Below are 105,588 nucleotides of genomic sequence, written 5' to 3' on the forward strand. Positions count from 1 at the left end.
ATGGCCCAGTAAAAATGAATTGCATCCTCAGAAGAGAGGTCAAAGAAAAAACATTATAGCTGTCATCAGGGTAGGTAACTCCTCCTTCAGATTGCTGCTGTAATGGCCTCGTGGCAGAAACATGATTAATCATAACCTGTACTTAGCCTGAATTTCACAAACACCACCCTCTCCCTCAATTCTTTTCTTTCAAGATTCAACAGTTACAAGTACTTTATTTCATACCTGTGCAGAAGTGACATTTCTAATTCTTCATTCAGAACTTTAAAAATATTTAGTACAGGACAAGCTTTCATCTACAATAATGTTTAAATCAACATGGGGTCCCATTTGAAGGATGTATTTTTATATGTCACAATGAGGCCACAGAACTGAAACTTGTCCTGGCTCCCTGTCTTGTTCTCAGCCCAGCAAGATGGAGTAAGGCACAGGAGTTTTTGGCATGTGGCAAAGAAATGACTCAAGGAAAAGGAACAGTATTCACTAGTCAGGGCTGAACTGATTATAGCAAAGAGAACATGATCGACTGAAGAGGTTGATAATAATGGAGGAGATAGACCAAGAGTGGTTGAAAAAAAGGACAGAGGAATTTGTTTCTGCTGGCTGATGTTCCTCCACCTTTCCAACTAAGATTTTAACCAATAAAGAACAAACCATGTTTGTGGTGTTGCCACAGCAGTTTCCAGTTAAAGACAAATCAAATCAGGATAAACTTCCAGTGTCCATATAATTTCCCTCATTTTGGTTGGTTGCTTGCTCAATGTGTGAGAATGCAAAATATGGTTGGTTTACAAAGCCATTCGCAGTTATTTTGCAGACCAATTCTTACAGAGTTATTATATCTCAGCATTGACCCACATTCCATGGTTTGAAAAATATGGCATTAGGGCATGATTCTTTCAACAGCCTGAAAAATGGCCCCACAAATTCCTTAGTACCACTGGCTCTATTCCGGTGATCCAGCTGGTTACAGTTTTTTACCTTCCTTTAGCAATCATCTGCAGCACAGCCTGGCCAGTTGCTCTTGGCCTGGCTGGAAGGAGCTGTGCTGTACTCAGGGGATCCAGCCTGTGACCCCGTGTAGCTGCTAAGATGCCCCTTAATGGCGTGTCTGCAGTGGGTAGGAAGAGCAGGGAGAACAAAGTTTGCTTTGCTTCTTCGAATAATGATAGAATCTGAGAATCATTAAAGTTGGTAAAGACCCCTGAGATCATTGAGTCCAACCTTTGACTGTACACCACCATGACAACTAAACCAAAGCACTGAGTGCCACATCCACTCTTCCTTGAAGAGTTCCAGGGATGGTGACTCCACAACCTCCCTGGGCAGCCCATTCCAGTGCTTGACAACCCTTTCACTGCCTAAATTCTTCCTGATGTCAGTCTGAACATCCCCTGGCACAGCTTGAGGCCATTTCCTCTTGTTATGTCCACCCCCTACTTGGCTGCACCCTCCTGTCAGGGAGTTGTAGAGAGTGAGAAGGTCCCCCCTGAGCCTCCTTTCCTTCAGGCTGAGTCCCCCCAGCTCCCTCAGCTGCTCCTCATCAGACTTGTGCTCCTTCCCCAGCTCTGTTCCCTTCTCTGGACACCCTCCATGCAACTGCCTCCACAGCAGGTAAAAAAAAATAGGTTCAGTATTAGTATGCAAGCTTCTTTTTCCCCTTGCTTGAAAATCTGCATTTTGATTCAATCTTTATTTACAAAAGAACTGCTCTGTGTTTTTATATTTTCTCTTTTTTTTTTTTTAATAAGAGTCCTGCCTCCTTCTGTGGAGTAACCAGATTCACTCTTCACTGGGTATGCAGTAAAGGGAAAAGTACTGTGTGTGTTGAATGAATATTTTCCCACAGTTTGCACGTTTTTAAATGAAATATATCTGCTGCTGTTTCAAACCAGCAGAGGGAGTTTGTTCATCCAAATAATTTCTAAACTTCTCAACCCAATCGTATATTTCAGTAGTGTTGTTACCCAGCAGGAACTGCTGCTGAAAAGGCGAAATTTTACAATCCAGACTGTTTAACTCCTCAGTGCTAGAGGCTGTTTGCTTCCAGTCAATTTTTGGATATCATTGTGCAAGAAGTTGCTGGAATGATAAATGCATTAGAGAATTAAAAGCATGAAAAATCAACTCAGCTGGAATGTTTGGGAGCAAACCATTTGGTTAAAGGGGAATGTACAATTATTACAGTGCATGTGCCACTCAAATGTGCATGAAACCACTGTGTGGTAACGGCTGACACACATTTGTTTTTTTGGGCAAAAAAAATCAGTTCCTTTATTTTTTGCACTCTAGAGAGAAGCTTTAAAAGTTCCTGGTTTAGGTTTCTTTATTTGGAAATAATGGAGTAATTTTAAGATGACCACAGTGGCAAAAGAGGTCAAATGAAATATTCACTGTAGCAGTACTAGGGAAAGAGTCTCACTATTACTAGTTTTTTTTGTGAGAGAAAACAAATCAGCTCCAGTGGTGACAAATTGTATCATTCTTACCTTGTGTTATAAACCTGCATAGCAGGAACTATATAATGATCTCTCTTGTAAAATAAAATTATAGCAGCTACTGACGTTAACAGTAGATACTATCTTGATCTGCAAGTATGTCACAATTCTTCCTCTCTCAAAAGCAAGCTAGAAATTCAGAAATTCCATTAAGCTCAATCATAAAACACTTAAAATGCTAATATTTCATTTTTAAAAGTTTTGTTGAACAAATTTGTGAGAAGATTGTGTTATTTTGTGGAACCTAGTTGGATTTGAAAATACTTTGAAACAAATACGCACTTTTATAATTCCATAGAGTCAGAATATCAATTCTCTACACCTTGAACTGAAAGGAAGGTCTGAATAAAAAGCAAGAGCCAGTGTTCCCTGTATATCTATATATGAGTAAAACTATTTTCAAAGGATTGCATAAATACCAATTATTGCCTAATATCCGAGGGAAAATGGCTCATTAAATTTTTCAGCTTTTACTGAAGTAGAAAATGAGGAAGGAACTCATTGTAGGTGATTTAAAAGGCAATTTTCGGTAAGTATGCATTTAGGACATGCCACCAGACAGAGCATAGAGAAAAGAAATGAAGTAGTCACGTGATTTAACAGCTGAGTGAAAGTAGTCAATAGTCTGTCACAGATGTATTTTCTTTACATGTATTATAATTGTCAACTCATATGAGAATGCTAAATACGGGTTCCTGTGCTGCTCTGAGTCACACATGAGCAGACTCTTGCACTTTTGCAAACCTCAGTGCCGTGAAGTCTTGTCAAACTCAACGAAGCATGAGGCAGACACAACTGCCAGTGCCACACACCTCACAGCCCACAGCCCAGCTTTAGACAGAAAACAGCACAGGCTGCAGGTGATGGATTCAGCAGCACCGCAGGCAGTCACACAGAGAGAGAGACGCTTGGGCTCAGCAGCCACAGGGGCTCCCATTTCTGCCTCACTGCTACTGGAAAGAGGATGGAAGCTGAAGCACAGGACCAGTGGATGCTGGTGCCTTGTCATCAGAGCAGATGGACTTGGAATAAAACTCAGGTTTTGTACTCAGGCAGCTAAGAAGCTTTGAGCCAGCCCTGGCCAGAGTTACCAAGGCATGTTGAAATAAAACAGAATTTCACAAAGCTGGTATCTTACCTGTCCACAACGTAAGAACCAAGAACCAGGGCTTTGCTCTCCAGCCTGTTTTAGGCTGAAGGGAAGGGCAAAGGTAGCTTTATGTCAGCATGAATGAATATGAACTGGAATGAGATTTGGCCCTAGTTCAGACCAGCTTCCAGAAAGAAGGCTACATGGAGCTCCTTCAATGCCTCTGTAAACATGTACACTATGGACATTTTATTTCTCATCTCTTCTTCATGTACACTTAGCTTTGTGGCAGAGTTTAAAAAAGTAAAAACTGCTACATCAGAGCAAATTTGTAATTCCTCTCATCCTGTATCTTTCTTTTTTTAGCATGTAGCTGTACAAAGGAAGTGGAAAAAACTGATACAGCAGACAGATGAGGATAATTCATCCTCATGGAAGTTATTTTCTGAATTTTTATTGGGAAGGACTTCCGACTCTAAGGCTGATGTTTTCTTTCTGTCCCAAACCTCCTCTTCTTATTAAGTACTGCAAACCTGGGGGTGTGGGGAGGTTGTAGTTTTATAAAACACAGATTCTCCTTTTAAGGGGAGCATCATGGGGCCATTTATGAGCAAAACACTGCACCTGCTTCAAGGAAATTCTGACTATGACTTGTACATTCCCAGTTCTGCAGTTGAAAAAAATGGAAGCATCTGCCTCAAAGTATGGTGAAGCAGATAAAATACCATAATAGAATGTGATATATGCTTGTTTATACACTCGGACTGCACATTTTGTCTTTAGTGCTCATTATCTGACTCATTTTCTGTTTGTGTGCCATGAGAAAGATGCTAAGCAAAAGCTGACTCCTGGAAATACTTGACATTCTTTTCAGGCTAATTTTGTCCTGAGCTTGGCTGAAACGGCTCATTTGGAACCACTCATAAAAGAATGTCTGCAGCAAGGAAGAGGAAATATTTTCATTTCAGAGAGCCCTGCTGTGTTATATTCCCTGATTTTCATCAAAACCAGACCATGTTTACTTGTCCTTTTGGCCTCAGGGTCACGGTTTTTTCTTTAAATCGCTTCAGTTCTAAGTAGTCGTTTCACTCATTCCTGAGTTTCCCACAAAAACCTAAACAGTGGCAGCCTGATATAGCTTGGAGCACTTTCCTACATGCATCTGAAGTAAAAAAACCCTCGCCCAACAAAAAATACCCCTACAGTATAAACTCTTCAGAATCAGTGCACAAGCCCACAAACACGTGCGTGATGTAAATGACATTGGCCAAGGGGATGGTTAGGTTGGAAAAGACTTCCCAGATCATCCAGTCCAACCTGCGACCAGACAGCACCATGTCAGGGAGAGCCTGGCACTAAGTGCCACGTCCAGCCTTTGCTGGACATCGCTACAGGGATGGTCACTGCTGTCTCTGAGCTGCCCATTTCAGTGTGTAATCACCTTTTCTGTGAAAAGCTCCAAGCTGAGCCCCCTCCTCTGCCTCAGCATTTCCTCATAAGACTTGTGCTCCAGACCTAGGGGAAGAGGAGGGCTTTGTGCTGGGAAGCAGGGCAGGTATGTGGGGTGGCACCAGCAGTGAAGGGAGTGGTGAGGGGGACGGTGCTGTTTATAAGCTCTTGAGGCCAAGAAGGTGAAAGGAATCGTGTGTGCATTAGGAAGAGCATTGCCAGCAGGCCAGGGAGGTGATCCTGCACCTCTGCTCAGTCCTGCTGAAGCACATCGGGAGTGCTGTGTTCTGTTCTGGGCTCTGTGAGAGATACGGAGTTCCTGAAGTGAGTCTAGTGGAGACTATGGAGATAATGGAGTGGAACACGTCTCTTACAAGGAAAGGCTGAGGGGGGCTGGGGCTGTTGAGCCTCAAGAAGAGACAACTGAGAGGGGGACCTCACCCGCATCTGCCAGCATCTGCAGGGAGGGCTCAGAGCAGGGACCAGGCTCTGCTTTGTGGGGCCCAGAAATGGCACAAGAAGGGGCAGGAACTGATGTCCAGCAAGTTCCACCTGAACATGAGGAAGAACTTCTTTACTGTGCAGTGACCAAGCACTGGAACAGAAAGTGTGTGGAGTCTCCCTCACTGGAGATATTCCAGAACTGTCTGGACACAATCCTGTGCCATGTGCTCTGGGTAGTTCTGCTTGAGCAGAGAGGTGGAACCACTATGGTCCCTTCCAACCTGACCCATTCTGTGATTGTGTGAAGGGGGCTGAGAGGGATGTGAGAGGGGTGCTGAGGGGAGTGATGAGGAGGCTGATGAAGGGGCTGTGAGGGGATTGGTGATGGAATTGTGAGGGGAAGTGAGGGGAGTGATGAAGGGGCTCTGAGGGGGTTATGAGAGGGCTGTGAGGGGCTATGACAAGGCTGAACGGGAGGTGATGACAGAGCTGGGAGGGGGTTATGAGGAGGGGGTTATAATGACGGCAGTGATGAGAGGACAGCTGAGGGCCTGATGAGAGGGCCGAAGGGGTCTGCCGAGGTGGGTGAGGAGGGGGTGAGGAGGGCGCGACACCAGAGCGGTGCCGGGGGCGGACCGCGTCCTGAGGGGCGGACCGTGTCCTGAGGGGCGGACCGCGTCCTGCGGGGCGGACCGCGTCCTGAGGGGCGGACCGCGTCCTGAGGGGCGGACCGCGTCCTGCGGGGCGGACCGCGTCCTGCGGGGCGGACCGTGTCCTGAGGGGCGGACCGTGTCCTGAGGGGCGGTCCCGGGGCGGGGCCAGTTCCCCGTGGGGGCGGGGCCCGGACGGTGACGTCACCCCCGCCTGGCAACGGCGTGGGGGCGGTGGCGGCGCGTGGCTCTCGCGGGACTTGGCGCCCCCCGCGGTGGGCGGGGCGGAGCCGCCGGTGCCCGAGCTCGGCTGAGGCGGCGGTGGCGGGAGCGGCGGCACCGGACCGGACGGGACCGGACGGGCGAGTGGCCCCTCTGATCCGGGCCACCCGCGGCTCGGAGCCGCCCCTTCCACGCCCGTATCGCCACGGATGGAGCCGCAGTGCCCGGCTTGAGCGCGTCGGCGGGACCCGGAGCCGCTCCGCCGAGCCCGGGCGGGCGGGCGGGCGGGCGCAGCATGGGTGAGCGCGGCGGGGAGGGCGGCGGAACCGGCCCCTCTTCCCGCTTCTCCGGGGGCGCCTTCGCCGCCTTTGTCTGAGGGCAGGGCGCGGACGCGCGGGTCCCGGGGCAGCTCCCGAGGTGCCCGGGGCGGGAGCAGTGCCGGTACCCGGGGGCCGGTGGAGGAGCTGCCGGGCCCGGCGAGTGCGGCAGGTGCTCGGTGAGCGCTCCCTCCTGGGAGAGGCCGGGGCCGCTCCGTCCCGCCCGGCCGGTCCCAGGGGGCTGCGGAGAGGCCCGGGCCGGGAGGAGGCGCGGGGGGTTCCGCGGGTTTCGGTGGGGAGAGCTAGGTGTACAGCAGTGCTCCGTGCTGCTTGGAGGGGAGTGGCTTGGTGGAGCATAAAAGTTTTTATGGTTAAATCCAGCTCTTTCGCATTTTTTTTTTTCCCTCAACTCAGCGTGAGTTTGAGCTGTGCCTTCGCCCATTTCTCCACCAAGGCGAGAGGCAGTCACTGTGTTTTAAAGAGAGGGAGTGTAAACCGACTCGGAGTGTTCCTGTGTTCAGGATGCGCCAGTTCAGGTTCACACTGGAAACAGTCAGTTGTGATGGGTTTGGTTTTTAATGTAGCGTCGGCATAGGGAAGTATGAACGAGTGACTTAGTCGCCACTCTTGAGAGCCCTCTTTGCTTACAGTGACTCCCCCTTCATAGAGACTTTGGACCCCACTGGCCTCCAAAACGGTGCGTGGATTATTTTGTCTGTCTCTGATATTTCCACCCGTGCAGTACCCCCTGCTCTGCTGTGCTGTGTAACACCGGGGTACTCGGGGAGGGTGTGTGTGCACGGGCGCAGGTGGCAGTGGCTTCAGTGTCGTGTGTGCTTATGCTGCTGTGTGCAAACATGCTGCGTCAGAACGGGAGTAAAGCTTTTTAAGTGGAAGGATACCTGGGTTTTGGATAGCTTTTCTGCCTCCCCGTTGTGTCGAAAAATGAAGAAATTCACAGTGTGCAGATCAAACGTGCCGTTAGTGAAGCGAGGAACGCTCCTCCTGGCTGGTGTTCTGCTGATTATCAGGATCTGCTTTCAGTGTGTTCGTCTCAGTGGAAGTTGTCTTACGTGGTCAAAGCACACTTAAAATTAAATATGAAAATATAAAATGAAATTAGTGTTTTAAATTCTGGTAGAAACCAAACATCTCACTTTTTGATGCTTTTTGTAATCATTCAGAATAGGTAAGACTTGTTTTTTATTTATTTTTGGGCTGCATTGTCTTATTTGCAAGTGAGAAATGTCTGCCCAGGTCATTGTAGTGGCCTGTGATGATAGTTCCTAAAGCATAAAGGCTTAGTGTGTTAATTAAACATATTGAACTAAGGCTGCAATGCGGAAATGAGAAGTACCTCAGGATTGACATATGGTAGGTTTGGGTTATTAAAATACTTAGTATACTCTATTAATGTAGTTAGGAATACTGTAAAAGGACTGAGTCCAGTTCATAATTGTATATGATTATTGTATGATGTGGTTTTATGTATTTTTGTCCTTAAGTTTCCTTTTCTAAAGGAAATACTCTTCTGTTGACAGTAATGAGCATGTTACTACTGCTCCAGAGATGACTGAACTGAGTGGGTGCACACACTGTGTCAAGTATTGCTGTTGCATGGGTTATTTATTACCATAACAATTTGTGTGTATGTGCAGTTATAGAACAGTTCCTGCTAGGACAGTGGCCAAGCTCTAGAAAGGATCGCAGAATAATCCCAGGGCCTTTTAAACAGATTTTCTCTGAAGGTGGTGTCCTTTATTCCGGTTTCCAAGTATTTCTTTCTTGTGGTCAAAAGAGGTGAAGAATGTACAATAAAACATCACTGAAAATAAGAGAAAAACAAGAAGTAACTGTAGCTTGCTTTGCACTCAATGTATTTAGGGGGTGCCTCACAATTTACCTTGAGAAGTCATTAGCTGATTATTTTATTACTGGCGTCATGGTAGAGCTGGCTCTTGATAAGAGATTGTTTGTCTTTTATGTCAGCTGGTGGAAGGGATTTTATGTGTAAGAGGTGGCTTAGAGGGGAGCGTTGAGGTATCTTTGATGAACTCAAGGGTTTTGGAAATTTATGGAGAAGTAAGAACAGGCCAGTATGACTCTGGAGAAACCAAAAGAAGGGCAGAAGTACAGAATGCCTTGGAAACAAGTTCTTTCATGTTCTTTCGGTAGCTGGAAATTAATGTTCCAAGAGCACATGTTGTTCAGGTGTCTGAAGGATGGGGAGGGGGATGTGATCAGAGGTGACACACAGAAGACCATATAAAGTTACTGGTAATGCCCAGCGACACCCTTGAGCCCTGTCACTATAATTCTTTGCCTTCTGCACTAGATTAATCGTGTGTATGACTCTAGAAACAGCTTGATAAACAGATTACAGGGAAAAAATGCATTCAGATGTTCTAGGGGGAAAAGACTTTACTTGATTGAATTGTCTTTTGCTGTTTTGGGTTGATAGTCACTTGAAAAGAGGTAGAGCTGTGTGTATCAGTGCATTGTAACATCTGTCCAGTTTACTTCTATGGCTCAATAACGGATAATTTTCCTAGTTATAATCGATAAATGGTATGACTGCAGCTTGCACTTAACAGGAAAGCTTAGCTAAATTTGCAGTGTCCAGCTAATTGTCATATGGCTTTATAACTAGGAAGGAAATGTTCCAGCAGCAGCTGATGAATTGCCATGGTGGAACACTGCAATCCACCGAACGTCTGTCAGTATCTTCTTAGCTATATGCATCCTCCCCATCTTCTTTATTTCCAAAAATTTCTGGAGACTTTCATTTGTGGTTCCCATGTGTTAGTACATTTGAATTTGCTACATTTGATCTTCAGAAAAATTTATGATTTTGGAATACTTTAAAAAGCCAGATATACTGCTTCATTGCCAACAGAATAAGTAAAAATATATTTGGTCTACGGAGTAAGTTCATCAGACATTAAACTTGTGTGAAACCTTTTGCTTACTTCAGCTCCATGTTGGCAACAAAAAACAATCGATAAGGTTTTTGTAGGCAGACTGCATACTTGTAGCATATTGTCATGGAGACAGCGGCAGTTTCAGTATTCACCAGTAACATTCCAACAACCTGTTAGAACATGACTTCAGGATTTGTTCTTCAATTCAAAAACAAACAAAAAACCTTCACAGAACAAGCCCCCTCTAAAAACCCAAAAATCTACTCCATACACCCCCAAGCAAATGGGATAGAATAGATGAAGAGTCCTTCTGCCAGTGTTTTTACCAAGAAATATGTAAGATGGGACATGCAGTTGAACTTTACTCAGATCTTATTGTAGAGTAAAGTGACTTAATCAAAAGTTCAGGTTGTGAAACCCTTCTGTACTCAGGTGCTTGATGAGCCTGATATTGACCAACTGTACTAGTAGTAGTTAGCAAAGTGGTTTCTTACTACCATTTTCTTTATTGTAGACAAAACTGCAAGAGAGGGTGATGTAAAATTGACCTCTGGAAGATATGTGCCTAAGCTACGGGGAAACCGAATTACAGTAACTGGGAAGAGTTGATGGATCCTGACTTTGGGTCTAGACAGAGCAGAAATCCCATCAAAAGGTGCTAGCAATTCTGTCAGCTCAGCTCTTGCCATTTTGTTTTCCCCAAGAATGTAAGAGCTGCTGTGCTGAGAGTCCTGACTGTGGGACAGTTAGGGAGGAAAAGGATGATACGGAAAGCAGGTTTGTAGTGGAACGATTTTTTTTCTTTCTTTTCTTTTAATAAAGACCCCTAGTCTGGCAGTTAGTAATTTATTAACTTTCTCAGAGGTGTTTGTGGTTTCACCAGAGCTTTTTTATAGATAGTTCAAGTCCCTGGTTGTCCATCTCTAATGGGCACAAAGGAACCTGGTGGCTTTTGCCAAGCACCTCTGTTTGTGACAGTGGGAGTCTCTGTTTAACATGTATGGGAATGTGTGGGGGAAATATGTCCTTTCAGTGTGAGGTTTTTTTTGCCCTAAAATTGCTCTTTGTTCTGCCAGACTCCATTGTATTTTTGAAAAATGGTGGGTGATTGTCTGGTGTGGCTTCATACTGAGAAGTCTCTGTACATCTACTTTAGTCATGTGCCAGTCATTCCAGGTGCTGGTCACCTTTACTGGAGGGTTATTTTAGTCTTGATTGTGTTTTCATCTTGTTTAGGAGAGTTTTTCATGTTATTCAAGAGTTAACTTAGTGTAGGGGTGCAGTTTTATTTTTGCTGTCTTGGTTTCTTTTGTTTTTCTAACAGTTCTTAAGAGATTTATTTTCAGCTGGGTAGGACTTTGCCCTTGAATTCTCCTCACCTTCACTGGCTTTCTCCATTGTCTGCCTCTTCTTGGGTTTTTTTTCTTAGTGGGTTTTTGTTGCATAAACACAGGAAACGTGTGGTTGGGCACACTGTGCTGTCTGGGGCTAAGTGAGGTGGCTGCCTGGTCTGCCCTGCTCTGGCTGTCACAGCTCTGCTCTTCCCATTCATTTTGCTTCCTTGGAGATGCTGTCACATATGAATGCTGGTTTCGTAGTTCCCTAACCTAGCTTGATAAAAATGATTTTTTAGGAGAGAGCAGCAATGACAATGCTTAAAGTGACTAAAATCATCTTGACAGAAGTGGGTAAGTCAATCAGGTGAAATTTGTTGTGAGTAGGTCTGGGCTGTAGCGATTTCTCGCAGCTGCGGTTGCCACCTGGGCACTTAAAATGTGTCTCTGGTCCACCACAGGGGTTTAGCCTTTTTCTTCTGCTCCTTTTAAAGTGGGCGTCTTTTTTTGTATTGTATTTTGTAATGTCACTAAATTACATTCAGCTTTTTCTTTCTTGACACTTTTCCATAATGTTGCTTTTTGTTTCTACTCTGAATTTTGATGATCTAAAATGTGCCCAGCTCTTGGTGGAGGTGATGCCTTAGCCTTTGCTGTCCCTTACCTTGGGCGTGGGGTGATGAGAAACAGATTTCCCCAGTGCTGTGGTGGAGGAAGCACAACCCTGCTTGAGCATCGCCCGTGGCCGTCCTGGTGCACTGGTGACAGCAGGACTGAAGCACTAAAACTGCCTTTCCATTTGCCTCTTTTCTGGTGTGAACTCTTGCTATGTTAGTAAGTGTCTTTTTACCCTAAATTATTTCCCCGTTTCCCAGCATAATCTTCAGATTTCATTTAGATAATGTGACACCAGCACTGCTATTTACTTTCTCTGACTAATAGCAACAAGTGTTTTGGGTGGGATTTTGTTTTATTGCACTACCTGCATGCAGAATTGACTTTCTTCATATACAATCAGTAGGAAATACTTCTTTTTCAGAAATATTGAACAAAGAAAATGATGCACTGTAGATATTTTTGAACAAAAATTTAAGTCCTGCCACTGCCAGAGTCCTAAATCAGACTGAAGGAAAAATCACAGTATGTGTCTGTCTGCCAAATGAGTTAAATATTTCTGCTTTTGGGGTGATGTACACTGTAGAGTGTATAATACGAGGTAATTTAGAATATTAAATTCACTTTTCTTAAAGGAATATTTATTGCCTATAACATGCGTGTGACCCTGCTCAGCTGGTCAGTGCCTGGTGCTAAAAACACCAAGGTTATGAGTTCAATCCCTGTACGGGCCATTTATTTAAGAGTTGGACTTGATGATCCTTGTGGGTCCCTTCCGACTCAGAACATTCTGCGAAATCTGTATTCGGCCAGGGTTGCTTTCAGCAGAAAAAATGATAACATAATATTTTGAATAATTAAAGAAATGAAGCATTTTCCTTTAATTTCAGCAGTTTGCACAGTGCTGACCTGTGCTGTTACAGGTGAGCGCTGCAGTTGCTCTCCACGTAGTGCTGAAGAGCTTTGTGATTGCAAATTGAGTTTAAATTTGACATTATTGTTAAAGAAACTCAAAATGAAAGTTACTGCTTTCATTGTTTCAACTAGATGAAGTGTTGCTTTAAATTATTTAAATGGCTTAAGATTGCACTGTTTCTTAACAGGAAATAAATCACTATAAACATGATACTTTTTGTTATTAGAGGCAAATGGTTTTGGAATTAAGGAGTGCTAGGCAATCTCATTATTTTTGCTTCTGCAACAGCTGTGAATAGATTTTTGTGGATGGGAGTTATTAATGATTTTTACTTTAATTTTAAATAAGGCAGTTTTGCTAGAGTTCCTGGAAACTTGCCTGACTTGCTATTTAAAGAAGACTCTTAAGTCATCAGTTTCTGCCTCTTTGATAAAATTACTAAGTGGTTGGCCTTACTCAGATGCTTTTGACTGTGGATATAGTTTGATCTTTTGAAGCTGGCACTGAAGTAAAGTTGTGGCCTTCATTAGCTCTGACTAGTGAGTATTCTCCTCTTCCCTTGCTTGTATGAACCAAATAATCTGAAACTTCCTTGTATTTCTGAATCAGCTTTCAACCAGGCTGGCTGTCCAGAAACTGAGACTCATGGTTGCAGGAGGAGGGTGAGGATGCTACTGACACTGATACCAGCTGCAGCACTTTTACAGCAGTTGTCAACTTAGCCCTGATAGAAATTTTTGCCTTCCAGTTTTGGCTCTTCAGTTCAATTGTGGCTTTACTGGTAACATACCAGTATACCTTTATTCCTCTTAGTGTGTTTTTATTTCCCAAAGTTGCACTGCTTCTTCATTTTCCAGGAAAAATATGAAAGCAAACTTGTCAGAATGTTTCAAGTTGTTTCTTCTCAATGCATCTTTCGCACGCAGGGAAAAGAGTCTCCATCTTTGCTGCTTGAAGAATTAAAACTACTAGTTTCATGAAGTGAAGGAGAATCTCATCACTTAACTCTGAACTTGTACCTTGAGCTATGAGCAGATTTGTTTTAAGGCTGCTTTGCATATAATCTCCCTTCTCCTGAAGTCATGCTGTGGGTGCAGTTTCAGGCTGTGCTTCAGAGATAGCTTCAGGCTGCTGCCAGAGAGGGCTCGAGCTGTGCAGTGCCTATGTCTGGCTTGCCCTGGCTGCAGTGGCTGTGAGCCCTGCTGTGAGGGCATGAGCTGGCTGGTGGGGGAGAAACTCCTGTGCCAGATTTGCCATCCTGTCAGCAAGCTGGATGGCCTCACTCTGGCTGCACTTCTTACCTCCCAGGCAAGAGAGTGGATGGGACTGAATTTCAGGGAATGTAGAGTGTTTTTCCTTTTCCATTTTAACCTTGGGTTACTTTGCACTAGATTCACTCTGAAATTTCTTAAGTTTCTTCTGAGTGTCTATATTAATTGCTCTCCGTAAGTGTTCACAATTCACCAAACTGGATTTTTCACATCTTTCTTTTTCTGTATCTTTAAAGGGCTTTTTTTAATCCTCCCCAATGCATTTTAAGCCAGGCAAATGTTCCTGTTAAACTGTGCCTCTAATTTGCAATTTTTTATTGATTTAATAATACCTTTATAGAGAAAATAGTTTCTAAACAGCTAGAACTTGTTACTGAGGTGCCTTTTGTATTTCTGTGGATATTGGTTTTGGTTATCCTCAATAATATATATGTTTTGAGAAGAAGACTGAGTAATATGTAAAAATGTGCCTCTGTCTTTCTGTATCCTGATTTTCTACAGTTGGGCTGGACTTGTAACGTTCCCATCATTTAAATGCTTTTATGGAGTTTGGCTTATTTAGTACTATCAAAAACCAGTAAATACAAGATTAAGAACAATAAGCCTGCCTAAAACCTGAGGTAAATCACATTGCTCTTTGCACTCATTTTAACATCTAAGTGTTTCTGTCAGGGAAGTTACTAACTGCTAGAACAAACTGCCAGGAGAATGCTATATCCATCATTTCTTGATATGGGCAATCCCGTAGAGGATGCAGATATCACTGTGGTCTTTAATCTCCCCTTTTGGCAGGTTTAGTGATCATGTGTCCATGCAATGATGTAGTTTAAGACACTGGCCAGGGTTGAATCTGTCTGGAAGAGAACCAGCTGGCTGATCTGGCAGCAGACTAGACCGACACGCCCTGTAGCAGCACAGCTGTGAGACCCACACAGGGGAAGAAGTAGTGAAATGGGAATGAGTAGGGAGAGACCACGCAGGGTCACTTCTTTAGCCTCAGATTTTTGGAGTCACTGTAGAACTCTCACCTCTATAAGTGTCTAAAGCAGTCGTTCCTGAAAAGCAGAGATTGTCTGTTTCACATCCAAAGAGGTTAAGTGAATAATAATTCTTTTGTGAAGAGATGCTGGTACAAGACTTGACAAAATTAGCAGGATTTGCAAGCTGCATGAGAGTGTCTGCAGTGTGGGCCATGGGCTGTTTGTTTGAAATCTCAGTGTCCCAAACAACGTTTTGTGCTGTGTTCAGCTGAGTTAGTGCTGTTCTAGAGCCAGGTGAAATGAGATGCTGTTTTGCACGTGGGGCAGTGGAAGTGCTGAGGTGAGCAAGGCTTTTGTAGTCATGAGGATAAAAGCAAATATGTTAATCCCACGCTCTCATGGGTATGGTAGATAAGGAGACAGCAGATTTTCTTGAAAGGTGCAAACAGCAGAATGTAGCCTTTTTATTAAGGATAAATTACCATGAACTGTGCTGCTTTGCTCTTGAAAATGAAATACGGGGCTTCCTTTGCCTGGCCTGCGTGTTACTGAAAGTAGACCTCATCCTTCAGCAGAAGGAGAGTTTCTGTGAAGGGGAAGATGATACTAAAAACCATTATAATGATACATTCACATTATAAGAAGCCTAAGTATAACAGGGTCTGCTTTCACAGCCTACCAGTATCTGAGGAAGGATGTGGTGCAAGGAGGTAGGGGAATTGGAAACTATCTCAGCTGACACCCTTTGCAGCTTGAGGAGAGCTTGAAGGCATTTCTTGAATCATTGTGTGCTATAGGGCTGTGTGTGTAAATTAACTGTATAGGGTTGTCAAGTAAAAGCACAATTAAGAGTGTATAAAATTGCTTCCTCTTATTTCCATGTGCTCTTCATCTTACTAGATGCTTATTTTGTGGGAAGAGAGTTTGCTCTTTCAGTCTTAGTGCTTCATCCTTCCTGAGAGAGAACTGTAAGGCACATGTATGGATTGTAATGTAAATAGCTTCTAATATGTAGGTTGTAGAAGAAAACTTGCCCTGATAGATAACCAATAACAGAAAGCCTCAGGTTGGATGAATAGCAGATGAAATAAAGCTGTTTATGAAACAGGAGATGTGCTGAGAGTAGAATAAGATACAGCCTGCCATCTCCATGCAGCAAGGAGACCATGCTGATTTTCCATCAAGATAGAGTTGCTGGATCGTGCTGTTCACTGCTGTATCCTGGTTTTTCAGTTCTGAAGAGCGACTGAAGTAAATCCTGACCTCAGTGTTTGAAAAAGTTGAGGTTATATTGCTGACTCTTCCTTTCTCTTGATTTCACTTTGTTTGTTTTGTGTGTGTAGTTGGGTCCCCAGGATTATGCCTGTAGTTGTGAATATGTAGGAACAATCAAGAGTATTTCCTTTGTGTTTCTGAAATCCAAACTACTCCTTCAGATGACTGTGTTGAGAATGGCAGGGATGAGTGTTGGCTTTCTATGAACTTGCCCCAGTTGCTTTGTCTCCCGACAGCAGCAACTGGTATCCCTTGCCCCAGACAGCTTTTCATAAACTCCTGTAAGGCCTCTGATCCCTCCTCAAATTCTTCAAATACCAATCGTTGTGTTACTATCAATTAGCTCTGCAAGACACAGCACATGCTGTAGCTGCTTCCAAGCTGCATTATTTGGTCATGAGCCAGCCATCAGGTTAGAAGAGCAAGAGTGTTGGGGCAGTCCTGAAGTCTTTTCCTTGGAAAGGACTGAGATTTGAGTGCTTCAGTGCTGACTCTGCAAAAAACCCTAAAAAATAAAAAATGTACAGCTCTTATTTTAGAAATTCTGCTCTTCTGACATGTTTCAGCCAAATGGGTCTACAGGGGAAGAATTGTTGGGAGTGAAGCAGGAAGACAGGCAGGTAGGGACGCTCACAAAACACTCATTTCTTCAAATGCTCAAGACTATGACCAGGTACATAAAAAACTCCACAGTGAATGGGGTGGGGGATGATTGATGTGCTGCAGTAGTAATGAACTACCTTACTGTCTACCAGGGATACGAGCAGGATAGTAGCCAGCAGGTCATGGAGAGTGGTTGTTCCCCACACCCTGGCACTCACAGCACTGTCTTTAAAATACTGTGTCCAGTTTTGCTCCTCCCTCCCCTCAAATGCAGCGGGAATGCCACAGAACTGGAGAGTTCAGAGTGGTTGGGAGGCTGGTGTATATGGTGTCCAAGAAGTAGGTGGAGCCTGGAGAGGAGAACAACCTATTCTCCTCGGAGTCACAGTGAAAAATTGTGAACCAATGCCTGGAAGTTAGTACTGTGGTAATTCCTATTGAATATAATGTGGAAAAATTATTATGGCAATTTGGTATCAGAAAAGGTGCAGGGGGTGGCTGTTTTATCTCTATCCTTTCAAGACTTCTAAAATTTAGCTGGACAAAACCTTGAGCAACCTGATTTGACTTTGAGATTAACCTTGCTCTGACCAGTTTGGAATAAGTAACCTCCAGAGGCCCTTTCAAACCCTGTTTTCCTGTTATTGGAAGCATTGCAAACCATGCAGATTGAAATTGTGATCTTAATAAGAAGTACTTAAATCCTTCTAAATACATATTGCAAATGGGTATTTGAAAGACTTGATCCCTGAACTTTTAGAACATAATTGACCTAATGAAACAATTTGCCTCCTTTAAAACTGTCTGATTGAGACTGTAGGGTCCCCTTGACCATTTGCTGTTTTGACTGGCTTTTGTAAAAATCCATTTCATAAGGATTTCTTTCTGTGCTTTTCCATCGGAGGTTCAATTTATTGTATTGATGAAAGTGTCCACACTAAAAAGTAAGTGAACTTTATGTCACAATTAGTATGACCTGACAGCATGGAGTCAGATACAAACACTTGTTCCTGTTTTAATGCTAAGCATATTTTGTGGTTTTTGCAAGATTCCAATCTGGGACCATTCAGACTCTTGCATCATGTCTGTTTTTACAGATGAAGGGAACACTTTGTGCATGCTCCGAATAATGCTTTTAAGTTCCTGTAAATTTATTTCAAAGCCAGATTCTTGCCATGTTAGTACTAACTGTCACTCAGAATTAGAGGTGTACCAAATTGTAGGTTGTCTATCAAAGCATTTCTGCATTTCTTTATAGTGTAAAAAGTTTTCATTTAAACCCAAAAGACTTTCAGAGACTTTCTTGTTTTCATAACTCTTGAATTCATAACCTGGGGCTATGATCGTGATGTCCTTTTTGGCTAGGAGAACCCTGAAAAAAAAACCTGCAGGAGGAGCTGAAGCTTTTATAGTAGTGTGGAGTCCTGATAGAAGAAAGGAAACTTCAAATACAATTTTTTATTTTTCAGGGGAGTGACTTTGTAAAAAGAGTTCTCAGATAAGCAACAGAATCTTCAGCTTCAAACTTGTTTTTTTGAGCTAATTATCTAATGAAGGCTTTAAGGTAACACCTATAAATATCATGTTGACCTTGTGGTACTTTTACTGCTTATTTGGTGCTTTGGATTTGAAAAAAATATAAATGAGGTATGATTCTTCTGTTCTTCAGTGCTTTTTGGCATGCCTTTGTTTTAGCAGAGTTTGTAATTCGGTGGTTTGTGACTCACCTTGAATGTTTTGCCAAATAGACGTTATAAAATTAAGGGAAGGAACAGAGGAAGAGGCATAAATCTATATATGGAACAGTGTCTGAGTCGTGACTTCAGAAAATGTGGCATGGTTTTGTTTTTTTTAAATACGTTCCCCTGTGCCCTCAAAGATCCCCGGTTTTCTCTGCAGTGTGAATTAGTAGCATTTTTTCACTTCTGCTCGTGGAGACATTTGCTGCCTTTCCTGCAGGTGTCACTTCTCATTTCCAGGCTGGTTTCTTGCTCTGAGCTCTGCTCAGACTGAGGGAAATAGCAAGTAGCACAAATCGTCACTTTCTGCTTCATTTCACTTCACAGGCAAAACGTTTTGACCCTCTCTGTCCTTATAAGGTATTAAATTACCTGGAGGTGGAAGAGATTTTATTGTAATACTTCCCGTTTCATGCCTTCTGCTGCAAAGGGAGGAGCCCAGCAATTCTGCTCATAGAAGTGAGGGGGTAAATTAAATCCTCAGTTGTAACATTTATTAAATTTACGACTGAGCTTAAGACAAGTATTTCTGATAATATTGGAGGAGACATGATTGGTTACTTATTTTAGAGTTGATAAATCTGCAGTGAGGTAACCCTAAAACATTTTTTTCCCATCTGGCTGGCAATGGTGACTTACCATCTACAGCATACAGTTTTAAAATTATGAGGGTGTGTGTGAAGACAATTTGCTTTAGGTAAGTGAAAACTGAAAAACACTCAGTTTTCAATTGTGTTTTATCATATACAGCGTTAAGCACTACAGTGCACTCCAGAAAATTACAGGATCTTGGCGTAGGAAAATGAGGCATATTTGCATGTTTTAGGGCAGGCTGCTGGGCAGGGTTTCTGCTATACTCTTTAGTTTCCTTCTCAAAGTCTCTTGCTAATTGTACCCAAGCCAGCACAACAAACTGATGTTTGAGATGGTTGCTGTTAGAATGCAATGAGTTTCTCATTAGTTGAAATAATTTGGGAGGAAAAAGCATACATACAGTTTTCAAATGTTCATTTTCCTAATTATTTCAGGCATTCTTACTGGGCCGTAAAATTCAACGCAAACTTTTTATTAAGAATGTGTGGTGAGTCATTTCTTGGAGAATGCACCATCGCCTTACCCAATCTAAAAATGCCAGGCAGATCCAGGGTGGATTCCAGATGGACAAGTTCTGTGCTGACAGAACCAAGTCTCCTGGCTTTAGACTCTCTCAAGGGTAGACTGCTATTCTTACTTTGTTTTCTTTTTTTTCTAGGCAGGCTATGGATGTAGAGGAGTTGTTGCTTTAAGTAGAGGATATTTGTGCTAGAACTGGTGATGCAGCACAGAGCAAGTTCCAAAAGAAGTAAGGAAAAATAGCAGATATTGCAGGGTGGACAGGAAAAAAAAGCCCAAACTTGAATAAAGTTGCCTTATCAGAGACTTTAGACAGCACCTGTCTAAATCCCTGGCTGGGGATTGTACTGTCTGAGAGTTCATGACTGGGATGTCAGTGGCATAGCAGTGAGAAGGTGTTTTTGGGAGAAGTGTTTAGTGGCTGAAATTGATTTCAGTTTGGCCAACTTCTGTAGAGTTTACTGACAGCTGTAAATGTAAAATCAAAAGTGCAAGTAAGAAACTTCAGTGAGGGATATGAGAGATCTTATGGATCACAAGAAATCTGTGTGTGTTACAGGATGTCTTTGAAAAAGAACGTGCTAATGACAGAGATTCGTTCATTTATTTGTATGGTCTATCTAACAAAAAATATCATTAAAAGGTATTTGTGCCTGAATCACAGAGTAGTTTGGATTGGAAGGGACCTTTAAAGATCATCCATGGGCAGGGACACCTTTCACTAGATCTGGTTGCTCAAAGCTCCACCCAGCCTGGCCTTGAACACTTCTGGGGATGAAATATCTGCAGCTTCTCTGAGCAGTCTGTGCCAGTGCCTCACCATCCTCATCAGCAGGAGTTCCTTTCTTAGGTCTAATCTAAATTGCTCCTCTGTCAGTTTAAAACCAGTGCCCCATGTCCTGTCACTACAGACCTTAGGAAAACATATATACTGAAAGGATGCAATAACCTATTTGTTATCATTAGAAAGTAGAAAATGTGGTGAGACCCCATACTTCAGGAAAATAACAGAACTGCTTTTGTGCCAGCTTGTTCCCTCCTCTTTTTTGTACTTTTTTTTGCCTTTAACCTTATAGTACTTAACCAAAATGGGAAGCTGACAGTAGCTGGGCTGTTGGTGCTTAGGTGTGGGGAAACAAAGGCTTAAATGAGATACTGGATATTGAGAGACTTAAACAGTATGTTTCAAAGTTGTTTTGTTGCCTTTTTTTGGTTTGGTTGTTGTTGCTGGTTTTCTCCATGATGTGTGCTAATTCCAGCTTCATTCTTTTTTTTCCCAAAAGCTATCTTTATAGCAGTTTAAAATACCCTCAGTGTAAGCACTGGAGAGTGCTCATTAAGTATTTAACAGGTCTTGTAAACCATCACATATCCAACAGCTTTTTGGTAGTGACTTGTGATAGTTAAGAGAAATTATTCCAGAAGAATGATATATTTTCTTAATAATAGTGCAATGATTTTTTGGTTGAGAAGACTCTGCTATTTAGATTCCTGAGGTTTTTTAACATCTGATAGAGGAATGGGAGCTGGAGCTGAAAGACTGAGCTGCCCCAGCACAGCACTTTGTCCTGGGGTGCATCAGGCACAGCAGCCGGACAAGGGAGGGGCCTGTCCCGCTCTGCTTTGCACTGGGGCAGCCTCACCTTGAATATTGTTCAGTTGTGGACACCACAGTGCAAAAATAGATATTAAACTATTGGAGAGTATCCAAAGGAGGACAACAAAGATGGTGAAGGCACTGGAGGGGAAAGCTGTATGAGGTCACTTGGTCTGTTCAGCCTGGAGAAAGAAGAGACTGATGGGAGACCTCATTGTGGTCTTCAGCTTCCTCATGAGGGGAAGAGGAGGGACAGACGTAGATCTCTGCTCCGTGGGGACTGGAATGGCCTGAAGTTGTGCCAGTGGAGGTTAAGGTTGGATATTAGGAAAAGTTTCTTCACCCAGAGGGTGGCTGGGCACTGGAACAGGCTCCCTAGGGAAGTGGTCACAGCTCCAGCCTGACAAGAGTTCAAGAAGTGTTTGGACATCGTTCTCGGGCACAGGGTGTGGCTCTTGGATGGTCCTGTGCAGGGCCAGGAGTTGGCCCTGCACAGTGATCCTTGTGGGTCCCTTCCAACTCAGCTTATTCTGTGATTAATTTGATGTTAGCTCAGATGGGGGATGGTGCTCTGACTGGTCAGCTCTTGTGCTGAGGAAGTGGAAAGGGGCTTGTTGGGAATTTGGCCTGACTGCAGCAGAGTGGCTGATTGCCCTCACTCATCTAATGCTGCTTTGAACCTGCTGAGTCTTCCTAGATGGGCTGTGTTGAAGAGAGCGTGAAGGCTCATACTCGCTTCAACATGAAGTTGCTTTAAACAGGGCAAATCCTGTTGGCATCCAAACTTGAGTCCCTGCTGGGTGACAGCAGGGTGTTTGTGGTGCTTTCAGAGACTGAGTGGACACAGCTGAGCTGATTTTATGTAGAATCAGCTTGGGTCCAACAGTGTGTATTTGTATGTACTGGAGGCATCTTTAGTGCTTTGAAAGGATTGTTTGTTTGCCCAGCAACCTGAACTAATAATTTGTACAGGTTTAGGTTCTCTGTCTTTGAAATAATCCATGACTGGAATAATCAGCTTACAGCAAATTGGGAATTAATTGTGTATGCTTAAAAGAAAATGTACATAGAACGGCATGAAAATCTTTCAATTTCATTGGAATTATGTTGTATTATTATAAACTAATGCAAGAATTCTCATGGCTCAGGGCATTCTGCTTAAAACAAGACCATTAGTCAATATTTGAATAAATGAGGTCAGCATTATCTTAAAATGCAGAGAACCTCCTCTGCCACATCCTTTCCTTGTGGCAGCAGAGTTTGCTTGGCTGGCACATGGGATCAAAGCTTCAGGAGCAGGAGGCAGTGTGACTGCTTTGGTACAGCGCTGTTTGGCAGGACTGGAGCTGGCACGACTGGTGTGGCTCCCTTGGGAAGTGGAAATGTCTCTGCCATGTGTCACTCCTGTTCCAGAGGCCATACAGGAGGGACCCGACCTTCTTTGGAGTTACTGTGCAGGTAAAACCTCTCATTGGTGATGTTCAACACTTCCAGTAGCCCTTGTGATGCAACTGTGTGCAAGTCCTCCATGTGGAATGTGAATGTGACGGCTCTGCATGGCTCAGCTCAGTGAAATGTCTGCTCTTCTGTATGGTGTGGCTCAGTACTAGTGACTGTACTGTTAAACAGGTGTAGACTGCATGGTCTCCATTAGCTAATTACCCTTGTTCAGTTTCTTAATAGCATAGAACTGCATCCTTACCATCAGAGTTGACAGGAGTCCAGTGGCCTTGTATCAATAATGTGTTATGTTGTTAGGATGTGGTTTCATGGCAGATTTTGGCTTTGAGCAAAGCAGCAAGTGGTGAGGGGCAAGATGAGTGGATCTGTAGACGGAAATTGCTTGTGTGAGGGACCATATTCATGTTCCAAATTTTGGACCTTTTTATATCATTGTAGTTTTAGTCTTGTCCCATGGGCATAATGCCCGTTAAATATTAAGTGTGTTCCTGGGTTTAATTTCAGTGAAAAAAGAATTCCAGGTTACTTGCTGTGAGACTGTTCCACACTGAACTGAACCACCACAAATGAGGGTGGTTTGGAGCTTCACTGAACAGTGTACTCCTGATCTGGGCTGTAACAGGGATGTAGATATTAATCTAAAGTGGGTTTGAAGTAGTCCTGTGTCTGACCCTGCAATGAGACATCTTAAGGAGATAAACTCGCAGAAAGTTGTCACTACAAGTTTTCTCTTGGGCTGTTTCTTTATCTTATTCACCAGTATTATAAATAACTACTAATTTAAGCATAGAGCAGGAGGAAGGGACCAGTGAATGCACACAGAAGAAAGCATGGGATCACAACATCCTCAGGGCAGGATGTCTTGGAAATACAACTTCATGGCTTTCCCAGTCTCTGTTGGTGATGTAGCTTTATTGGGCACTGTGAGAAGGAGGTAGGAAATACTGAATGTTTCCATCTGTTCGAGGTTCAGTCCCTCAGCTGCTTCTCAGTGAGATGGTTACTGGGGTATGAAAGGAAGGGAAGGACTTTTGCACAAGACCAGTGATCAGAGTGGTTTCTCTGATAGCGGGAAATGTCCCTTACTCCGACTGATGAAGAGCAAACGTACATTTGTACCCCAAAGGAATACTTGGATCTTTGGGGAACTGGTTATTATGGTCATTTGTAAACAGGAGAGTGAAGCAGATGCAGAGCCTGGAAGAAGGAGCCTGGCTGCAGAGCAGTGGGAGCTCTTGGCCAGGAGGGATTTGTCTTTGGTTCCCAAACCCTGGTGCTCACCTTGTGCATGCAACTTTACAGGAGAGCTTTGTAGACAAACTCACAGTTCTGAGAGCAGGAGCTAAAATTTTAAGGGCAGTGGGAAGTCTATCAGGTCTTTTTATTTAAGAATCTGGGTTGTCATCAGTGACTCAGGTCAGGGTGACAGGAAATTATACAGTATCGAAGTGGAAAGAAAACATTCTTATAACCACTACTTATGTTAATACTTACGGAGGTGTTTTTATTGTTCAGCATTTAAACACCTGAGTTCAGTGTTGAGATCTGTCTTAAGTGGCTAAGCATATCCTATATTAGTATTAAACCAGCTGGAATTCCCATAGCTCACAAATTGTAGGAACATTTCTGTGGGAAAGCAACTGGAAGGAGCATTCCCCTTAAGTTCAGCACCTGATTTTGAAGTAATTGTGAAGAAAATTATGATAGTTAAAAGGGTAAGATTGTGTTCTCTGTGATCTTTTGTCTGCATTGTAAACTTTGTCTGCTGTAAAATGAAATACCTTTGTAACTTTATTCATACATAATAACAGAATTGTTAGGTTTGGTTTTATAGGAGACTAAACTTTGGGCTATTATGTGATAAATGTGCAAGTGGAAATAACAGTACTAATGAAGTTTGTTTTAGGCATCCAGCAACTGTCTGTTATGATAAATTGGAAAAGCAAAAGCAGAGTTTCTAGCGTAACTGCAGTTCTGCTGGCATGGTACTTCTGGAGGCTATACAACTTTCCAGGGTTGTCATTCCAGTAAGTGACTTTGAATCTGAACTGGCCTAAAACCTGCCTGAAGAGACCTTTATGGAGCACAGCAGCAATTCTTGCTGCTTCACGTTGGACTCTGTCCCTCCAGGTCTGCAGAAAGTTTCAGCAAGGCTTCCCAATATATGCAAGGATTTCAGTTATCTGATGAATCCCACGCCCCTCTTTAAAAAAAAAAAAAAAGTATTCTATTAAAATGTGTCTTTCATGGGATTTATTTTAAATCTGGTTTGTCTTCTTGGCTACTATAGAAAGGTCACTGGATTCTGACCATATTGTAATACCCTAAACAAAGTAACAAGAATGTGAAATTGTGCTCTTTGCTGGATGAGTATCTATTTCCATTGAAGACATAAGCATTCTAGAATTTTGGTGTATTTTTAGCTCTTCTTGATTTATTTACTGGTTTCTGTTTTAGGGCTACCAGAGGACCTTAGATTACCTCTGGTAGGCAACTTCAGAAAGAGTCTGAGGAGTTGAAGACATCCTTTGTTTAAAATCAGAGAAGATGGGTGTAATATGGCCATGCTTGTTGGGGGACTTGGCTTCTGCCTTGGCACTGGCATGTGGTCAGCAGAAGAGCTGGTTGTGTAAGGTTTGGAGAAGTGGGGAGTCCACCTGTGCCAGCAGTGACTGAATACCTGGTGCAGGCAGTGTTGCTGTGTTGGCTGACAGTGGGAGCTGTTTATAAAGAGGTGTTAGATAGGACACTTTGTGCTGTGGGAAATAATGTAGTCTGTAGCTGTTAACAGGGCTGACTGGCTTTGATGTGTTTGGTCTGTTTTATCACAGAATCAAATATTTTTGAAAAGACCTGTGAGATCATCGAATCCAATCTATGACCAAACACCATCATGTCAACCAGACCATGGCACTAAGTGCCATGTCCAGTCTTCCCTTAAACTGCTCCCTGGGAAGCCCATTTGCAATATGTAATCACACTTTTCATCCTTTCATCATTTTCTTCCTAATGTCCAACCTAGTTGTTTCATTATTGTGTCATTAGTGAGGTTGTCATCTTACTAAAAAACAAGAGCTGAATAGATTGCTCCCACAGAGCCATCTTCCTCCAAAAATGTCCAGTCAGTAATTTTTTCCTTAGCTCTGTTGATTCTAATCAGTCTGTTGCCACTGAAAATGGGTTAGAACCTTCAAAAAACGCCATCTGGAAGGTTCCCTAAGTATGCTGAAAAGCTGTCATGGCTGGATGAGAGAGTGTGTTTATATATGTTTAAGTGGCATTTGTTTGGTTCCATTTTGTCCCACTGTCTCTTGAGTTTTTATGGGGCACAGCTAAAGGCTTTCCATACCCTGATCAATGAGATTTCCCTCAGCCTTTTCCCAGCACTTTCAGCCTTTCCTTGTATGCAGATACTGTGAAAACTCAGGAGAAAGTTGTCTCCCCCTCTCAGGTAAACTTTGGTGTTTCTGGATGTGCTAGAAAAGCACAGTAAACCTCACAGCATTCCTGCTCAAGCTTGAGAAGACTATTTTTCATCTGAGACTTGATCATTATGGACTTCAAGCTACAGATAATTGATTTGAGTGGGGTTTGAAATAGAGAAAGCAGTGTAAAAAGCAGAGAGGAGACAAGATAGGTGTATTTGGTAGTTTGTGTTGCTGAGGAGTTCTGCTGCACCTTATACCAGTTGAGAATTTTTAAAAAACATTTTTGACCAGCTTATGTTTCTGGAGTCCTGACTAAATGCAGTGTATCTGTTCGAGTAAAGCTTTTAAGTGAGAACTTCAAGCATTCAAAAGCATTCAGAACTAGTACAAGCATTACGAAGTATAATCAGTCAACTAATGTAATTTCTAGTTATTGTTCTTACAAGGAGTTGTGATTCCTTAAAAATGTTTTCTCTCATCCTTGGACTCTGTTTTTACTTGGGTAAATATTATACTTTAGGATGTTGCAGAGGCTTATTTAATCTGGACTGTTTTGGCAGTACAGTGGTTTCTTGCCCATCATGCTGAGGTGTGAATTACCTGGATGATTCAAATAGTGCTACTTGATAATATCAAAAAGCAAAACTTACAACTGTTCTTCTTAAGGACCATATAGTAGCAAGACATGAGATGTGTAGCTCCTTGCTGTTTCACTGCCATTATATGGAAAAAAATATATATCAGATGAGACTGTCTTACCATTCCCCATCATCCTTTCCACGTCACAGACAAGGCAACAGAATTCACATCTGGTTTGTCTACATATCCATGAGAGTGAGGGTGGCATTGAGCATCACTGACAAATACAAGAGGAAATTCAGCACCTAGATTTCAAGTTTGAGAAGCTGATATCCATTTACTGCTATTTATCTTTGGAACATAAAGACACGTGGATGATGACTTGGAGGTTCTTCAGGTTCTCCATTGGTTGTTGGCATGACTGAGTCCATGTTTTATAGTCTGGAAAGGTGACCAAAATGAATGTGCTGTATATTTCAAACGCAAATACAGAAATGTTCTCCAAGGGAATAAATAAGCTTTCAATAGGATTGGTTCATGTTGACACAGCGTGGGTGTGATTATCTACTGCTGCTGTGGAAAAAGGACCAGGTGTTTGGAAGTTCAAGTCACTGCTGTGAGCGCTTGCCATGACTGACACTCTGTTGTGCTCAGTTTTCCATGTTTAGCATTGTAAAGCTCTGCTATGGTGTGTATATTGAAATATGGTACCTGATAATGTGCTTCAAAACAGTGTATCATGAGAGAAATATGTGACATGGATATTTCTTACATTTTTATACACGTATATGCTTCCAGAACGGCTGTGTTGAGTTGGTTGAAAGGTGATGTTTTCATTTCCAGACTCTTAGGTGATGAATGGCTGTTGTCTTTATGATTTGTGGCTGCCAGAATTTCCTGTATGTTTGGCAGTATTTTATGTCAGCCACTCAAGAGGCAATTCTGTGCAGAAGCCAGGCAAAACTACTCTGCTTGCTGCAGGCAGTAATGGGGGAATATGCTTTGGAACAACCTTAAGAGAGTACATTTGGCAAAAATAAATGTCTCCAGTACAAAAAGTGTGTGCTGGGAGTTTCAGGTGTGTATCATAGGCAGGTAACTCCAGTGATGACTGCTGTTCAAAAGGAATAAAATAATTTTTTTTCTTAAAGGAAGAAAGCAAAACTAAGTTTTCGTGTTTATAGTCTATTGGTTTATTTGTTTATGGGTATATTCAGAAAATAGTTTGCCAGACATATCATTCAAGCATCTCTTGCATTCATGGCACCATCATGTAGTTCTCTTTTTTTACTAAGGGTTTTCTGGCTTCATCCATAGGCAGCAGAGGGTTAAAGGCTTAATTGCAATCACTGCAGCTGCACTTGTGATCAAAACTGCCCACAGATTAGAATTATACATTGATATAATGTAGCTGAAAGTTCAATATCAAGGAAATAATACTTCTTCCCATTTGATTCCTTCATTTTTAAATTAATTGTCGGATATTATTATGCACTGATAAAATAGATTTACCTGGAGAAAAACTTCAACAACCATTCAGGATTTCTGTCTTTTAACCTTGTTGTGCTCTTGTGCATTGTGATCTGCAGAGGACAGAAAGGTTTCAGCGAGAACAGTGTTTTTAACATTTGGCAGTTCCTTGTATTTGACTGAATTTGAGTGAGAGGGAAGATTATTTGATTGCTGCAGGTTTGTGGAAATTACTGGCATGAACAGAATTTCTTGATGAACAAATGGGTCTGTATTGCCAAAGAAGCCTTAAGCCGTCAGTGAGCAACTCATGGATCTTGTGCAACAGATGGACAAGTATGTGAATACACTGCTGTGCTCCTCTGAGTAAACTTCATTGTATCAAAAGTAAAGCTCACTTGCTTATTCTACTTCATACAAACCAAACGACTCTGAAGGAAGGTGCTTTTTACACATCTGTGCGATTTAAGTTGTGTGATATTATCAATCACACACCTTCTGGCTGTATTGCATTTCTTGGATCAAAACTGCAGAAATGCTGTGTGCGCAGACATTAATTTTTTGCAGACAAAGTAGCAGGTTCAAGTATGAGACCTAACAAAGCATTGCAAGTATGTACTATACATACAGTGTCTGATCCTTGGCCCCAAATGTGCACTGAGTAAGAAGCACTTGCCCTGTGGGCAGTGATTCATAACTGGCAAATCTTCAGCTGGAACTTGGTGGGGAAAAAAACCATTGCCAGCAATTCCTGCCACCACACATGAACAAAACCTACCCACCACCACCAAAATATGACCTGGTGTCATATTCCTAAATTTACTGTATTCTAATAGGTGAATATCCAATTGTTTCCCCCTCTGCAAAATACTTGGGAATGTTATAATTCACAGAAGAGCATTGCTGTGAGGGAGATGCTTGTTCTTAGCATTCATTGTTAGGTTTGCCTTTTGAACATGCATGGCTTTCAAGTTGCATTTCCCAGTCTGGGTTGTACTCATTGTGCATTTTTTTTTTTCCTTTTTAGTGGACTATATTGTGGAATATGACTATGATGCAGTGCATGATGATGAGTTAACAATCCGAGTTGGGGAAATCATCAGGAATGTGAAAAAACTGGAAGAAGAAGGATGGTTGGAAGGGGAGTTAAATGGCAGAAGGGGCATGTTCCCTGACAATTTTGTGAAGGTGAGTTTTCTGCATTGGCTTAGTTTTACTGTGATGGTGTGGCAGGGTCATTGTTACTGAAATGGCTGGAATACACGACAGTTGTATTTGTAACAGGATGATTTTTTTTTTTTAAATGGGAAGACGTTCTAGGTGATAGATTTAAAAAAATCTTCAAAAGCGTATTAAAAAAATGTTAAGTTCTGCTGTCTGTTCTTACTCACTTTAGCATTTCTTTTGGTCTGTACCCTCACACTATGTATTTTGTGTCACTCTGACTTCTGCAGTGCACCAAGTTGTAGCCAAGGTTTTCTGCTTTAGTGGGATGAACTGATTAAACAACCAAGACTATAAAAAACCCCTAAACTTACTCCTATCTAAGACATCCAGTCATAAGAAAGTTGGCAAAGTGGGGTCACAGCTCAGTCAGCTCACCTATAGTGAAAAGCTGCATCCTCAGGCTGTGCTGATGTGGGTTCTTCAGCCTGGATCAAACTGCTTTATTTGAAGGAGCAATTCTACCTTACCTGGGACTCTGTTGCTGGCACTGTCTTTTTTGTGATCCTGCAAATTCCTTCCTGCAAACTTCCATATAGTTCCACTGTAGATATTCCTGCCCCTTTTAAAGTGAAATGAGTTTTTTTCAAACCAGAACTATCCAGTGTATCTTACTGTGATACTGTCATGTTGTAAAACCTAAGGGGATAGTGGTCCAGTACTATAAACACTTCTTTACAGTTGCTTATTTTAAATTTGACAATTTTTCTGAAAAACTGAAAAAATAAAATTGCTCTTTTCTGATTTACTGTGGGGGATTTTAAGATTTTCCTTTTAAAATGGATGTGAACAATCCAGTTGTTCTCAGTAAGGGTCTCTTACTAAGGGAAAGTTTGTATGAATGCTTTGCACTTGTCTATCGTTTTCAAGTTGTTGGTAGTTTAGTTTGAAGTCATCTTTGGGTTTTGAGTCCTGTATAAACAGTAATTTGACCTCAAGTGGTGTTTTGATGGTTATTGTGCTGATGTTCTTAATTAGCTCTCAAGTGCTGTGTAGGAAGAAAGCATCAGACTCAGTTCTTTGCTGGTTTGTGTGTCATCAATTTGTCCTTCTGCTGAAGAGCAAAGATGGGTTGGATGTGGCATGTTTCTATGTTAATTACCAAACTTGCTGGGTGTTTTCTTGCCCTTCTGCTGCTGTGGCTTTTATAAACTTTGTTTAAAATTATTTCCATCCTGGCATCTCAGCTGCAGCTATTTTTAATTCTCAGCTGCAGGTATTTTTAATTCTCCAGCTGTTCATATGTGCATGGCATGGTCGGATGCCCTGAATTACAGGGGACAGTTTTCTAGAACACGCAGGGTTTTGGAGAAGTAGAAGGGAAGTTGTGCAGAAGAAAATTATCACTTTTGTTTCATGACAGCAGGGGTAAGTCGCCTTCTTGGTGCTGGAATTGAGTGCAGTTATGAGGCTGATCTTGGGAACTTTTCTTTAACATGGTGTGTTTAGGCTGGAAGGCTTTTGTGCAGTGGTGAGATCATGGGAAAGCATTAATTGTTATAGTAGTGAAAGTTGTGTGTTTTCTTCATGGTAAGTTCGATTACAGTTTTTTCTTAAATGTTAATATACAGGTAGTTACCGTTTGAGAGACTACTTCTGGGAAAGCTATTGCAGAAAGGCGGTGGATTTTTTGGTTTGTTGGTTTTTTTTTTTTTGGTGGTTGGTGGTGGTGTGCCTTCTCCCAAACCATTCTCATTTGCTGCTGTAGTAGGTTGTTGGATCATGCGGTAGGATCTATGGGATGCTACTGTGACCAGAGTGCTACAAGTACCAAACCTCAGCAACTAAACTCAAATGGTCCAGCTCGGCCTGGTGTGCTGTTAACACCTGCAAGGTGTGGGTGACCTGCTGGAGGGAGGTGGAAAGGAGCTCAAGCAGGGCTGGACTTTGGCCTAGTGAATGAGGAAAGTCCCTCGAGAACTGGACTTACTTGTTTGCTGCCGAGAGCAACCACCACCACTGGGAGTGGTAAGAACAGTGAGGATGCTGACAAGGGATGAGTATTGCTGACTTCTCATGACCCACGTGAAAGGGAAGGAGCATGAAGGTCTGAAAGAGGACAAAAACGTAACCAGAGAGGGCAAATTGCTGTGGACAGGGCTAAGGGTCGCACCAAGTTTTACACCTTTGGTTGCAAAATTCTGGAACTGTACTTGAATATTTATTCCTTCCTGAAAGGATCATCTTACTCTCCTGTTAGGAGTATAATTTCATGCATTAAATGGGGATCTGGCCTGAATGCATTATGTGGTTAAATTTGTGGTGGCTTTTTGGTGATACATATATACACACTGGTTTAAGAGTTGAACTGAGGCCAGGATGTAACCTCTCCATGCAGACTATGGATGGTAAATTATAATTGTGTTGGTCTGGAAAAGATTAAAATTTGAAGCTGAAAGTGCATGTGTTATCCACTAGATTTGCCTTCATGTGTAAAATTTAAGAACATAATAAATACGACAGATTAAACTGGGTGAAGATAAACATATTTCCTTTTTCAAATGTTAGATGTTATTAGAGAAGATAAATTATTTTTAAAAAAAGGAATAAAAGCCTTTGATTTTCATCAACGGAAAGAGAATTGGGGGATGGTTCTAATTCCAGCTAGTTTGTTTTTGCTAATTTTGGTAGTTTGTGTCTTCTTCATCCTGTGTGAGGGCAGGAAAAGAGCTTGTTGCCTTGGTGCCAGCTTCGAGCTGTCCTTGGCTGTTGGGCAGCACAAGGCTGCTTCTTGCCTGTTTGAAGGACAAGCAAAATGTGGACAGGAGGATTATTGCTGCATGCTGCCTGAATAGGTTGGATGCCCCAGATTCAGACTGTATCCTCACTGCTAAAGTAGATCAGTCTCCTTCTGTTCCCTCATTCTGGGCTCTGCCCGTACGTTGGATTTACGGACATTTTGTGCCACTTCTCATGATTTGAAAAATGCATCTTTTCTATTTGAAGTGACTAAGTGCTGTCAACTTCATTTTGGGTTGTTAAAGCAGGAAATAGCTTTTTGATTGTCATTCTTTTATTTCTCAAGCTTCTAAACATTGCAAAGTATTTTAAATTGTGATAGTAGGCTTGTTTCATGTTGTGGTAACAGTTGGGTCTTTGCTGTTAGAAGTGTAGCAAAGGAAGCTGAGACTGTTTTTAATTGGGTTAATTTATTGAACAGTGTGGGTGAGCTAAGCACTCTGTGACTTTGAAACACTCCTATGGAGAAGGGAATTTATGGAAGCTTCCTGTGGATACTGATGTAATGCTGGTGCTTGGTACCTTATAAGGCTGGGTTTTCTTGGTTTCTACCCAAGCCTTTTGCATATTGATGGAGAAATCCTGGAGAATGATCAGAGCTTGGTGGTTCCTGGTGCCAGCTGGGACCAGGATTTTTTCTGTGAGCCCAACACTTGATGGGTTAACCAGCAGTTTGAGATGGTCTGTCCCAAAAGATGCAGTTCTTGGTGCTGACTTCCACTTGCATAATTTTTCTTCAAAAGAAAGAGAACAGGTAGACTCAGCTAAGAGGAACCCCACAAAGCCTCTGAAACATCCTCAGATGCTACTGTGCGGCGTCACTGTGTGGGATGGGGAGCGGGAGGTGCTGTAAAGGTTGGGTGGGGAGTCAGTGAGTGGGATGTCCAGAGCAGTCCTAAAACCAGAAGATGGTGGTAAATGTACAGTTGAATGCAAGTAGGTTAAAAAAGAGTGCAAGCAATTACACTGCCTGCTTGTGAAGCTCATTTCCTTGAATTCACTTTTCAGTGCTCAGGCTTCTTAAAGATGTTCTGCCTGTTCTGCAGAGCTGGATTTTGGAGTGCGCATGTTTCCAATGTTATTAACAAAACCTGGTGTGAAATTCCTGTTTGAACTCTGTGCGTATCCTCTTTGAGTGGGGTTGAATTAGCGTTCTTGTTTCTGACATTGTTATTGCTGTTTTTCTGCTTCTTCCTGTATGGGCAATTTAAAATAAACAGCTTCATAAATTCCTTAAAGGAATTAGCAACGGAACCTAGCACATAACTATTGTTTTCTTTGGGAGCAGCTTTTCCTTTCTAAAATCCATCACAGTGAGAAATGTGCACACATTCGTGTGTCTCCAGTGTGATTTAGAGAAATGCAGTAATGCTGTTAGATGGAACGTGTGAGGTTTTTGGAGATATTAAGGTGTGTGGAATGTGGAAAACGTTTTGATTTTGGGTTGGGTTTTATTTCTGTTTGCTTCTAGACTTTATATAATATACAGGAACAGTTCTCTGAAATTAAAGATTAAGACTCCAGGCTTCTGCTCCTTCAGGAAATCCCCCAGACTTCCCTCTTTCTCTAGCCCAGTGAATCTTAACTCCTTTGCATTTACTTCAACAAGATGGACTAAGATTAATTTTTGTTGATTTATTTATTTGTTTTGAGTAGTTCTGTTCACTCTCAGACACCTATTGTGTTGATAACTGAAAGTGATGATTTGGTGTTTATCCTTCTGCTTATTTTTTAAGGTTTTTGCCCCTACACAGCAGAGATGTTTTTCTTTTAAGAACTGAAGTTCCTTGTTTTATTTCATTTATTGCTCTCTTTGTTTTGTAAATAGCTGTATTGTGAGTAATAGGCTTTACGTGGTAGTAAAACCAGTTTGATCATAAGCTCAAGGCAGTAACTTGGATGAGGGAGGAGCAGTGGATAGATTAATCAGTAGCTTTCATCAGTTAAGGCAGAGAAGTTTGCCAGCAGGCTTTGGGGACATTGTGGTGAGCAAGCTGGACACTTCTCCGAGTGTGTTTGGGACATGCAGCACCTCAGCCTTGGAGCTGGTGCGGGGACAGCTTCCTGCCTGCACAGGTGTGAGCAGCTGCTGCCGCGCTAGCGCTGAGCCTGGATCCTCTCCAGGTTAACACGTGAACTTTGCTCACTGTGACATTTTTCTTCCTCCCCCTGGATAAAAAACCCTGCAACACTGGGCGTGTTTGAGCAAATATGTCCTTGGAAGTGGTAAGCTTGTTTTATTTTCTGTATGTTCTTAGCATCAAAAGTTGTAAACAGACTTTGTGATTTGGGGTGGTGAATGGGAACAGCATGAATTCAAGTTATGCTTGCAATATGATTTTGAGAGTTTATTTAGTATATGGTGTAAATTCTTGGTCTTAGAATTGTTTGTATAATAAAATTACTTGAGTTTGGTTTAGCTTATGTCCCCTTCTGTAGTATAGGGAGACACTTAGAGATTGCAGACAACTACTGTGCTTGCAGAAAGAATTCTTTTTTAAAAGGATGATTTGTTTCTACGTAATTCTTACTGTTCAACTTCCTGGTCTGTGTGTTTGTGGAAACAAAACACAGCCCAGGCCTCTTTTCTTCCCTTTTCATCATCCCCAGATGAACACTTCAGAGTAGTAGCATAGCTGACCTACCTTCTTTAGTTTGTCTTTGCTGTCTCTGTCCTGTGCTCTCACTTGGAGGGATGCTGTTAAACACAAGTGTGCTGTGAGCCAGTGGGAGAAGTTTTGGCTGAAAGCTCCTTCAAGCATAGCATCTTCCTTAATTCCTTTTCAAAAATAGTAAATTGACCTCACCCAGCACTTTAAAAGGAATCATGGAGTTGGGAGGGATCGCAGACAAGACAGACTCTTCTAGGTTAATTCTAACCTGGGCATGATTAAAAAGTGTAGCAACATTAGTTCAAAAAGCAGATTGATAAATACACTTTTAAGCAATGTATTTAGGTTAAGCCATATGTATTTAGTTTGAAGTAAGTAGGATGTATTTAAGAAACAGAATAAAATACTTGTTTCCAATATGTTGTCATCTGCTCCTTAAAGTATTCTGTCCAAAAATCTCTGCATCCACATGAGGCTTGGAGAAAATAAGATATACAGCAATTTATCAGTCCTGTTGGTCAAATGACGTTTCAGTTTATACAGCCTTTTCCTTTGCTTTATTATTGTTTTGAAGGAACTGTCACCGCAGGGGGGTTGTGCAGGGAGGTGACACTGAGTGCTCCGAGCAGCACTGCTTCCCAGGCAGAGTAGGCAGCCCTGCTGGTAAGAAGGTGATGTTTGCTTCGAAGCTGGCAGTTCTTGTTTCTTAGAAACAAAGATTACATGCAAGATTGAAAGCCATATTAAGTAATTTCAGTTTCAGTGCTGAGTATATGAGAGAAGCACTGGGCTCTTTGTCTCCCAGCAAGGAGTGAAGCTGAGTGTTCAGGCTGGTGCTTTAACACCTGTTGCCAATACTATGGTGCCTCCCATTGTTCCTGCTGATTTTTCTTCGGGCTTTTTGAGAAAATAGGGCCACTAGAGGAGAGCGTCGTATCAGGGGGTATCTTTTGTAGCCTGAGCTGCACCTGCTAATCCCATCCATTGGCATGTGTCTGGGATTTGGGAGAATGGTGATAATGATTCCTGTGCTTGTGGGGTGAGAGACAAGTCTCTGCTGTCCAGCTGTTTTGGCCTGAATAAACAAGGAAACAGTTTTTTTCCGACTGAAATGGCAAGGTAGATGGCTTGGGTGAGCCTTGCTTATGATGGGGAAACGACTGTTTATAAAAACAATAGTAAAGAAAAATATATCAACTGCAGACAGTGACAGATATAATCAATACCATGATTTATTCTTATTCCTGTGACTTTTCCAGTTGAGTCTCTGGATTGACTGCTAGGGTTCGTACCCTGTGAGGTCCCTCTGTGATGTGACTGTATCTGGCTTGAAGAGGAAAGTCTGGAGGTGTATTTGAGTTTGCAGTATAGAGCTGCTGTTGCAGACACAGCTGTGCCCACACCGCTGTTTGTGGGCACCTGTGTGTCAGGTTGTCTTTTCACTGTCACCATGTCCACACAGCAATTTTGTTGCCTTGTTGTTGTTGGTTGGGAGTGCATGAATTATTTCATATTCTGAGGCAGTATAGGTATCTTGTTTGGAAAGAAAGAGCATGAAAGTGATTTGACTGTTTGAATTTTTTTTTTTTAATGGACTGTTAGATCTGAAATGTCACAGATGCTTTCCTCAAAAGTGAACTATTTAACTGCATGAAATTTGTTGAAACGATATGGCCCTTTCCCTGTTCAAGATGAGCACCTGTGCTTTTAAGATGTTGAAAAAGTCACCTGTGAAGATTTCACTTTGCATTTGCAATCTGTTGTTTCTGTGTAAGAGGAAAAATCTGTAGCATTGTGAAGTCTTCAATGGCTGAATGTGAACACAGAATGAGGAAAACACTGGTGCTTCTTGTAATACTTACTATCTTAACATATATATATTCCATATTTGAAAATACTGTATTGTCAAGAGCATGAGAGAAATGGAAAGAGCTTCTAAATTTTGACTCAGTGGCAGCACTGGTATGGAACTTCAGGGAATTTAAGGTGCTGTTCTGAAGGACAAGAAGATAAAGTGTGATTAATGACCTGTGTGAGTACTGCTTAATATGCTAATTATTCCCTCTGATTTGAGTTATTCAAGTTTGTTGATTGTACCTGTGCCTCTTGCTTTTCTAAATTCTGTATCAGCTTGTGATGTAGCTCTGTGGTAACTGCACACTCCTGGATGCTCCTCAAGCTGCTCTGATTGAGTGTAATGGTTTGTGTGAAAGAGGCAGCAGGTTTACACATGTCCTTATTCCTGTAATCACATGAAGCAGTCTGCTCCTTTGTCCTTCCTTATTTAGTTGTTACACTTGATTCGTGTGTGATTTTATACCTTCCTCTCCGAGCACAGGAGCAAGGCAACCATTCCCTTGTTCACACCTTGTTCAAAGCTGGAGGCTTTGAACAGGGTGTGCTCCATCAGAAGGTGTTTGCAACCATCACTGAGTAAACCGCAGAAAGCATTGCTGGCGTCTCGGGCAGCACAGACTGAGTGTACTTGAACCTGACTTTTAAGTTTAGACCTTTCCTGTGTACAGAAGTCTAAAATACAGCTATTATAAATATGCACTCTGGGATTAGCATATGTAATAAGACCAAAGAGTTCAGTTATTCAGGTACTGTTTGCTGTAATGTTTGTTACATCCCAGGAGGCTCTGGCTGCACATTCCAGCCCTGTAATTTTAGTCTTTTGCCATATGTCTCATAAATCAATGTGTGTGTACACCCAACATAGTTAATATTAAATCTGTTCTTTTGCTTTTTTATGAGGTGGAATGAAGTAATATAAATGTGAACATGAAGCTTAAACCTGCACAGCGGTGGCTCATCTCTGGCCTGTCAACTCTTAACATTTGCACCACTTGTGAATTTTTTTTTTTTTTTTTTGGGTGGCTCATCATTTTGGAGGGGGAAGTTAGCTCTTCTCTACTGTACTGTTTTTATCATTAAGTTTAGTTTCGAATTTATGTGTTCCTTGAACTCTGGCTTTATCCAATATTATGAGCTGATCTGAAAGGTTATTGTGTTAAATATTTTCTAGGTGTAACAAGCTTTTTGGATGCTTTTCACTTCGTAAAAGTGTATTTTGATGTATGTATGTGAATTCATTAGCTTTAGACTTGATGTAATAAGCTTTTGAATTCTTACAAACCGATGGTGATGAGTCTGTTACAAAGCTGCTTTCAAAACAGGAGCAGAAAGCAAGATGCATTTTCAGTTAAAAATGTTGGTTAATGTACGAATCTTTGGTAATACTTAATTTTTAAACCTTTTCTAATTTCTGAGACTCCAGATTTATATTTTTAGCTCTTATTTGACAATCTCTTAAATATTTAATTTTGTGTCTTAGGCAAGACTTGTGAAGGGATGTGCATGTGTCAGTGTTTTAACTTGTGGCCATGAGTGAAGCGCTGGAGGTTTTACGGGGAATGGAAAGAGATGGGTGCCTTGGGAAAAGGATGTAGGGAAGAAGAAAGCTGAGTACAACAGAGTGGATGTAGGAAGACAGGATGATGGTGAAGAGGAGCAAGGAATGTTCTGAGTTAAACATCAAAGCAAACCTGTAGTGGTTACTGGATCCCACATTTCTCTGGACCAGCAGTAGAGGCACTTAACTTGGAGAAGGGAAAGAAATGTCTTCCTGCCTTCCTGTGTGGGGGAAGCTGATAAAACACGTGTGCTGTGGGAGCTGGAGCTCTATCTTGCCCTCTGCCACGTGTGATTCCTGCTTTCATTGATCTTAAGCACTATTATGTTGCTGGTGGTTGACAGGACATTAACTGTTATTCTATAAAACAATTAGAAGAAATATAATTAAATTTTCATATATATGTGTTAGCAAATAGAATAGAGAAGAAATGCAATCAGCATTTTAAAATGGTTTTATCTGGCTGTGAATATGGCAACACCATAAAACATTCTTAAGGTATTATTTTCAGAAGTATTTTAAAATGAACTTTTTTCTTAATTAAATAGGTGGGAAACATTGATGTAAAGATCTGTGCTACCTCTAGTTACTCCTGTTAATTTAGGATTGCTTGCTCTGCTGTTGGTAGACCTGGTGAGCTGACTGCTGAGCTTTCCTGCATCTGGGTTTTCGTGTTTTGTTTAAGGTCTCTTGTATTTTGCCAGTATTGACAAGACTTCATGTCAGAATCTGTTTTGAGACTTGCTTGGCACAAAGTTTATATGTATCCAATCCTCCATGACAAAATTGAATTATTTATATATCTAAAAACTATATGCATGTATAATAGTATTTTTATAATCTGTATCAAAATCTGAAACTTCAAGCCTGCTTCTACATAACCTCTAGAGTGTTCCTTATGTTGGAAAGTTCAGCTCTTTGTCTGTTCTTGACCTTCAAGTATTACAGTTTTTCAGTGACTCAGGTTTTAGTCTGTAAATCTGCAGCAATTCAGTAAATTTTTTATGCTTCCTGGAGATCCCACTTACTCCACATGTTGCGTATTGTGAGAAAGAAGTGGTACCTTGCCTGCCTGATTGATGATTGTTTTCCTCCTACACAAGGAGACAGTATGAATAAAAGATCCATATTTAGCATAGACTATAACACATGTAAAAATGTTGGTAACTTGTTAAACTGTGTTATGTGATGTGGGTGTGGTTTAATAAAAGGCAACAAGTCAGATTATGAAGAGGCAAAGGCAGGGAGTGATGCTGCCTCGCTATTCATTCAGCCTGATTGTGGGTCAGCACTTAAACCCAGTGATTCACGGTTAAACATTCCCTACTTCAACCATAAATTAAGCCCCAAAAAAATCAACCCAGGAGGAAGATGTCCTGTAAAACAAAGGTTATCAAGCTTGTCCATTCTTTGGATGGTAACTGCTTTCATCTGTAAGGTGATTTGTTTCTATTTTCAAGAATAATGTTTAATCCTCTGGAGAGTCAGGGGCAGCCTCTGACCTCTCCCAGCCAAGCTCTTTTTTTGGGAGGTGGAACCTGCTCTGATCTCCTGAATGCTCCAAGAAAGGAGCTCAGGAGCTTCTCAGCTATTTTGGTTCACAGATTTTCTTCATGTTACCCTTTAGTTTATGTAAAACAGTGAGACAGATAGGAATAGCTGTTCAATAGGAACACCTACATTGAGGATGAGAAGTCATGTTTTCTAGTCAAGGAAGAGACACTGGCAAAATGAAAGGATATGGGATATCTAAGATTTAAGTGACTGGAGGTGTTAAGGCTGCCATGTGCCTGCCTGTCTGTTGCTGTAACTAAAACTGAAAATGTGGTGCTTAAATAAGTAGTTATGTGAAGATTTTTGTGCTCCAGGAACTGATGTTTCATTGCTCTTGAACAGGTTATGGATGACAGTCTCTTTTCTGTAGGCAGCTGTACAGATTTTTGTATGTGTATACAGTTACATTTCTATGTGGTTTTTTTCAGGAATGGGATTTTGCAGACTGTGAACTTGTATAAATAAAACTATTGCCTGGAGATTTATCACAAGCTTCCAATTCCTCCCTCTCCCCTAAAATAACAGGTTCAATTCTGAGTTACTTATTTTCTACCCAGTAAAATATGAGTAATGGACTTGATTTGCCAGTCCATGGATTCTTTTTTGCTGTTCTGATGGGGAAGAAAAGAGACAAGATAATTGTATGTGTAGGCTCAGACATTTATCTTTGTGTATTCTTTATCTCAGCCTCTTTAGAGATTGAGACCATTATCTGCTGCTTGAGTTCTTGCTTTAAAATGTACTCAGCCACTGAGTAGTAATGCACATCATTTTTGCACAAACTGATGTTACAGTGGAATTAATATAAGAAGTCTAAAGATTATTGTTCTCTGTATAATGGCATATATAGGAGGAGATGGCAGCTGAAGCCTTAATATTTATGCTTGAAGAATCTAGCTAAGGATTTAAATTTGCTGGATAATGAACTTCTCTGTGCCCTATAATTCAGGAAAAGACATTGTATTTTTAACTCCTGGCCTTTCAGATGCTCTGACCTGGTTTCTGTATCTCCACTGCCTGGCTGATTTGAGTGCTCTTGGCTTCTGGCGAGGGAAGTGGGGAGGATCCAGCTGTCCCCGCTGGAGCCATGGGTGGGCAAGTGGCTGATGGAGGGGAGGCTGTTGCCTGCTTGCCTCAGAAGTAGGTCAGGACCGCCCACTTACTTTGACAGCATCATGAGGCTGTGCATGCATTTACATGTGTTGCATTTTTGTCTGCCTATAAAGAATAGTTCTTGCATCACATATTGCTGCACCTAAACGATTTTGAGATTTTTATTTGTGAACATGCACATTTCCCTGAGGGATTGTTAAACTGTGGCAGGTGCAATTAAAGCAAAAACCATCTTTGTTTTTTTTTTTTTTTGCTAGCGAGTTAAATTTATATACTTGTATTTTGCCTATCAGGCTGTAGTGACTTTGTAAGTGTTGCGAAATACACATTTAGTGGAGATTATGAAAACTTCAAACCATTACGACTACTGCTGTAGTTCACAACAGAACAAGTGGGTGGTTGCTTCCCAGTGGAGTTTGTTTTACGCCAAGAGACAGTCTGTATTGACCTTGTACTGCCAAGTCATAAATGCATAAAATCTGTGCTGCTCATGGAAACACTGACAAGCCTTGAACTGCAATGGACAGGCAGAATAAAAATATTAAAATTTCCAGCTGCAGTTAATGTCAGATTCTCATTTTGGTTTTGCTGGCTGGCAGCTGGCAGTGGCCTCATCTCGGAACAAGATGAAGTGTCCAGAAGCTTTTTGTTGGTATTGTCGCAACACAGACTCTCTCTCATAATTTGGATATATGAGGCTGACCTAAAACCCACCAGAAACAAAGAAGGAAAACTGCCTTGTGAAGCCCATGGGCAGGAGTCTTGGGCATGTTCAGGCTGGGTGTATGGTACCTCAGAAGTGAGGCCTGTGGACAGTGTCATTTTCCAACCACTGAAGTGCAAGCAAGCTGTTCGGAAGAGATGTAAGAATTGCAAACTCTTATTAACGTTATTAATGGGGCATGAATTAATGTTTGTGTCAGTAAGTGTCAGTTTTGAGATATCCAAATTGTCTTTGTGTAGAAATTAAGTCCTTCGTGAAAGGAGTCATAACGACGATGCCCAGGAAGAAGGTGCTGGCAGGGGTGATGGGTATGTTTGTCAGAGGATCCTGATGTGTGCTTTTGAAAATGAATTTTTGAGCACTTCCTTGCTGTTAGAAGATTGATGTGAACTACAGGGTTGTGGTGTAGTGGACCCACATGCAGGTGTGGAGACCAGGATTCCTGAATTTGTTTCGGTCTGGTTTAATTTTAATGTGGTTTTTAATGCTCTAAGGAAGAATAATTAACGTTGCAGTTCTTCTTCAACAAGGAGAACAAAAAAATAGTGCTTGCTTTACAAGAATGTTACAAAGGGTTAAATACAGAATTCTTTGCAAGAATGTTAGAGAGTTAAATACGGAAAAAGCAGTTACTGGCCCATCCAGGCATTGCTTACTGACCCCTTCTGTAGTTTTTTGTCAAAAGTAGATTTATCCCTGGCTGCTGTGGCAGAACTCTCTCGTGTGGTTGCTTTTTCTCTCCTTGTTGCAAAGCAGCTCCATGTGATGCTCCAGTGCTGCTTTCTGACACACAGAGTAAAACATCACCGTCGACTCTGATTCAAACCTGGCTGGTACCAGTCCCTTACCCATGTCTGCTCGTTGTAAGTCTGACGGATTTGCAGTCTCTCTGCTCCTGTTCTTATCACAGTCACCTTGAACTTCTCTTTGCATCCTTTTTCCTTTTGTGTGTCTTGGATTAGGATGGTTTCTCTTAACTGTGTATCGAAGTGTACACAGCTTTGCTATCCTGGCTGTGGTAGGAAGGTACAGAGAGTACCTTCTTGGTGCTACCAGACTTTGTGTCTGATTGTTCTTTCTCGTATCTGCTGATGAAATTCTTCATCAGTAAATCTTCACCCTTTGAATCTGGCTGCAAGATTTTCTGCATGTAATGACTGCACACAGAATTATTTTAGAATCTGTTTTTTTAATGTAATTCCATTATAGTTTCTGCTAAAATTCGCTACTGTCTTGTGTTAGACCTCTGACTGTTTTCTACCTGTCACCACTTCAGGTAGAGAGACTCAAGCCTGGCAAGAAAGTTACTCAAGCATTCCTCCTTTTGGTTTTGGGTCTTTGGTCTTTTGTAGTAGGCACTGCTTTTGTCTGAAATTTTGTCTGAATTTTCTATTATTTATAACCCATCCATTATTTTGCTGCCTTTGATGCTACTGCTGGACTTAAAAGCATATTGTCTGTTTGAAATTACTGATTAAGGTGATGCTTATCTCACACCATTTTATAGCATTTGGAAGAGGTGTGTGTGTTGGTTTTTGCTCTTCTTTCTTCTAATAAATTAAAAAAAAAAGTCATGTTTTTGACCAAACTGCCTGTATGGGGCTTCCCCATTTCTTTTTTGCATCTCAGTGCTTTTTACAAAGCTATGGAAGCAGCCGCTTCTGAAGTCTTGTGCAAAGTGAAGATCTGGGGAAGGAGCCTGGAGCTGATTCCTCACTGGAAAGTGTTACAGTTGAAGAACCTGAGGAGGTACTAGTTCCTGGAGCAGCTTGGAGTCTTTTGGAGGCTGTATAAATTGCATGGGGGGGGGGGGGGGAAATCCAGGGGCAGGCAGAAGCACCCTTGGGAAGTTTTCAAGAACAAGTATGTTTTTAGAATGAGCAGAATGGCCTTGTCAGCAAGGCAGCTAGAAGGGTGTTTTGGAGGTGGCAAACTTGTCAGCTGTAGCCAAATTTAATTGCTTATGGTTTTATCAGACTTGTAAGTAACTGGCCAAAAACCAGCTATAGGCCTGACAATGTCAAAATCTTTGAAATGTGAAATGTCTACTCAAATGGGGAGGTAGACAGGATGCTGTGCTATTCAGGAGCGGTTTTGTTTGTTTTGGGGGTTTTTGGATTTGGAAGATGGGATGGATCTCAGCAGAGCTAAGATCTCCAGGGCAGAAGTCACTGTGGAGGAAGGAGAGTAACAGCAGGAACTACTCGGCTGTTTTCTAAAAAGCCTTTTTTATGTAATGTAGATGAGTGGGAGGAAGAATCCTGCTGTCTGTAGTCTTGCTCTGTTCTTTTCAGAAATAGGAGGATGCTTTGGTCTGTTTAACTTGAAGTACGTTTGAAAACACCAGTAGGTTTCCAGACCTGCTGAGTTTTCCAGCTGGACAGCTGCAGTAAGAAAGCTGGGCTTTAATGGTCCAAAAGACAGCAGACAGGTCCTGGGGAATATGTTTCTCATATTTTTGGCATTTTATCAAGGTATGGGCTTTGTTGTCTTGAAGCTCATGTTCAAGAGTTCACATGACATGAGAAAGTGTGTATATATGCCTTGCCAATTCTGTTTTAAAATATTAAATATTTTATTGCAGCTACAGCTGCAATAATTCATAGAGTTGTTAACCAGTGGCTACTGGCGGTGGATGCAAGAATTGTTCACAAGAAGTGGGTCACAAAAAGCTGCAAGTATTTATGGGTGTTTGCATTCCCAAGGATGCTGTGGAGGCAGACAGGACCATGGGTGCAGAAAAGGATTCAATAGCTCCAGCTGCAGGCATAGGAGAGAGAGAGGAGGTGATCCATCTCCCTGATGAAATCCTTACGGGTGCTCTGGGAACGTGGGAGGATCTGAGTTGCAGGAGCTCTAAAGAGCATCTGGGGTTTCAGCTGCTGGGAGCTGTGTTCTGCACTGGATGGGCCATTGATCCGACTTAATGGGTTTCTTCTTGTGCAAAGTGATGATTTCCTTCTTTCAGAATACCTTTTCTCCAGTGGGATCTCATTTAATGAGCTGATGCAGTAGAGTGACTGTTGCTACTTGGCCTTTTTCTCAAGAAAGGTTTTTTTGCTTTCTTGTTTATAGGCTTCTCAGTCTTGTTCAGCACATTCAATTCCAATGCTAACATTCTAATTTAGAAAGATTTGAAAGTGGGAGACATTAACCAGAAAAATTGTATCTCTGTTATTTTCCTCTTGGATCTTTCCCCTCACTTGCTCCTGCTTGGTTTCTTGGACCTTACTTTCTTTTCTACTCACATCTTTCAGCAGTGCAATTGCATCTCATCTGTGAACACCTTGGAGCTTTCTGGGGCAGAGATAATCGCCTAATACAGTTTTATATACTAAAATACTTTAGTACCCTACCCTGTGGTCTATCACTGAAGTAATATTTATATTTTTAAAAATATTTCAAGTATGAGCTGTTACATGAGAGTTGTAATATTAAACTTTTGGGCTCAAAGCTCCTTTTCTTAGAGTTGGAGTAGGTGGCTAAAATGCTGCTTCTGTTTCTGGTTTTTCTCAGCACACTACCAGTTTACTAGCACAATTGCATGGAAAGGTCAAGTTTATGACAGCTTTTGGTATGTTTAGTTGTAGGATGAAGGCCATGATTTTTGGGTATGTCTTTATACCCCAAATGGTAAGTACCTGAAATCTGTTAGTCTGTGGAGCATCTCTCTAAAACCACTGACCTCTTGGGTGATTTAAGTGGCCTCTGAGTCTTTTAAATCTCTTGTTTCAGGAAGTTAAGAAGGATGTAGAGCCCAAGGATGATGCTGTGCCACTCAGGAGGGAGAAATCTGGCAATGTAGCCAGCCTTGTGCAGCGTATGAGCAGCTATGGGCTTCCAGCAGGAGGATTTCAGCCTCATCCCCCATCCAAAGGCTTCAAGAAGAGTATGTGGTCTTTCCAATTCCTTCAATTGTGCATGCTGCTGACGTGCATTTTTAAAATAAACATGAATTACTTAATGCATGACTCAGTTTTAAGGTTACACAGAAAACTAGAAACATAGGAGGAAACACTGTGATTCAAAGACAAATTTTGCTCCTGTATGTATGGGCCGAAAACTTATATGTAGCTTTTAACAGTAATAGGGATGAATTTCCCTGTGGACAGGATTTAGACTCCTTCCAGATGTCAGAGAGCTCTGAAACTTCATGTGAGCTCTATTTGTATTACCAGGTACCTGAATGAGAGGCCTGTTCATGATAATCAAAAATTTTCCTGTGGTCATTTTAAAAGAAATGTTGAAATATGAAAACATCAAGTTTTGCCACAAATTCAAGGCTTTGTCAAGGAAACACGGTGTAGTTCAGATTCTTCCTGATAGGCTTGCTTCTAGTGTGAAATAAGATGGAGTTTGTGGTGTTAGGATAACGTAGTAGTTTTCCTTTTGTTGTAACGGCAGCCCTCAGGATGGCCAGGAGTGTAGCACCAGTGCTTCTGTATCTGTGATTTCTGTTTATAATGCCAGTTTTTATAACAAGGTGACTAAAACTTAGAGCAGAAAACTTGCCATTTGCTGCATCCAGTAAACGGGCTTGTGATTTTGAATTGGACATACCAATCTCTTGTAAGAGATTGCTTTAAATTACTGTGGCTTCCACTGTCTTACAAGGTTTTGAAGGCATTTATGATTTAAGCTTGCTTTTTAAAAAAAGAATTCAGAACTTACTGGTTCTGGCATGTTTATGCTTTGAGGTTTTGCCTATAAAAAAAGATCCACTAGTTGTCTTTTAAAACCCTGAAATGGGACCACCACCTTAGCAAATTTGTTGGGACTTTGTTCCAGGAAAAGTAAGTAAAAATCACTTTTTAGTGACTCTGATCTGTGTGTGCATGTTGGCAACAGCACATAGGTGCCTGTTAGATGTTTACACAGCAGGCTTTGGAAAAATCCAACCTGAAAGATTAATGCTGTTCCTAGATAAACTCAGCCAGGATCTGAAAGGGAATCAGTGTCATCCTTATGGGTCCTTCCAACTGGAGATATTGTAGGATTCTGTGAACATGATCTGATACCAGTTCAGCTGTCAGCTATTCATTCTGGTCACCCTAACCCTGGAATGTTCCTGTATTTTCCATGTCACATCCTCATGCTGGTGGTTGTGGCCAGGGTAGAAGGTACAGCTTGGTCTCAAATTCTGCAGGGCTCTGGCTGCTCTCATCCTCTTGGAGAAAATGGTGTTCAAGCACTTTCCTTTAGGCACACAGCTGTTTACCTGGTGCAGTGACAGTTTCTGCATTTCCATTTTACAAGCTGTTCTCTTTTTCCTGGAAGACTGTTTAAACAGCTCCTGCAGATCCTGTTTGCTCTGTGCCTGGGCAATCACTTGCTTTCCAGAGCTTAGTTGTCTTTGTGTTTCTGGCTTTTCACTTGCTAAGATGAGGTTTACAATGTTAAAAACAGAGTTAAGTTTTGTTAATAGCAAGTTTCCATGTGCAGTGGGGCAGGTTGTCTGTGCCTGCTCAGTCCCTTGTGTTGTTACCACATGCAGCTCTCCCTGAATTCAGGTGTTTTTGTGTCAGGTGGGTAGTAAGCTGCAGGCAGAATTCCTATCAGTTAGATGTCTGCCTTTGTTCAGCAGAAGGAAAATACAGAAGGTGTGCTAAGTGATGGCAACAAAGAGCTAAATTTGGTTTACCCTATACAAAACAAACAAAACCTGAAGCCAGACAAGTTGTTTTATAAAGGGACAGAACTACCTGCAGGCTGCCAGCCCAGCAGTCCTGCAGCAGCATGTGAAGCTGGGGTGCTGTTCTCTGAGAGGATTGGTTTCCTTCCCAGGTTATTCTAGGGGTTTTCAAAAGTGGAAGGCAGTACTTCCTAAACTGTGTGTCACTGGAAACAGACCTCAGAGGAGAGGGAGAGTTCTGGATGTGAAATGCATCTGTGGGTTTCCCCCCTCCTCCCATTTAGATATAATTATGCTATGAAAAAGAGCACTGAGATCAGTTTTATACCAAATGGCAGTGACTTTTTAAATTTGCCTTTTTTGGTATCAGTTAATCTTCTACAATGCAGAAGCATTGAAAGCACTGCAGGAGGCAGTAAAAGCCATTGAACCATTTATTGCAATTACTGTTAACTGAACAATCCCTCTGGGCTCATGCATGAGTTCCAGTGGATGTAAAAGCAAGGGTGCATTATGTGGGCAATTATGTGTTATTAGAAATAACCCATAAAGCTTCATATTTCTGGTTTATTTGTTTCTTGCATAGCTCATATACCAGCATGTAGAAAATTCTGGATTTGGTGAGCCCTCTCTCAGAAATTTTAGATGCTGAGTATTACTCAGATGCCTGGCCTGTTTTGTACTGAGGATGCTGGGTGTGGTCTTCTAAACGCCTGGCTTTGGACTTTGAACAGTGCTATAAAAAGACAAGGATCAAACTTGGAGGCCATATCTGTGTTTTGAAATGTTTTTACGCAGCTAATCATAATTGCTGAAGCTTGAATGTGGACGGAGTACAAAGTATAAGAGAGAGCATGGAAATTACACAGCTCCTATAAGCTTAGGCTTTACCACTTCAAGCTTTTGATTGATATTCTCATTTTCAGCTGTGGCAGATCGCTTTGGAGGAGGATAGGAGCATGCATGGGTCATAGCTCAAGATGATAATTGTCTGCAAAAACATGCTGGCTGCTCTGTTGTGGAAAAGGTCTGAAGGCATGGCCTCTTGTTTGAAGGAGAAGTACATAAACTGTCTGGGTTCAGCAGCAGCAGCACTCCAGGATATGTGCAGAGTAATTAGGCAGTGTGGGTTCACACTGCTGTGGCTGCAGGGCTTGGGTTGTCAGAAGCCACTTCAATGCTCTCCCCTCTCAGGATGTCATTTTGCCTTTTTAATACCTGCAAAGCTTTAATGATACGGGGCAAACAGCTAAAGACCGCACTTGATTTTAATCTTGCCTTTGTCAAAGACAGCTAATTGACACTTAGTTTGATTTAGTAGATGCCATACTGGCACTGAGAAGAGGGAGGGTTTTTTACTCACAGATAAAAATGAGTTTAGATTTTGAAATGAGCACTGCAAATGTTGGCATTACCTCAGAGCTGTGGTTAGCAAGGTCTTTGTTAGAGGCCAAAAGGTCTATCAGCTCTCAAATGTTGTGCACAACAAAAGGTGTTCCTGCTTTCAGGATTGTTTAAAGACTGGAGACTCAAACTTGCACATTTTCTTCCAAGCAGGTGCTAACTGACAGTGATTGTCATTCCTGCAGATTTTGGTCAGGAAATAGCTTGAGAAATCACTGTAGCAGGGATTTACCTGAATTGCTTGTGTCAACATGCTTTTTATAGCAGGTTGGTAATCAGTGGTGCAGTTTTGGTTTGTTTGGGATTGATAGTTGAAGCGATGGCTCACTACCCTAAGGTGACCCAATCAAACTGTAAAAGCAGCATCAAAAACTATATAGCTTTTTGGGATGGTTTCTGGCTCTTCAGGAGCTGAGTGTAGGAAAGACAAGCCCTTTATGAGTGTTCTTACTTCTGCCATTTCCTTTGAATCAGGGTCCAAGAAGCGGCAGTGCAAAGTGCTCTTCGAGTACATCCCGCAGAATGAGGATGAGCTGGAGCTCAAGCTGGGGGATGTGATTGACATCATTGACGAGGTAAGCTGTTCTACAGAGCTGGCCGTCCATGTGCTGAGAGTCAAACCACTTTTTTGGGGATTGCTTGTATTACAAGCATGTCAGGAAAATAGCATGGGAAGCAGTGTTTTTGCTGCTAAGGTTAATAATTTAGGAGTTCTTTCTCTCAGGATCTAATACTAATCAATGCTAGATGTTTAGAAGAAGTATTTGATCATCACAGCAATAAATTGTGGTCTGTTACACAGATTGATTTTTTCGAAAGAGTTTTACAGTTCTTTGGCCCTGTGTGTGTGATCCTTGGCTTTAGAATGCATATGCTAAAACTGTTGGGCCACTTCTTTTGGCTGACATACTCCAGATTGGTATAGGTCAAAAATGTTATTTGACTTGACTTGCCAGCTCATATAAACTCACTGAGTTGGAGTAGTGGTTTCTTGTCTTTTCTTACCCATGTGCTTCCTTGGTATCTGTTCCATTCAATAGCAGTGGTGGGAGGCTTGTATGTGTGGGAAGAGTGTCTCTTCCAAATGTGAAATCTGTCAGGGAAGCTGTGGAAAAGATCAGAGCAATTGTGGAAGGAACGTTTTCAGAACTGGTTGGAAAACTTCTGCACAGCAGGCTCTGACCTTCTCTGGTGCCATCTCTTCCTACTGTTTCCCTGAGGCTTTGAGAAAGGAGGATGAAGCTTTCTTTGTAGCCATGTGTTACTGGTGGTGCTTTTTAAGTAGCTTTATGAGACTCTGTTTTTCATGCACATGACCCCTTTTGGAAGAGAGTGCTAACTTCACAGTGCCAGGAAGGACTCTTCCATTCTAGCAAGGAAGAAACGATGCCTTTAGATGCATTTGCACTAATACTTCCAGAATTTAATATCTGTGTGTAAACAGAGTGAGTGACTTGCAAAACCTGCTCACTAAACTCACAGTTTCATAAGTATCTTTGTGTGTGGGTGTTTGTAAAGGAGTGTTCCTGGGTAACCTCAGCAGTTTAATTTGTGGATGGTGCCTGTACTGGCAGTTGTGACTGGATGGTCCAGGGTAAGCACTCATATGAGAGAGCACGTGCAGTGAACTAATGTGGAAGCTGCTGTTTTGGTTGCACGTGTCAGCATCTGGAATTATTTTCAGAGCGGTGTGCAGTGTCATTTATCAGAGATGACCAAGCAGCCAAACAGAATAAAAAGATCAGAGCATTTACTCATCTGGTTTCTTAAGGAAGTGTAGATTATATTTTATTATTTTAATTTTTTTGTTAGTTCCCATTCTTATTCCTTTCTTAATGATTTGAAAATATGTTTTTGTAGTATCCAGTTTTTGCTTCTTTGAAAAACTGCTAACAAATGTTTAGGGAAATTCTACCTGGTAGAAAAATATTCCAGCATCCTATGATCACAGAGCTGTTTGCACACTGTTTTCATGGTGATGTAGAATAGATCTGACAGGTGTAGACTATGTCTGTCTGCTTCATGAAACTGTACTGATGGGACCAGAAATGTAAAGAATGGTAGAAAATACTGTCTACTGGTTGTGCAGTATGCTGGGATAACTTGTCTTAGGTAACTTGTCTTCACTACTGTGAGATAATTCACTTCCATTTATGTATAAAAGGTGCTGTTGATATACATGCAGATCACTTGTAACTGTTAGTTCCAGGAAAGATCATTTGGTCACCTCTTTCTAGGGGGAAAATAAGGTAAAATTGGCTCCATGAGGGGATCAGTTCTATCAGTTACTTAAGAATAATTCAGTATTTAGCCCTTGAGTGATTTTCATAAATTGAGTAGTTGCAATGGAGACCACTGATCAGGAAATCAAAGGTGGAGGCAAATGGGTTCAGAAATTAAATAGCTGATAATGAAGAGAGCAGAAGTAACTTTTAGGGAAGAAAATTTTGCTGTGTGCTGGCTGAATCCACATGGCTTTTTGTTTATAGAACAATCACGTGGGTTTTACATATGAAGAACATGCACAGAGTGCACGTGATGACTGTGTCATGCTGTAAAACCTTTGTTTCTCCTTTATATCTTCCCCCCACTCCTGTCAGAAGCAGCACTAAATAGTAGATTTATTTTTGTAGTACTATATTTTTAGTATTTACATACTGTTTTTTCAAGCAAAGTAAAATTTCATAGAACATCATTAGGGAAGTTTTTAGTAAAAGAAAAAAAAAACCAGATTGGCAAAGCTGGTTATTTCAACCTTCTTCCCCATTTTTGTTTAGAAATCTGAGTTTTTTGTAGAAATAAGTTGACACTCACACTGCAAAAAAAAGTTCTGGTGTCTGTACCAGAGCTGTACCTCCCTCTTGTGGAGATTGGATCATATGATAATATTTTGGAATGGAAGAGAAGGGTTATGAAATTGTCATTTGTATTGCCGCTGCTAACAGATGCACAGATGTTCTCCACCAAAGCATGAAGAACTTCTTCAGTTTGTGTCTTAATGTTGATTAAATAAACTTTTTCTGGCAATACAGTTTGTGTATAGTCAGGGGTTTTATAAAGGCAGTATGGTGAGGAGGCTGAAGTGAATGTGCCCCAGAAATTTTGGGTTTGTTCCTGAGTGCCTCTGAGTTGGCATCGCTTTGCTTTGCTATAAAGTGCTTTGCTGACGACATTTCTTGGCAGCAGAGTAAATGGCTGCTCAAGTTGCTTTCTGTATCGTAAGCATTAAAAGTCCTTTTCTCGTGGCTCCTGAGTGAGTGGTGTGGGTGAGTCAAGGCATTTGTATTCTAGTTTTCTGTCATGTGTTTTGTAAAGCCTGAGGTGCCAGAGCCTGGGCAGCACTTGCCAGTAATCTGTGCTTAAAATTTGTTTCAGAGGACCAGCCTCTGAGTTTGAACCGTCCACAGCAAAGCTGTATTACCGCACCAGGATGCCTTTAAAAACAACAGTGCTCTTTTCATTGCCTGTGTCTGTAGCTGCCAGGTTCTACTTGGGCTCTGCTTGCCTGGAGGTGGGATGGCATTTAAAAACTGTGCCTATGTGTCAGGCATAGTGACCTACAAAGCCAGGCTAAAAAAAGATAACGCAAACAGCTGCTGCTTGGTTTGCTTTTTTCTTTTCCTCTTGCTTTCCTTTCTTACAGCTTTCCAGCCCCAAACCAGGGCAACCTAAATAAAATATTCTGAAAATTTATCTTAATTATAGCTTTTAAATAGTGCTTATTAGGTAAATAGACCGAATTTATGTAAGACATTTTGAAAACTGTTCATAAATTTGAAGAGCACAATTCGTAGTCTGTTGTTATCATCTTACCCCATCACCTCTTCCTGCCCAGCTTTTGCTTGTTCTGCTTTAGACCATGTGGGGTATTCCTGATAAACTTTTCAACATGTTTCTAGCCTAAGGACTGCTGTGTGCCACCAGAAAATCCTGGTGGACTCAGCAATGTTGGTCAGCTCTGATGGGTAGGTCCCTGGTCCTGTGGCACATGTAGGGCCAGGCTGTGCTGTTCAGCCTCCTGCTAGAAGGAATGGACAGCTTAGTTTTCTATTACTCTGATGTCCTTAAGGACTTTTCTCTGTTCTACCCAACATTATCTGTAGAAATGTTATCTTTAAACTTGTCTTTTGATCAAAATTGTGTGAAGCTACCCAGTGGGTATGAAGCATGTGTGAACGTGACTGGTGGAAACTGGACAAGACAGGAAAAGACAGACGGACAGCAAGAACACAAAAATTTCCATGGACACCCAGACTAAAAGTTTCATCTGTATTTCATGAACAGTTTAATACTTTCTTCTTCTGTTAGATGTGCAATGCCTCTTAACTCTGTCTTGAAGAAGGTGATGAACATTTTGGTGCTTTTCTGTATTAACTGGCATGGGGCTAATCTCATGTTTAAGGATCATTGCTGTAGTGATACAAGCAACATTAAATTGTTTTCTTGCTCTTCTTTTTGGCTAATCCTTCTACATCTTTGGTAGGTTTCTTTATAAAGAAATCATCGTCATCTGAACTTTGCCCAAAGTTGTTTGTAGAGTTTTATAGGTGAAGTACGGATGGAATTGCTAGGAATTTCCTTTTGCCTTATTGGTAATGTGCAAAATATTTCTCTCCAGGTAGAAGAAGGATGGTGGAATGGAATACTGAATGGCAAGGCAGGGTTGTTTCCTTCAAACTTTGTGAAAGAATTGGAATCAACAGATGATGGCGAAACACAGGATGCTCTGGATGAGACAGGTAGTCTTCTGTTTGTTGCAAACCCTTAGCAAAGTAATTTTTGGTTTCTGGTATAATTTGGAGTATTATGGTTATAATACAACAAAGCTGTAAAGAATTCAATCTTCCTAAGAATGGTGTTTAATTTCTTTCTAGATAGTGTTGATGCTGAGTATGAAGATACCTGTCCTGCTCCCACTTCACTCGTAATAAAATTGCAGTCAAGGTCTTAATCTTGCAAATATGTGTTCTATGTTTTATCACTAGAAATTTTATCATATTCAAAGTTGATATTTTTTAGAATTGGATATAAAATTATTCTTTTGTTTAGTAGCTTTTTTCAGTCTTATTCTCACAGACATGAGTTCTCTAAAACAGAAAATTTAAGTGTTGAACCAAGTCATTTGAGAATTAAAACTTGAATTTAATTAAAACAGTGTGGAGAGCCTCAACTTAAAATGAATCCAGGGAAGCAGACCCTGTTTCTTAGGCCTTAGATTATGTTTTAGTCTAACAATAAAATGTTTTTAAGGCAGAATTTCCATTTGGCTGTTCTTTCCTGGCTATGGCTGTATAGCTGGGGCAGAAGCAGACGGTCTGTGGCTGAGTGGTGCCAGGCAGGTCTGTGCTTTACAGGCAATTACTCTGTTCCCTTGAAAGTGCACTTTAGAAACATTTGAGTCTATGGAGATCAGTTTGAAGGGGGCTTGTGACATCGTATTGCTGGAACAGGAGTGTTTTTTGGGAACATCATTGCAGGAGTTAATTGATTCTTAAAGACAGCTGTGTAACATTCAAGAAAAACAGATTTTATTTTATTTTTTTTAAACCTTGTGGTGACGTGCACCCTCATTTACCTGATGTCCAGTAATGATTGCTTCAAACAAGGGCTTGCTCAGACATAGGGAAGAAGAGCCTGACTTGGAATTTTTTATGTAAATTGTGGAAATAATTGCAATAGCATAAAAAAGGAGTTGTTTGACATGAGCAGTCCAAATAGCTCAGTGGCTGTCTCCTTGGAGGTCAGGTTCCCTGAGTTTAATGGGGCCTGGTGCAGTGGATTTACAGATGGGTATGTGTTGGTCTTAATTCCTGAATACTGAAATCAGTGAGACTGAGCAGTAATTTGAAGTAATTGTATTTTCTGTCAGTACCTAGCAAGTTGGTGTTTTCAGCCCCTCATCCCCCAGGGGTTGTATTTAATGCTCAGTACCTTCACAGTCACAATCTGGAGTATCTTTTGGTTCCCTCCTCACTCCTGGGAAACAGTAACTTCCCCTTTCACTCAGCTGTGGTCTTTCAAGCGTGAGACCTGGACTTTGGCCACCAGTGGGATGTTTATATGTCCCATGAGATATCTGAGGGGGATATAACTAAATAAAGAGCAGCTGGGTAGACGAAAGGCGAGAAACTGAAGTCTAGAGCAATGCAGCTTCACAGTATCATCAAAATATCTTAAATTTATGATAGAAGGAAGAGGCCTTAATCTTTGAGGTTCACAAGCCTGTATAGGCTGAAAAGAACTGGACTCAAAGGCTAAAAGATGTGGAGGCCATTTTGACTTTGGTTCATAAAAGCTGTCTGTTTTCACATTACTGTCTCCTGGATTTCTGCATGCAAAAATTGCTTGCCTATGTATACTAATTTGTGGGCTTTAACAGATTTAACCATAATTTAAAAACTAAAAAAGAAGAGTTTCAAAGCTCTTAACACCAAAATTAAGTTATTTTCTGAAATACATTTCTGGGGGGTGGATAAATGCTGTCCCATAAAACGGAAAGATTAAAAGAATTGTAAATAGTTGAATTATCCAGCAGTGATTAATCTCCAGCAACTATATCTAGTTGGAATGCTTGGAGAGTTTTGAGCAATGGGAAAATGTCACTTCGGTGCCTTAAGAGGCATCACTCTGCCACTGCAACACACAGTGTTTTCCTGTGGCAATTGAAATATGTTTGGATTCATTATGGGCCTTCATTGATTTTCTTTCTGTGGCTGTAGCTGTTCAAATGAGAAGCTTTTAGATGTTGGACTAAAATGCCGTTTTCAGAGAGTGCGTAAGCAGCGTTTCATAAAACGAATGGAAAACATTGACATTAACAGGCTGTGGAGCCTGAGTGCTAATTGAAATAGCAAGAATATTAGTGATCTGTTGACTTAGTGTCCAGAGTAATCAGGGCAAAATGGTGTAATATAAGTTGGTCTTATATTAAATATGAGAACAAATCTGAGGTATTGCAGCTACAGTGATGTTCCTAGAAAACCCCTTTAGCAGAGCAGTGCACAAAGCTGTGCTGCTTCCACTTTTTTTCACAGAAAAGCAAATAAATAATTTCAGCTTTTAAAATAGCTTTCCCTTTCTTATTTTATTTTCAGAGCCTGTTTTCAATAGTCCTACCTCACCTGTGACCTCTCCAGGAAATGGGAGTGAACCTGCATTGGGACCAGCACAGCCAAAGAAAATCCGAGGTGTTGGGTTTGGAGATATCTTTAAGGAAGGCTCAGTGAAACTTAAAACAAGATTATCCAGTAATGAATCAGAAGATAAAAAGCAAGATAAGGTTTGTAGTGGTACATATTGTTCTTTTGAGGTTTCCTATAAAAATAATTTAGGAGATGTGGAATCTGACCATTATCCTCTCATAGGGCTCTTGCCTATAAAACAAAACAAATCCCCTCAAATTTGTTTCACAATAAATTGTATTTAACATTGATTCCAAAAAGTCTATTCAAATGTCCTTGGTATTTAAAACATTAGGGACTGAAAACCAAGCTGATACAAAAATTGTCATTTCAGAGCCATGTGGTGAAAGACAAAATGACATCTTGAACACATCTGCTGTGTGAGGTCTCTTGTAACAGACTTTATGTATAGTCTGGGAGAAGATTGTTTAAGTCTGCCTATGCAAGTTAAACTTACCTTTTAAAACAAGGACTATTTTGGCATTTCTTTGTGTTTTGGCTTATTTAGGGTTTTTTTCCCAAGTTTTGGCAGATGTTGAGATTGTTTTTAGGTGTCAACTGCCATTACCTTCAGTGAGTGCTGCCAAGTTTCTGGCTTCATAAATTACTGTTTGTGTAAGCCTGAAAAATGCAGTTCTAGGATTTTGCATCACTATTGATTTTCTTTCCCCCAAATTTTATGAGTGAGTGGGGAAAAAGAGCACTTTTATTCTTTGTTGTTTGAATTTTATTTTGATCTGAACTTGAGAGCAAACTTACCCCTTGGAAGCACAGCAGTGATGCTCAGTCCTTTATTTTGAACTTACTATTTCAAGAGCTTATATGTGGATTTTCAGCTTTAGATAAGTTAAAGGCAGCTGAGATAGTCCAGAGTTTCAGTTTTGACTCAGGTGATCAGTTCAAGAAAGCTTTAAAGTCTTTGTCCTTTTCAATTTTTTTTCATGGGTTATGGTCATTAATGCTCTTTTGCTGAGTGGTTTGTTTTCCTCTGCCATTGTAATAATTCTAGTGGTGTAGGGCAAAAGGTGAGGTGAGTCCCTGGGAGGAGGAAGGGGCTGAGGCTTCCTTGAATGTGTTTTCCATCAAAAGCAATGCTCAGAGCAATGGCATGGTGTGTGTAATGTTTGTTTCTGATCTGGTCAGAGCATCAGATGATTTGGAAAAGAAAAGTTTCAAGTGTGTTGCCTTCCTTTTAAAGCTCAGGAAATGTTGCCTCCTAAAGAAGGTGGTGTTTAGAAAAGAAGGTCCATGGCAGACCTTACTGCATCCTTTCAATGTAAAAATGGATATAGATGCATAGATGGAGAGAGACTCCTTACTGAGGTTTGTAGTGACAGGACAAGGGGCAATGGCTTAAACTGAAAGAGGGGAGACTTAGGGAGAAAAGATGGGAGATAAGGAAGATATTCTTTGTGGTGAGGGAGATGGGGTGCTGGAACAGGTTGCCCAGACAAGTTATGGTTGCCTCACCATTGGAATTGTTCAAGGCCAGACTGGATGAGGCTTTGAGCAGCCTGGTTCAGTGGGAGGTGTCCATGCTTATGGCAGGGAGTTGGGACTTGGATGGTCATTGAAGGTCCCTTCCAACTCAAACCTTTCCATGTGATGGCACATGGATTCTCCTCATTTCTCTCCTGGCTTTGTCCCCTGATGTGGCAGTCTGTGGGATCACTACATGTCAATGCTGTTAGAGTAGCTTTTCAGGACCTAGCTTTGAGTTTGCTTTCTTGTCATGAGATTGACAATTCAAAGTAGTGTTTCCCTACTTTGTACCTTGTTACTTGAGAGTATAAAGAGCCTGTCCAAGCTCTGTTCAATTAATATGAAGTCGGCTCAGACCTTTTGAATTGTTCTATTTGACTGTGTATAAGCAATAAAATATGCTGGTTTTGGTTGGCCTGTATGGAAAGGTCTTGTGGACCATTTCTCGGCAAGAGAGGAAATGAAGTGAGAAAACAGTTTTGCATAGCTTAATGTCAAAGAAATAAACAATTTAGTTTAGCACTTAATATTCCACGTTGGAGAGCCCAAGGGAGATAATTCTCGTGAAAGTCTTATGAAAATGGATGGCTTCTTTGGATTTGTGCTTGCTTTGGGGTTATCTGAAGAAATGCTGGGAGAGCACTGTCAGTCTCTTAAGACAGTAAGGAAAAAAAAAAAAGCAGCTGTGTAGAGGAGAGAGGGCTCTTTGCCCTTGGAGAATTCAGAGACTGTTCAGCACAGGAAGGCTGAGCACTGATGTATCTGAAGTGCTCCAGAGTGTATCTGCTGCTGCAGGGGATTGTTACAGCTCTCCCAGTGTCCCACCTTGGCTCAGGCTATTCATACCCTGTCTGCCTAAACTTCCTCTCTTACTCCTAATTGCATCTTATGTTGGAAGGGGGAAATGCAGAGAACTATTTCCATGTTGGAGGTGTTTAATCTCAGAGGTGGGTTATTTTAGTGCTTCCTTCATATACCATTCTGGAGAGAGTTAAATTGCATAGGTACTGCAGGAACATCCCAAGTGACCGTGGCTTCCTCTATGGTATGTCAGAGGTACCAGGCACCAGCCTACAGGCATTGTCTGGTTCTAAGGAGAGTAAATCCAGTTTCTCTGACAGTAGAAGATCTGCATGGTTGAACTGTAGATGAAAGTGAGCAGAGTAGCTAAAGGCAGTGGGATTTTTCACATCAGTAATGCTGTTAGGGCTGCTCAGGTAAGTACTGACTGTAAGATCATATTCTGTGTTTGTAGCTCTTTGGGTGTGAAGAAGTGGATGCAACTGAAGCTGTCGGAATCTGCCTGGCAGCTCAGCAAGTTTCTGAGGGGAAAAATAAAATGTTGTATCATTTATTTTGGTTAGATGTTAGCTCTGAAACTTGTGGCAATGCCTCTGTGTTTTTTCATTCAGGAGAAATTTCTGGTGACACTTAAGCTGTTCTGTACAAATTGCTGAGAATTTAAGGGAGCTGGGATAGGTTTTAATGTTCTCTTTCGTTTGTCTGAATAGTTAAAAACTGCTTGTCTGAGGTGGTGTATGGCTGCTGAATATTCCTGCCTTATTCCAGTGCAAAGTAAGCATGGTCAGCAAGTTACTCTGAGCAGAGCTGTTAAATAACTGCTTGTCTTGTGTTCTAGAAGAGGCAATATTCAGGCTAATGGGAGAGTAACACCTGGAACTGCTGAAATACAATTGCTAAAGTATGTTTGGCCATATCCTGAGATTAGTTTCCAGTTTGAAAGCTGTGCTCTGTCTTTAATCAGTAGACAAATTCTAATTGCAGTGTCTGTAATGAAGTAAATACAGTAAGCTAAGTGCTTAATGGGAAAAGCTCATTGAATCTCTTGGAGATGGTAATTTGCATCATCTGAGCTAATGAAAAATTGAGTGTGTCCTGTAGCCTAATCAAAAACAAAACTCTCAAGAATTTTTGTTAACAAAGTTCTTTTCCCTTCATACAGCCATTACCTAACCATCCCTCTGGAACAAAGTTAATTCATTTTCCCAGTACAACAAAAACTGAAAATACACCTGAAGTAATAAAATCAGAAGCTGAAGGTAAACCAAAAGGTAAGGCTGATGGACATTTACATCTGTTACATGGTAGTCCTTTCTTAAGAACAATTTGATTATCATTTTTTTTTAATGTTAAAATATAAAATGTCTGCGGTGTACTGGAGTTTTGTGTAAGATACTATGTTACATCTTTGAAGTACCTTTGAGGAGTTTATGCAAGTGCAAAAAAGTCTAAAGAAATTTTTGCTTACATTTCTGTATGTCATGGTTTAGCACAGCTAAAAAAGAATCAAAAACATTTGTAGGGTTGTCTCCCAGAACAAAATAAGGCTGGGGTATGAACTTTCATTGCAACAGTCCTTTGCATTAATTTTCTGTTGACGTGTTGAGAGGGATTTGCTTTCTGCCTGGTTTTATTCTGGTGGGATGCTGGAGACCTATTTCCATGGAACAGTCTCTCAGCACAAGTTCCTTTGTAGGCTCAGGATTTTCTGTGGAGGTGGCAGTGTGCATCAGAAAGTTGGTGTTTATGTTGTGTTGAGGTCTGTTCCCTCAATAATCCAGTTTCCCTGTGGTTTTATTTATACCATTTTTTAATTTTTCTTGTTTAGTATCTCTTAAGAATTTATGACTTCATTTAGCTGCCAAATTGCACCGTTTTATCTAGAGAGATATTTTTAAGCCAACCCAAAACATCTTGTGGGAGTGCCAACCCCATGTAAAAAATTAACTTTGATTATGTGATGTGTAGACAGCTCATTTCCCCTGTTCCAGAGCAGACGTTTCTCAACTTCTGTATTGTAATTTTAAGTGTTATTTTTGTTTTATGTGGAAATACCTTATTTTGCTGTGTTGTTTTCTGTGGAATGCATAATTTGCAGAAATAAGAAAACTGCAACATCTTGCTTCTTAACCGTTCCAGTGCTATTGCTCTAAGAACCACCAGAATGTGCAGCCCTGCGCATTATGGAATTTGACTTGTCTAAAACTTTGCATAAAAATTACCCAACTCTGCCTAAAAAAAATAGGAACATTCAATGCTGGACATCCAGAACATTCAGTATTTAGCTCTTTTCATGGTTTCAGGTGCATCTCATTCTAAAAGTGTGGAAGTTGGACTAATCCTGTAGCCAGAGACTACAGGACTCAGTGCTGAGTCTGTTTCCCAGAGAAACAAATACATGAGAGAGGAGCTTAAATATGACAGTAATAGAAGCTGTAGGAGAACGTCAGTAGGTAATTCCTATAGACACCAGATAAGAACATCTTATAACCTTAGGAAGAAAGCTTGTTTTTATTCCTTAGTGTTTTTGTTTAAATACAGACCATAGTATATTTTATATAATAATAATTTATATATCTCCTCCTCAGTTTTGAGAGACCAGCTTTAAAATAAACTGTGTTCATCGGTTACACAGATCTCTGAGATGTTTAGACTAGGGTGGCTTATTTTGCAGTGAGGCTCTTTTGGTTTTGGAAGCTTGTTTTGGCTTCTGGTGCATGTAAAAATATTTTCTTTAAAAAGTAAAGTAATCACAATTTGACCCCTCTTTCCCCCAGTTATGTTAGGATACAGTATCTATGATTCCTTCTACTCTATTGTTAGTCTTGAGACTTTGGAAAATACTTATTTTAAACTAAGTTCTGTTAAAAATATTTACTGAAATCTAGATGCTATAAACTGGGGCCTTTCCTAAACTTGACTACTGGCAGGATACCAGGCTCACAAAATAAGAAGCTAAAGGGGCAAGTTGTACAAACTCGTCTCATCTATGGCCAGGTTTCCTGGTGGTGCTGGTGCTGGGGTTCACAGCCTGGCAAATGGGGTCCTGGGCAGGGTGCAGAGTTTCTTGCCTCGTCCAGCATTCCTGGCAGCTGGAGCAGAGTGAAATGTCCCCTTTCTGGCACTGCTTTTTGTCTGTGTGGGACTTGGTCTATGTGAGGAGGGGGGAAGTGCTTGGAGGAGGAGAGGAGATATAAAGGATTATACTGCCCAACTCCCCAGGCATAAGGAAATGCATCTGTTTTTACAGAATCAGGATGTAGTGAAATGTATTACACTCAGTCATTACTACTGATAAAATCCTCAAATTTGATAGCTATTCTACTGTACCTGTAGAATTTTTTTTAGAGTCAATGTGAATTTTGGGCTTTACGCCTCAACTTAAGCATTCATCTCTTTGATGTGGTTCTTATGGTTTTGTAATTTTTCATGAACCACAATATAGTCAGGCTATGGCTGAACATATTTTTGATTACTAGATAAGACATCAAAATAATACAAATTCTTGTACCTAAGATTACTCACGTGATATATTTGTATGTACATACATCTCTATATGTCTATCTCTTAAGCTTGGCATACTTTGGCATTTTAACATAGTGGCTGTCACTGATTTTTATTTGAGAATACAATTTGTGCATTTTTAAACTAAAGATGGGTATCTTGTTTTAACAAAATAGAAGACAGCAAAAAGGTTTGACTGCAGCTCACTCATTTATTCTCTTACCACCCAGCAAAGGCTGTCATTAAGAATTGCAGATGATTCTGTGATTCTGAGACTTGATGTTGTGCTGCTCTAACTGGGGGGTGATGCAGCTGCTTATTGTGGTGTCAGTGCCAAACACCTGATAGGTTATGGCAGCACCTAAAGAGTCCTTTTTGTTTTCTTCCTCTTTCTTAGTGTGTCAGATACAGAAATCCAACCTTTTTATCTGCTAAATTATTTTAAATGTACTGGGGTTAAAAATTCTGTGGTTTTGTGTATTGGCGTTTCTTGTTTTTGTGCTAGTGTGGGAAAGGAAAACAAATCCTCTTGCTTTTTCACCTGAATTGTTACCACAATTTTAAGTGGATTAGTTTTGAACTGTACCAAATGGAAAGAAAAGAATTATTCTTTCTGCTTTTGCAGAAGAGGCTGTGACTGAGTTGATCAGATGAGCTCTGATTTCAGGTGCTTAGCCAAGGAATGCCTTTGCTTCAGTTACTTGGTTTCACTGCATGATTTCTGAAGTCTGCTGCTTGAAATTTGTCACTGTACATATTAATAAAGGATGTTACTGGAAAAGAACTGCCTGTATTTAATTAGGATTGCAAATTTGAAATTTAGATCAATTTTGAGAAAATACATACAAGCTCCAATAAGCTTGAAACCATTTTTGTCTAAAGTAGCTCGAAATTGAATATATAAATGCTATGGGGAGGGTTAGATGGGCTGTTACAATTTTGACTGTTACACTTTTCACTCCTCTTTTCTCCCTCTGAAATCAGAGGGCTTGAATTAAGTTGCTGTTGTGGAAAAAAAATGTTTTGGGGCTTATACTTCTGACTTCTCGAAGATTTATTTCCTTTGCTCTGTAAATATATAATCTTATTTTTCTTGTGATTTGAACATTCATAAAGCAGTCTCAGGTGGCTGGTCTAGAAGGAAAGTGTGGTTACAGTGTGGATTTCTTAGCTCTCAGACAGCATAAGTGAGCTGTTATTATGAATGTTACTACCCATAGTATCCAGATTAATTGTGCTCCTCTGTTCCAGCCAAGGAATATTGCAGGACAATATTTTCCTATGAAGGCTCAAATGATGAACTCAGCTTTAAAGAAGGAGAAATTATTCAACTAATCAGTAAGGTAAGAAAGTTTGGTCTGCTCTGACCATTTGTATGGCTTTGGTGAGTTTTGTACAGGGAGCTCACGTGTGAATTGGAAACCAGGAGGGTCTGTTGGAGTAGATATTCCTGTAGACTGATTTGTCTTGTGTGAGAGTCAGTTCTTTGCTTCTGCACTTGATAGAGATGCAGATGACTTTAAAGATCATTACAGAGTGGGAGATTATCTTGGAGTCTTCAAAGGCCAGTGGGATCAGTGTACGCTCAGTGCCAACTGCCTTTTCAGTGAGGAAATTGGAAAAGCTTTGCAAAGAGCCCTTTTACCTTCAAAACTTGTTGGTTTTCCCTAGTGATTCAGAATAACCATGCAGAAATTAATGATACTTTCTGGCTGTTTAGAGAAACCTGATTATTTAATTGAATGTTCTCATTTGTATTGAATTCTGAAAACATCTTTTTGATAGATCATCTTGTTGCAGAGATGGTTCTAAACAGGAAATTACCCTACTCATACTTAATTTCTCTGCATTACTCTGCATTCTTTTGTAAGTTTATATGGAGCTATATTAAGGAATAATGGCTTTCCTAAAAAAAGTGGGAAGTTTCATCTTCAACTTTCAGTTGCAGAAGAAAACACATTTTTCTTTAGTAAGATTTTAATTTTATGGAATTAAGTAATTGATATTATGAGCATCACTGATCATAATTACAGTGGAAAAGAGTAGTTATGGAAGGCCCTTTTGTAAACACAGCAGCCCTTGCCCCATCTTCACTCAATCTCTTGCCTCTCTGTCTTTTTAAACCAATTTACCCCAAACATACACTGGTCCAAAGTGGAGCAAAGAAGAGTTGTCCAGAGTGAGTGGCATCCCTGCCCATGGCAGGAGGTTTGAAATGGGTGTTGTTTCAGCTCCCTTCCAACCCAAACATTGTAGGATTCTGTGATTTTTTTGGCTCTGAGGCACAGAGAAAAGCTGTTATTTATGCTGCTAAAATACTCTGATGACATCATACTTTCTGTTATGGACAAAGGCCTTGATCCAGTAACATCATGTAATGGATTTCTGTGCCACTGAATTCATTGTCCATTATTCTATTTTCTTTTGTCTTAATACGGTTATTTTCTCCCTCAGTGGGGTATATTCTTTTGCTTCTTCACCCTTTTCAGACCAGTGCACCTGATTCATCACATCAGAATCACTTTTATTTAGTAGAATTGGGTGTCATGCCAATAACATTTGAAGTATTTACTGAGTAACTTGCTCGTCAAGGAAGCTGAGAAGATCAAATGTTGTGTTTATGTACTTTCCTTCCCTTTGCAGATCTTATCCTTCTATCCTTGTCTTATTTGACGTAATATAGTTTTGTCCTGCATTTTAGAAAACAAACAAAAGCTGACTGAACCTGATCTGATCTGTAGCTGTTTCCCCTTGCTACATTGGCCAGTTTCAGACAAACAATTACTTTATGTTGTGTGTAAAAGGGAAAAAGTTGTTGTGTAACTGTATCTGTTCTGGGGAAGAAGTAAACGTTGGTTGAAATGACCTGTTGTTTATTTTAGGACACTGGAGAGCCAGGCTGGTGGAGAGGAGAGCTCAATGGTAAAGAAGGAGTCTTCCCAGATAACTTTGCTGTTCAAATACAAGAGTCTGATAAAGACTTCCCTGTAAGTTCTTACATGTATTGTTTAGTATCACAAAAATCTATTGCTGCAAATGCAAAGAATAGAAGAGTTCATGGCACATTATGCTGCTAGATATGTTAAAAATGTGGCAGTTTTAACTTTATCTTGACTTAGCTGTATCAAAGAAGAAAGATGTAAAGGTTAATCTTTGTGTTTAAACTTATCCATAAATACTAAAGTGAGACATGTTTTTTGAGATGAGCTCTAATTAATGAGAGTGATCAGGTCATTTAGAAAAGGGTGTAGTTCTGATAGCATGGTGTTATGTGTTACTGATTACTGAATTAAACCCTTACTGTTTAGAAAGGAGGTAAGCTGTTGGTTTTTTCCATCTCAAATCCTTAAGTAACTATAATTACAAAATGCTGAATGACCCCTCTGGGTCTGGCTGGGATTTTTCCATGTCAAAACTTGCAGTAGACTGCAGTATATGAAGGATGTATTTTTGTGGGGGATTTAGAAATGTTTTTTCACCATCTCATGCACTAACTTGTAGAAATTTATGTTTTCATGTGGTACATTGATCTTGTAATTTTGGTCCTCATTTTCATTTTTTTTTGTTGAGATTAGTATGATGTTTTGGTTCTGTCATGTTGGTGTAGCAAAGAGGGATGGTTGTGTTAGTTCACAAATATATGTCAACCCCAGGTGGAATGGATTCAGCTCCAGATCGGGAGTTCTTAATTTACCATTTATCTGAGTTGCCTCACATGCACAGAAACCTACCTACCCCAGTCAGAATTTTCTTTTCAGATGGATTCTCAGCTGTGCAAGAGTGGCATAAATGCCATAACATACAAGAAGAGAGGGTAGGTAGGGTTGCTGTTTCACAATACAGAGTTGCTCCCTAGAGAGAGGGGGGAAAAGCCATTCTTTTACCCTAAACAGCATTTCCTTGCTTTGATCCTTTATTCTGCTTTGTGTGCAGTGTCTCAGCACAGGGATTCACCTTGCACTGACCAGCTTTGAGGTTCAAGGCATTGGATGGCTGGTGATCATAATCAGCTATTTGATACTGACTTCATAAAAACACAGACCAGAACTGTATAATGGCAAGTTGATGCTGAACTCTGTTTAACTGGTTTTGGTATAGGCAGCAATGCTGCACAGCTGGATAATGTAGTTACTTTTTCGGGAAAGAAAGAAGATAGAGTCTTGTTACTTAAGTTCAGTCGCTTTTGTGTCCTCTGAAACCAGAGAAAGAAATTGAATATGGGTTCTCCTTGTTTAATTACATTTCACATGTTAGAATAAAATCTTGCTGCATTAAAAAGAGCTTACTCACTCACTAGCTGTAGGGGCACAAAGTGAAATCCACCCATAGCAACTGTTTTAAAAATACCCACTGTGAGGTGCTTTTGGAGGGGGTGTGTTAGACTGAGCCTGTACGGTTTCAGCAGTGCCTGTATGAAGAACAAGTGGTTTTGTAGGCTTTTGTATCATTTTATCAGGGAATCTTGTCCTTAGTACAACCAGAAAGGCCTCTCTTCTAAAGCAATTTCAGGAATCCCATTCTGAGGATGAGTGGTTGAGATCTCTCCTGAGAAGTGCCAGTCTTCTTTCAGCAGGAGAGGGATTCAACCTAAATTGCATCAGTTTAAGAGAAGTGAAAGTGATGAGTGGCTGTTTCAAAATAGTCATTTTAATGTATGAACTGTTGCACTGTGAAACTTTGTAAATTTTAATGGCTGGCATAGTTTTTCCATCTTTCCCACTTAATTATAGTGATAAGGAAGCTCAAATCAATGTTTTTCTTGTAACTGGAGTCTTTGAGACAAATGCTGTCAGTATCTATTCAGTTTTTCTTACACTTGTAATTTAGAAGTCAATTAATTGAAGCCATGCCTCTGATACTTAATTTAGAAATCTGTTTTTAGTGAAAGTGGACATTTTTGGTTCAAAAAATTATCTGGTTACTCTTCTAAACTGGCATGGTACTAACTAAGGTTGAGATATATATATTGAAATTAAAATGAGTGTGATCAGTGCAATTCTTTGGACTAAAAAAGATTAAATTCATGGGTTTTAGTTATTTTTGCCTCTGTTTATGAACATTTCTGGAGCAGTGATTTCATTTGAACAGACCTGAATTTTGTTCCTAAATTTTTGTAACTGGTTGTCTGGGAGATATCAGAGGAATTGTTCCAGGTCTTTGTGTTTCCTGTCTGTGAATTGATTTCCTCCTTTGTGAAATACTTTGAAATCGGCAAGTAAACAAGCTCCATGCTACAGTATGCAAAACAAAACACAAATGAGGCTGTCTTGGATACAGAGAATATCTGTTTGCTTGCTTGTTTGACTTCAGTTTTTTTCCCCTTCATTTTGCAGAAGCCAAAGAAACCTCCACCTCCTGTTAAAAGTCCAGGTATGTAGTACATGTGTGGTGGTCTGAGAAAATACTAAATTTCAGAAGCAGTGCATGACTTCAAAAGAAAATTTAGAAGTAGCCTTTTATTACCTAGTAATGGCACCCATAGTCACACTTTGAGGTTACTTTTCATACTTTATATATTTTGCTGCTGCTGTATATTTTTCAAAATCAGGATGGAGCCTACTTTGGAAGCATTTTAACAATGGCTTACCATTTTCTGGGCTCGAATGAGTGTTTATAACTGGTATTACACTCCTTGCAAAAGAGAAGACACAACTTGGTGTGAGTCTTATTTTTAGTTAGTGACCAAGATAATTAAAGCTCTTTGAGAAATGTCTATGATTTGCTTTTGCATTCAGCTGCAAGACCTGAATTGCCAACTGGAGAGAAGAAATTTCTTGCTTTGAGGCCTGAAGAAAAAGGTGAGGACAATTTTCTTCATGGTGGCTTGCCTACCCTGGCAACTGGCTCTCTGTTCAAGAGCCATCATACAAAGTCTCTTGATACCATATACTGAAGTTGTAATGTCTGTGATGTTACAGAAATGTCTTTGGAGTGGTTAGAAGAAGTGCTGCACTCTATAGAAATGTTTATTTCTTGTTACTGCATTACATTCTGAAAATTGGTTATTGCACTGCACAATAACATAATTACTACTAAATTCATGAAAGGGAATTCTGTGACAGTGGCTGCTGCAGTTTTGAGCAGCAGTAGTAAGTTATTAGAAAGGGAGAGGTTAACTGCTTCTTCTCAATGTTTGGCAAAAATCAGCCTGATCAAAAATATTTTGAAAGAACTGCGCAGAACAGGTACAGGTACAACACTCATTAGACAGATGTTACAGTTACAATGCTCAGAGATAGAGATTTCTTGTCCTGTTAATTCTTGCTATATTGCATGTTCAAGTTCCACTGAATTTGGAAGCATTTACTGCTTTATTCTTAAAATTAAAAGGACACCTTTTTCCAGAGGCAAAGCTACTGTTGTCATGCAAACAGATTTCCGAAAGGCTTCTTCGAACCCTTTTAGAAAAACTTGCCAAGTGAAAATGTTTGGTTGTGTTTAAAAGTAAGAAGCTTAAACAAAAGTGTTGGTTGGGCTTTGAGAAGAAATCCTGATGTTACTGCAGCTTAACCAAGTTACAGAACCACTCTGTCCTGTGAATGGTGAGCTGTGGCTGACCAGCATTTCTACAAGTGAGACTGCTGATAGGTTTCTTGGCTTCCTTGTGCAGTTTTTATTACCCCATTTTAAACAAGGCACCTTCTCAGCTGTTGAATATGAAAAATGCTTGTTAAAGTCACTTCTGTTTGTTCTGTATGTGAGCAAACAAGTAATTTTTATCTGTTGGAGCAGTATCTTTAGGTGTAAATTAAGAACAATTCTATGATTCCAGAAATGTTGATCACCTGGCTCTTTTTAAATTCTTCTAAACTGAGGCAAGTTTAATTTTAAACTACTTCTGTTTGGACTATAATGTTAATCTTTGCATAGTTGAACTCAACTATTCATGGAGGAATATAGGAAAAAATAGAGTGACACCATCGAAAAAACATAGGAATGTGAAATCTTCTATAAAATTATATAAGGTAGAGAACCCTCCTTTACTGAGCTAAAGGAAATGATGGTGGAAAAATTTTTCCTGTATTCAGTTGCAGATCAGGTCATAAAAATTACTTTCTTAGATAGCGCTAGTGTTTTACAGAAGATATGGCCATTTATCAGTACAGTTGTACTTGTGGAAAAATAGCCATGTTAATAGAGTAATTAAACTCATTAAGTATGAAATTGTTATGTAATTAGTTTTCAGAAAAAAAATATTAATTGAGCAGCTCTGAGAAGCTATCAAACCATGTCGTTTTTTTATGCCTACTGGGAGACTAATCAGTCTGCCTTTAATTGCAATCAAAAATTGATGAAAAATTAAAAGCAGTGTTTCTGTAAGTATTCCTGTATTTATAGTGAAGGACACTTAGTGGTGCCAGGTAGAAATTTTTGTCCAGTGTAAATGTCTTCAGACATTTGTATCTTTATTTCCATTACTAAATGGCTCTTTTAACACTCTTTTCCTTCGAGGAGCAAAATCCAAAAAAGACATGTCATTTGGTCCAGCAGAAATTCCCAGTTTCTGTGCTCATGGTGAACCTTGGCCTTTGGTATTAACTTTTTCCACTTTGCTGTAGGCATTTTTTATATTCAGATTTTGAGTGGGAGTATTGGAAAAGAGAACTGACAGATGAGAGTTCAGGAACAGGATTCGATGACAGCAATTTTTTTCTGCCCTGTTTATGAACTCATTTTTAAAAGCAAAAGGGGTAATTCCCAACTTGTGCTCAGCATAGCTTCAATAAAGCTAATTGATCTGCAGTTAGTCCTGGCTGGTGTTGGGTGTTTAAAACTGGAAATGATGTGTATTGGGTGGGGAGGCAGGAGTGGCTGGCGCTGCTGATGGGCTGCTTTACGCAGGGCAGGCAGCCCCACCATGTGGCAAATCCCTCCACTGCTTCAGCATCCTGCTTTTTTAACTCCATGCTAAGAGAGACTGCAAGGAGGTGCCAACCAGTTTAAGTTTTTTGCTCGTATCTCCTCCTGATATTCAAGTGTCCCAAAGCAGGAAGACAGTTATGCCCCTGGATAGTGCTTTTGACAGAAGTATCTCTAGAATCTGTTTACTTCCCAGTATTCCTAGGGAAGAAAATTGGTCTCTTCCCCTTTTTAGGATTGAAGGGCTGTTTCTCAGTGGCTGCAGGACTTGGCCAAAGGAAATCAGTCCTACACCTGGCAGTTCAGGCACTCTGCAGGCATGGAGCTGAAGCACATACCCAACCCTGCTCCCAAATCCATAGCATATGTAAACATTTTACACCAGATCAATAATTAGTTAAAAGCAAATCACAGGAGGGGAGGATGGGGAGAATCAACGCTGAAGGTCACTCTCTCCATCCCGGTTTACTGATTTACTGCCCTGTAAGTGCAGTAACTGTAAAGAACTGTAACCTCTTGCTGTAACCTAACAATTATTTTTTAAAATTCTCAATACTTTGTGTCTACTGAACTGTGGCATGGTTTACAGGGAAAGTAGAAGGTTTGCTCTGGCTCTCCCACAGGGTGGAGTTAGGACACATGGGTTGAAACCTATTCAGCTACTGCTTGCGAAGCAGCTGGAATTTTTCAGTATCCCATATGTTGTACGTCAGCTCCTCTGGACAGGATTCAGTTAGGTCATGCAGTCATTGAACAAATAAATACAACTTTTTATTGTCCATACCTAATTTCTATCTATTTGTAGGAAGGTAGACTTAGATAAAATAAATTCAGCTATTCAGATAAAAACTCATTTATCTCCCCCCCCTTTTTCCATAGATAAATTATGCTGCTTGTGTAAGAAGTCTAGTTAAAACAAAATAAAAAACCCTGCCTCCTTGAAAGGAAATCAAATGAATTCATAGAAAAGACAAAGCCGTACAAAGATTTTTGGTTCTTAACTGTCATTTGCAGTGCAATAATGTAAATCCATAATTTATTACTACTGTTTCCTGTCAGTAGAAAGATTTATCTTACTCTAAGATCAAGCTTTTTGAGCTCAGGTAAGTAGTTTGTGTGTTTTGATAAGGTATAATTTAAAACACTTAAACCTGTTTTTCATTTTGATCTTCACAAAAGGTATTTCTGACAGCAGTTGCTTTCTAATTGATTAGCACTGTAAGAATTGTAGACAACGTGGGGTTTTTAAAATGTGACTTACTTTGTCAGATGAAAAAGGAACTTTGGATCAGAAGCCTTTGAAGCCACAAGCTCCTCAAGTACCACCCAAGAAGCCTATTCCTCCAAGCAAGACCAACAGCTTACTGAGAGCAGGGCTCCTGCACCCAAAACGTCCTGACAAACCTGGTTTGCCATCATCTCCATCCAAGTCAGTATGACTTAAACTGCAGACACCAAGTGGACTTGATTTGATTTGTTGTTTGATCTTTCTTCAGGGATGAGGTGGGAAGAAATGTGTGTTCTAAGGGTGAAAAGGATGCAAGGATAAGTTTTGCCTTACACCTATCAGTATCTTAGTTCTCCAAGTCTGTGTTTCAGTGTGAACTTAGACTTTGCAAATCCTTTGAGACATTGAATCCACCTCAGAGTCAGTATTAGAGCATAACTGACCATGGGACAGATCTTGTTGCTCATCTGGGGGCTGCTGTAGCTACAGTAGCAGGGTGGAGTAAAAGAATGTGGGGCTGGCCCTTGAGGATTATTGTTGTGTTGAGAAAACACTGAAAATTTGAGCTGCCTGAGTGTTCAAGGCTTGGACACTTTGGATAGGGTAAGATGGATGGAAGGGAAGAACTGAGCACAGGTAGAAGCTGTGCTAAAGGGAACCACTGTGGCTCATGTCTGCTTCTGGAGAAGGAAGCACTTACTACAGAACCACATTCAGATTCTCTACTCTTGAACCTTCTCAGTTGAGTTCCTGGATAAATAGGGACAAATACTTCTTCTAGATACACTTAATTTTTTTTTCCTTATGAGTTTGAAACTTTCACTAAGACTAATTTTGCATCCATACAATCTCCCACACACAGAATTTTCCTTTCTGTCTCCATCAAAGTAGTTGCTAGACCCTTACCCAGAAGTGTAAACAAACTGCTGACCGGTAACTGTCCCTTTGGGATGTTCGCTTGGCTTGAAAGAACCGTGGGAGAGGGAGGTTGCGATACACTTGGCCTTGTGCAAATAGAGCAGACAGCTGCCACATCAAAGAGCTTGCACCTTGAATACCTTTGCAGTATAGAATTGTGTTATATTCACTTGGTATTTTGGAGACTTTCCCAAGTAAAGATTATTTTTTAAAACCACAAGTCATACTCTCTTCCAGCTTAGAAAATGATTATTGCTCTAAAGGGATGCACATATGCAGTTAAATGGAGGTCTGTAATAAGCTGTGGGCCTTTAATAGTTGACACCTTTAAATCTTAGAGATACTGAAACGTCTGAAAGTTTTTAATATTGTTTTAGGAAGGTCAGCCTGCTGTTTCTTTTTCTACTGCAATAAAACTTACAAATACAGGCTTTAGGAGGTGAATTAATGAAAGGGACGCAGTTTATATATGGCATGATGGTCAGGCCTGGTCAGCATGGGTTTGTGATGGCAAGTATTGTAAAGGAAAATGTTGCCTTTTTTATTTATTGTGATGGGGGTTTTACTACTTTAGATCTTTTTCGTTGTTGTTCTTGGGGGTTTTTTGTCTGTGAATGATGTGAGCAGATATGGAAGGAATGCATGGTATAACAAAAGCTACAAGGTAGCTTTTTCTATACCCAGCAAGAAATAACTTGTTCTCGTCAGCCTTTTTTCCTGTACAGGGAGATTTCTGTAATGTCAAGGAGTCAGTTTCTGAATTATTTCAAGATGTATTAGTGAAAATGTTATTCAGCTCACCTGTTTTCTGAAGTGTAGTATTTTGGACTGAAATGCCATGGTGTGTCATATAGTAAAAGTTCTGGATTATTTTCACGTGGGTTTTGTGCACATCTGACAACTCTGCAAGAGCTGGAACAGAAGAATTTGCTTTCATATCAATATAATTGATCTCCAAAAGCCTTGATTTTAAAACAAGGCTTTAGAAAGTAATAAAATCTACTGTAATTTTTCAGTTTGCTTCTAATTCTTGGTATGTTTCCCTCTTAAATTATTTCATCTCTTGACTAGGTATGTTTTGTCTTTTCCTTCTTACCACAGAACTAACGGAGAAGTTGTTGCTCTTCGACCGAAATCTGAAGTTGAGCCAGAAGCAAAACCAAAGTTAGACTCTGAACCATTGCCACTCAGACCAAAATCAGTAGAGGTAGATTCACTTGTGGTAAAGAGCTCTAAAGAATCAGGTAAGAAACTCAATGCTCTTTTGGGCCTTTTGCTGTGTTTTACAGAGTTGGAATAAGCTTTTCGAGTGATTTACTCGAAATGCCACTGAGTGCATTTATGCCTGCGTATTTTTTTAGAAGTGCTGTAGGCAGCTAAAGGTAAGAGACAGGAGGGGATGAACAGATGTCAGCAGGGTATTTGCAGGTAGCTGCTGAGCTCTGGGTTGTGGCAGTGGCCAGGAAGGGAGATGGAAATAATGGTTTGTTCTTCTAATTTGAAAGCATTTTTTTTTTTTTGCTGCCACTTTTATCTTGAGTTTTTATGAAGTTGTTTTCTTAATGGCTGGTTCAGCTTGTTCTGCTCTTGCAGTTCAGGTAACTTTGCTTTTCTAGCTACCTTGAGAATTCTTAGTAATGCCATTACCTTCGGCCTCCTGTGATTTAGTTCAGAGCTATTCTAGATTTTGACTTTATCATAACTTAAATTTGGGCCTTAAAAAAGCATGGAGTATTGTACATTTGAATAGGATGCTTATGGCTTTGCTTAAAGCGCCTTGAGCCAAACCTGGCATCTCTTTAATTGTAAATGTATCCAGTAAAACCCTTGATAGTGGTTAAAGCACCCACATTTAATGATCAGAATCTCTGAGCTACTGTATTGATACCATTAGCCCTTTACTGACAGTGCAAGTGATACCAGGCTTCTGTGTTTCACTCAGGCAGAGATCAGCTGCTGTGGGCATATTTTTCTAAATTCTAAATTACTTTTATTTTATGATTAACTTCAGAAAAAGCTGTAGTGAATTATATCTGCAGTGTTCATCTTGTATATCTCAAATGCAACTTTCTGTCTCAGAAAAAATTTTAGTAATAATAAATCTAAAAATACTATAAATATGTTTATTTATTTTTTTAAGGCAAATTATGATATTCTGGTTGTAGTATAGTTGGTCCAAAGTCTAGTAAATTCATCTGGAAGATAAAAATAATGAATTAAAAGAACAGAAGCAGTTTATGAATAGAAAAGAATACTCGAGACTTTTTTTTTCATTGAGCATATTAAAATATGCTTTTTGAGTGTAAATGTTTTATTATGAGGAAGGGTTAGTTCACGTATGTTTTTATTGCAAAAATTATACTACTCAGATTAGGTACTATAAAAAAATTCTTTACTGTGAGGGTACTGAGGTCCTGGCACAGGCTGTCCAGAGAATCTGTGGCTGCCCCATCCTCAGAAGTGTCCAAAGCCAGGTTGGATGGGGCTTGTAACAACCTGGGATAGTGGAATGAGATGATCTTTAAGGTCCCTTCCAGCCCAAGCCATTTTATGATTATTAGCTATCTAGCTAGTGTAATAAATTCTATGATTATGTCTAGGGTTGTGCTAGATGTGTTACTCTATAGTATAGTGTCATTTGACCTCAGGGAAAACTCCCTATGGAAATGGAATATCTTTTTTTTTCCTCTACATTCAGTTACCTTGACATCTTTAATAACTAGGGTGGCCATGTAGTACCTGTGCTAGCAGGTATTCAGGTATATACTACAACTCAGAATATTCCATGATAGAAAAAATAATTTTACACAGATTTAGAAAAAAAAAATCTATGAATTTTGTTTTGCTGACATAAGTTCTTACAGGCTTATGGAGAAATGAAAGATTTTAATACCTAGATGGGGCAGAGGACAGGGGTGCCCAACAGGCTCATGGGTGAGGTCAGTTCAGTTCTGTTTGGTGCACAGCAAGCAAAGGAGGCTCAGGCAGTTCATGTGGGGATTTAGCACTGACAGGGTCAAGGAGCTGCTATTGAAGGAAAGTTTCAAAAATCCTCTGTTTTGTCAAACTGACATTCCTTAAAACAATCTGTGTAAGTCACTTCTACCACTCTAGTGAAAAGGGACTGATCCAAACTCCTGCCAGTAAAATGTAATTAATCTCATGCTCTATTTCTCTATGTATATTCTGCTGCTAAAGACATAGTACCCTGTGCAGCCAAGGTTATATAAAACTATAAGAAAAAGGATGATTGGACTTACATAAGTTTAAGACTGTTTAGTCTTACAGTAACTAGAATAGGTATTAATAAAAGATGAGGGAAAACGGGTGGCTGGGGCTGGCAACTGCTTTACCAGAGTTTTTATTTTTGCTTCCTTCCCCCTTCTTCAGATTATGATCCTGTGGTAGATGAATTTTTAGAGAACAATTATTTTTTTAAATATGGGTCCTGTTTTTTTGCAGCTTACTTGGACCATGAAGTGTGGTGTAGGTTGAGCCACTTCCAATTTAGCATAAGGAGAAGCTGTAAATATTCTGTAAGGAAAAAACCAACCCACCCCATACCAAAATTAGGTCCCCAGCCAGCAGATAAAGACAAATAATCAAAATGATTTAGAAACATTGATCACATTGAAATAACTCCTCTTGAAGCTTTATTTGAAAATTTGCATAAATGTTTCTCTGTTTGATTAGAGTCAACTACTGTAAAAGACTAAAGCTATAATACTGGCATACTGAACATGTAAAGCGATTCTGTTTCTTCTACAAATGTTTCTTTTTCCTGCTTTGTAAAATAATTTTTTTGTTCAGAATCTTTTTCTAGACATTCCTCTCCTTGACTTTTCTTTCCAGATTTTGTTTCCTATCCTGTTTGCCATGTTTCCCTTCTTACGTGTCAGGAAATTACCCTACCCTTCTCCATTTTGGTAAGATAACAATCTCTAAGGAAATCCAAATGCTTTATTCCATACACATATCCTCTATAACATCATGAGCATGGTTTTCAGTTGCAATTATTGGTTCTAAAACTTCGGGGTTTCTATTAAAAATGCACTTTTTTTGTTTGTTTGAATGCCTGTTTTCCTCAGCTATTAAAGAAGTTACTTTAACTAGACTTTTCCATTAGGAGTTGGTGGGGACTAAAGTAAGAAAAAATTTACGAATGAGCTATTGATAAGCCAGACTTAGTGTTTGTTTGTAGTGAAATGTGTTCAGCACCTTTAGCACATCTGGTGTATGTAGGTTGAATGGCTTTATCATTCTTCACACACAAATAACACAATCATGAAGCTTTTGGGCACTTAAATATTTTATAGCTTATATCTGTCCCCTAAATTTGTGGGGTGAAATCTCAGCAAGATGAGTAATAGGAGAAGGGGTGCCATCTTTTTCTCCACAGATTAATGTGAGTTCTCGTCTTCTAAAATATTGGATAAGTTTCACTTCTATCATGGGTATTTAAACCCCAGCCACATGAGATGGTGGAACCATAATTTCTTCAGCCACCCTTCATCTTTGCTTCTTTTTGTGAAGGCTTTTTAAGACAAACTGCTATGAATGCACTGGGAGTATTCACAAATTTTAACAAAACCTCTCATTAATTGTACCTGTCAAAGCTCCCAACAGATCTGTGGTGGATCCATGGTAAGATTGCAGAAGAGACATTTCTAATAGTCCGTCCTATGTAACTTTAACTCATGTTCTTAGAAAGAAAGGTGCTCTTGCTCAGCCATGAAGTCCTTCTTTGACCTGGAGTATCCCTAGATGTGTGGTACTGCGCTTCTGGCACTATGGTGGGACTTCCATTAACAATTGCTCACAGGCTGTCTGTAAGAATCTTAATTGATAAATCATTTTATTGATTGAAATGGATGTAGACTGGAATCTTTTAGTGGGTTTCATCAGTATCTATATTGGTTTAATGGTTTATTGGTTTAATTTTCTCTAAAATAACTAAAAATGCTGTTTACAAAGAAAAACAATCAAATAAACTCCCTAAGCCCACAGTAAAACCAGTCAACCTACCACCACCACCAAAAAACCCAAACCCCAATCCCCACCAACCTGTGTTTTAATTTCTTCCCTATACCAAAGCAATAAATTGGAAAAGTAAAAACAAAAATTCAAGTGCAGTCAGAATTTCCTCTGACTGGAATCTGCCGGCAAAATCTTAACGTTGAGCAATTCTCTCAGGTGTAACAATTTCCTTTAGAAGCTCTTAGAAATATGGAAAAAATCCTTGGCTTTTTGGTATCATCCCGCCACCTATATTTAAATAATACACAGTTCAGGGCTGTAGCAGTCTTCAAGCCTTGTCAAATATTGTGATTGATTTTTTTTTTTTTTTTTTCAAACTTAACATTTTTCTTAATATATTCTTAATATGACTGATGTTTACTGTTTGTGGCGACAGGACTGGCATTACAATCATAATAGCAACTAAATTTATAATTCTTACTTAAATTTCTTGCCAAATGATTTGTCATTTCTGTGAAATGACAAAAGAAGGATCATTTAAAGTCAGAAATTACTGAGATGAGGGAAAAAGGCATAAATGTTTTTCTTGTTACCTTTTTAGTGATACCTAACTAACATAAATCCTAATTTGCCCTTTGGCAACCTGGTCTAGTGGAAGGTGTCCCTGCCCATGCCAGGGGGTTGGAATGAGGTGATCTTTAAGGTGCCTTCCAACTCAAACCACTCTGTGACTCTGACAGGTTCTTAGGCTGGGATTACTGATAATTGAGGTAAAGACCGTGAAGATGACCCCTTGGTCACTGTTGCTTGCAGTGTATTAAATGAAATATTTTATTGGCACAGACTAGAACAGAAATCCCTCCTCATTTATTTCTCCCTCATCCTCTTTTCCATCAGCCGCTTGCCATTCATCACTCTTCTGTTTCTTCCTTCTTTTTTTTTGCTCCCCTGCTTGTTTAATTGCAGGTGTGACTGCATGATTGCAAAAGACTGTCTTGACATTCTCTTGAATAGAAGTAAAAAGCAGCAAAACTGATTGGTAACAGATAGTGCAATAAAGGAATGGGTGATGAAGTAGATCTGATCAGGGCTGTCCAAAAGAGCTGAATGTTCTAAGGCTTTCAAGGATGTTAATGTAGAGAGCACATTAAAATCAATTAAAACATTCAGCGGAAAACTTAGTACCTACAGGTATAAATTAGCTTTGACAATGTGTAAGTAAAACTTGCATTAATAAGATGATTTTAAGTCATCCAGACACTGAAGGGGTATGAATGGTCTGGCTCAGTTGTACCCAAGGCTTTTTTCTTATCTGATCTTTAATGGGAACGTAGGAAAAGAGATATCATAGGTTCTGTTTGCTAAATCATAATGTTGGGTAAGAATCAGAGGTCATGAAAAAAAATCAAACCCAAAACCTTGAATGTTGTTTGTGGTGCCTCTACTAAATACTGTGTGACATTTTAGTTACAGTCTATAGAATAAGTGATGAATTTGGGTTGTAAATGATATATTGTAACTGTAATCTTATTTCAATGCTGAAGTAAAAACCACAACTCAATCTCACTAAACATCTGTTGCCAGGTAAGTATATTTATTTTTGTGGAGAAAAGGTTAAGTCCTGTCGTTAACTAGGTGAAATACTTATGTTACTGAGGCTAGTTGTGGTCACTTCTTTCTATTAATAACTTTTTTCCTAAAGTTGCCTCTTCCTAGAGGACGTAGAACATTTCTGCTGATCTGAGAGAGAGTTTACCTAGAGCTGTGAGCATAAAGAGATTAATGAACAAAGAGATCTGTGTAATTGAATAAAGTACAAGAGTATAGTTTTGAAATGTTTTATTAAAGACTTTACGAAGTTGTGTATTATCTTTAGATACTGTATATGAAAAAACTCCCCTGCACAGAAGTAGGTGCAGTTAATGTCTTGTTAGCTTTCACCAGTGTGTGGTGTACACCAGTATGTACTTTACCATGTTGCTTTTATTTTTGTCTTAGTCACTAAACTTGCATTTTCATGCTTTTCATGCAAGTTCAGTGACAAGAAAATATGCTCTCGAGTAGTTGAATATGGCAGCTCTTAGAAAAAGTAATAAATATATTTTCTGCAGATGCTGCCATGTTGCTAGAGCATTTCTTCTGTTCACACAAATTGACTTGAATTTAAATTCTAGTTGAATTTACTCTTAATTTTTTTCAAGGGGGAAAATACAATTTCCCAGATATGTCAGTCATGCTGTTGTTTTATGTGTTGTATATGCTGAAAATCCTCAAAACAGTAAGAATTCTGATAATTTTTTTTTGGCCCCAAGTTAGAAAAAAGAGATGAAAAGAACACAGCAAAACCTTTTGGTCTTGATGGTGGTCTCTGTTTTAATCTTTTTGTAGATGTGTTAAGCTTTGATGATGTAATAGCTACCTCAGATAATCTGTCACACCCGACTGCGAACCGGCCCAAGATGCCTGGTAGGAGGCTGCCTTCCCGTTTCAATAGCAGTAGTCCTGTGAGTATTTTGGGCGTGTTCTCTGACTAGGGATCTACGAACTAACTTCCCAGGAAACAGGACTGCACTGGGGAGCAGTCTTGTGAGCCATTTATGTGAGAGCAAAATGCTGCAGAGGTTCAGTTCCTATAGGTTTTGTGTGGAGGGAGATCTGTTCCCAGCAGGGAAGTGAATGTAAGAGAAACAACTGGAACTGTGTTGCAGCCGAAGGAGTCTTTCTGTTCCATGGGGTGTTGCTGCAGGAAATACTCAGCTCTTCTGGCATCACTGATGGTGAAATAAGAGTTGTACGTACACACAGGTCTGAAAGTGTCTTTAGTGACTTTGACAATTGGCCACTATAAATTTGTAATTTAACGCTACTGTAATGTGGGACTTGTGATCTTAGTGCTGATGTGAGGTTGGCAGACAATGAGAAGCAGGTGGTACAGAGTCCTTGAAATCAGTTTTTGTCACTGGATGTTGTATAGTTCAGTCATGCCAGTTACCATCTACAATTACTGCCCATTTATGTTTTATGGAAGCACCTACAGGCTCCCAAAAGCATCACAGACTTAAGTATTGCAAATATGCTTGAAAATCCTGCCCAAGTTTCCTGTGTTTGATTTAAGTTCAGCTGGATGTGGGGAAGGAAAGTTCTGACTGTCAGGGACAGAAAAATCAGCTAGTCTAGCAATTTCAGTTTAGTTACTTGGTTTTTCCCTTTACTATTGCATTTTTAGAAACGTGAAAGATTTTTTAAATTTACTTTTAATTTTGGTTTTTCTTTTTTTTAATTCTGAAAACTTCTTCATGCTTTATGAATGGTTTACCAGGCAAGTCAAAGTGTGGGTCCAGAAAAAAATTTGAAGGTGCAGAAAGAAGAAGAAAGTGCCAAACCAAAGCCAGTTGAAACAAAGAAGGTATGATGATACCAAGGAGCCAGAGGAGTACCAGGCAGCTTGGTGGTTCTGTTCATCCTGCTTGCATTTCCAGTACAGGTTGATGCACCATCTAAATGCCAGTGCTTGTATTTAAGTACAAGTGAGCTGAGTCATTTAGTAAAACTTCATAGTAAAAAATTTAGTATTGAAGTTCATTTATACTTTCAAAGTGTGTGAGTTCTGATGAGAACTGTCGTGTCAGGTGGTATTTCCCAAATAAGTTCCTTGTCTGCTCAGCCTTTAGTCTCCTGACAGACAGAACAACTGAGCAGATCAGCAAAGTGCACAAAAGTTTGTTTATAATGATCCAGTGGGATCCATTGAATCACTTTTTTTTTTGTTGTTGTTGAAGTGTAGAGGACTGCAGTGTCAGTATTGTTTTTAGTGACTACAGGAACCTCAGGTAAATCCTTAATTAAGAGCTGTATAAAGTAATTATCTCATATACTCCAGTAATCCATTTGAGCTGGACATTGTTTTGTACCTTCTAGATGGAAAATTAAGGGAACTTATACATGTTTAGCTCCCATCCTGGTACAGCCTGTGTGCTGTAAGTGTTCAGTTCATAAAGATTTCACTTCTTATTTTTCTACTGATTTATTTTTTCAGCCATCTGCATTCAGCCCACTGATTCCACCTTCATCTCAGAGACCAAGTTCTGTCATACTCGACTTTTTGCCTGGAGACCTCCAACTTAAAGGAGAAACAGACGATGAAAAAATTTCTGTGGAAGAGCTCAGGACTCAGATTAGTGATTTAATGGGCTTAGTAGATGCACTGAAGAAAGAACATGGGTAAATATTTCCTTTTTCAAACTGCAGAGATGTTATATAGACATCTTACAAATGTCTTTAATGCCAGACTTTAAAATAAGAACTACTCCATCCTAATAACATACTAATACATTAATTCAGATATTTTCTATTGAAATTGATCCTGCTAAATGTCGTAAATATGTACAAATTTGATGTCAGAGTATCTTGGGAATTTGTATGCATTTTTTCCCTCCTACTTTGCATTCCTGCATTCATTACATCTTTTTGAAAGAATTAAACAGTTTGCTTCTTTTGTAAGGAGAAGTAGTTAATTTTTTGTGGTAATGACATAAGTACATGTTCAGGCCATGTGTAGCACTGTGCACATGTACTTGCCATGACTGGTAGGAACCTTCTATTCTAAGTAATTTGTTCACTGTATAGAGGCTGTCAGGTTATTTCAGGTTATTTTAGCTTAAATTCAACTTTCCAGATAACAGCACAAACTTTAAAGTAAGTAGCCTCCTTAAAATTGGGATTAAAAATTAGGGATAGGTGAATAGCAATAGGTAAGAAGTGTTGAGGGATGGTAGAATCTTGTGGTCCAACAGATGTGAGTAACAGTTCACTGGTGGGCATGTGCCTGGTTATGTGAATTTCACTTGTAAAATTTAAACAAGGCTTGTGCATCCTGTCCTCAGTAATGTGAAGTTTCTTCTTCCCTTCTAACTTTTATTTCTGTCTTAACTGCTGTTAGGAGAGAACTGGAAAAACTAAAGAAGGATTTGGAAGAAGAGAAGCTGTTGCGAAGCAATCTGGAGGTAATGTTACCACTTTGGGAGGGCAGGAGTAGTTTAAGGGTGTGTAGGCTTTGTTCTGGGGTTTGATGTCACTGGAAAGTCTTAACAAACCTGTTCAGTCTCTCTTTGTGTTGCTGTTTTAGTTTGTGATTAAATGAATACCTCATGAGGCAGCTGGATCTATAGAGAAGGTCCAAGTTCAGCTTTCTTTTTCTGGAATATTATTTGTAACAGTATGTGTGGGTGTTGGGATGGGAGTTTGGTTTAGTGTTGCTGGAATTCTGCTCTTTGCTAGAAATATGTCCAACTGGACAAGTTCCAAGAGAGACAGTTACTAACTTTGCATTTGTAAGATTGAAAGACCTATTTAATTTAGATAATCAAAAGAAAAACAGGGCATAAGTAAATTTCTCTAAATTTTTGATGAATTGTTCAAATATTAAGTGTGGATGATTTGCCAAAAGAACAGAATGCGTCTGAAAAACTTACTTATGAATAAACACCATTCCTCAATTTACTGATGAATAACACTACCTGCAGTGCAATATGATGCCATTAAGTAGTTAATAGGATGAGCTCATTGTAGGAAGTTATTTCAGTCTGGTACAAAAGGGCATTTTATTTGTGAAATAGTACATCTTACTGGCTACAAAGCTACTTGAGACACGAGAGAAAGTTCTGGTGGGTCTCTCTTCAATGTGTCTCTAAAGCAATCAATGAAGATGCTTTAAATATGCAGTGGAGATGAAGAGGAGGTAACTTCCAGGTGTCCTCTAAGTCCGTTTCTAGAAATACAAATGAATCCAGGCAGTGTTTTGCATGAAGGCTGTTTTAGGCAGTTACTCTGAGGTGATGGTGCAGCATTATGTGGGGACATGGCAAGTGATTACATAACCCAGCTTTGACTGCTTTTTTCAGAGTTTATCCAGATAAACTGATTTATAAAACAGACAGGTTTATTTATTTTAAAAAGATTATACCAGAACTATAGTCACATTTTAAATTATTTCAAATTCCTGTTTGTTTAGCAATATAGTGGTAGAAAATCAGCTGTAAATGCTGAGCTGTCAATGCTTCTGTGGTGCAATACCTAAGTGTCTTTGAAGTGTAAAGGTTATAACTTTGGTGAAAGCTCTGAAGACTTTATAAGTACTTTAATACTGACTTTCTTTTCAAAATGTCCATTTTTGCAGCTTGAAATAGAAAAATTGAAGAAAGCAGTGATGTCTACATGAGACAGCTATGGACTCAGTATTTTTAACTCGCCAGGAATTCAAAGCTGAACACAAGGAGAACTGACTCTTATTTCATTATAATGGATGCTGGTGTTCTACAGTCTTAAAGAAAAACTATAGTGAAAAAAAAAGGAATATAGTCTTATATTCGGAGAGATAAGAAAACAAAAAAGAATAATGATGTAATTTTTTTGCCAATATAAAAGAGGCCTTATTTCTTACTGTGCTGGAATTGCAGACCTTATTTTTTTGGTTTGCTTGAAAATACTACTGAATCTGTATAAAAAGGAGAGGGAATTCTTAATAGATTTTTATTGAATACCTGTAGCTTAATTTTTAAAGAGATCTATACTATAAATAGGGTGATTTGTCTTTGCAACTAATCTGTAAAATAGTCTGTTGGAAGGGATGGAATAACTGTATCGTAATTGTAGTCACTACTTTTCCCCTACATGCAAAAGGGAATATATGATATTTGTATAATTTTGGCAGTCTTACCCAGGGTTAAGCTGTTGTGCCTGTCTGCAGTGAGAATATTAATACTATGCTGTTCATAAGTTGAGCAATGAGATAGGAATTTGTTAGTGCAATGAAGCAGGTGAAACTCCTATGCATTGTAGAGAGATTGAATGACCTGATCTGAGTAGTTCAGCAGAACGGTTTGTCACTTGCACTATTGGATTAAAAAAGGGATTTAGGACTGAATCATGAAATCATGACAAAATTAACTGTCATAACCATAAAATGCAAGGAATACAGAAACAAAGCTAGAGTCCAGTCTTAACTCAACCTGTTGTGCCTAAAATATTACAGTATACAGCATGAAAGAGTAAACCTTAAGTCACAGCATCTGTACGTCTGTGTTTCTGAAGTCATCAGTCTTTCTAGTGGTTCAATATGCATCTTGATCTGTTTTTACAATTGTCAGGTTTTGTTTATAATATATCTCCAAATAAATCCCTTTGGAACTTTGATACTCTCAAAAGCTCTCAATATTTATATATTTATGCCATAAACTTTCTCAGTATATTGCGTACCTCTAAACTTAGTAACATCTTTGTATTTTAATGTGTGATTGGAACAATTGCTTTGACATCATTGTCGTGGTGTCCAAGACGGTGTCTTTACTTTATGGAAAAGAAGTTGAGATCTTGTGGATTACCATTATCTTTAACCCCTGGGCTCAAAACTTGCGCCAGAATAATACACAAATACCATGTGAAGTGATGGGAGACGATATTTATTGCTGGTTTGTCTGATTAAAGAATTGAAAACCATACAGCTTTACAAAGCCAGTCAAATGCATTAGTTCTCTTAGTAATCAGCTCATCTCCTTTAGGTCTGCTATAACTTAAAAAAAGGCAAAAACATGCCACATAGTTTGGCAACTTCACCAATAAAAGAAAGTAACTAAGCTTCTCTTCATGGGAGCAGTCATAAATATAGTAATTACTATATTCAGTATGTCACTTGTGTTACTTCTTGAGAGTGTACTTCTTCCACAGTTGATTTGTCATAAAATATGAATGTCAAAAAGTCACTTGGTGGATGTTTGTCTATTACTGATTCAAATAGTTCATGAGATCTGATTGAAACCTGATTAATACACTATGCAGGTATTGAGTAATATTTGCTAGTCAAATTGCTAATAAGCTGATTCACTCTTAATGCTTTTAACTTTGAATTGCCCAAGTGCATCACAAATGAATTGAGGAATCATGTGCTTCTTGTCAGACACTAAACTCTTGCCTGGAGTTCATACCTGTAAAGCAGGTGATGAAAACCAAGAATTGAGTCTAATGGAGTACCAAATTTTGTTGTACAAGCTCTTCACTATGATTGGAGCATGGAACAAATCTTGGAAGGGGTTGTTCTGCAGAAGTGGTGCCTGTGTGTGAGCTTGTAGAGGATGAACAGAACAAGACAATCAGTTAATGTCACAAGTGGAAAGGTGTTTATTATTTAATCGCCTTTGTTTGCTATAGCAATAAATGACCCAAGTGCAATGACTTGATTTAATAAACCCTCCTTTAAAAATCGCTGCTATGAGTATTTGTAGCCATAAAGAAATTGCCCTGATGTGTGTCTGTCTTGTCTTCAGCTAGTGTTAGATACCGGAGTGGAGGGGGAGAGGGTAATGGTTTTGGAGACATTCCACAGTACGAGTTCCTAAGAGCTGTGTGCTTCACTGACTTGTCTACTGGTGCTGTAAAATGATGCATGCTATCCAAACTCAGCAAATAAAATGAGTATAAAAACCTCTTCAAACGTTTGCTCAGTTCTGTTCAGGAGTGTTTTGTGTGCCATTAAATTCTTTGCAAGGAGGAGTGTGGGGGGTGGAAGAAAAGCATTTATATAGTCCCTCTTTAAAGTTTTCAGATTTCCATTTACTCACTGCTCTGGCTCTGTCTGTCAGGGTGCCTTAGGACCCAAACAGTTGAAAAGCTTGATGTTTTTCTTTGCAGGTATAACTGGGAATCTTTAACTTCTCAGGATCTATTCATTCCCCCTTTTTTTCTTCTTGGCCCATATTGAGGTGACCTTACTGTGCATCTTCAGAGGCATTTTTTAAGATCGCTATTGCCACTCAGTAACACCGATAAATGTGTGTTTGAATCCCTTCTGAAGTATATAGTGAAGAACTGGAGACTGAGGGAATGGCATCTTTAATAGGGATATGCAGGAGGGAAAAGGCACATGAAGAACAGAACAGCAGAAGGGTGTTTTTCACTGTGAGGTTTTTATTCAACTTAAGATTCTCTAAAAATCTTTTGGTAGCACACAAGGCATAGTTAAAGGAAAATTACTGGTCCACTTACTTGATTTTTTTTCCACAAAGATGACTTTTTTCAGTAATATTAATGGCAGTGAAGTTTCTTACGGAAACTTACGATTATTGCAAGGTTTGAATTGTGTAGCAAAGTATCTGTTGAACTTCTAAAGAAATAACTTGTATTCGTTAAAGGCATAAGTTAGCACAAGTCTGCTATTACTCTTTCCAAAGGAAATGGTAAAATCAGGTTTTCACAGCTGTCTTTTGGCTGCTGAGATGCATCAGATGTTTCTGATCTCTGAGAAAGCAAGTAGTGAGCACAGCATTGAAGCAGCTGGTTGGAGGTCTTGGGTAATTGGATTTTGCAAGTGCTGAGAAGACGAACCCCTCCCTGTGTGTACCTGAGGAACGCAAATAACCCCAACCAGCTTGCAAAGTATGAGGCTGATGCTGCTGGGGTCGGGGTTTGGAGTGCCCTCTTTGTTGGGAGTCATGGTCTCAATCTCTTTCCAAGCCCCCTGGGAGCCCAGATTCTCACAGCTTCCTTCTGGTAGAAGCCGTGTGTGTGTCTGAGGGTTGCAGGATGCTGGGCTTTGTGTCCTTCAGAGGACTCTTGAGGTTGAGGATGTGTTGAGAATCAAGGGCATTCAGTTTTGCCATCACAGTAAAGGTTCAGGGAGTGTGTAGAAGCACAGCTCCAGGTGACATGGGCTAGAAGCCTTTTGAAACATGTCCGTACCTTGACATGATCTGGTTTTTGGTCTTTCTTACTTAAAAGTTGTTTTGGTTTTTTTTCCTAATTGACCTCTATCTGGTATTGCATCAAGTACAAATAATTTAACCTTCCCAGGTGGGTTGTGTTGTCTGTGCCCAATTGTGCCTGCCTAAATTCCTACTTGATCCTGATGTGAGGCTGGCTGTATCAAAGCAGAACAGTAAATAATCCCTATCTTCAGGTTAAAACTGGAGACATGCCTGTGACTGAGGACTGGCTGGAACTGTGACAGCAGGAAAAATGACAGCAAACACTGCAGGAATGTAGAAAAAAAAAAAATCAGTGACCAGAGCTCTTCCAAGTCAGTCCTGTGTGAAGGAGTGTTAGGAATTGCTCTTCTGTAGTGATAAACCACTTGCTGTAAACTTCTGGATATTGGAAATCTGGCTCTTGGAGGTGAGAGTCAACAGTGACCATGGCACAACGTTCAGCAGATATCTGTCACCCCTTATGATGCGGTAGCCCTGAACAAAAGGTTATTACTTGCCCACTGAGCTTTTTAGCTGCACAAGCTGCTGTCAGTAGTGTGCTCTTGGATTATGAAGGATAATGAATTAACTTGAGCAGATTTTCACCATTGATATTTTGAGGTCTTTAAAAGATTGTTGGCCAGAGAACTTGTGGCTGCCCCATCCCTGGAAGTGTTCAAGGCTGGGTTGAAGAGGGCTTAGAACAAGCTGGGACTGTGGAAGGTGTTCCTGCTCATGGCAGAGGGTTGGAACTGGATGGTATGTAAGGTCCCTTCCAACCCAAGCCATTCTATGAAATACAGGAGAGCAGAAGCTGCTGCCTCCACCCAGAGGAAGGGCACTAACCACTCAGGTGTGACTCATCCCTGTGGACTCCTGGCAGAGGTGGCAATCTGGCAGTTTTGTGGGTGTGTTTGTAACGTGTTTTGTCATTTTGCAGTGCAATACCTTCATCTGCAGGTTCCTCAGCCTCTGTCCAGTCAGGCAAGAAAAGAAGCAGCTGATGCCCAACGTTGTTTCTTCATGGAAAAACTGCAAGTGAATTGGAGCACCCAGACAGGGCTGGGTAAGACTGAGAGTGAGACTGGGGCAGGATGGCAGCAGATGAGTGGTTAGACAGTCACATCTCAGACCTTGGGGTCCCTGGCTGGGTTAAGTCTTTTCACAGTAGACCCTAGACTTCTGAAAACGGTGAGTACTGCCACAGAACATCCATTATTTCAGAGCTGCTGGAGAATTATCAGTGGTCTGTGAAATTGGTTCCTTCATAATCTAAAATGCATTTAGCTGCTAAGGCTGTCTTTACTTTGCACTTTCCTCAGTTCTATATTCTCTTTACATCTGTGAAAATAATTAGATCTCATAATTAACCTCTGATTTTTTTTCCTGATAGTTTTGTAATTGGTCTCTAATCAGTGTTGTCACTTTTAAGAAATTTGGAGTTTTCTTATGGCTATATATAAAGATTACTCTCCTCTTAGAACTTGCTTCACTTAAATCCATGCTTTCCAACTATTATTCCTTTAAAAATATAACTAATACCATTCTGGAGAACTAAGAACTTTACCTTTTATCCTTGGATGACCATGTGAACACTAAAGCCTCCTGCTGCAGCCTTAACTTGCTTGGTAGCAGTGGCAGGTTATCATGTTATGGTGGTTTATTGAGTTTTAAGCAAGCCATGTGGCCATTCAAAACCCAATAGATTAGGTTCTGTAATACTGGGTTTAATACTTCTAAAAAATGTTAAAGTTGCAAGTTTGTAGTGTTTGGTAAAATATATTTCTCTAGCAAATTATTGCAAGGTCAGTGTAAATCTTAATTTTGTAAAAAGTGTACTTGTAATTTTTTTGTGTAGGACCCCTTTCTCTGTAAACTAGAGTTTGTTTTCTGGAGTAGTGGAGAGGGGAGAGAAGTGACTCCCGGTGATGAAGGACCCTTTGGCCAGAGACTGGGTCCAGCATTGTGGGGGGTGTAACTCCCATAGTTGTCATTGTTTGGACAGATCCCTCTGGTAGCTATGCCAGGCTGCTGTGGAGTGCATCCTTCCAGTATCAAGAATATGCTTGGGGTAGAGGAAAGGAGGATAGTTCTGTAGGGTTTTACAAAATACTTCCAATTTTACATCAACAGGAGTCAGACTACGGGATTTGAATGTAAGGCTGTGAGCATTAACCAACATATGGATTACTTTTTAAATTCATGATCAGTTGGTTTGTTGGTTTTTTTTTTTTTTTTTCCTGTTTTAAGAGGCTCTTTGTTCTCTTGTAACCACTGTCCATCCACTCTCTCCTTGTTCTTTTCCTTGTGTTGAGGGGTTTGAAATGAACTGGAGAAGGAGGATCATCAGCTGGGGACAGTCTTCTGAGCTGCATGTGGAAGTGTCCCCTTACTAGAAACTCCTTTTCACATCAGACAGTATTGACACCTCAGCTGCTCATGTACCTGTGTCCTGATGGAGCAGAAAGCTCTGGAATAGAGGAGTATCATGATTACAGCTTCTTAAGAAGGCAGGGATTATTGGCAGTAGATAGTTTAGGATAACAGATAAATCATCCTCTCTCTGTATAGGCTTTCACGTGTCCCTGTGTCACTACATCTATGTTTTTCCCTAAAGTAACAGTGGCTTGCTGCTGTCTTGCTTGTTTTGCCCCAAGTTTCTCCAGCTGCACAGGGGTTGCCTTGGCAGGTTCTTGCAGTGCTGGGACTGGGTGGTTTCCAGGATGAGTCAAACAATGCAGCTGAGTGAGCTCAGTGTTTCACTGCTGGCAGGTGCCGCTGTCTCGGTGAGCCCGAGATACTTGGAGATGTCCCAGATTTCTGCCTCACTCACAGGTAACAGCCCTAGGTGGAGTTCCACTGGTGATTAAATGCAAAATGAATGTGAATTAATTAATAGTGAGGCACGATGAGCTCAAGGATTCCGAGCTGTGAACTGGAATTAGGACTACGAGCACACAATAAACATTTCATGACTGCAGAAATTGGAAAAGAATTTGGTGCAGCCTTTCACTTCAGACCTGCAGGTGTTTCCCAGCCACTTCCTGTTCTTTGGCAATATAAATCCAAGTATTTTGGTTCCCTTCTCCATATCTGTTTTATTTCCTTAGATGAGCTAATGGCTGCTAGCTTTTAAGCCAGAAAATGCCTTTCATGTTAACATTTGAATTCAAAGGCTGGCACAAGACTGTCATTTGGAGCTACCTTAGAAATTCAGTGCATCAGTTGAGCTCTTACTTTTATGATGATTTCATAATTAAGTAATAAACCTACAGATCTAAAAACATAGCACAGTGGACAAGCATCACAGATGAAAGGGGCAGCCAGCTCTGTGCCTGGGCCTTTGATGCTGTCAGATGGGAGAGCCTGGAGCCTCTGGATGGGAAAACACATCTCTGCTCTATCAGTGCAGGAGCCCTTCTGCTTCTGATCAGCATCATCTGTGCTGATCAGTATGTGTTGGGGGAAAAATGAGTGGCTCTTCTCAAGGCATGGTAATTTGATGAGGTTTTTCATGTTGCCATCTCCTGAGATCAGCTGTCGCCCTGTTTTGCCATTGTGCCTTTGCTTCTTGCTTTAGTGTTCCAGCTCAATGAATTTTATGCATTTTATTTTTCTTTTTCTTTTAGGAAGTTACTTAATCTACTTATGGTGATAGAAGATCAGTGTCTCAATTCTTCTAAACCCACAGCAGCTGTTGTTTTTGCCTTGGACATGTCTAGCATCTAATAATCAGATTTGATGTATTATGTTGTTTTTCTTTCATTCCCTTTGCTGGATTATTTTCCTCCAACAAATACGCCTGTAACATAACATGTCCTGTTGCATCCCAGGATGTTTAGCTTTTACCAAGGACCATGGGAAACGTCATGGAGGAAATAGAGGTCTGAATCCTTCTGCAAAAGAAATAACTCTACTTCAGTCTGGTCCTTGTTCCTCAGATTTTGATATCTGGGCCTTGAGTGCCCATGTTTCCTACTCACATGTCAGGAACTGCCCAAGGAGAGCAGACCATTGAGCCTGGTGAAGATGAGACTGTCTTAAATCACTTCAAAAGGGACCCACAGGCTGAACTGATTTAATAAGCTCTCCAGCTTGCAGTTTGTAGTAAATTATTAATGCAGTAGCTTTCAGTGTAGGACAGATTTTATTTTTTTTTTTCTGAGAAAGGGTCCACAAATGATTTGCAGTAAAGGTGATAAATTATGAATGTCTGAAAATCACCTTGCAAGCCCAATAAGGACAGTCTTTGGCATAAATTTAGCTGCTTTTTTGCTCGTAATCAGACTGTGTTCAAAAAGTGGAAACAGAGATGTCTAAACTTCTTTAACATCTTTTTTTCCAGGAGGAAAGCAGCAAATGTGTGGGGATGGATGTGAGGGTGATCCACTGTCTGCTCCTTTGGGCTGTGCACTTCTTCCTGGCCGTGCCACACAGCACTCCCAGGGTAAGTTCCACTAGACCAGGCTGCTCAAATGCCCATCAAGTGACCTTGAATACTTCCAGGGATGGGGCAGCCACAGCCTCTCTGGACAGCCTGTGCCAGTGCCTCACCACCCTCATCATAAACAACTTCCTCATCTGAGACCCTGTGCACGAGCTCAGAGTGTCACTTCAGTAGCAGGGTCCAGCTGAAGGCTTCATGACAGACTAAATAGAGAGTTCTCAGTTGGTCTGAATGAGCAAAGGGCCACAAGCTCTGCATTCTGGACCTCAAAAGGACTGTTTTCCTCTTGAAACCCTTTCTGGTTTGTACCAAGGAGTCATCTTTTATTTATTTATGTAAACATTCACTCTACATTCCACTTCTTATTTTTCAGATTCTCAGTAATGAATCAAAGACTGGTGATGAGCAAGGTACAGTGACCAACTATGTGCCTTGGTTAATCTTTGTGAGATGTTTTCAGTTATCAATACTTTACACCGCTGTTACTCACAAGGACCACAGTATGCTGTTCTTTCACCTTGTAACAGTATCTGCTTGGTTTACTTTCCAGATGCCTGTATTAATCTCATTCCCTGCCAAGATAAAGGAGCAATTTGTATTCAGCCTTGCCCTCCCTCCTTCCATGGGGAGACAAGCTTTGTCTGTGAAGACAGAAAGTGGCAAATGCTGTCAGATGCCTGTGCAAGCCTGGATGTTCAGTCCCTTTTTCAGGTGAGAAAACAGTTGTGCACTGACTTTGGCCTGTGTTTGTAAATTCTTGCAAAGACAGACCCTCGTTCCATGTGCTTTCAGTCTTGAGCAAAGGGAGATGGGATCCTAAAACACAGAATACTTTGATAACAAGCTCTGACTTCATGGAATCAAAGAATTGTTTAGGTCGGAAAAGGCCTCTAAGATCATTGAGTCAAACCATTAACCCAGCACCACCATGTTCACTGCTGAACCATGTCCTCAAGTGCCACCTCCACACAATCTCACGTCCAGGGATTGTGATTCCACCACTTTCCTGGGCAGCCTGTTCCAATGCCTGACCACCCCTTCAGTGAAGAAATTTTTCCTAATATCCAATCTGAATCTCCCTTGATGTGACTTGAGAGTATGTCCTCTTGTCCTGTCACTTGTTAGCTGTGAGAAGAGCCTGACCCCCACCTCACTATTACCTCATTTCAGATAGTTGTAAAGAGTGATAAGGTCCCCCCAAGATTCCTTTTCTCCAGGCTGAACATTCCCAGATCCCTCAGCCACTCCTCATCAGACCTTGCTCTAGTTCTTTCACAATATTAAATCAGGTGATAGGAAATAAATTTGGGAAATTCTTGTGTGGGAACATAATTCAGAAACAAAGTTGCCTTATTGACTTGTCTGGTGTTCCTCATGTGGATCTAATCCAAGATAAGAACACAGAAGGATGAACCCGAGGAAAGAACAACACCAATGTGTGTAATAATCAGATGATTTATGACAAATCCTCCTCAGCTGCAAGATCCTTATTCATTTCACTTCAAGACTAAGACACTGCATTTAGTTCTCTCCTCTTCCTTCATGTGTATAGTATAAGCATGATATTCTTCTCAGGTGAGCTTTGGTTTGGGTTTCAGTCCAGCCGGGACATTCTCTGCACACCCAACACTGCATCTCTTGCCTGGTTGTAGCTGCGGCTTCATTTTCATTCTTTTCATTAATTGTCTCAAATCTATTTCCTCCCTCCAGAGGATATCCCAAAGTGAACTCCTACCATGCTCTGGAGGACACAGTGGTGGTGCTGGAGAACATCTTCCTTTTGTAGGAGAAGGGAAGCCAGGGCATGGGAAGCCTGGAGATGGAGCAAAATATTTTGGTGCTGGGAATCACAGCTGCCAAGCTGATTTTTCGTGCATCATCCCAGATATCCTGTCTTCACCAGCCATCCCAGGAAACATTGCTGATATAGTGGAATTGCTAAAGAAGATTTCCCTGCTGCTATCAGAGAATGTCACTAGAGGAAAAATGAAGGTATTTACTTTTATTGGCTTTGGGAGGTGCTTCGGAGCTTTACAGAGCACCCACAAGTATTTTGTATTTATAGCCACTGTCCAATGAAGTGGTGGCCGCAAGTCACATGGAGATCACCTGGAAAGGGTTTCCAGAGTGGGATATTTTGTTGTCAGAGAAACCGTTTGACCTATTCATGTGTGATGAAAATAGACTGTGGAATTAAATTTCTTTAAAAGCAAAAGTTTTCAGGAAGTGCTGTTATAGGCATGGGATAACAGTAGTAGGGAGAATTAATTTTTAAAGTATGACACTGCAGGGGAGGCAGCCTTCGAGGTGCTGACCTGCAGCTGTGTTGTCATGTGTTGTACAACACTGAGATCTTTCTCTGATGAACTCAGAAATCAGAGAGTCGGGGAAGAAATACAGGGAGGGTGGTGTAAATCAGACATGCACAATGGGTCAGTATCTGGAATAGAACTAGGGTGTCCTTTTTGCTTTATATTTACTTCTTCAATCACCTTTTGGTGTAGGATATGAAGAGGATAGGACAGTTCTAGTAATGAGATGTTTGGGTTTGACTGGGATGGATCATGAGAACATATTATCAAAAGGATTATTCCTTTTATAGAAATCACTCATGAGTTAAATGAGCCTTTTTGGAGGCTCTGCCAGTAGAAAAATAATTGGTTTCTTCTAACATAAAAAAAAATAAATTATACCTTGCTTTTTGTTTCAGAGCTACAGCAGAATAGCAAACCATATTCTGAACAGCTCCATCATTTCCAACTGGGCTTTTGTAAAGGACAGAAATGCTGGTTCAATATTACTGGACTCAGTGAATTTATTTGCTGGGAAACTTCTTATAAGGAACGGGTCAGAAAGTATCCAGGAGCCCTGCATCGCTACCAAAGGCTACAGCATACACAGAAACACTTCAGGAAAGAGCTTTGACTTTTCCATGGAGTTCAATAGCACAGGCAATATCACTGGGCAAATGGTGATTCCAGAAGAAGAGCTGCTGAGGTTGCCCAGGGCTTCCAAAGCCATCAGCGTTGCGTTTCCAACACTCGGAGCCATCCTGGAGAGCAACCAGCTGGACCCCCATTTTGTGAACGGGATGGTGCTGTCAGTGTCGCTGCCAGAGGAGCTCCAGAATATTTTGCTCACCTTTGAGAAGCTGAACAAGCTGGGGCAGGTGGGGGCTCAGTGCGTGGGGTGGCACTTGGCCGAGCGGCGCTGGGATCCCCGGGCGTGCGAGCTGCGGGCCCACAACGTCACCACCGTGGTTTGCGTCTGCGCCCACCGGCGCCGCACCTACAGATCCTTCTCCATCCTGATGTCCCCGGCCGTGCCGCGGAGCTCGGTGCTGGATTACATCACGTGGGTGGGCCTGGGCCTGTCCATTTTCAGCCTGGTCCTCTGCCTGGTCATCGAGGCTGTGGTCTGGCATCACGTCACGAAAACTGAAATAACCTACATGCGCCACTTCTGCTTGGTCAACATCGCTGCCTCGCTTCTCGTCGCTGATGTTCTGTTCATCCTGGCAGCCGTTGTGCACAATACAAACCTGAACTACCAGCTGTGTGTGGCAGCCACTTTTTTCCTTCACTTTTTCTATCTTGCCTTGTTTTTTTGGATGTTTACCCTGGGCCTCTTGATTCTCTATGGATTATTATTAATTTTTTTGAAGATAACAAGATCTGTATTCCTAGCTGCAGCATTCTCTATTGGATATGGATGTCCCTTGGTCATATCTATCCTCACTGTTGCTATTACTGAACCAAAAAATGGCTATTTAAGGAGTAGAGCCTGCTGGCTCAATTGGTATGAGACAAAAGCCCTTTTGGCCTTTGTTGTACCTGCCCTGAGCATCATTGTTGTGAATCTCATCGTCGTGGTTGTGGTTGTGGTAAAGACTGGGAGATCCTCTGTTGGAGAAGGCTGCAAGTCACAAGATTTGAGCAGCATGATCCGGGTCAGCAAAAATGTCGCCCTTCTGACACCTCTGCTGGGCCTCACCTGGGGGTTTGGATTAGCAACGATCATCGACAGCCGCTCTCTGGCTTTCCACATCACATTTGCACTGCTGAATGCCTTCCAGGTAAACTCTGGGACACTGGGGAATAGCGTGTGTGCTCAGACCTTAAGCCTAGGATAAAGGTACCAGATCAAAGAGGGGCTGGCAGTGCGTGCTGTGCATGAAAAGTAGGATCTCAGCTTTCCCTTCCACTCAGTGCTTTCCCATGGTACACGCACGAGGCATCCCGGGCTGGTGGTGTAGGTGCAGATGGGTAATGGAACAAGCTGGTCTGGTTTGAAGTGGGATGAAGAATTAAGGTGATGAATTTCTGTTAAATGTAAAATCTACCAGGTAACGTCCATAACTGCAAAGATGTTTCATCCTTACTGATTAACAAATACACAGAAAATTCCCATTTGCCATTGAAGATGACACTGGTATAGGTTGCCCAGAGAAGCTGTGGCTGCCCCATCCCTGGAAGTGTTCAAGACCAGGTTGGATGGGGCTCTGAGCAACCTGGTCTAGTGAAAGGCGTCCCTGTCCATGGCAGGAGGTTGGAACTGGATGATCTTTAGGCCAATTCCAACCCAAACCTTTCTATTCCATGACCGATTCCATGGTTTTGATTAACTCACCAGCATAAACACCCAGTGCTACCTGATGCACTGCTGCACACCCAGTCTGCCTTAGCTCTTCTTGGCTCAGGCTGCACTGAGTGGGCTGAGAAAGTCCTGGTTTGTTACCCATCAGTCCAGCTCATAGTTAGGATTAAGACAAGTTATATCCATTCCTGATGTTCCCAGAGAGCCCACGTGACCTGGGTGGATAAACCCATTTTGTGCATTGCTGTTACCTGAATCATAGCTGATGAGATCTCTCCTTAACAAAAGGACATCTAGAAACACTTAAGAAATATCATGTGGTTATGCTGATTTTGTTAACTGGTTTTGCAATTTCTTAGGGATTCTTCATCCTGCTGTTTGGGACACTTCTGGACAGAAAGGTACTTATTCTGGATTATATGAACATTTTCTACACCCTGAGAAACTGTTCCCTTTAATATTTTTTTATTTAAATCTGCAGACAAGAGAAGCCATAAGGATGAATTGCCTTTCATCAAGGCAGAAGTGGGGTCTAGAAAAGGTAAAGTTTATTTATTTTCCCATTAATGGCTTAATTTACCAGTTTACAAATTATCTTGTTTGTATGTGGAAAGAATGGAGCCATCTGCTACGTCTTACACTGTTTAACATTTTTCAAAGGCAAATTCTTGCTGAAGGACACACAGGTATCTCAAAAGTCTGCTCAGGATATTAAGCATCTAAATATCAGAAGAGGCAATCGATAGATTTTTGTGACTCCTACATAACCTACTGCTGTGGTTACAAAGTTAACAGTGGTATTTTAATCTAATCTCTTCACCTGCAGATGTCAAAGCCTGTTAGGTAGACAATGCAAGTGACTTTTTTTCCTCCATATTGGAATTAGATTTACTTTAAGGTCTCTGGATAATGAAGGAATGGAATTAAGAATCCAAAATCCCAATATTTTGACCTGTTTGCTGCTTTCACAAAAATATGGATCTGTGTGCCAGCAGGGCTGCTTTAGGATATCAGAGGATTGTTCTGCTTTCAGCTGAGGGATGGAAACCACACAGAGCCCAGACAGGGTGTCTGGTGCTAACTGATGTGCACTCATGAGAGCTTGAGGTTCTTTTAAATATCAGAACAATTCATTAAAAGCAATGTTTAAACCTTAAGGAAACAAACTGTGTTTTAGAAGATTCCTATGAAAACTTTGGCAGAATTTATGTGTTGACATTACTGAGTTGGTGTTTCCTACCTCTACTGAAAAACTTTTGTCTATTGGCCTTAGATTTCTTTTGGTACCAAGGCTTTAGTGGTTTCACACAATATTTATAAAGGGGACTCCCCTTTAGGTGTCTCAAGAATTACCTGCAGTGCTCCTGCTGTCTCCCAAAAAAAACCTGTGTCAGTCCAGTCTGGACACAGGCAAAATAATTTCCTTGCTTTTTTTCCAGTCTATTGCTCAGTTATGATTCTTGTATTGAAAGCTGCAGAGATCTTCCAGTGACAGTGTTCAAATGTTCTTCGTTTATGAGGGGAAAATAGAGGGGTTAAGCCAACTATTCCTCCCCTCTGAAACCAGCATTTGGGTCATCTGGGGCAGGAGAGACTGTGCAACTTTTAGATTACAATTCTTTCACGGATCCAGGAAGATCCAGTAAAGATGTTTCACAGGTGTTAGGTCAGGACTGAAAGTTGGAAAGTTAAAATTCTCTCAAGACACCATCAGTATAATAGTCTGGAAATAACAGATGGGAATGTCACTAATCCCATGACTCAGCAACATTTGATAAATGTACTGAGTGATCTTACTGGGCAAAACTTGATGTGGAAACCATGGCTATGTGTGTCCAGGAATTTGGGTCGATGTTGTCACTCTCCTGTGTGGAAGAAACCACGTGTAGGTGTTTACTGTGGCATAGCAGAGGCGAAAGATGTGAGTCATCCACTTTTGTAAACTTGGATGTAAACATGGAGTTTGACTCATTAGAGTTGGGGAAGTTTGTCACACCCAAGATGATTGTTTAAAAAAAAAAAAAAGTCTTGTTTCAGAGAGCTTCTGAATTGTAGGATTGTTTAGGTTGGAAAAGACCTCTGAGGTCGAGTCCAACCATTAATTCAGCACTGCCAAACCCACCACTAAACCATGTCCCTCAGTGCCACATTTACATGACTTCTAAATACCTGCAAGGGATGGTGACTCCACTACTGCCCTGGGCAGCCTTTTCCAATGATTGACCACTCTTTTGGTGAAGGAATTGTTCCTAATATCCAATCTAAATCCCCCTGGCTCAGCTTGAGGCCATTTCCTCGCATCCTGTCCCTTGTTCCCTGGAAGCAGAGCCCGACCCCCCCCTGGCTGCACCCTCCTGTCAGGGAGTTGTGCAGAGCCAGCAGGTCCCCCCTGAGCCTCGTTTTTCCAGACTGAGCCCCCCCAGTTCCCTCAGCTGCTCCTCACCAGACTTGTGCTCCATCCCCTTCCCCATCTCTGTTTCTTTCTCTGGACATGCTCCAGCCCCTCAATGTCTTTCTTGAAGTGAGAGGTCCAAAATGGAACTGTGTATCTGGGGGTTTAATGGTCAATGTAAAACACTGGAAGGGTTATGCAGACTCTTGCTTCAGGTATCTGAGTTTCCCCAGACCTGCAGGAGCCTTTCCTGTAGGTCACATTTTAAGGTGACCATTTTGTGGTGTTTCTCACAGGATGCTGAGGCCCATCCTGTTTTAAATGGACCCTCCACCTCCCCAGATGGTACTTTTAATCTGACCTGATTGTTTTCCCTCCTAGTCCTAGCAGTGGACTGTTGTCTTCAGTGGATCTGACCAGCGAGAAGAAAAGGAGCACTTCTGCAGAGAAATGCTGGTTTGAGGTGAGCTGAGGAGCCTCCCCAGCTCAGAGCATGGACAGCACTGTCTGGGAGCACAACCATGGGAATCATCATGAAAACCAGAAGAGAAAAGGCCCTGAACCTGCTGTCAGGAGCAGGAAACCATCAGTGTTCCTGCAACCCTTGGAGGAAACATGCTGAAACGTAAAGCTTGTTTCTCACCTTTCTGAAAACTGCTGTGAGGAGAGTTTGTCCTCGTTTGCCATTTCAGTGCTTCAATTTCTTTATTATTTTCTTTTTTTTTCTTTTTTTTTGGTCAGTGCAATAAGGAGCTGTACAGTATGTGGAGCTGTTCTAAAATTATTTAATTTTTCATGTGATGTACAAATGTTGAGCATTATCTAGCTGATTTTGGCTGTCTTTCCAGCAAAACTAATTCTATCTGTTGCTACTGTATTCATAATTTCCATTCATCCTCCCAGACTGATGGACAATTCTGTTTCTGCATTGCAGCTGTTCTCTCCCTCCCAGTATTTGTTGTCTCCATCTCAGTACTTGTGTGTCAGAGGAACTGTACAAAGCCCTTTTCTGATGTGTCAGGACAGAATTTTTCATTCTTTTTCCTGTCCTGCAAGACAGTGGCAGAGATAAACAAGAAAGAGGACTCTGCAAATAATCAGTTTCCCCCTTTAGATGTGGGAAAGCAAGCTTGGAATACTCATCAGAGCTGAATCAAATGGATGGACATCTCCTGTGCAATGTCCTAACAAAGGAAATTGTTTCTTCACGTGAGATGGTGTGTCAAATTTAATTAGAAAATCTGTCCTTGGTATGAGAAACCCTTTCTAATGAAGGCTTTGATAGAAACATTATTGCTCTTCTTAGGAGAAATTGATGGAAATGAAAATAAAGTTGAAATTTTGTCATTGTTTGTAAGAAGTGGTACTTATCCTTCTCTACCAAAAATGTACATAAATGCCCTGCAATATTAGCTGGTATTATTCAAATCAGAAATCACTTAAACCCATGTGGCTTCACATACATTTGAAATATAGAAGATTTAAGAAAAATAACACGGTTTAATGTCATCAACAAGCCTTTACTGAAGAGGGAAAAAAATGCCCTGGCATGGAGAAACCCACCTCCAGATGTTCTGGTGGGAGCAGCTGAGGAGGGTCTGGAGGGCCATGGGGCATTTCTTCTCCTCAGGCCTCTGTTGCTTCCTCTCTTCTTTCTTCTTGACTCTGATCTTGTTACAGGAGCCCATCCCTGCTCCCTTCACACAGCCCATCTGCATGTTGGAGAGCTTTATTCAAACAGAGGTAAAATTGGGTTTATGTGCTGCTGAAACAACTTTTAAAAGACCCCAAGGTCTGCTTCTTGATGTTATTTTATTAATGAAATGTTTGGAATTTTTTTACAGCACCTGAAAATTTAAGAAAACTTGCCACAGCCCAGCACCTGCCCTCCTCTCATGTGTGCATGTTAAACCAGTCTGTTACAAGAGGGGAATTTACAGGTAGTCTTGGATGAGGCTTCCCATATTATAGACATCCCCTCCAGAATCGCAGGAAGTTCAGCAGGAGTCTTGCCCCTGCAATAGCACCATGAAAGGAATCTGTTTCATTTGCTGTTTATCAAAAGGTGCTTGAAGCGTGGTGCGTATTTTCAGCACCTGGCACATATCACTGTTTTCCCCTGTGTTTTATGGTCATTTAGGTATTTAAAAATAACAGGGGTAGGGGAGCTTTACAGAGAACCAGTTCATGGTCCAGGATGAGGAGGAGCACTGAACTTCTATTTTTAATTCCCCAAACTTAAACTATGCAGGAGCATTTCATGAATAAGTATATTTGAGGGGTGAAAGCTGTAGCTGTCTTTTGCAGGCTGTAAACTGGTATTTCTCTGAATGCCATGGGCTGACAGTCCACCTTTAATTGCAGCTGAGGAGAGGGAATCACCAGAGCTGGAATTCTGCCAGTTTCCCAAATTATCTGTGTAGCAACAGCTTAATAAATGTCAGTGTTGTGTGGGATAGTTGGACCCCTTGATGTGCAGGAGCTTGACTGGAGCTGTTCCACCTTGCCTGTCAAAGGGGTGAGACCTGAAAACCCCCAGTGCCCTCCTTGTCAAGGTGTCACAATTCATTGCACATCCCATTTCTTTCCATAGGCTTCCAGCACTGCTTGTGTGGCCAAGCATGTGGCTACACAAACAGGGTCTGTAGGGCCATGTCCTCCCAAAGCTAAGTCTCATTTCAGGGGAAAGCACAGTTTGGGACATGCAGCACTATTTCACCTCCTGCCCCACAGTGAGGATGCTCCTAAAATCCCTGGTGGATGTGCTCCCAGGAAAGGGCCCTTTGGGAGCACTGCCTCCTTCTCTGGCTCATTTCAGTGGTTTTGTTTAGGCCAACAGCACTATGGGAATATATTTTTAGCACAGAAATCTGAATGCCATCAGGTCAAAATTCTAAACTCACCAGTATTCCCCTTCCCTGCCCCCCAGGTCAGATATCCCATTTGTATCCTGCAGGCCAGACAATGCTGATTATGTAGTTTACAATTTCTAACATATTCTGTATTATAAAGCAGATTATTTTTCTTTTTATTCTCTCTCAAGGGGGCACAATCAATATCAAATGGATACTGGTGCATGGGAAGTTCCAGCTGAACTTGAGGAAGAACTTTCCTCTGCAGTGACCGAGCACTGAATGGATTGCCCAGGGAGGGTGTGGAGTCTCCCTCACTGGAGATATTCCAGAACTGTCTGGACACAGTCCTGTGCAGTGTCCTCTAGGATGATGCTTGAGCAGGAATGTTGGACTAGATGACCTTACTGTGGTCCTGTCCAACCTGACCCATTCTGTGATTCTGTAAAATGCCATTGGAGTTGTTTAGAATTTTAACTTCCCTGTTAGATTTTAATGTAGTGAAATCTTTCCATGTTTTTTCTCTGAACACTCTGGTTTGAGGTGTTTTTCTTCAATAACTTCCATCTGGGCGTGACAGAGAAACCTTTCTAATGGTGTAAAGCTTGTGAACTTGTTTACATGCAATGTGTGTGTCAGGTCAGATGTGGCTGGACACTGTGTGTTCCTTCAGGCCCCTCAGCTTCCTGTTGTATCTGAAACCCAGCCTGGCTCCAGTGACACCCTGGGGCTACTTCAGGCTTTGGGAAAAGGTGCATGTCCCTTCTGATCTGAGAAAAATAGTTCATCTGTCACTAATTACTGCAGCCATGTGCTAAGGCCATTCTTTTTCACAACTGGAAAACATCATCCGAGGTCTATTTATTTACTTAACTGCAGCCAGTCAAGGGAAAGGCACTTTTATTTGCTCAGCAGTGCTAAACTTGAAAAGCCCAGTGCTCTTTTGCTTACTTAAGCATCAATCTTTAATTACAGCTCTTTAACACGCATGTAAGATGTGTGAGTACCCTTTGGGTACTTTTGTTTCAGGTTGGGACCAGTAATAAATCATCTCTTTGGGCTGTTTGAGGATTAAGTGTTGAACAATGGATTGATCAGCAAGATCATTCCAACCCTTGGGCACTGCAAATTGAGTTTTATAATACAATTCCTATTCATGCTGCAGCTTCTCTGGGCAGGGAACAGCAGACTGTTGCAATTACTGGGCTGTTGGAAGATGGAGCTATATTTAGCTTGAGTTTGGCTTTAAATACCCTTGTTTAAGAAGGATAAGTTAATAGAGGAGTGAGTGTTTTGAGAAGCAGTGAGTTTTCCTTAGCCTGATGTTGCTAAACAGGCTTTCAGTAAACAATTACTGGGCTCTGTGCAGTGGTGTGAAGGCAGATCCCCAGCCTGTGAAATGGTCCCTTGATCCCTGTCCCAGGCTGTCTTTCCCACTGCAGTATTGATAGCAGCAGCCGAATGTGAATTTCTGGGATTAGAGGTGGCCATCTCCAGGCAGAGCTCTCTGCTCTGGCTGGCTCTGATGGCAATTGTATGAAAAAGGAAGCTGGGGCATTTCTTTCAGTATACTTGCATCAGTGCCAACCCTTTATTACTCCCTGCTGCTCATTAGCAATATATTCGGCCCACATCCTTGCTCTTAGAGTGTTTTTCTTCCAGAAATGCACCACTGATGTCAATATTTCATCCTGATTTTTGTGTTACAAAGGAGCAGGGCTGGGCTTGGGGTACCCTTGGCCTGTTTAAATCCCATCAGATCCCTCACCCTGTTGTGTGCCTTTCTGATGTTTCCACAGTAAATGATCAATTTTTTCCCTAGGTAATGACAGTTACTCATGCAATCCTTGTTTCTGTCATGCTGCAGCTGAAAATCTCCCACATTGCTGAGATGGTTGGCTTGGGAGCTCTGGGACAGCCTGGATTTCTTCTGCATTGTTACAAAATCTTGCCTTAATCCCTGCTTGCTACCGAGAGCCCAGGGGATCCATCTGGGCAGCTGGAGAGGTGCAGCAGAAATCCCCTGGTTATCTGCTGTGCCTCAAGTGCAGGCACTGCAAGGCAGAGGAGGGACAGGGCAGTGGAATAGAGGATTTTTACTTCTTTATCAATAAGCTGTAAAGCTCCTGGAGTATAATGTGTGTCAGGCTCTGTCAAAAGATCTATTGAAGACAAGAATTGAAGGCTGACTTTAAAGTGTGCTGATTGGCACTAAAATTCCTTTTAAAATGAACTGCCAAGCCCTAAGTTTCTTGAAAATGTCTGCTTTTGGGAAAAGGCTCACTGATACTTTTTTTAAGCTTTTATATTTTAAGACAGAAGTAACTGCTGGGATTAACGAGAGCCTTCTCTTCTGTGATCAAACCACCTTTCAAGCTTCTTTTGATGGATTGACCTGTCTTTTCCCTTTCAGAAGAGGACCTGTAGTATTGAATTTGTATTGATTTCCACTATTGGAAGCAGACAGAAGAATTAATTTAGTACACAAATGCACCCTTTGGGTTACAAGCTGTGTTAAAGTAAAAGGAATTTGGGTCTTCTTCCTGTAATGAATGTGTGAAAACCTAAAAGGAAAAAGGAGCTCTCCCACATGATCTGAAGTGCTGCAGTTGTGTAGCAGCTGCAGAAGGCAGCCTCTATGGTGGATGCTTCAATGTGGAGTGTTTATGAAGAATAAACATGAAAAATGTGATTCTCCAAATGAATATGTGATTCCTTTTTTCTAAAGGAATGCTTCCCGTTTTGCTGGTTAAAATCCTAAATTAGAATCATGGAATGGTTTGGGTTGGAAGGGACCTTACAGATCATTTAGTTCCAACACCCTGCTGTGGGCAGGGACACCTTCCACGATCCCAGGTTGCTTCAAGCCCTGTCCAACTTGGCCTTGGACACTTCCAGGGATGGGGCAGCCACAGCTTCTCCAGGCAACCTGTGCCAGGGCCTCACCACCCTGACAGTGAAACATTTCTTCCTAATATCCAATCTAAATTTCTTCTCTTTCAGTTTGTACCCATTACTGCAGTCCTGCCATTGCAGTTCCTGAAAAAGAAGGCTCCACACAACCTTCTCTTCTTGCAGAATTATTGTTAGTTAATAATTTTGTGTCATTCTGGTTGTGTTGCTTCTGATGAAAGGTGTCTGAAAGACACCAATCCCATGAGTTTTGAGGAAGCTTTTGCCTCTGAAGTATCCTGGTGAGGGTTGGTCTGTCTCAGGTTGCACATCTCAGCTTTTAGATGAAGTTTATGATTTTGTTTTCTCTAGCAACATGTCTCTCAGTGTAGTAACTGAATTTTTTTTTTTTTTTAGTAAGGAGCTGTAAAGGTAGGAAGTTGTACATTTATTCTTTGGCTTTATCACGAGACTTAAAGGTTTGTGTAGGTCAACATATGTCAAAATACACTGCACAGCCTTTGTGCAGTTAAAATACTGCATGCAGTATCAATGGAGGCTGTGCCTGGAATAATTTATTTTTGTTAACATCTTTATAAGGCTTTGGATATGTAGAGCCATTTAAAATAAACCACTGAACCAATTAAGCGAAATGCCTTTGATAGGATTAAAATTTCCCAATTTGTGGCCAGCAGCAAAGATGTGGTATCTGTTAGAGCTTGTATGGCTGGGGCCCCAGAGCAATGCAATTGTTTGTTGCCTGCAATCATCTAAGAAAGATGAGGAAACCCAAATTAATTTCTTTTTTTTTTGTCATCAAAGATACATACAGTAGCTTCTCAGAGAGGCTGAGATAAAGGCAAAAAAATTTTCCCTAAAGGCAGATTGAAGGATTTTAAGAATGGAAATGATGTGCAAGAATATGGAAATATTAAAACAATATGGAATGGAATAAAATAAAATCATTTTGTTTACAAAGAAGTCATAACATTTGTTTAAAAAACCTAAATGATTTTGAGATTTGTTCTTTTATTATCAGCAAAAAAGGAATTTTCTGGGGGGAGCAGAAGGATGCTTCACCCCCTCCAAAATAGTCCACCAAAAGAACTAGAAGCAGTTTTATAATGAGAAGTCAGCAAAAATTTTTTGTATCTTTTGACAGTGTTGAATTTGAGATGAAAACTGGTTTTGAGTCCTTGTTCAGTGTTTTCTGGCTGTAGTGTGGACTGGCTGCTTCTACCCTTTTGTTTGCTGCTTCTGTCACTGCAGGAGCTTTGTGGTAGATTTTCAGATGGGCTGTGGTTTTAGGTTCTTCTCAGTTCTCAGCTTGTTTACTCAGTCTACTCAGTGCAGAGCTAAAAACCATCTCTGAAGCACTTTTTTTTTCCTCAGCATGAGCTGAACACCTTTGGCAATAGGTGTTGTTCAGAGGCTGACTCTCTGTCACGTGGAGAACACTGTGTGTTCTTCAGTCTTGTGTACTCCTGTGTGAAGCCAAAGAGGAGCCCAGGACAGGGTGAGCATCCCTGTGGTCAGGGAGCAGCACCCAGGTAAAACTTTGAGCTCCTTGTGTGACCTGGATAAAAGCTGTTTTTAAAAGTCAAAGTCATCTTGCTCAGCACATTCACACTTTCTTTTTCCCTACAAGACAGACTCTGAAGGTGCAAATATAATGGAATCTGTCCTTTTAAAGTCATGGATTTTCACCCTCTCATCAGCTTGAGCACAGGCCTGTGGGGAATTTGCAGTGTGAGCTCTCAGCTCTCCATCCTGTGAAGAACCTCATTTATCAACCAGAGCCAGCTGTACAAAGCAAATCCAAAAGGCAGTGTTTTTTTCAACCACAAAATTACATATTCGAAGGAATAATACCCACAAACACAAAAACGCATTTAGGACCAAATCCTAAACCAAATAACAGGTTTTTCACCCCTGAGACTGTGGCATAATCTTGAATAATTTTTTCAGATATTAACAGTTTTGAAGATGAATTAGAGATCTAGATAGTCTCAGATCTTATGGACGTTCTCACAGAATTCTGTAAGAAAAATACAGGGAGTGTGTAAAACAATTCTCCATCTCACTGAGCCCAACTCCCCACAGGGGTAGTGTAGCAGAAAGCATGCATGAGATTATTAAAGACAGCCCATTTTCAATAATTTTTAATCACTTCTTGTCTCATGGTGTGCAGGGAAATAATCCATGCTCACTGCTAAGCATCTCCTACACTACCCAAATATATCAGGAGTAATGCCAGCAAGCACCAGCCTTTTCTAGGATTCCATGATGCTGTTGGTAGGAAAAATGCTGTAAAGTCAGCCATGTCTTACTGGGA

At 40.7% G+C, this 105,588-nt stretch overlaps 2 protein-coding genes across 4 annotated transcripts; both read left to right on the plus strand.

Moving 5' to 3' along the window:
• The first annotated feature begins 6,415 nt into the window (after window positions 1-6,415).
• On the plus strand, window positions 6,416-84,819 carry LOC121666857 (CD2 associated protein). 3 transcript variants are annotated; one of them, XM_042032845.1, is made up of 18 exons: window positions 6,417-6,652; window positions 29,000-29,160; window positions 45,089-45,242; window positions 48,864-48,964; window positions 53,008-53,128; window positions 55,484-55,668; window positions 59,016-59,124; window positions 62,609-62,700; window positions 64,240-64,344; window positions 66,691-66,727; window positions 67,093-67,155; window positions 70,487-70,646; window positions 72,465-72,607; window positions 78,729-78,844; window positions 79,660-79,746; window positions 80,377-80,561; window positions 81,280-81,343; window positions 82,516-84,819. In XM_042032845.1, the coding sequence occupies exons 1-18, from the start codon at window positions 6,649-6,651 to the stop codon at window positions 82,555-82,557; spliced, it is 1,929 nt and encodes a 642-aa protein (XP_041888779.1). In that variant the 5' UTR covers window positions 6,417-6,648; the 3' UTR covers window positions 82,558-84,819. The 3 variants fall into 3 exon arrangements, with proteins under 3 accessions (XP_041888781.1, XP_041888779.1, XP_041888782.1); XM_042032847.1 differs by lacking the exon at window positions 79,660-79,746 and having other exon boundaries at window positions 6,416-6,652; XM_042032848.1 differs by lacking the exons at window positions 6,417-6,652; window positions 29,000-29,160 and adding an exon at window positions 33,931-34,161.
• A 153-nt stretch (window positions 84,820-84,972) lies between these two features.
• LOC121666856 (adhesion G protein-coupled receptor F4-like) lies at window positions 84,973-98,862 on the plus strand. Its single transcript, XM_042032844.1, has 9 exons — window positions 84,973-87,265; window positions 90,420-90,521; window positions 90,895-90,931; window positions 91,072-91,232; window positions 92,232-92,513; window positions 93,232-94,596; window positions 95,477-95,518; window positions 95,599-95,658; window positions 97,891-98,862. Exons 2-9 carry the CDS (start codon window positions 90,444-90,446, stop codon window positions 97,894-97,896), a joined length of 2,031 nt encoding a protein of 676 aa, XP_041888778.1. The 5' UTR covers window positions 84,973-87,265; window positions 90,420-90,443; the 3' UTR covers window positions 97,897-98,862.
• Window positions 98,863-105,588: the final 6,726 nt, after the last annotated feature.

The sequence above is a fragment of the Corvus kubaryi genome, unplaced genomic scaffold (assembly GCF_017639235.1).
Source record: "Corvus kubaryi isolate FWS band 111438036 unplaced genomic scaffold, C.kubaryi_AGA036_p1.0 37354, whole genome shotgun sequence".
Classification (NCBI taxonomy): Eukaryota; Metazoa; Chordata; class Aves; order Passeriformes; family Corvidae; genus Corvus; species Corvus kubaryi.

Coding starts and splice junctions, on each gene's coding strand:
- LOC121666856 (XM_042032844.1), top strand. CDS start 90,444: ATGGATGTGAGGGTGATCCACTGTCTGCTCCTTTGGGCTGTGCACTTC. Junction 90,522..90,894: donor TGCCACACAGCACTCCCAGG/GTAAGTTCCACT, acceptor CTTATTTTTCAG/ATTCTCAGTAATGAATCAAA. Junction 95,519..95,598: donor GGACACTTCTGGACAGAAAG/GTACTTATTCTG, acceptor TTAAATCTGCAG/ACAAGAGAAGCCATAAGGAT.
- LOC121666857 (XM_042032845.1), top strand. Junction 53,129..55,483: donor GGATGCTCTGGATGAGACAG/GTAGTCTTCTGT, acceptor TTTTATTTTCAG/AGCCTGTTTTCAATAGTCCT. Junction 79,747..80,376: donor AGCCAGTTGAAACAAAGAAG/GTATGATGATAC, acceptor TTATTTTTTCAG/CCATCTGCATTCAGCCCACT.